Below are 144,179 nucleotides of genomic sequence, written 5' to 3' on the forward strand. Positions count from 1 at the left end.
AAATTCATTTACTGTCTCAGCGATGCCCTCTGTCTCCATGTGTAAAATATGTTTTTTTTTGCGAATAATCAGGAGCTGTACTCCTCCGTTAATGACCCTTTTCCTTCCTATGTGTCTATAATCCTTTGCAATTTTTCTCTGATGTTAGCTGCCATTTTTGTTTCTCTTTTTTTGACTTCCCTTCTGAAAATTTTGATTTCAGATTGGTTCTCAATTGTCTTTTCTGATACCCATCATCTGCCATGAAAGCATAGTTTATCTTTAAATTAGTCTCTTCTTTGCCATTGAGGGATCTTTAGATTTGTTTGCTTGACCTGTCTCTAAAAGGAATGTACATTTTCTATATCCAAACCATTTTTCTTTGAAAGTAGCCCATTGTTCCACCCCCATTTTTCCCATCAATCTTTGGCTCCAGTTTATCGAATGCTGCTCATTCTTGCCCCATTTGAGGTCCTGTTTCCTCCAGTTAAGTATTCTTACTCTGCATTGTCTGTTGTGAATTTTTGATGATCATTTCAGGATGTTATTATTCAATGATCTCTCTTTTCTAAATGTCCCCGCACTGACACACAATCTACTGAACCCATCTTGTTCCCAAGAGTTAGGTCTAGCAATACTTCCTTTCTTGGACTGGACACGTACTGCTGCAGAACATTATCCTAAAAGCAATTAAAGTCTGCTTGCTCCTTTTTTCTGCCAATAACACTACCATTACCATAGTCATTTTTTAGGTAAAGTCCCCTAACTGTTTTAACCATTCTTTGATAAGTGCTTCTCTGAATATAATTGGTATATGGCCTCATTCTGAATGCTTGGCTGAGTTTCAGGAATGGGTAATCTACTTAACATTCAACAGAAAATGTCTATCCAGATATAGAAAATTATAATAGCTTTGTTTGTTATGTTTATTATCTTATTATAAATGAACATATCTTTATCATTTTGCAAACCTTATGCATCTAATCCAATGCTTCTTGCAAGATTTCTCATTTCGTCAATAATTCCCTGGTCCCTCCATATTTTCTATTTCTTTTCCATGTCTCTCAAATATGTCTTTTGTCCCATGAGTTTACTTATACACGTTTAAGAAGTGTGAGGTGGTTACTAATTTTATGTCATTGATACTATGAATGACTTGGATTGGTTAACATGTTTTGAAGTTGCAAACTGAATATTTTTCTCACTGTAAATTTTCAAATCCTTTGTGCTTATTGTGTCAATTTTGTGTGCATTTCAAAGTCTTTGCCAAAGTTAACAATGGTTCATTGTTTCTGTACATAGTAGATACTGAGAACTTTTAAGAGGCTTGGAGGACTCATGGGACAAAAGACATTTTAAGAGGCATGGAAAGGAAATAGAAAATATGGAGGAACTGGGAGATTATTGAGGAATATGGGGAAATGAGAAATCTTGCAAGAAGCATGGGAGGCATGTGGGGTTGGTAGGTAGCATGGGGGGGTAGAGGGCTGAGGTATTTAAGTTTTGATAAATATGATTACAACTGGACTGATGATCTAGCAGAAAGAGCTGGGCCTTCTAGCTTGTCAACCTTGCCATCTATCCCCTTCTGTTGCTCTCTCAGCCTGTCTCTGGAGATGGTGAACCTGCATGCCAGAAATGAAAATATGGTGGGTAGGCACCTTCTTAGTGGAGACAGCTTTCTGCAGTCAGATACATTTCCAACTCACTCTTCCTGTTTTTACCATGTGAATCAAGTCAATGCAAGGTATTTGCAAGGTAGCAGATTTCAGGTTGTGGGGATCTTGGCTGTATGAATCTCTGAGATAAGTTGGTTTCTGCTGGAAACATGTGAACTGCATTAAACAGGTTTGCAGCCTCGAACCTTTCTTTCTGGTGTTAGTATATATTATTAATACTGTGGGGAATGATGTCCACATGACCTCTTAACAGAAGACTCAATCTTGATGTACAGTAAATATGTTTGTTACATAATATTTATTAGTTTGTCACATTACATATAAGACACATTTCTCTTGTAAGACATGAGAATCAACTGAAAAGTAAGTTATATTGGCATTAAAGCAGTATTTCACACAGCATTCGTAACAGGCACTGAACTCTAACAACTCTTTAGAAACTCTCCTTAATTTTTTACAGGAACAGGCCTTTCTAGCCTGATGGGTGGAGCCTAGCTTAGGATGTCAGTTAGCCCTTGCAGGTATTAATGATCATATACACCACAGCCCATCTTGTCAATTTCAGATCAGGCCTGTTTTCATATCCAAGCTTCACTGATATTGTACTGTTGGAAAGCCGGTCTGACTTGTAATGTGTGCTTGTTCATTGGCAGTTCATGTAGAAAGACCAGCATTCCTGAAAGTCAAAAGGTGGAGGGTACAGGTATAGTCTCATGAGTGCGATGCCAGGGGAACACCCAGCAGAAAATGCCCAGTTTTGTCCTGTGGCTCCATAATGGAAATTTCAACATTTCCCGTCTAAGATCTCATACATTTCACTGAGTGAATCACTAAGTGATTCTACACCATCCTGTTTTGCCAGCAGAAGCATTTGTTGAGTTCATGGAGCACTGCTTGTGTTACACAGCTTCAGAATTAAAGAGCAATCACTCTGGCAGATTTCCTTCTGTTCACTACATTACTGACCATGAGGTTAGCATTTGCATTTGTTCAATGTGTCCTTCCCCATTTATGCTAAGCATATAATGCCCTAACACCCTCCACTACACTGGCACATTCTCTCCATTCTGATTGAGATGCTGGGATTGTTTCAACAGGAGCAGAAAAAGCTAAGAGATTAAGTAGTTGTCATTTTAAATCATAAGGGTCTCTGTTGGAATACCAGAATAAGAGAGGCAGAGAATTTTAATTCAGCTCAAATGCTAGGTCAGCATATCACCTTAATGAATATCTATTGATACCAAATCCTATTGTTGATGTGAACAAGTTAAGTTTCTTCCTGAAACCCATTAATGTTTCTCATTACATCAGCCTTGCAGGTAACCTATTCCACATAGCAATCACATTTTTGGAAAAAATATGTTCCTCCTCTATTGTTCATTAATTGTGTTTCATTTGTAAATACGATTATTTGAGTTTACAATCTTTCTATGGCAGAAAAACCTCCTTGGATTCAACATTATCTTGAATTTTTCTACCACATCTTCTTCCTGAATGTTTATTCTTAAGAAAGTAAAATTTCAGGATAATCAATCTTTCCTCAGCTTTTATTGACTTTCTATTTTGCTAGGTGTTTGTCATAAGAGCAGAATGTTTAACTTATCCAAACATATTTGTTTTTGCTTTGAAACATTTTTATAATATCTCTTTGTTCAATTGCGAGCATTAACCTTTTTTGTAATTTATTTCATGTTCCTACTGCACATGATGCTTCTGTAAGGATTGGCTAAGCCCAATCTGAGTCATGTCCCTCACTGTCTGCAGCTTCTCAGTGACAACAATGGTTTTCTTCATCTAGCAGTCCTTATAGTACTCTGATATTATACTGTTAGAAGTAGTCTATTATTAAAATACTTGATTATTTAGAAGTTTTACAGGTTCGGGTATACCTTAATAGATCTCAAAACTCCATTAGACAACCTATTGCCTGGTATTTGAGTATACAATGTCAGACTGTTCCATAAAACAAGAACATGCAGTTTACAAGTGTACTTTATAATACTTAGGGAGTTTAAAGAACACACAGTTAGTATTTATTCACCAGTACAATTTCTAATTTTATATTGTAGTGTTCCTACTGAAAGGTTTCTACACTATTATTTCATGTCTTGTTTCTTGGTTTTATCACAGTGCAGGGACTACCAATTATGTGATAAACTCATTAATCTCAGTGAGGCTATAGCGGGTAGTGAATGAACCTTTGATCATATCAGTATATATATATATTTCTACTGTATTCCATATTTACATTCAGCAAGCTTTAAAACTCTTGGGATTACATCAGATGTTTTTATCCCAGTCTAACTTGTCTAAAGATTCACCTTAAGCCTAACATGCTCAACAAGGTTTCTTTAACACGCACAAACTACATGTGAAAAATGATCTTCCTGCTTGCTGTTTCTATCATGCTGATGTGATTGATAGAGTTCACCTTTGAAGAGGCCTGTTCCATTCCTTAGATAACCAGCTGTGCTACTCACTGATAGCAATGTCCTTTATTTACAATGGACAAGGCCCTTAACAGCAGCTCATTGTTTTCAAAATGTAAGATTCCATTCCCTGATTAACTACTTGAATTTACTCTATCAAATCCAACTGATGTTTTCACCTGCACAAAGTGTCTCTGGCAAAAATAATATCTCGGATAGAGGTAATCTTCTTCACTAATAAATCAGACTAAACAGATATATAACGCTACTCACAGATTATATCAAGCTAATTGCAATTTTAAAAAATACTAAAGACAAAATCAGCAATATTAAAGTTCTTTAATAATTTTTTAAAAAGCCATTTTTATTCACATGTATTTCAGTTGAAGCGTATGAATGCTATTCTCATAATTCTAATGTACCTTTACTGGTGGAGGTGGTGGTGAGTTGGAATGTATTGATCCCAATAGGCATTGGCAAGAGAAAATAAATGAGCTTGAAAAGGTGCTTAAAATTTGACAGCTTAAAGCTCCCAGTTGATTAGAGATTGATTGTAGAATTAATGATCTACACAGAACAAACTATTACAGATGGAATAAACTTCCTTTACTTGCTTATTGCACTTATGCAAAGAAACTGTTTTAACCAAAATGAATGAAGTTAGAAACCATACGTTAATTGCATATTTTACATTGCTCTGAATTTTGTTCACAGAAAATTACTTTTGAAGGAATAACATTTTGGGTTTAAAGGATGCTGTGTTTCATTTTATTTTTAAACTATATACTCTTGTAGGCCTAGAAAACACATTGCAAAATTCACATACATTTAAATTGCTAATATAAAACATCTTTATTGACATGTTTGATGGAAACATTGATTTATATACATTAAATGTTAGTGTTGTGTTTTATCAAGATAGCAAAATTTTGTGTGATCATGTTAGCTGTTTATGCACTAATATTTACTCACATTGTTCCTGGCTACAGGTTGCATTCACTTCTGAATATACATTATGCATTGACTGTGCCAAGGCCTCACAGCAGAGCTGGGCCCACAATCATCATAGAACCTTGTTCCATTTGGACCAAGCTACACTCGGCTAGGACCATGTGGCATTAGGATGCAATGTGGCATTTCCGCTCACCAAAATCTTTGCACCTTGGAACATAAGAACCAATGTGGACTATTTCAACATTGACAAATCTGAGCATCACACCACCATCATAGTTCAAAAACTCAGAAACCTTAGCATTACTTATTGTTACCCTAAGAGATACACCATACAGGAAAGGTCAACTTCAAAGACCAAGGTTTTGGATGAAATAACTCCATGGAGGCTAGTATCACATCATCAAGTCATCCTTTATTTACACACGGAGAGTCCTTGACACTGATTCATCTTCCTCATAGCCAACTCTCAGAGTGGACAGGATTTTGACAGTCCTGTTTTTATCTGTCAGCCAGGGCTTCTTGATTAGACCAGATTAACTGTCCCAGACAAGGAACTCATATACTATGTGGACCACCTAGCTGATCTCGTCAATAACACAATAGTCGGTTTACCTTTTCCCGGAAGAGTCTTTCAAGAGACGAATAATCAACCAAATTTTCACATAAGTTTTCTTGCTAAATCTGCCAGAAAAGAAAAACTAGGCATTGAGAAAATTCGACATGGATGCCAGGATGTGTTCATGGGGTAGCTTCAACTTCTGCTTGTTGCAAAGATCTTTTTGTCGGGCATCACGCATTAATATCTTCGGCATGTTTCATGGGCACTGGCCACATGCACACCACAAGCTGTCAGAATTAGAAGAGGCTTGGGGTCGTAATATTCCTTAACCAAATCTGGCAAATCTTGAAAGGCTTTAGTATTTGGTGCCTCAGGGAAAGTTAGACTTCTAATAATCGACAAAGCTGCAGGTCCGCAAACTGTGAGGAGACCTACTTGTTACTTTTCATCTAGCATAGGCAGACTTCCAAAACTCTGCATGACACATCTCCAATCCATTTATAGGATTCTTCTACACTTCAATGCACACCTCAGTCTGAAATGGCGATTGTCACTGTAATGTCGCAACAATGTTGTGTGCTCAGGGACATGTACCCAGTTTACAGACTGGACCAAGCTGCATCTCCAGACTCAGCACTTGCTGTCATTGTACTTACTCACTCTGAGCCTACCTGGGTACTTGCAGTAGCCCTGCCTTGCAATGGTTGCCTTTTTGTGCTTTGCCCCATTGGCCAGAGATGCCAAGCCAATATTTCTAATGTCTTGTTGTGCCACTTGGCACAAACACCAAGCCAGGAAGCTTGTCATAGTTGTCAGCAGGGTTCAGTCCATTCAAGGGGGATTGGCTTCCCTCAAGAAATCCTGGTACAGTAATTCAAGGGAGCCTGTGATACCACTCTAAGCCCTACTCAGGGTGGTCAAAATCTCTTCATAAAGGGTGAGAAGCTGAATAACTGGCAGCCCGCCTATCTTGACTCTTTTTACCCTATTGTATGCTGTCATCCTTTGGATTGAGAGAGAGATAGGTATTACAGAAGCTGAAAGTAGGTAGCACAGCTGTTAACATTGGTAGAGGCAGGGAGGAATCCCAAGGGAGTAAAAAGACTGTGCAGACGGAATTGCAGGGTTAACACTGTTGCAAGTTGGCATGGGTGTGGGGAATGAAGACGATGTTGCAGGCAGGCAGTAGTGAAAATGATAGAACATGGAACATTACAGCGTAGTACAGGCCCTTCAGCCCTCAATGTTGCACTGACCTGTGAAACTAATCTGAAGCCCATCTAACCTACACTATTCCATTATCACACATATGATTATCAAATGAGTAATAGTGCATGATCCTTAGTAGGAGATGAGTGTGAGGTATCAAAGAGAAAATGATGCTGGGCATTCCTTCAGATGGCTAACTGCTCTAACCTGGGTGACAATCTACACCAGATTGGCATGTTCTGGTGTCTTGGCCTTTTGTACTAGTGCTGAGGGAAAAGGAAGTCCCACCTGTGTACCACTCTAGCAGGGCCTCCAGGTTCTGGTCTGTAAAGCAGGGCATTGATTTCCCCCTTGTCTAACATGGCTGGGGCAAATGCCAGGAACTGTGCAAGGCAGCTCTGCATTTTTGGTGCTTACCAGGGTGCACAATGTGCTTTAAAAGGTTGCTCTGGCACTAGAGATGCTGCGCAATTCTGGGATGTGTGATGAGTGGTGTGTTGTTCTGGGAATGGTGTGTGTTAAGATGGGGTAGAAGCTGGATGCAGCATTCCTGTTTAAGGTATTGAGTTTGGTGTAGCTTCGGTGTGAAAAACCAACTTGGTTTCGGAGCGGGAATCACCTCACCAGACTTGAAGTGTCTTGCACTTAGCCAAAGTTGCAAGATTTTGGAATCTATAGACACAACAATGGAATGGGGCAGAAAATTAATGACTAAGCTTGATCAGGAGCCTCTTTAATAAGTTATGTTAGCTGCATTTTCAGCTGATGGTGAGCATTGCCTGCTCACTGCTGAACCCAAACATGTTCTCTGTACATCGCTGAAAAATGTGTTGCTGGAAAAGTGCAGCAGGTCAGGCAGCATCAAAGGAGCAGGAGAATCGACATTTCGGGCATAAGCCCTTCTTCAGGAATAAGGACGGTGTGCCAAGCAGGCTAAGATAAAAGGTAGGGAGGAGGGACTTGGGGGAGGGGCATTGGGAATATGATAGGTGGAAGGAGGTTAAGGTGAGGGTGATAGGCCGGAGTGGGGTGGGGGCGGAGAGGTCAGGAAGAAGCTTGCAGGTCAAGAGGACGGTGCTGAGTCTGAGGGTTGGGACTGAGAAACGGTGCTGTCCAACTTTCTCATTTCCCCTCCCCCCACTTTTTCTTATTAATTCTTATTAAGTAACTAACTCCTAATTTCTGTTTTCTCCTTTTCTATATTATTTCCTATCATGGTGAAATATTGTCTAATCTCACAATTGTCAAGGAATACCTTGTTGAAACCTGGATTCAACAGCCAAAGGTTTTTCAGTGATATCGCATTTAATGTATAAGGATTAGATTACAAATGTAAAGAAGTAATGTTACAGTTATATAAGGCTTGGTGAGACTACATCTGGAAGGTTGTGTCCAGTTTTGGTTGCCTCACCTGAGGAAGAATGTTTTGGCATTGGAGACAGTTCGGAGGAGGTTCACCAGATTGATTCCAGGGATATAAGGAGGGTGGTATGAAGAGCGGTTGAATAACCTGGGCTTGTACTCACTGTAGTTCGGATGAATGGGCACAGTGGAGGCATGAGAGGTGGGAGGGGCGGGGGGTGTAATCTGATCGAGATACATAAAATGCTGAAAGACTTTCATAAGGTGGTTGATGAACCATGCTCCCCCTTGTCGTACAGTCTCAAACAAGAGCTCATCGATAAAGATTGAGAGGTTGTAAGTTTTTTCAGAGGGTTTTCTCATACCAGAAGACAGCAGAAGACAGCAGACGATGAGGAAGGCAGAGAGGAGACAGGTGCAAGTGACCCTGGGAGAAGTACCTGTCAGAAGCAAGTTGAATCTTTTAGAAACAGAAGAGACAGATGACACTGCCAGTCCGCGAGGCGGCCAGCTCTGTCAATCAAACGTTGGCGTGGAGGTAGAGCAGAAGAGTCAGACATCGCACAGAGCCGTGGTAATAGGGGACTCCATAGTGAGAGGAACTGACTGGGGTTTTTGTGGCAGCAGGCGGGACTTAAGGATGGTGTGTTGCCGTCCTGGTGCCAGCGTTAAAGACATCACAGACAGAGTGCAGGAAATCCTCAAGGACGAAGGTGAAGAGCCGGAGGTGGTGGTACATATCGGCACAAATGATGTCGGGAAGAAGAAGAGGAACATGCTGCAGCGAGACTTTGGAGAACTAGGAAGAAGGCTGAAAAGCAGGACATCCAGCGTGGTTATCTCCAGTTTGCTTCCAGTTCCTCGGGCTGGTGAGGCCAGGAACAGGGAGATAATGGACTTGAACGTGTGACTGGGGAACTGGTGTAGGAAGCAAGGATTTAAATTCTTGGATCATTGGGGTATGTTTTGTGATAAGCATAAATTATACAAGAGAGACGATTTGCACCTTAATAGCATGCTGGCCATCATACCAAGAGGGATAGAGTATAGAAGCAAAGAGATTCTTCTTCAGCTGTCCAGGGCCCTGGTGAGACCACACCTGGAGTATTGCGAGCAGTTCTGGTCTCCAAATTTGAGGAAAGAATTCTGGCTATTGAGGGAGTGCAGTGTAGGTTTATGAGGTCAATTCCTGGAATGGCGGGACTACCTTACGCTGAAAGACTGGAGCGACTGGGCTTGTATACCCTTGAGTTTAGAAGACTGAGAGGGGATCTGATTGAGACATATAAGATTATTAAAGGATTGAACACTCTGGAGGCAGGAAACATGTTTCCGCTGATGGGTGAGTGCCGAACCAGAGGACACAGCTTAAAAATACGAGGTAGACCATTTAGGACAGAGATGAGGAAAAACTTCTCCACCCAGAGAGTGGTGGCTGTGTGGAATGCTTTGCCCCAGAGGGCAGTAGAGGCCCAGTCTCTAGATTCATTTAAGAAAGAGTTGGATAGAGCTCTCAAAGATATGGAATCAAGGGTTATAGAGATAAAGCAGAAACAGGATACTGATTAAGGATGATCAGCCATGTTCATTGGCCATGCTAAATTGCCCGTAGTGTTAGGTAAGGGGTAAATGTAGGGGTATGGGTGGGTTTCGCTTCGGCGGGTCAGTGTGGACTTGTTGGGCCGAAGGGCCTGTTTCCACACTGTAAGTCTAATCTAATCATACTGAATGGTGGTGCAGGCTCGAAGAGCAGAATGGCCTATTCCTACGCCTATTGTCTATTGTCTATTGTTGTGAATGTGTGGAACTGTGCCCCAAAGTGCTGTAGAGACAGAATCAATCATAGATTCAAGAAAAAAGTAGATATATTTCTAAAGAAAAGCAGGATAAAGAGCTGTGGGGAGCAGGCAGGAAAGTGGAGTTGAGACCAGAAAAGATCCTGTTAAATGGAGGAGTGGGCTCAAAAGATTGAATTGTCTACTCCCGCTCCTAATTCTGATGTTCCTCAGCAGCCATATGCAGTTGAGGAACAATTTCTCCTGTGGTGAGTGTATGCCTGTGGTTGTGATGGTATATTTGGTCATCTCGATTTCTCACATGTTCCTGTTACCACCTCTGACTTCAACAGTCTTGTTGTTATTGGAAGCATAGCTAGGGTCAGCATGACATTGACCTTTGGACTGGAGTACTTATCATGCCTTTAGTAGGTGCAGTTCTCCACTCAATGATTGCCTTATATACAGTTGTGTGGGATGTTTAAGTTTATTTCTCATTATTTTAGCAATTTTCACTGTTGTCTCAGCTTTTCCCTTTGACTGGAGATGGTATAGACATGTTGTATGGCATTCAATTTCCTAATCCTTTATGAAGTGGCTGAACTTGTCATTTGTTAACTTAGGGCTATTGTAGTCATAACAATACTGGAAGAATTGTAATGATTAAAGTGTGCTTTTAGGCATTCAATAATCGAAGCATAGTCACTGATGTCAGCTGGTTCAAATCTAAGTAGTCAGAATAGTAATCTATGATGACATGATAATCAGTTTCTGTGAATGTGAAGAAGTCTAGTGCCAGTTTCATGCACGGCCTGTCTGGTATATTAGCAGTGGCTCTCTAGCTTGCTTAGCATGGTATTCATAGAAGAATTGCACTGACTGATGTGTTTGTGAGTTGGTTGCTCAGTTCTGCCAGTGGAGCACATCTCTTGCCTCCCTCACAGTCAAATCATATTCTATGTCTGAAGAAGGGTCACTGGACATGAAACGTTAACTCTGCTTCCTCTGCACAAATGCAACCAGACCTGCTAGGTTTCTCCAGCAATTTCTGTTTTTGTTTCATGGTCCGATCTGACTTGCATGGATCTGCTTTAGTATGTCTCATCTCACATCCTGAGGGATGACGACTCTATTTCCTTTCAACAAAATGCCGTCTTCAGGCATCAATTCATCTGGGTGTGCTCAATATGCTTTAATACGTTTTATATACATTTGGAAAGTTGTGATTTGTTGATCCTTTGCTTCATAAGAGCAAAGCCAAGCCTGTTACATTCAATGTCTCCACCGTGTTAGAGTCATAGAGATGTACAACATGGAAACAGACCATTCAGTCTAACTTGTCCATGCTGACCAGATATCCTGAATTAATCTAGTCCCATTTACCAGCATTTGGCCCATACCCCTCTGAACCTTCCTGTCCATATAACTATTCAGATGCCTTTTAAATATTAAAATTGTATCAGGTTCCACACTCCCTCTGGCAGCTCATTTCATACATGCACTACCATCTGTGTGAAAAAGTTATCCCTCAGGTCACATTTAAATCTTTCCTCTCTCACCTTAAACCTATGCATTCTAATTTTGGACTCTCACACCCCAGGGAAAATGGCCCCAGCCTATACAGCCTCTCCCAATAACTCAAACCCTCAAACACTGGCAACATCCTTGTAAACCTTTTCTGAACCCTTTCAAATTTCACAACATCCTTCTGAAGTAGGGAGACCAAAATTGCATGCAATATTTCAAAAGTGGCCAAACCAATGTCCTGTAAGCTGCAACATAACCACCCAACTCCTAACTCAATGCACTGACTACTGTGAATCCTCTTGCAAGGATACCTGCCTTGAAGAAGTTTTCCTCCTCTCTCTACAAGAATCTCAGGGAGTCCCTCTCCCACTGACTCTATGCTACTTTCTCCCCACCCCCACCCTCCTCTAGCTTATCCCTCCACGCTTCAGGCTCACTGCCTTTATTCCTGACGAAGGGCTTTTGCCCGAAACATCGATTTCGCTGCACTTTAGATGCTGCCTGAACTGCTGTGCTCTTCCAGCACCACTAATCCAGCACTGACCAATAAAGGCAAGCATACCAAATGCCTTCTTCACTATCCTGCCTACCTGGGACTCCACTTTCAAGAAATAATGAACCTGTACTTTGATGACTTCCAATGTATGACAAGTTGCTGCTACACATTGGATCTGGAATATTTTACACCATTGCAGCACCTTCCACATTTTTTAAATTAATCATGTTGTTTTCAACATCATGCCTGCAATATACATCTGCTTCCCTTGCTTGTATGTCACATTCAGAATTTATGTGTATTGATGGAGCACATAATGGGCTCAGTGTTTCTACTGCTGTCTCACAGCGCCAGGGACCGGATTTGATTCCTGTCCTGGGCAACTGCCTGTGTAGAGTTTACACAATCTCTCTGTGTCTGTGTGGGTTTCCTCCGGGTGCTCCAGTTTCCTCCCACAATCCAAAGATGTGCAGTTCAGGTGAATTGGCCATGGTAAATTGTCCATAGTGTTAGATGCATGAGTCAGGGGTAAATATAGGGTGGGGGACTGGGTCTGGGTGGGTTACTCTTCGGAGGATCAGTGTGGACTTGTTGGGTAAAGGGCCTGTTTCCACACTATAGGGAATCTAATCTAATCTCTGTAACTGGAATAACATACTTTGAAGTCACTATGAAACAGATAGCAGTGGCTTGAGGAAAACGCTTTTAAACATTTGGACAAACCATCACTTTGTTACTTCCAAATAGTTATTGATGGAGATACTCACAAGCAAAGTCAATGGTCAGGCACTGTTTCTTGAACTGAGCAGAGTTATTCCATTCACATTAACACCCTGGATGGAAATATAACTTGCTGTCCTTGCTGCATTTGAATTACTTCAAGTCCTGTCTTGCTGGCATCTCACTGAGTGACTTCTGCCATCCAGACTAACCAAGTGTTGTCCCTCCTCAGTGACCACCCAGCCCTTAGAGAGAGAGAGAGAGAGGTGCAAAATAATTCTGGTGCTGCCATCAAGAATTGTTTGATTTTAGTGAATACTGCTTCTTGTTCCTTGCCCCAACAACACTACATGTCCTTAGTCAAGAGTAATTGTTCACACTCCAGTGACAAATTGGGCAAACAATTTGGCAAATTGTTGGATTGGTTTTATGTGTACAGAACAACCTCGATTATCCAACAAGATGAGGGGGGAGTATTTTGTTCAGATAACTGATTGTTTGAATAACTGATCTGATCGTAAACAAAAGAAGCCATAATTATGTAAAAAAGCATGTTTACAGAGTTTTTATTTTATTTAATCGATATAATGTGCACAAAACTGGATAATGCTTAAAACTTCATGATAATTTACAAATAAAATCACATTTTGGCTCAAGTTTGACTGAAGCCTGTGAAATGTTTCGCTGATATTTTCATCGGTTTTATCCCGGTGCTCGACAGCAGCTGGCATCTTTCTGTTCGGTGTTGTCCCACCATCCAGACTAACCAAGTGTTGTCCCTCCCTCCTCAGTGACCACCGATCCCTTAGAGAAAGAGAGAGAGAGAGGGGTGAAAAATACAGGGGGAACATAAAAGCGAGGGAAGATTTTTTTTCTCTGACTTCAGTTTCCGTCCTCTCATCAATTTTTTTCTCGTGCTTCCTCCCGTCAAGATTTCCTCCTGTTTGATTTCACGAGTGCTAGCTCACTACGATTTGCTCTCCCTGATCAAAAAAAAAGTTACATTAAATTTTCCTGTCAGCTGAAAGGTACTGAACTACTTCCTGCTTGGAAAAAAAATCATGAGATAACAGGAGAAAAAGCAATGGAATCAAAAAGTGTGAGTGCATTTTTTGACTTAACTCTTTGGAGAATGAGCTGAGGAAAAAAATTGTTGGGTTTGCAAAACAGTGTGAGTCAATGTTGAGAGGGAATGTTGCTGTTCGAGCACACAATCGAGCTTGCACATATGTTGTTCTTGTGGGTTCACAGTCACAAACCTTTGACCTTGGAGAATCTTTTTATAAGAAGTGTAAGTCTTAACTCTAACTTCATGCCTCAAGTATATATTTGAAGTTAATTATTTATTAAAGCATACTTACATCTATATTCCTGCTCAAATTTACAAATTGATGCATTAAATGGATGAGGAATAGAATTTTCCTACTTCAATTGAAATGCATGCATAGGGATCTTGAAATCTTGTTTGGATAATCTGAAATTCAGATGATTGATGTTCAGATAACTGAGATGATTCTGTATTGGTCACTGCATCACTGTTACAGCTTTCACTTTCTCGAGCTTCGGACAAGGATCCCTTACTGTCAGAACAGTATTTGGTGGCATTTTCTTTTCATTCATTTTCAGGTTTAACTGGTAAATTCTGTCTAGCGGTCACATTAGAATTTGATTGCAGTCAACAATGGCTTCTTTCATTATGTGTCGATATGTTATCCATACAACTTCCACTCCAGGAAGGTCACTAAGTCTAGTTAGATTGGAGTCAATATTGGCAAGGCCTACATGACATAACGAAATACAAACTGAAGCAGAGCAAGATAGTTGATAAAAAATATATCCCTCCTTGATGCACTCAATGCTTTTTTATGCTCAGTTTGACCAAAACATCAGTGGAAATGTGTCACATGCCCTGACAACCCTAGATGCACCTGTTCCCTCAGTCACCGCTGCAAGTGTCTGATTGGTCTTCTTGACAGTGAACCCAGGAAAGCGACAGGCCCAGACAGAGTCCCCAGCCATACACTCTGGTTCTACGGGGAGCAGCTGGTGGCAGTATTCACTGCCATCCATAACCTGTCCTTGCTACAATTGGAAGACGTCACCTCCTTCAAGAAGACCACCATCATTCCAGTACCAAGGAAAACACATGAAACATGCCTCAATGACTACCGCCAGGACATTCTGATCTCCATAGTTATGAAGTACTTTGAGAGCTTAGTCATGGCTCACTTCAACTCTAGCCTCCCAGCCTTCCTTCATCCTCTGCATTTTGACTAAACAGGTCCACAGCGAATGCTATTTCTCTAGCCCTACACTCATCCCTGGAACATCTGGATAGTAAGGTGACCTATCGACTGCAGCTTCACCTTCAACATTATAATCTCAACTAAACTCATCTCCAAACTCCGCCCTCTGCAACAGGCTTCTCAGCTTCCTGACCCACAGACAGCAATTAGAGTGGATAGACAACAGCACCTCACCCACAATAATCCTCAACACCAGCACCCCGCAAGATACATTCTCACCCGCTACTGTGCAACATATACACTCATGACTGTGTAACCAAATTTCGTCCAAGCTCCGTCTACAAGTTCACTGATGACACCGCTGTCGTAAGCCAGATATCAAACAATGATAAGACAGAATACAGAAAGGCAATAGAAGGCTTGGTGTCGTGGTGTAAACATAACAATCCCTCCCTCAATGTCAGCAATACCACAAAGAGCTGATCATTGACGATGCAAGGAGGAGGACATGCTCCTATTTGCTTCAATGTAACTGAGATAGAGATGGTCAGAAGCATAAAGCTTCTAGGAATGACAAGCATCAATAATCTGTCCTGGACTACCCACGTAAATGAGTCAGTGAAGAAGGCATGACAATGCCTCTTCTTCCTCAGGAGGCTAATGAAATTTAGCATGTCCATAAGGACCCTCACCAACTTTTATAGATGCATCATAGAAAGGATTCTATCTGGATGCATTGCACCTGGTATAGCCACTGCTGTACCCAGGACCATAGGAAACTACGGAACATTGTCAACACAGTCCAGGACATCATGCAAGCCAACCTCCCATTTATGGACCCCAATTGCATTTCTCATTCTTCCAGAAAAGCAGCCAACATGATCAAAGACCCCTCCCACTCTGGTAATACTGTCTTCGAACGTCTTCCCTCAGGCAGAAGATACAAAAGCTTAAGTATATGTATCAATACGTTAAAAAACAGCTTCTTCCCACTGTTCATAGACAGCCTAACAGACCTCTCAAATTTCAAATCTAATGTTGATCTGGCTTTTGTACATGTTCTTCGCAGCTGTAAATTTGTATACCTCACACTATTCAACCACCTTATGGTCTGCATGTCCTTGTATGTTATGATCTGCCTGTACTGCTAGCAAAACAAAACTTTTCACTGCACGTAAGTACACATGACAAATCAAATCAAGTCAATGAATTGAAGTATCTCCAAAATAGCAGCCTGAAGTGAGCATGTCTCACATTTGAGTTCACATGGCTACAGCAGATCAGGAAAGATGCGATAGCATTTAAATCTAAACACGCTCCTGCAGAAGTCACATGATGATGATCATAGCAGGAACTCCAGCAAATTTATGTTCCTAAAACAGAGGCATTGAGAACCAATTGCATTTCCTCTACTGGAGTCTCCAACTGAGATGAGTTATCTGCGCAGACGGTTAAACAATCTGTCAGCTTATAAGGCAAATTAATTCACTGTGCAGCCTCTCATTTTAAATTGAAGATCAAAATAGCACTCACATCATTTTTCTCTAAAAAACGTAACCAGTTTCCTCTCTCTGTGGGATTTTACTAGGCAACATGCTATGAAGCTACAACAATCATGTTCTACATCAACTACTGAAGTAACAGCAACTTGCATTCATATAGCACCTTTAATGTTAATTGACATCCTGACATGTTTCATGTGAGCATTATCAGAGGATCATAGAAGCATTTAGCCAGGTAAGCTGAAGCTTGTTCAAAGGTGAAGTCCTTAAGAGCATCTTAAAAGAGGAAAGAAAGGGAATGAAATGCAAATGTTTGGGGAGGAAATTCCACAGTTTAGATTCTATGATGATGAGAATGAGGATTTTAGCAGTGGATTGGCTAGAGTCAGGGAATATTACAGGGGAGAAAATAAGGATTACTGGTAACAATGCAGTGCAAGCTCAAAGTTGCCAGGGGCAGAAGATTAAATGGGCTAAAGCCAGTAGTTTAATTTCTGTTAGAAAATAATACCGAATCCAATTGTTTGCTCTGGTCCTGCAGGTATTTACAACAATGTGCCTTAATCATTACTTTGATTGTGCAGTAGTATTCTCCAAATCTCCCTGTGTTTGTAATGATATGTGATGGTGGATTTCAATTGTTTTATGATGAAATTATTTATGATGAACTGAAAATGTTTAGGATTGAAGTTGAAACCTTGGTCCAACTGTATTCAACATGCTAGAAAATCTGAATTGACTTTCTGAGCCTTAATTAATGAAGACATACCAAATATTTCTTTCGAACTATCCCCATCCTTAGTTAGCGAGATGTAGCACATTACTTAACAGTAAGTATCCAAAGGTTATTTAACTCGAAGGCATGTTCATGATTGCTAATAAGGCTGCAGATCCCTTAACCAAGTGCTGAGTGACTTTGAAAAAGGGGTTATCTTCAGAAACCCACAAGCAAAGACACCAGGATGTACTTTACAAATTTCACAAATAGTGAGATCTGGCTTACTGCTGGGTAAATTCCACCAGCAGCAGGAGAGATTAAATGATCAAGAATTGGCAGTGGGACCCACTCCTGGATTAATCAAACTGTAACAGGAAAGGTGCAAGATAACTACTCTTCACCCTCATGCCTGATTAATTGCCCATTAAACTCATCACAGGGAAAGCATTAACTTCTACTCTTGGTGAGTGAAGTAGTCCCCATAAAGATCAAATGGAGCTTCAGAACCTCCTGTTTGTGGCATGTATTGGACACCGATAGGCTTGCAGTATAGGGGCTTTTCACCAATTTGAGAAACCTATTCACAAAATGAGACTATTTTAACATGGAACCTTATTGATCACATGCCAAAATAAGGTGAAATCTATAAATGCAGTAGACTTTAGTATAAACTAGTGAACGTTATTTTGCATTAGAAAATCCTCCATCTTGTTAGCGGATGTTGTCTTCATGATCCTTAAAATGCATTATAAACCAAATATCCACTAACATTTAGTTCATGATTATCTTTCAGTTAACATTTATCTATTTTCACAATCTTCTCTTCATCACTTCCTTTCCTTCTGCTGCAATTTCCTAAATATTGGTCAATAATATTATTTTAATTTTATTGTCCTTTGTGCAGTCTCTTTCTATTCTTATTTCTCAATAGCATGTGGGGGAAGGGCAGCAAATAAAATGCCTCATAAGATCTCCGTTACATTGGATACCTTCCTCCACTGTGAATGCAAAATTTAATGGATATTTACAAGTGAGTCAGACAGGTTATTTTTTTTCCATTACAACTAATTTTCTGTGGTTTACACTGGGGTTACTTCAGTCCCCAGAGAAAACAAAACCTCAAGAGGTTGATTTCTGGATCAGCAGTGCTTTCTCGATTCCTATTGAGGTTTAATGGGTTCTGTAACAATGAATTAGTGGATATATTTATTGTGTTTTAAGAAGTAATCGTTCTCTGCATGATAATAAGTGTAATGAGCTTTTTTTAAAAAAAATCATGTGCCTAAAACTGTTCTTCAGATTAAATTATTCCTAATGCTTATTAATGCACACCTCCATGTTAAACACATTTTTCTTGTTAAATGTTTAGTAATAGTAATTTACAGGCAGCATTCAAAGGTATCTAAGGTCCACTTAATTCCCACCTCATGTTAGCTTTTACCTTCAAAGCTGGTATTTATGGAAAATTCAAGCAATAACTGATAAGTGAGACATTATGGTTTTTTTTATATAAAAGGAGCCTTTTGATAATCTGTACTGCAGGATATGTTTCATCAGTTCTCTTTACAGTAGATATTTTAGTGAAAGATCAGAAAATCACAACCCTGGATGTCAGAGGACACAGAAGAAGGCTGCCTGGTATTGCCGCTGTTCAGTCTATTATAAACAAAAAAAACCTACCAAAATCCTACTTATGTTTTAAGTTTGTTAAGGACAAGGAGAAAGATAATCCGCAAAAAAAAAAGACTGGGGTAAAATAGATTATATTAAAATGAGGCAGATCTGGCCAAAGTAGACTCGGAACAGCTACTTGAGGATTAATCCATGGAGCAGTGGGAGGAGTTCAAAGGGATATTTTTAGGGGAGTATAGGCCTAGCATGGTCCCTTTAGGATGAAAGGTATCAGCAACAAACCCAGAGAACAATAGATAATACCATACGACATAGGAGCAGAAATTAGGCCATTTTGCTAATTGAGTCTGCTCTGCCATTCAATCATGGCAAATATGTTTCTCAACTGCATTCTCCCATTTTCTCCCCGTAACTCTTGATCCCTTTGATACTCAAGAACGTATTTATCTCAGTCTTAACTATATTCAATGACCTGGCCTTAACAGCCTTCTGTAGCAATGAATTCCATAGATTGACCACTCTCTGGCTGAAGAAGTTTTTCCTTATATCCGTTCTAAAAGATTTTCCCTTTACTCTAAGGCTATACCCTCAGGTCCTAGTTTCTCCTAAAAATGGAAACATCTTCCCAAACCTACTCTGTCCAGGCCATTTAGCATTCTGTATATTTCAATTAGATCTACCCTCATCCTTCTATACTCCATTGAGTATAAACCCAAAGTCCTCAAACATTCCTCATATGTTCAGCTGTTCATTCCTGGGACCATTCTCATGAACCTCCTTGGAACACGTTCCAGGGCGAGTACATCTTTCCTGTGATATGGAACCCAAAATTGCTCACAATACTCTAAACGTGACCTGACCAGAGTCTTATAGAGCCTCAGAAGTACATCCCTGCTTTTATATTCAAGTCCTCTCAAAATAAACACAATAATTGCATTTGTTTTCCTACCTACTGACTCAACCTGCAAATTTATCTTGTTAGAATCCTAGACCAGAACTCTCAAATCTCTTTGCACTTCAGACCTCTGAATTTTCTCCCCATTTAGAAAACAGTCCATGCCTCCATTCTTCCTACTATGGTGCATGACCTCATATCTTTCCACGTTGTACTCCATCTGCCACTTCTTTGCCCATATTTCTAACTTGTCCAAATTCTTCTGTAGCCTCCCCACCTCCTCAGTACTACCTGTCCCTCTACCTATCTTTATATCATCTGCAAATGTAGCCAGAATGCCCTCAGTTCCTTCATCTATATTGTTAATGTATAAAGTGAAAAATTATGATCCCAACACTAAACCTTGCAGAACACCATTTGTCACCCTCTGCCATCCTGAGAAGGACCTTTTTATCCCCACTCTCTGCCTTCTGCTAGACAGCCAAGCTTCTATCCAAGCTAGAACCTTGCCTCTGACCCCATGGGCCCTTATCTTACTCAGCAGCTTCCTGTGCGGCACCTTATCAAAGGCCTTCTGGAAGTCCACTGGCTCTCTTTCGTCTACCCTGCTCATTACTTCCTCAAAGAATTGTAGCAGATTTGTCAGGCATAACCTACCCTTGATGAAACCTTGCTGACTTTGCCCTATTTTACCATGCACGTCCAATATTCAGAAATCTCATCCTTTGCAATGGATATCTAAGATTATTCAGGACTGGATAAAGAGGAAAATAGAGACACAACTGGGACGAAAGGATCAAATTATGGACGTTCTAGCGGAGTATAGGAAATGTAGGGGGCACCAAAGGAAACAATTAGGAGAGCAAAAAGGGGGCATGAAAAAATGTTGGTGGGCAAGGTTAAGGAGAATTCCAAGATATTCTACAATTATATCAAGGAGAAGAGAATAACCAGGGAAAGTGAAGGTCCTACCCAGGAGATTCACTGTCTGTTTAATAGTCTGACTTTTGTGAGTAACTGGGGTGGCACAGGGCTCAGTGGATAGCACGGCTGCCTCACAGCACCAGGGATCTGGGTTTGATTCCAGCCTCGGGCGATTGTCTGTGTGGACTTTACACATTCCCCTAGTGCCTGCGTGGGTTTCCTCCGGGTGCTCTGGCTTCCTTCTGCTGTCCAAAGATATGCAGGTCATGTGAATTGTCCATGCAAAATTGTCCACAGTTTTTAGCGATGTATAGGTTAGGTGCATTAGTCAGGGGGAATAGGTCTGGGTGGGATACTCTTCGGAGGGGCGGTATGGGCCAAAGGGCCTGTTTTCACACTGTAGGCATTTCTAATTCTAATCCTATTTAATTAACTTCATTGGAATTCACTGAAGTTGCTGATTTTATGGAGATTTTCAAATTATTCCTGGTGTAAAGGACTTTCTCAGAGGAATACTCAATTTCCTGGGTGAGTCCTTCAGTGTGCTACAATGGTGATCCTGCAGGATCCCATACGTACCTTCCCTATACGTTGGAAAAATGACTGTCTGGCCATCAGAAATCCTGCCTTGGTTTTTTTTTGCTGTTTGCAAGAAAAGGCAGAATTCAAGCTTTGTTCCTCTGAGACATTGACTATCTCATAGTAACAGTGGTTGAGATTACTTCAAACTCTTGCCATCCACAAGGAATGGCCTTCAGTTGTCAGATTAAAACATCTAAAAATTGACCTTAGGTAGTTGTAGCAAGGATTTCATAGCCGGGGGTTAAGTATGACAGAACATTTTCTCTTCTGCTGTGCTTTCTCTGTTGTAGGATATTAGTGTGTATGGATATTACGATATATAGGTGAAGTATATTTATTTAAAATGCTTACATTGGGCCCCCACCGCATAATTGGAAACCTCACTGAAAAGTTACAGCTGTGGCAGGTATTTCCAAATTGATGGGAATACTATCAGTGAAAGGGAGGTGGGGGTTTTTGGCTTAACTATACTTTGGGCAATTAAGGATCAGGAAGAAATGCTTATCTAGCCAGCATTGCCCAAATTCCAACAATGCAACCACAATGAATGTACAACATGCCCTTAACCCTCCTCTCTCCCATCTGTTCAAGGCCCCAAACTCCACTTGTAAGTGAATCAGCAATTTACATGTACTTCTTTCAATCTCACCTACTGTATTCATTACCTAACTTGTCATTTACTGTACACTGGGGAGACTAAAAACAGATTGGATGACTATTTTATCGAATACATAATTTTAGTCCTCAAGTATGATTTTGATTAAGCACTTTGTAGCCCCATTTGGACACAGCAGTAAATGCAACAGTTATAGAATGTAAGTTCTGTTCCCTCATTCTATTTCCTTTTCATCACTTCTTCTGGTTTTACTTTAATTCTTATTTTCAGATAGTAGCACAACTCTTCTGGGAACTGATTTCATTTGTTTTCTTACCCAATATCATTTGTTATTGTTCTGTAGGGCTATCTGGCCCAACACTCACTATCTCTTGTTTTTCACCTTAGCACAGCAGTTGATGAAACATCAGATCCCATCAGGATCTGGAGCAGCTTTTCTCAATTTTCCACCCAAACTGCAAAACCATCAGTTTGGGTGAAGCCTACTTTATTCTCCAGCATTAACTTTGTCAGGACCATTATTTTACAACAGCCTCCATCTACTGAACAAAGGACTCAACAGACATTTGTTTGGGTATAAATATAGTTTTCATGATTGCCATACTTAGAAACATATGCAGGACATTGCGTCAATTTAAAAAAAGAAATTTACTGCAAATGCTTGGACATTGAAACAGATAATGTTGGAACAATTCAGAGCTTTACTAATCCACCTTTCCTCTTACATGAATTCAATAATTGTGAATTGTCTTTTTACAATGACAGAACATACTAGGTGGGCCCCAAACTACTGCAAGCAAGCAGGTGATGGTTTCATCATCTCAATTTTCAATGAATGGCAGGTCACTCCTTGCATTCTTGGGAACATCTGTCTGTCTGCAATGCCCAATCCACAGCACAGAAACCTGCAATGTTTACTCCACTGTGATTTACATTCCAGTCAAATTATTTTTATATTCGTTCACATGGTATGGGCGCTGCTGTCAAGGCCAATGTCTGTTGCCCATTCTTAATCGCCCAAAGGGCAGATCCGAGTCATTGCTGCAGATCTGGAGTCACATGTAGGCCAGACCAGGTAAAGAACATTAAGGAAACAACTGGGCTTTGACTGACAATTGACAATGGATTCCCGGAGCAGTGGCCAAAGCAGGGGAAGCAGTCTTGGGTGGAGGCTGGCGCGGGAGGGTGTGGGGGGGGAGGTGGGGGGAGGGGTGGGGGAGGGTGGTAAAGCAGATCTGGAATTTACCTTAGAGCAGCAGAGTGGTATGGAGTGCACTGGAGGCTTAGAGCGGAGCAGGGATAGTTGCTGGACTGTGGTCTGGTGCAGATGGTCAGGCCACATGGGGAAGCCTCTGCGCTGAGCTGCTGCAATGTAAATATCTATTTGGAATTTTTAAAATCTGTTTGTAATGTCAATTCTTTGACCATGCCTTATTTCCTACATATTCCATAAACACTGTAAATTAATGGGACTACTTTGCTTTGTATTCCTCTTTTGTATCTAAGATTTGTACTGAGGTACATGTACCTAAAATGGTGCCATAAAAGACAAAATTGTAAAACTTTTCACTATACTCCTGCATATCTGTACTGGGGTACACATGATAATACAGGATATTTTATTCTATTCGACTTCTACTTCCAGATTTCTGTTGAATTCAAATTCCATCCCCATCTATTATTTTGAAAATGGCGATTAGCAAATTCATTACTACAGTGAATGTAGATAATTAGTATACAGACAGTGGTATTGAAGAAACAAAGCACGCTGCTGTACATTGCTGAGATTCTATTAGTTTCATAGTGGCCTTTTTACAATGGCAAAGTTTTATTTGTTTCAAGGAGATGTCAGTTCCAGTGGTACGTCACCTGAAGGCTAGCATCTTCCATGAAGAAAATGACAATACACCTTGCAATTTTACAAAGGACAGAAACTTAACAAGAGTTATTTTTATACATATATAGTTGCATGAGGTTCAGTTGGCAAGTTCTGTTAAATATGTTTATTTACTAGACAAACAATTTCTTAGCTGATAGTGAGCAAACAAAATGTTTGGATTACTTCTGATCTTTCCTGATTTGTCTGATTTTTATATTCATCTTCTAGCAAGTGGCTGGATAAATTTAGGTCTGCCAATTTTAGCTGTGAAATCCCTTGAACAGCTATCTCTATCAAGTAAAGATTAGATTAGATTAGATTAGATTCCCTACAGTGTGGAAACAGGCCCTTCGGCCCAACATGTCCACACCAACCCTCCAAAGAGCAACCCACCCAGACCCATTCCCCTACATTTACCCCTGATGATTGACAATAGATGATTAACAATTCATAACATTGAAAATGAATTGATCATTTTCCTCCTTAAAGCACAGAATTTTAATAAAATGTCCTCCTTATTTTCAATAAATTAAACACCTTCTGTAATACAAAGAAAAATTACTGCTAGCATATGGCAAGTTGGCACTCCAAAAAAATAGACAGATTCTTGAGACTCAGAATAGCTTTCACATTTTTATTTTCTTTAAGACTTCCATTATTCACGTTGGGTAGCATTATTACTTCCTAACCAAACAATTCCACCTTTTTATAGTTTCTTTCTCTTCTAAAGCAGAGGATGTATTTTCTTTGTATCATGTTTGATGAAGTGGATAATAGGACATTTGAATAAAGCATAAAATCCAGCACTGATTAGTTTGACTTTATAGCTTATTTGTGTGATGCAAGTTTTATGAAACTCTATGTAAGTCTTCAGTAGTCACAATGATGCTCAGGGCCTCAGTTAAAGGGCTGAAGGTGTTCAGAACATGTGCACAACACAGGTTAGTATACTGAACACAATGTATTGCATTTATTAATTTAACAGCTGATTCAACAAATCTGTAGTTTTTTTACTAATTTATTCTGATGTGCTGCATAATTGTTCTGCAGTCACTCACCTGACTTGCAAAAAATGCACTGGATAAACATATGCATTCCTTTGAGTGTAATTTAAGGAAGAAGGGAAAAAAAACTTTAATTTAAGCATAGACAGTGAGTTAATGGCAAATAAAATTCTTATGAGCCTTTGCCAGGGAAGATTTTCTGTATCTAATTAGAAATTTATTTCACAATGAGCCAATTGCACCATGGGACCAGATTGGCCAAATAACAAACCAGCACAAAAGGGAAATTAAAACAATAAATAAAGAATTTATGTCCAATTAAGATGCACAAATAAAAGATAATCTGCTTTATTTTATTAATAGCCCATTAAATGGCTAGAATAAATGTGATTTTGAGAAAATCAACCATTGTTGTAGTAACCAAGTAAGTTTCAATGAGGTTTAGCTGCATTGTGTTCATGTACCATCACCATCTTTAAGTATGTCCTGACATAACGCATGTGCACATACACACTCACTTATGCACATGCACACATACACACACACACACATCCCTCTCCTTTTCCAGCACCATGAAATATTTACCTCAACTATCCTGTATGTACTCACTAAAATAGCATCTGCTTTGGATTTTTTTAGCTAATCCATGGGAGCATCCCTGCAATTCCTCTTGACTAGCACTTTCCACAACTAGAGATTGGACATTAACAAATCTAGAAGGTAAAAACAATGACTGCAGATGCTGGAAACCAGATTCTGGATCAGTAGTGATGGAAGAGCACAGCAGTTCAGGCAGCATCCAACGAGCAGCAAAATCGATGTTGCGGGCAAAAGCCCTTTTGCCCGAAACGTCGATTTTGCTGCTCGTTGGATGCTGCCTGAACTGCTGTGCTCTTCCAGCACCACTGATCCAGAATTAACACATCTAGATTCCAGTACTCAGAGATGCACCATTTTTAAAATTCATTAAAATCAAATTACAGCAATTACCATGGTAAGAATTGAACTCATGTCCCTGAACTTAAGAACATTAGCCTGGCCTCAGTATGACTGAGCTGTTAACATTGCCACCATCCCATTGTCTATTCCAGTAAATTTCAGTTAGTTTCATTAAGTAACATTAAGAGAAATTATACACATTGGGAGATAAAACATGGACCAAATCTATGGCCCCCGTAGTGGACAGATGGAAAGGGGTGTCAAGGTGTGGGATTTAATGACAAAGGGAACTGGGTGAGAAGTTGCAAATTCATAATATTTGAAGGAGGCAGGTGAAGTCAACATGGCTGTCATGAAAGTATATGAGATATTTGATTTTGTAAATGGAGCATTGAATAAAGAAACAAGAAATTTGTGCTTTTTTTTAGATATTGTGGTTAGGAATCAACTGAGATAATTATGGTCAGTTCTGGACATTGTGTTGTAATGGAATGTCAAGGCTCTGAAGAGGGTACAGAGAAAACTTAAAAGGAAGTTAACAGGGTTTTGAGTTTTGTAGAGAAATTTGAAAGTTAAAATTCTTATTTCTAGAGCAGTAAATGTTAAGCAGAGATCTAACAGAGTTATTCAAAATGATATGTGTTTCTTAGAATTGCAGCATCAATGCAGAAGGAGGCCTTCTGATGATAGGCCTATCATGTCTGGGCCAACTCTGAATAAACATCTTTCTCAGTACCATTCTCCTGTTTTCCCTACCAAGGAAGCTTGGTGTTCATTTTCAATTAACCATCTAATTCTCCTTCGAATGCTTTGGTGGAACCAACATCCATCACACTATCAGGTAACTTTCTGTCTAATCTGGGTGGGCATGCATGTTGATCGCCATGCCGACAAAGAACACAGCATTGAATTCTGGTCCCAGTAGCCGCTGCTGTGCTTGGACCTGGAGGTCCACACAAAAAAAACCTATTAGAGGAAACAATGCACTCAGGCAGTGCTGCTTCCTAGTCCCTACTGCTTTGATCCTAGTTAAAGTTAGATCCCGGAATGAAATATAGCTAGAAAGAATGTATTTTTTTTTCTCTTAATTTAACATGGTATTCTTTCACTGAAACATAAACATCAACAGATGCAGATTTGGTTTTATCAACACCATAAAAGCTAATTACACAGAAGAATTAAAAAGGAAAGTTTTTAAAAATCTATTTACACAAAAATGCAATTCAGAAAATTTCAAAATACAGAAAAAATACAAATACAAAACTCCATCCAAAATCATCATTTTATAATTACTTAAATCTTCCTTGTTCAGCCTATAGTTTTGATTTATCTGTTTCTTCTCAGTTCTAGTCTCATGAGCTGTGGAGCCTTCCCCCTTGACAACTCATACAACTGAAAGTTTTGACGGTCTTGTTATTTTAATAGTCTGCAGAATTTTAACCAAACATGCTTGGTCTGGAAGTTTCATAATTTACACTCCTTCACTGAGGCCATTTTTTTAAACTGTTCTTCTTGGCAGACACTATAATATCTTCTGACCCCAGACAGGTCTCCTTTGAATTGAACCAAAAAGCTATCAAAATAGATCTTAAAATCATGCTCATCCTAGAACTTGCGACATATTTTGAGTTTTTTATTCTCTCTCTCTTGTGATGTAAGCTCCCACAGTATACACATATACATATTAATACTTCAGGGGTCCTTGTTGTGATGGAAACGGCCATCCCCCCTCAAAGCGTTTCAGGAAAGTGGCCCAGACCCTAACTTTGCCAATTGTTTTAGGCAGGTGTAACACAGATATTCCAGGAAGGATGCAGTTGGTCAAAACACTTAGTTTTAAACAAAACAGAATTTATTTACAAGATTACCGAAAGAAGCACAATCAGAAGAGAACAGAATATGATTAACTTAACCTATGCAAAAACCCAACACATCATCCCAGCTTAATGATGCTGTTCCAAATACTTACAACAATCCCCATAAACACCCCTTGGCATAAAATACAAATCAAACCCAGGGTCTTACAGGAGAGAGGTCAGAGAGAGAGAGTACCAGCCTGGACCTTCTTCAATTCTAATGTGCTAAAACCAAACCAAGCCAGAGGAAAGCTGAGCTGTGAGAGCATGCCACATTTTTAAAACTTAAAAGCCTTTATTCCTGAGGCAATATTTGTTAGCTGTAATCACACTGGCCCTAAAACCCTTCAACTCAGACTTTTTTATGACCTCTCTGGGGAAAAAAAACAAGGACAATATAACCTTGTTAAAGGCACAGCTTCATCGCAGTGTTGTCACTGTTTCTCTGGTACACGTTGGTTTAAATTCGTGGTTCTTGAAAGATTAACTTAGTTATTTTTAAAATCTCTTCATATGCCATTAGGTTAATATTCAAACTCAAAAAATGACATTTATTAATATATGAATCACTCACCTTTTATCACATTGTATGTAAAGGTTTTCCTTGTATCATTTATGCTTCTCATACTAGTTACTTTGATTTTGTGTCTTGTCAGTTTTGATCCTTTCTTAAGTGGGAAACTTATCTCTCTACCTTCTCTTTCGAGACCACTCATGATTTTGAGTACTTCAATCAGATTTTTTCTTAATCTTTTGTTTTTCAAGGAAAGCAGTCAAAAAATTCCTATCTATCTTTGTAACTGAAGTTCCTCATCTCCTTATAAACTTCTTCTACAATCTCTCCAGAGTCTTCACATCCTTCTGAAATTGCAGCAATCAGAACTGTTTAGTACTCTAACTGAGGTGAATTAGTGGCTTATATACATTCAATATAGGGTCGAGTACATATTGGCGCCACTCTTTTGGCGCCGATCATTTGGCCCCGTCATTTTGGCTCTAAACTGTTTTTGTGCTCATTTCTTTGGCGTTGAGCAGTTTTGGTACCAATTCCAAATAAAAAAAAAGTCTTGTTTGGTTAAAGAAGAGAGGATGACTAACGACTCGATGTAATGGCCTGCTGGAGACTCAAACCTCATTTTGTAATCATTGGCTGAAAGCATTCTAAGCAAGAGAGACAAACCAATATTTTCACATCATGGTTATCGATATGTATTGATGCCAAAACAGCTCAGCACCAAAGTAATGAGCGCCAAAACAGTTTAGAGCCAAAATGGCGGGGCCAATGATCAGCGCCAAAAGGTCAGCGCCAAATAGTCCCATTCCGTTCAATATAATCTCCTTGCGTGTGCACTTTGTCCCCCTTTATTTCGAATCATTTGGGGGATGTGGACATTGCAGTTTTGATTTATTGCCCATTTATTGCCCATCCCCAGTTGCCCTTGTGAAGGTGATGGTGAGTACCTTCTTGAACTGTTGCAGTCAGTCCACTGCGGATCAAACTACAATGCCGTTAAGAAGAGAAATACACGATTTTGACCCAGTGACAGTGAAGGAAATAAAGCAAGAATACCGAATGCTTTGTTAACCACTTCTCAACCTAACCTTCCACCTTTAATGACTTATGCACATATGTAACAAGAATCCCATGTACTTGCTGCTTCTTTACAGTTGTACTCTTTATTTTATACAGTTGCATAAGTTGTGTCCTGTACACTGAGGTCTCGATCATTATTACACCGGAAACAGCAAGAATCCCAGCACTGACCATTGGGGAACTCTTCCAATTCTCCCAACCAAACAAAACTCCATTGCCAATACTCCTTGTTCCCTGTCACTAGGCCAATTTGGTATTCATGTTACTACTGTTCTTGTCCCTTTTATTCCATGTGTATTCATTTTATTCATAAGAATGTTGTGCAGTACTGAATCAAATGCCATCAGGAAGTCCATGCATCCTATATCGACAATGTTACTCCCATTGGACTGAATAAATAGGGAGAAATACTTTCCTCTGGTAAATGGAATGATTAGAACTAGAAGTAAAACATACTTTTTTGACATAGAGGGTAATTAGGATGAAGAACATATTACCTAAGATGACAATGGAATCAGACAGTGATTACCATATCATAGAAGAGGGATAAGCTGCAGATTTGGACAACTGAATTGGACAGCTTCTTCAAAGAGTTGGAGACAAATAAACTGCAGATGCTGGAATCCAAAGTAGACAAGTGGGAGGCTGGAAGAACACAGCAAGTCAGGCAACATCAGGAGGTGGAGGAATCTGATGTTTTGGGTATAACCCTGCTTCTCGAATGAGACAGAGATTCACCTGCCTCTCCTTCAATCCAGTTTACTGTATTTGGTGTTCCCAATGTGGTCTTCTCTTCATCAGTGAGACCAAATGTAAACTAAGGGCACATTTCACAGAGCATCTCAGCTAGGCCTGTAATGGCCAGCCTGACCTCTCAGCCACCGCCCATTTTAATTCCTCTTTTCATTCCCTTTCTGCCAAGTCCATCCTTGATCTCCTCCATTACCTCAGTGAATCAGACCGTAAGTTGGAGGAACAACACTTCTTCAGTTTGGGCAGTCTCCAGCCCAGAGGACTCAACATTGAATTCTCCAATTTCAAATAACCTTCCTTCCCATCCCCAACTCCCTTTTCGGCCCTATCTCCTCCCTTCCATCCCTCCAACTCACCCCTCCTTCCAGTGACCAACCAGATTCATTTTACCTATTGACCTACCAGGTCATACCTACTGCCTGTATTCAACTATCATCACTTCAATTCTCGGTCCTTTTCCCCACCATAATCCTTCCCCTCCTGTCTTTATCTGCAACTCTCCCTACACCTGCATTCCTGAAGAAGGGTTATACCCAAAATGTCAGACCTTTCCATCTCATGAAGTTGCCTGGTATGCCTGGCTCTTCCAGCCTCTGGCTTGTCGACCTTAAAAGATTAAAAATCACACAACACCAGGTTATAGTCCAACAGGTTTAATTGGAAGTACACTAGCTTTCGGAGCACCACTCCTTCATCAGGAAATACTGGAGGGCTCGATCGTAATACAGAATTTATAGCAAAAAATTGCAGTGTGATGTAACTGAAATTATACATTGAAAAATGGATTGTCTGTTAAGCCTTTCATCTGTTAGAATACAGTGATAGTTTCACTTCTTTCATGTGTAAATCACAAAACCCTTTTTTTTAAAGGGTTTTTAAAAACTCTTTCAAAACTTTATAATTTCAGTTACATCACACTGCAAATTTTTGCTATAAATTCTGTGTTACGATCAAGCCCTCCACAATCACCTGATGAAGGAGCGTCGCTCTGAAAGCTGGTGTGCTTCCAATTAAACCTGTTGGACTATAACCTGGTGTTGTGTGATTTTTAACTTTGTACACCCCAGCCCAACACCGGCATCTCCAAATCATACCTTAAAAGAGTTAGCATGCATATGATAGTACAAATGGCTTCCTCTACAGCAGTCAGGGTTCTATCATTTTAGACTTGATGCAAAGTGTCTAAAATTAGATTATGATTTACTTTTAATAACAATGAAAAACAATTCTCAGAGAATAGCAATAATAGACAAAGAGCTGAAGTGAATTACCATTCCCTCTTTTAGTGTTATATGTGCTGGTAGAAAATGTGATTTTGTTTGCAGTTTGTTTCCCCATTCATTGATACAATAACATATTGTGCACCATGTCAATCATCCAACAATTCTAATAGGTATGTATGCCTCACTGTGGATATCTCAGTAAGTGGTAAGGGATGCTAGGTGAACATGAACAGGACTGTTTTCCCAAAATATCTCTCCTAGCAGCATTACTGAGAAATTATGTAATTTGTTATTAATAAAACATTGATACCTTTCACATAGCCTCAGATAAACATTCACATTGTAACGCTAGATTTTTATTTTGATGAAAGCGTCTCTTCATAAACAAGGTGCAGTGATTGGAACGAGGTGGATCTCAATGAGTATGAGTTCGCTGATTTGGGCCATTAACCTTGGTCAATAAGGAAGTTCTGGCTGGTAGATATAAACAGGAATATCAGGAATTCTTCTTACTCTAGGGATTGACTTTGTGCTAGCTGATGAGATTTCATGTTCTGAACATATCTAAACAAAGTTGACAGGATATTGCTCTATGTAGAGTCATTTCATCAGCAAACTTTCATCTAGCATATTGAACGCTTATTTGAAACTTGATTATAAATACAGTTTAATACAAAATATGCAGGGTCCTAGTAGCTTATTAAGGCTTTTGCTCCAGTTGATATTTACATTAACTGTTGTATTGTGAATTAGGGAAAACAGTTTCTTCATGCTATTTTTAAAAATTATATTAGCTAAATGTATCATTTAAATATCAAGATTAGAAAGTCTTGCTCCTTCTGCCTTTCAGAATGCCTTACATCCCAAAAATGACACATTTTCAAAGACGTACTTTAAACACTCAAACTCCTTTCAAAACCAATACTCTGCAGTAACATGTTGCAGTAACGTTATCTGTGGTTTTTGCATCAAAAATCATTCATTGGACCTGTCAGTCATCCACAATGTCACAATTCCCTGCCTACTAGCTGAAATATTCTGATTTTTAAAAGTGAGATTGATATTTTCTTTTGTTAGGGATAAAGGAAAGAAAATAAACAAAGGCGTATGGGACTGATGTATACTTTAATCATAGTCTAATCAGAAAGTAGAACCAGTTCTATGGATTGAATAGGCTATTCCTCTCCTTTTGATTTTCTAGAATCAAATCTATGCTATATCAACAGTGTCAAAACTCAAAGATTCCAACAGCATAGCCTTATAGTGTACACCAGTGTTGAAATAAATCACACTGCTGCATGATTCTTCCTTCTTGGAAAAGCAAATTGAATATACATTCTGGCAGACTAAGTTTCAAGCTCCCAAATGACTGACTTTGTTTAAAATAGTTAAATATACCAATGCTGATTGTGGGAACTTGTTGTGCTCAAATTAACGTTCGTGTTTCCTTTCCTATCCAATGATTGCATTTAAAAGGTTTTCAGTGATTGTAAGAATTTTCTGTACACCATAAGGTCACATTGTCTTAATATATACACAATGCTTTTACTGTTGAATGATCTGATGCATTCTTTCAAACAAAACCAGATAAACTATTGTATGTGATCACTGTGCTGAACACTGCTTAACTTTGCTGTGCAAAACAAAGAGTCATTACAGGCAGCCACCAACAATGATGGATTGTCAGCATAATGGGAAAGAAGACGCTTGTAACATGGAAGATGGTAAAGAAGAATGAAAAGTCTAATATTTACCCTTAGAATTGTTCAATAGCAGCTCTTAGAAGCAATCTTCAGCTGAACAGTTTGGGATTCCACACACTGATAATAATCAATATCTGTCTTAAACCTTTCACTCTATAATCAGTTCCATATATACACTACCAAGTCACTATCCACAACTTGCTAATATTGTAAGGCCAGCAGCCATACGGATCCACTCTTAGCAGATAAAGGTTTCAAACTGTGGGGTAGTTTCAATACTTTACAGAGAAGCCTGCAAACGATGTACAATACACCACTGACTGTAAAGTGCTTTGAGCCATTGTGATGTTGTGAAGAATATTTTCTTTCTTTAAACTGAGCGTAATTCTTAAGTGCTGTTTTATCTATTTTAGTGCTTCTGCAATGTGCTTTTCCAGTGGCTGAAACATCAGATGGGGAAGGCCACTGTGGCTCATTTAAAGACTTGTGAGATTCTCGTAGTTGTAAGTCATAGAATATCGAATTGGAGCAGGCTTATTTGCAAAACAAACAAAATCAGCATCTGATGTTGTAACTGGGCCATGTTTATTTACTGGCGGCAAGCTGAACAATGCTTTTGTGAATGCAAGCCTACAGCAGTGTTAACCGCATAAGAAGTTATGATGCTTTTAATTTCCACTGTAAGATTGCTCCTTGTTTAGTTCTGAAGCTCAGTTTTTCTGTATGAAAACAAACACAAACCCATTTCCCAGGTGGAAACCATATTCATTTGATTTCCAGCCTAATCTAATAGAGGAGACAGTTGTACCTAAATCCTACACAGTCGCAGTATGAACATCTAAAGAGATGTTATTATCTGTTTTACAGAGTTATTGTAGGGGTCTCAGACACTGAGGCAGCTCATAACTCCATCATTCACTGTATAGTGTCAATGTTATTTTTGTGAACCTCACAAGGTCAAACAGTGTATATCGTTGCAATAACATGCACATATCTTTATTCTCCTCTCTCTCCCTCTCTCCAATTTTGTCAGTAATTGTTTACACATAGTATTATCCAGTTCTCAGATGTTTCATTTCTGTGCTCTTCAACTTAAACTGAGCCTTTAGTTAACTTTAACTTCAGCCTTTTTTGTAAGTCCACTTTTCCCTTCTCAGTGGTAAAATCAATTCTGAAGTGTTCTCAACCTCATTATTTATGTCACAGAGAATGACAATTTCTTTTTTGTTTCTTTGACAGGCTAAACACTAGCAACAATAAACTATGATCAATATGCTTGGTAACGAGGTCAAATATTGACCTAGAAAAAAAGGAGAGAAGCACGTTTCTGATGCAGTTTTGATAGGAAGCATTTGCCAGATTATTGACAATACTACAGCAACTTAGTTGTCAGCTGAAGAGGCAACTTTAAAATGACAATAGAAAGACAAAACTCACCTAAAGCAGGCAAATGAGGGATGACCTAGAACCAGTTATTGGCCATTTGCTGACTCCTATGAGAAACCATACTTCTACTCCAATTCTCATTCAGTTGTATGCAAGGAAACTATAATAAATGCTAGTGATTAGAGGCGTTTCACTATAAAACAGGGCAACATAACAGGCTAATGTCATAACAGGCCATCCTGTGGGACCATAACAAACATCCATGGACTGTATAACACAGAGCTCTCTTTTCACCAGTTACCCAGTAGCAGCTTTCAGACATGTCTATAGATAAGTACGATAGAATGGTAACTAAGCTACAGATATGTCAGGGATTTCTTTTGCATTGCTTTGATGATTGCCTTCTCAATTTTGCTAGAAACATGTCCTAGTAAATACACAAAATCATAACAACGTTTCTGATACTTTTAAGAAATAGGCAACCCTAAATATCCAGCCATAGTTTAGCCAATACAGAGCCTAAACCATTTTATCCATTATTTTTTTCCAATTTATGTGACTTGAATTTAAAATTGGTAAAAAAAAATGTTACTCTTTACTTAAATATATGCGAATAGCTTTTCATTGCATTCTCTTCTATCATTTGAGTTCTCCTGCTAAACAGCATATTCTGCTGACAGCACCACCTTGTATTTGTATAGCACCTTTAATGTAACAAAATGACCCAAGGCTTAAAGTCTGATTCAAGATTTGTAGCTCGGGTGTCCGTTGTTGTGGTTCTGTTCGCCGAGCTGGAAGTTTTTGCTGCAAACGTTTCGTTCCCTGGCTAGGGAACATCATCAGTGCTATTGGAGCCTCCTGTGAAGCGCTGCTGTGATGTTTCTTCCGGTATTTATAATGGTTTGTTCTTGCCGCTTCCGGGTGTCAGTTTCAGCTGTAGTAGTTTGTATGTGGGGTCCAGGTCGATGTGTCTGTTGATGGATGTTCTTGCTGCTTCCGGGTGTCAGTTTCAGCTGTAGTGGTTTGTATATGGGGTCCAGGTCGATGTGTCTGTTAATGGAGTTTGTGGATGAATGCCATGCCTCTAGGAATTCCCTGGCTGTTCTCTGTCTGGCTTGTCCTATGATGGTAGTGTTTTCCCAGTCAAATTCATGTTCCTGGTTGTCTGAGTGTATGGCTACTAGGGATAGCTGGTCGTGTTGTTTTGTGGCCAGCTGATGTTCATGGATGCGGATTGTTAGCTGTCTTCCTGTTTGTCCTATATAGTGTTTTGTGCAGTCCTTGCATGGTATTTTGTAAACTACGTTAGTTTGGCTCGTGCTGGCTATTGGGTCCTTTGTTCTAGTGAGTTGTTGTCTGAGTGTGGAAGTTGGCTTGTGTGCTGTTATGAGTCCTAAGGGTCGCAGTAGTCTGGCTGTCAGTTCTGAGACGCTCCTGACGTATGGTAGTGTGGCTAGTCCGTTTGGTTGTGGCATGTCCTCGTTCCGTGGTCTATCTCTTAGGCATCTGGTGATAAAGTTGCGTGGGTATCCGTTTTTGGCGAATACCTTGTATAGGTGTTCCTCTTCCTCTTTTCGAAGTTCTGGTGTACTGCAGTGTGTTGTGGCTCTTTTGAATAGTGTCCTGATTCAGCTTCGTTTGTGTGTGTTGGGGTGGTTACTTTCATAGTTTAGGACTTGGTCTGTGTGTGTTGGTTTCCTGTGTACCCTTGTGGTGAATTCTCCGTTTGGTGTTCTCTCTACTAACACGTCTAGGAATGGGAGTTGGCTATCCTTTTCCTCATCTCTCGTGAATCGTATTCCTGTGAGTGTGGCGTTGATGATTCGGTGTGTTTTTTCTATTTCTGTGTTTTTGATGATTACAAAGGTGTCATCGACGTATCTGATCCAGATTTTGGGTTGGATTTGTGTTAGGGCTGTATGTTCTAACCTTTGCATAACTGCCTCTGCTATAAGTCCCGAGATTGGTGATCCCATGGGTGTTCCGTTGATTTGTTCATATATCTGATTGTTGAATGTAAAGTGTGTGGTGAGGCACAGGTCTAGTAGTTTAAGTATGCCATCCTTGTTGATAGGTTCGGCCTCCTGTGTTCTGTTATGTATGTCCAGTAGGTTGGCTATTGTTTCTCTGGCTAGGGTTTTGTCAATCAATGTGAACAGTGCCGTCACGTCGAATGATACCATGGTTTCTTCTTTGTCTATGTGTGTATTCCTGATGATGTCCAAGAATTCCTGTGTTGATTGTACCACACCACAACTCACCAATAGAATAATGAACACGCTAAGGAATCTACAAAAAAACGGACAGATAACCAAAGCGGACCAGCAAAGAATGAAACCTGAAAGCAACAACACCCCCAGATTCTACGGACTACCCAAAGTACACAAACCAGACATCCCACTCAGACCCATAGTATCACTACCAGGGACACCAGCATACAAACGGGCCAAAGAACTACAACAAAAACTGAAACACCTAGTCAGCAGATCCAAACACTCCATACAATCAACACAGGAATTCTTGGACATCATCAGGAATACACACACAGACAAAGAAGAAACCATGGTATCATTCGACGTGACGGCACTGTTCACATTGATTGACAAAACCCTAGCCAGAGAAACAATAGCCAACCTACTGGACATACATAACAGAACACAGGAGGCCGGACCTATCAACAAGGACGGCATACTTAAACTACTAGACCTGTGCCTCACCACACACTTTACATTCAACAATCAGATATACGAACAAATCAACGGAACGCCGATGGGATCACCAATCTCGGGACTCATAGCAGAGGCAGTTATGCAAAGGTTAGAACATACAGCCCTACCACAAATCCAACCCAAACTCTGGATCAGATACGTCAATGACACCTTTGTAATCATCAAAAACACAGAAATAGAAAAAACACACCGAATCATCAACGCCACACTCACAGGAATACGATTCACGAGAGATGAGGAAAAGGATAGCCAACTCCCATTCCTAGACGTGTTAGTAGAGAGAACACCAAACGGAGAATTCACCACAAGGGTACACAGGAAACCAACACACACAGACCAAGTCCTAAACTATGAAAGTAACCACCCCAACACACACAAACGAAGCTGCATCAGGACACTATTCAAAAGAGCCACAACACACTGCAGTACACCAGAACTGCGAAAAGAGGAAGAGGAACACCTATACAAGGTATTCGCCAAAAACGGATACCCACGCAACTTTATCACCAGATGCCTAAGAGATAGACCACGGAACGAGGACATGCCACAACCAAATGGACTAGCCGCACTACCATACGTCAGGAGCATCTCAGAACTGACAGCCAGGCTACTGCGACCCTTAGGACTCATAACAGCACACAAGCCAACTTCCACACTCAGACAACAACTCACTAGAACAAAGGACCCAATAGCCAGCATGAGCCAAACTAACGTAGTTTACAAAATACCATGCAAGGACTGCACAAAACACTATATAGGACAAACAGGAAGACAGCTAACAATCCGCATCCATGAACATCAGCTAGCCACAAAACGACATGACCAGCTATCTCTAGTAGCCATACACTCAGACAACCAGGAACATGAATTTGACTGGGAAAACACTACCATCATAGGACAAGCCAGACAGAGAACAGCCAGGGAATTCCTAGAGGAATGGCATTCATCCACAAACTCCATTAACAGACACATCGACCTGGACCCCATATACAAACCACTACAGCTGAAACTGACACCCGGAAGCAGCAAGAACATCCATCAACAGACACATCGACCTGGACCCCACATACAAACTACTACAGCTGAAACTGACACCCGGAAGCGGCAAGAACAAACCACTATAAATACCGGAAGAAACATCACAGCAGCGCTTCACAGGAGGCTCCAATAGCACTGATGATGTTCCCTAGCCAGGGAACGAAACGTTTGCAGCAAAAACTTCCAGCTCGGCGAACAGAACCACAATGACCCAAGGCTTTCCAGGAGGCCTATAAACATGTAACTGTCCTGTGCAGAACCACTATTGGTTCTGTTCCATTATCATCTGCTGGACACTATTAGTTGTCTAAAGTAATATTCCCTTTCCATTAGAATAAAGCTAACTTTTGACTTGCATTTCCTTTCAATGCTTTAGTTTGGTATCTGAGTATGTAGAAACATAGTCATGTATATATGTTACACCATACGCTCTCCATTGTTCATCTCTGTGTTGATTCAATGTTAAACACATTTTTGATTTGTTTCAAATCAAGATTGGTTGGGTAATACACTAAATAACATTTATCTTTAAATTCGTAGCTCTGGTGTGCAGATTCATATTTCTCTCTTAATCCTATACAGTATTTACACTGCCCTAATGTTTAGATGCATGGAAGCTGTTTCTTTGCAAAAGTTAAGGAAGTTTTCTATCTCATACTTCTGGACTGTAGCTGTTTCATGTTTTCTTTAGAATGAAGACCATTTAGTTTGGTACAGTTATCAGCCTCTGCAGGTAATGTGTTTTATTCTAACCCTAGTAGATTCTGTATGTTGTGCATTTCTGGAACCTGATGCCCAAAATGACTACCTGCACTTTATTGGCACGGTATCCTGGAGGCACAGAAATGTGCAGATATATTTTTTCATTAACTAAATTCCACCACATTCTTAGTCAATGTATGTTCCAACTCAACAGAAACAGATGATATAAGGTTCTTGTATCTTTTATTATTTATGTATCCTTTGCTATGGTTTGTTCATTGCTCTCAGATCAGATGTTCACTTTATGCACTGGCATCTACAAGATAACATGCAAAATTGTCCCATTATGTCCTGTACAGAAAAAAAGGAATAATCAAACTTGGCCAATAATTACTTTATCAGTCCACTCTTGAAGATCAGTAAAGTGATGGAGGGAGTCACCAACAGTGCTAACAATTCACACTTGTTCAGCAATATGCTGCTCAGTTTGGGTTCCACCAGTGCCACCCTGCTTCTGCCTTCATTACAACCTTGCTTTAAGCATGGACAAAACAGCTAAATTCCAGAAATGAGGGGGGAATGACTGTGCTTGACATCAAGGCCACATTGGACTAAGTGTGGCATCAAGAAATTCTAGCAAAACAAGAGTCAGTGCAAATTGGGAGGGAAAATCTCCATTGATTGAAGCTATTCTTAGTAATGAGAAAGATGCTTGTGATTATCAAAGGTCAGTAATCTCACATCCAGGACATCTGTTCAGAAATTCTTCAGGGTAGAGACCTCAGCTAAACCATCATGGCTGTTTCATGAAAACCTTCTGTCGATTCTAATGGGAATGTTCACTGATGATTGCATAATGTTTATCAGCATTTACAATTCCTTAGATACTGAAGCAGTCGCTTTCCAAATGCAACAAGACCTGGATGACAACCAAGCGTAGGCTAACAAGAATTCATGAACATTTGTGCCATGCAAGTGCCATAGAATGACTGCTTGAGAGATTGTAAAGATTCTGGATTAGTGGTGCTGGAAGAGCACAGCAGTTCAGGCAGCATCCAAAGTGCAGCAAAATCGACGTTTCGGGCAAAAGCCCTTCATCAGGGCTCCTGATGTAGGGCTTTTGCCCGAAATGTCGATTTTGCTGCACTTTGGATGCTGCCTGAACTGCTGTGTTCTTCCAACACCACTAATCCAGAATCTGGTTTCCAGCATCTGCAGTCATTGTTTTTACCTAGATTGTAAAGATTGTCGCCTTTCACTGGCATTGTCATTATGAAATCCTTCACTGTAAACATCCTGGGGTGAGCATTGATTACAAACAGAATTGGACCAGCTATTTATATGCTCTGACTACAAGAATAGGCCAGAGTCCAGTAAGTCAACATTGAGTAACTTCCTTCCTGACTCTCCAAAGCCTGTTTCTCACTTATAAGACACAGGTCAGGAACATAATGAAGTATTCCCCTATGGTTGGATGAATGCATCTTGAATAATATTCAAGAAGCTTGACACCATTCAAGACAATGCAACCTGCTTGATTGAGACCACATCCACAAACATTCAGTTCCTCCATTACCAATGCTCAGGAAAGACAATGTATATCATCTGCAAGGGGCAGTGTAGAAATTCAGTAAGACTCCTTTGTCAGCATCTTCCAAAATCACACCCACTACTGTTGGGTTCCGCAGAAATAAAGAGCAAGCCCACAATATTTCAAATATCTGACTTTATTTATTTTTATATGCAGACTACATGTTGAGATGTCTGCAGCAACATTTTTTCATTACATACTTACAAACTTTTCCCAACATCCTAACCACAAGGCCTAGGTTGTCTGTTTGTCATGTACGCTCCTGGGTGCTTCAAACTGATTTCCATAGTTTTAATGGCACTTGCAAGTCTGCTTTTTGCAATAGTATTTGTAAATTTAGCCTTGCTTATGCTGTAGCTTAATCACACAATTTTCAACATACTCCAAAATTACTATCAAGAAGGTTAAGAGCAGCAGATTGATGGGAAAAGCACCAGCTGCAAGTTGCTCTCTGTCACTCACTTGAAAACGTACAGCTCTTCCTTTTGAATTGCTGGATCAGAATCCTGCAAATTCAATCCCTAACAGCACTGTGGGAATTCCTACACCAGGTGGACTACAATGGTTCAAAAAGGCAGCTGATCACTGCCTTTTCAATGATAATCAAGGATGGGCAATAAATGCTGGCCCACTCAGTGACATCCACATCCCATACATGAACAAAAGCAAAATTAAAAATTACTGGAAAAGCTCAGCAGATCTGGCACTATCTGTGGAGCAAAATCAGTGTTAACATTTCAGATCGAGTGACCCTTCCTCAGAACTGCCAGACCTGCTGAGATTTTCCAGCAATTTCTACTTTTATCTCTGATTTACAGCATCTGCAGTTCTTCTAGTTTTTAAAAACAGAATTAATTTCACTGAAAATATTGTAGAATTAGCCTGAACAATATTGATTATAGTCATGTGTAAAGTGAAAATGAACAAATGTAAATTGAAATGGCTAGGATGAAGCATAAGCAAATTATAACAGACAGTGTACGAGAAGCTCACGAATAGTGGATGTTACTTTTTGTATTTCCGTTCTAAAAGTTTTCATGCTACAAAAGTTATTCAAATATAGCTCAATGTATTTAAAATTTATATCTTGCAGCCAATTAGCTTCTTTATTTCTCAAAGCTGCAACAATTCTTTTATGATAAATAATCTTTTAGCACAAATGTCCTCAGAACCTGAGAAGCTGCTGACCCATATACACAAAGAGATAAAGTATTTTGCTGCAGAATGCTTTTGTCAGCTACTTCAGTGGCACAGTTTGAGACACTGTCCTGTGGAGAGGTAGGATGGAGATTAGTGCCATAGTTTCCCAGATGATGAATATCTGATCTCATTCAGGCCATTAGGGAGAAGTCTTTTGCAGAAATGAGGTTCTTCTCTGCAGGGAAGAAAGGAGAATAATATTAGAGGGCAACATAAGAACTCCACCATTAGTCTAACCTCTTGGCTGATGAGAGGAACACTTTAAGCGAAAAATAAGAAGAGTTGTCACAAACTGTGTAGAGACAAAATATGTACATATAATTAGTATAGTTTGATGGAAATTCAACTATTACATTCATAAGCTTATTCCAATTAAAAAAAATGTTGATGAATATTATCTAAATACTATGTCTATGCCTAATACAATTAGCTCATTCCAGGTGTTTTTCTAGTCAACTTTCTCTGAACTACCTGCAATGCAATATCATCCTTCCATTAGTATGGCGACTAACACTGTACACAGTACCTCAGATGTGGTCTAATCAATGTCCTATATCACTGAAATCCACTCTTGCATTCAATTCTGCTCAAAACTAAAAGGAAACATTCCATGTGGTTGCTTGATTATTTTCTGTACCTGCATATTGAATCATGCACTGGGACACCTGGATCTATTTGCATGTCAGAGCTCTGCAACATCTCATCATTTAGATAATATGCTTTTTAAAAATTCTTTCGGCCAAAATGGATAGTTTTACATTTGTCCACACTATATTCTGGATGTAAATTTGCTCGCTGAGCTGGAAGATTTGTTTTCAGAGATTTCGTAACCATACTAGATAACATCTTCAGTGAGTTTCGGATTAAGCACTAGTGGTATAGCCTGCTTTCTATTTATGTGTTTGGGTTTCCTTGGGTTTGTGATGTCATTTCCTGTGGTGATAACTTTTCCTATAGTGATGTCATTTCCTGTTCTTTTTCTCAGGAGTGATAAATGGGATGCAAATCAATGTGTTTGTTGATAGAATTCAAGTTGGAATGCCATGCTTTTAGAAATTCTTGTACATGTCTCTGTTTGGCTTATCCTAGGATGGATGTGTTGTCTCAGTCGAAGTGGTGCCCTTCCTCATCTGTATATAATACCTGTATAATATTTACAAGACTCAAGTCAAGATGGGCCTCTTGTCTTCACCTGCCTAGGTGGGTAAAGCTCCAACAACACTCAAGGCCATCTAGGCCAAGCTAGTGCAATTTATTGGCATCCCCACTGCAACATTCAGCCCCTTCAAGACTAATGCATAATGGCACTGCAAGAGTATACCAGGATCCTTTAACATCACCTTCTAAACCTGCATCCTCTACCACCTACAAGGGCAAAGATATAGATACATGAGATCACCACTGCCCACAAGTTGCCTTTCAAGCTACACACTATGATAATGCTGACACTTTAAGAGGTTATTATGTCTTGCTTTTGTTTGTAAGAGAGGTTATAAGATAGAGGTGTCGAGCTGACTACTGAAGACCACGTAAGTAAACCACTTGAGAGGTCTTTGTTTCTTTTTAATGCAGCCTGAATGGGTGTGTCCAGCTGTCACAGGTCAGGATTTCTAAGTAGCCTCGGAGGCTACTGGGGTCTCAAAAGAATTGGAAGCTTCCATGAATGTCTCATGGCTGCTACTCTCTCTGAAGTTTCTCTTGATGCTTTTTCCTCCTGGGTTGGAGGATTGTATGTAAGAACCTGTGCCTGAATTTTCCATTTTTTTAAATAACAGGTGTGTTTTTTTTGGATGTTACTATATTGCAACAGTCAACTAGTAACAGTTACTGTGTCTATTATTCTGCTCAGTTTCCTATAGAATTGTTATTCTAAATTCCTCTTTCAATGATTGTATTTCAATTACAATGTTTAAATAAATTGTTTTGCTTAACCTCGAATAGATTGACCACTGGTAATGCATCAGAACAGACACTTCACAATTGCCTTTAAAATAACAAAAAGCTAGGGTCAATGTTACCTTCTTAAAATGTTTTGAGGGGGTCTGATCTGGTTTGGTCATAACAACACCATCCTGAAAACAAAATAGATCACCATTTCTTCATTGTACCTGGTTCAAAATCCTGGAATTCCTCCTGTTAACAGTGCATCAGGTGCCCCTACACCCTAGGGATATGCAGCAATTCAAGAAAGCAGCTCACCACCACTTCTTCCAAGACAACGTTGGATGGCCAACAAATGCTAGCCTAACCAGTGACGCCACATCCCATGACTGAATAAAAATAAAAGTGTGAAAAATGATAACATTGAAACTTACAAAACTTTCAAACATCTTGACTTGATTTAGTACTATTTTAGCGTTGTATATTGTTGCTGTCGGCTTATGCATTGGATTGCAGGAATACTATGTCTTAAACTGTCAGATTTTTGAAAATGAATCTAATTTGAGAATTCTTAACTGGAGAGAAAACCAATATTCCTCTGCTTTCTGTAAAATGAAAAAGCAACATGGGAATGGAGTCAACATGAAACTGGGATTAGTGGTCATGTGAGGATTAAAAATAGGGGAGGTTGAAGGAGTCAAATTACCTGGTTCTGTGTTCTACATTTTATGTAAAACAGACAAAAGGAAAATCAGTGCAAATATAGTTCCAACAAAGATCTAGATGGATTTTGTGGTAATAAAATTGGAGGAGGAGGAAAATCTAACTGGTTTTGAGAAGCTACTGAAAAGTGGACAACTTTCTCGCTAAAGCTAATGAATTAAAGCTTTTGTTAACAATGTGTATGAAAAACTATCAGACAGATGTCCTACCACGACAGTGAGTGCATGCTTGCCAGCTATAATACAGACTGTTACAGGAAAGAGGTTTTCCCTCTTGAGAAAATATACGTTATACACTTTCAGCAAGTGTCCTTGATATTTTTGTTATCCAGAAGTCAACATGTGCTGTTTATGTGGCCTGAGGTCAAAGGGTTGGCACTTGAGAATGACTTCAACATTGCAAGTCACCCAATTTATAAAGGTCTCATCTTTCATGAGTGGCTGTGAGGCTTTTGCAGCATGACCAAGTTTAGATTAAAATAGGAAATATGTCAAAAAAAAGAATAAAACAAATGTTGTTTTCTTCTACTTAGCAAACAAAATGGGCGAATGCTTTAAATCTTATTCAATCTGTATGCTGATTGTAGCTTTATTTCCCATTTCTTGTCTCATTTCTCCCCTCTCCCAAATCTATTGGAGGTTATTCTCAGTAAAAATAGTACGTGGGACTGGTGCCAACCTGCAATTTCAGTTGCGTGGTAAGTTCAACACAACCCCAAAAGAACATCCTTCAACTATGAATCATTCATACATACATAAAGGCCCAAGGTCTTTTTTTTACTCTAATATTTTTTGAGAGTCAAAAATTTATGGAATTTTTCAATACCCACCATAAATTCATAAGATGTACAGCAGAAACAGTCCAACTCAACCATGTCGACCAGATACTTTACAAAATCTAATCCCATTTGCAATCATATAGCCCATATCTTTCTAAGCCCTTCCTATTCATGTACCGGCTTCCACCACTTCCTCTGACAGTTCTTTCCATCCATGCACCACCCTCTGCATGAAAAGTAGTCTCCTTATTTAAATGTATTTGTTACAGTTTTTGTTTTGCTATTTCGTTAAAAATTTCAAGGATAATGTCACTGTCCAGTGTGATGCCAGCAAGACAGGACTTGGAATAACATTCATGCAGCAAGGACAGCTAGTTGTGTTTGCATCCACATGACACACAGACTGAGTATAAGAACTGACCGACATCATCATTAAGGTGAAGATAGCGGACTAAGATGATGGCATAAGCCCAGAGAGCAGCCGAGTGAATGATAAAGGAGAGCTGTAGCAGCATAAGCAGCAAAGCAGCAATGCCAGGATAAGGCAAACAGGGTTCCATCTCAGTACGGGGTGTCCCAGCAAGCGAGGAGCAGATCCCAAGCTGAATCCACTGGCCTGGAGTCGCAGGATGAGCTGAAACTCCAAGTCCAGAGATAGGCCCGGGCACCTGAACCAACAGCAATGTCGGTGGAATGGACAGCGGAGGACCACTGCAACCAAGGTCTGGTGGCATTGCCTGGATGAACAGCTCAGATGTATCAGTCACATGAAGGGTGGAGGCAGAGGCCTGTAAGCGGCACCGGGAACACATTACAGTGACCTTGGCTGATGTCAAGCAAAGGAACAAGAATTCAGTAATATATTTTAATGCATTCAGTAATGCAAAATGGAGCCAGAGCATGGTGACACTTAACACTTCTGACCTTTTTTTAAATACATGCAACAATAAATCATTTAATTCAAATCATTCAGTTCAATTCAATTCACAGCACCATGGTAACTCAAATGGCAGCATGGTGCCTCAGTGGTAAGCACTGCTGCCTCACAGCATCAGAGACCCAAGTTCGATTTTAACCTCGGATGTCTATCTGCCTGTGCAGAGTTTGCACGTTGTCTCTGGTTTCCTTCTACAATCTAAAGATGTAAAGATTAGATGGACCAGCCATGCTAAATTGCTCATAGTGTCTAAGGATGTGCAGGTTAGATGGATTAGCTATGGAAAAAGTAGGGTTACACGGATATAGTAATGGGGGGAGGGGGGGTGGTCGGGGTGCGATGCTCTTTGAGGATTGGTGTGGAATGGGCTGAATAGTCTGTTAACACACTGTAGGGAGCCTGTGAATTCAGTTTGTGAGTATTGTAATCAATACTTTACTTGGGAAAGACAAAGTGACAATAGAGTCTAACCATAAGTCACTTAAAAGCCTTTTTCTCAAGCCACTTCTATCTGCTTTTCCCTGGGGTGGGGGAGTCCAGAACTACAGGGTGTGGGTTTAGGATGAGAGGGGAAAGATATAAAAGAGATCTAAGAGTCAACTTTTTCAACCAGAAGGTGGTGCGTGTATGGAATGAACTGCCAGTGGAAGTGATGGACGCGAGTACAATTGCAACATTTAAAAGGCATTTGGATGGATAAATGAAAAGGAAAGGTTTGAGCTGGGTGCTGGCAGTTGGGACTAGATTCAGTTGCGATATCTGGTTAGCATGGATGGGTTGGACTGAAAGGTCTGTTTCCTTAACCCAAAAGAGAAATGTTGGAAAATCTCAGCGGGTCTGGCAGCATCTGGAAGGAGAGAAAAGAGCTGACATTTCGAGTCTAACCGGCCCTTTGTCAAAGCTAAAAAAAAGGGAGAAATAGGGAGGTATTTATACTAGGCTGAGAGAAGGTGAGTCATGGCTCCAGAAGCAAAAGTAGCAATAAAGAGGTGATAATGACAGTGCATAGAGAGATTATAGGGAGATTAGGAGCTGTGAATGACCAAGGCTGAAGCCAGTGCTATGTGACAAAATATGTGGCAGATGGGGGGTTGGCTGAAGCAGAGGCAAAATGGAAAACAGGGGAGAAGAGTAGAAAAGAGGGTAGAGGAGAGGAAAAAGGTGATGAGAGAGTGGGGAGCGAGAGAAAGAGAGGCAATCAAGAAATAAGAGGTACAAAACAGTGAAAAAAAATGAAATATATAAAGTAAAATTATGGAGCAGATTGAAAATAGAGGGGTCGAGATGGGATAATCATCTGAAGTTGTTGAATTCAATGTTGAGACCGGCAGGCTGTAACGTGCCTAGTCAGAAGATAAGATGCTGTTCCTCCAGTTTGCGTTGAGCTTCACTGGAACATTGCAGCAGGCCAAGGACAGACAAGTGGGCATGGGAGCAGGATTGTGTGTTGAAGTAGCAAACCACGGGAAGGTCCGGGACCTGATTGCATACAGACCAAAGGTGCTCAGTAAAGTGATCACCCAGTCGCCGTTTTGTCTCTCCTATATAGAGGAGACCACATTGGGTTTGTTTCCTTGGTGTACATCTCTATGACTATGACTCCATGCTCCAGAATATCTGCAAAGAACATTCCTTCATTTGGACATACAAACAAGGAAACAGATGCAATGTCTTATCATACTACTGAAATCTGGACTCATTGTGAAGAAATTTGAGGATGTACATGCATCATAGAGTGTTCAATCTTCCAGATTCAATGTGAAGCAACAGTATTACTTATTCCAGAATTCATTAATCCAGCAGAGACACTGAATCTGTATGTTTTGCTCTATTGAAATATTTGCCATGTTAATGACATTTCCTGTGAGAATGACAGTCACCCCAGGAAGCAAGAAATTTCCAAATGAACAGTCAGCATTAATTTACATGTGGACCACTTAAAGTTTGGAATGTCTAAAGACAATGGAAGAAATTCGCATGTACTGTCAAAAGTGAGACTGACTAAAATGAAAACAATTTGTGTTCTTGAGTAATATAGGCCATATATAGTACATAATTTATAGCTGTAAATGACAGGGCATGACATTATTTAATGTAAAGAGGAATGTTTGATGAAATGCATTTGTAAGATCACATTGGATTCATGACTTGTAATCTTCATGTGACTTCTGTTGGTAGAGCTTTCAAATTTGACATAGAAACTGTTGAGGCTTACACATTAAATGTAACCTTCTTCATTAGGCTCATTTAAAACCCAGCCTATTTCTCAATGATACTTATTTGTAATACAACATTTGATCATATCTCCTAACCACAGCTTTATCTTGATACAATATGGAGGTGGAAAGGTACAGCAGGTCAGGCAGCTTTGGAGCAGCGCGAGAGTCGACATTTCGAGTCAGGACACTTCATCAGGACTTCATCTCAATGCCTGTTTTCTAAACGCTGCTCAAAATCTATTTTGTGAATGTTTTTGATCATCTCTCCTCACCATTATATTCCTGCATGTTGCTGGGTCCTCATTGGAACTGCTTTATGACATTAATGATTGGTGAGAAAATGTTCATTTTGTTATCATCACGGGTATTGTTCTGGTTAAATATTAGCTTTCCAAACTCTCTGCTCTCTGACCATCTCATCGAGAGGCTAAGCAGAGAAGCCCCCGACTCTCTCTTTCTCTCTCCTCCTTATCTCTTGTCTGTGAGTTATTATCACTGGATTTTCATTATGGACATACTAATGGAGTTGTAATCCTGGACAACGTCAGTTTTGATGAAACAGCTCCGAGACTTGTTTTCTCTTTCTAAATGTTGCTTATGCCATAAACTAGCTATTCTGTAATTTGATTTCATAAATTCTGATTACCAGGGTGAAATTAATCTTTGTATTAAACATAGGGACCGTGTCTTTCTCACCATAAGTAAGTTTCCTTATCGAATTGCAGTGTCAGAAATCACCTATTTTAAAACTGACTATTCCTTCAATTCATTAGTGAGTGATTAATTGTGGAAACAAGACACATATGCTTCGATTTATCTTCAAAAAGATGCACAATACAATAGACAAATTAACAGCAAGTCACAGACTTCAAGAGGAAGGCTGTATGTGGACGAGAAAGATAGATTGATCCTCTGAGTAATATGAATACAAAGACTGGAGAACGCGAGATTGTGATCAGAGGGAGTGGGAGGTCTAATTCTCTTGAAAAAGACAGCACTATAATGGAATCTATTGATGTGTGAGTAGCTGGCAAGGTTTTATTCATGTAAATTCATGGAAATAAAATGAAAGTTTATTTACTTTAACCATGATGTGGAGGTGCCGGTGTTGGACTGGGGTGGACAAAGTCGCAAGTCACACAGCGTCAGATTATAGTCCAACAGGTTTATTTGAAATCACTAGGTTTTGACTTGGAGTCTTCACTTGATGAAAGAGTAGTGCTGTGAAAGCTTGTGATTTCAAATAAACTTGTTGGGCTATAACCTAGTGTTATGTGACTTCTGACTTTATTTATTTTAAACCAGTTAATAGTCTAACATAGAGAGCCACATACATGGCTGGTTGAACAGTGCAAAACATCTTGCCCCTCTTATACCAGAGTCAAGATTAGAGAGGTGCTGGAAAAGCACAGCAGGTCAGGCTGCATCTGAGGAGCAGGAAAATTGACATTTTGGGCAAAAGCCCTTCATCTGGAATGAGGCAGGGAGCCTCCGGGGTGGCGCAATAAATGGATAGGGGTTGCGGGGGGGGGAGGGGGAGCTGGGGAGAAGGTAGCTAAGAGTGTAATAGGTGGATGGGGGTGAAGGTGATAGGTCGGAGAGGAGGGTGGAGCACATAGGTGGGAAGGAAGATTGACAGGTAGGACAGGTCATGAGGATGGTGCTAAGCTGGCAGGTTGGAACTGGTGTAAGGTGGGAGGAGGGAAAATGAGGAAACTGATGAAGTTCACATTGATGCCCTGGGGTTGAAATGTTCTGTAGCAGAAGATGAGGCTGTCTTCCTCCAGGCATTGGGCAGTGAGGGAGTGGTGCATGTCCTCGGCAGAGTGAGTGGGGGAGTTGAATTGTTCGGCCATGGGATGGTGGGGTTGATTGGTGCGGGTGTCCAGGAGATGTTCCCTAAAGTGCTCTGTGAGAAGTCTCCCCAGTGTAAAGGAGACCGCATTGGGAGCAACAGACACAATAGATGACATTTGTGGATATGCAGGTGAAAATTTGGTGGATGTGGAAGGCTCCTTTGGGGCCTTGGATGAAGGTGAGGGGAGAGGTGTGGGTGCAGGTTTTGCAATTCCTGCAGGGGAAGGTGCCAGGAGGGAAGGTGATATGCACCAGACACGTAACTAAGCATTCACACCCCTCTTTGGAGATAATTCCATAAGTTCAGAACCCCTAGATGAAAATTATTTTTACTCGTCTCAGTCCTAAGTATCTTCTCCCATATTCTGAAATTGCATTCCTTTGTTTGAGACTCCCCAGCCAGGGGGACTTCTTACATTCATCTATCCTGCTTATCTCTTTAAATATTTTTAGGGTTCAATGAGATCACTTCTCATTCTTCAAAACTCTAGAGAATACAGGCCCGGTTTGCCCAATCTCTTTTCATAGGACATCTTGCTATCCCAGAAACCTGGCTGATGTGTCTTCACTGCATGCCTTCAATGGCAATAATATCTTTCCAAAAAGGTAATAGGATCAAAACTGCACACAGTACTCCAGATGTATCTATGCAAGGCTTCTATATAAATAAAGCAAGACTTTGTTAGTTTTCCACTTAAATCCTTGTTATGAAGGCCAATATATCATTCGTCTTCCTAACTGTTTAGTGCATCTTCATGTTATCCTTCAGTACGATATTGGTTTGCCACCATCTTCTCCTCAAGTGGAGCTTGATTTCAGCACCCTTTGATTCAGACAAAACAATTATCATTGTACCACAGCTAATGCCAGTAAACCTACTATTAAACATATAATACTGAAATAATGGCCTTATATTAATGTAACTTATGAACTTCATTTTACATTGGTTCACAATGTGTGTCTTCAGATAAATTCCTCTTTTTTTGGTCATTTATATAGATGATTTAGATAAGAACACAGGAGGTATAGTTAATAAGTTTGCAGATGACACCAAAATTGGATGTGTTCGTGGACAGCAAAGAATGTTACCTCAGAGCACAACAGGATCTTGATCAGATGGGCCAATGGGCCAAGAAGTGGCAGGTGGAGTTTAATTTAGATAAAGTGAGGTGCTGCATTTTGAAAAGGCAAATCAGGGCAGGACTTAGACACTTTATGGTAAGCTCCTGGGGAGTGTTCCTGAACAAAGACACCTTGAATGTGGAGTCTCAGGAAGATAGGATAGTGAAGAAAACATTTAGTGTGCTTCCCTTTATTGGTCAGAACATTGAGTATAGGAATTGGCAGGTCATATTTCGGCTGTACAGGATATTGGTTAGATCAATATTGTGTGCAATTCTGGTCTCTCTCCTGTAGGGAGGATGTTGTGAAACTTGAAAAGGTTCAGAAAAGATTTATAAGGATGTTGCCAGAGTTGGAGCATTTGAGCTATAGGGAAAGGCTGATTGGCAGGGGCTGTTTTCTCTGGAATGTCGAAGGCTGAGGGGAGATCCTACAGAGGTTTATAAAATCATGAGGGACATGGACAGATTAAATAGACAAGATCTTTTGCCTTGTGGGGGAGTCCAGAACTAGAGGGCATAAGTTTAGGATGAGAGGGGAAAGATTTAAAAGGAATCTAAGGGGCAACGTATTCACGCAAATGGTGATGTGTGTATAGAATGAGTTGCCAGAGGAAGCATTGGAGGCTGATACAATCACAATATTTAAAAGGCATCTGGATGGGTATATCAATAGGAAGAGTTTAGAGAGATATGAGCCCAGTGCTGACAAATGGGACTAGATTAATTTAGGATATCTGGTCAGCATGGACAAGTTGGATCAACGAGTCTGTTTCCTTGCTGCATAACTCTAAGACTCTATGACTCCTCTTTCCTCAGTATTCAGGAACCACCACATTTTACAGGGTTCATGTATTAGACAAAACTTTTATTAACAGGTAAAGTTCAATCAAGGCAATATCATAAACAGACCAAATCCTATCAATTAACACCACGAAGTTAAGAAGCAGAACTTGGATAGTCAGCAATGGAACTTGGAATGGAATGATGTCGAGAGAAAGTTTCATTTAGCAAATGAGTTTGATGATAATTTGGGGACTTACAGATAACATTACAGCCTATAAGATGGAAGAGTGCTAAAGTCTGAGAAATGAAGATAAAGTCATGGTAGAGAAAATAAAAATGAATAAACTGTTGCCTATGAGCTTTTCAAAAAGAGTACCCTGTATTAGAAATAAATATGAGAAATGAGGGAAAGGTTGAAGGAAATTATTTCTTATGTAGAAGAAAACTTAGGATTTTTCTTGGCATATGGTTTATGGCTGCTGAAAGTATTTAAATCAGTCCTGATGGTTGACAGATGACCCACCATCTTGTAAGTGAACTTGGTCTGCAATAAACAGATTCAGATCCATGGAGCTATAACATTCAAATAGTTATTTACAATACATTAAGAATTTAAAAAGGAAACAAAACTATTTTCAGATTTTAGTAATTTAAGAATAATGTAAAAAGTTAAAAATCACACAACACCAGGTTATAATCCAATAGATTTAATTGGAAGCACTAGCTTTCAGAGCGTTGCTCCTTCATCAGGTGGAGGATGAACAACCACCTTCACAACCACCTGATGAAGGAGCGTCGCTCCAAAAGCTAGTGTTTCCAATTAAACCTATTGGACTATAACCTGGTGTTGTGTGATTTTTAACTTTGTACATCCCAGTCCAACACCAGCCTCTCCAAATCAAGAATAATATAAAAAATCTATTAGCATCATACTTATTAAAGACTTAATATCTAAATTATTGCAATTCTTTCTTGAAGTAAATCTTTGGTGTATGTCATATAATGAGTGCAATGCAATGCCTTTTTGAAGGTACTTGGTTGTATCAAGGATTCCATAGATTAGTACTGAACTAAGCACTGAGTACCAGCAATATTTATTGCTTTGTTTTTCACTGTCAGTTTATTACCTTCCACATATCAATTCACTTTCCACAGACCTGGGCATTTGCAGTGTTTCATTTCCTCCAAGCTTCATTGACAGGATCCCTAATGGAATAAAGTCTGAATATCATAAAATTCAAGTTTTACTTGTTTGCGAAAATAAGGTACAGACATGCAAACATTAATACACCACTTGTGTCATTGGGGAAATAGCAAAACTTACCCAAAGCTTGCATCACCTTTTTAAAACCAATTTTAAGTCCTATAATTCTTTCATTTAATAGTCTGGGTGATTCATCGCACCATTAAAGCGCAAATATTTCATTTCACTCCGATATTACTAACATATTTTCTGTCTATATAAGTACACCAAGCTTATATAAAATTGCAAGATCTTGAACCTTCATTTTAAAGTGAAAGTCCCATTCTTTTTGACCACTGTATTCTAAAGCATATCAGCATATTGAGTTCACTGTCAAAGGATATGGAACTATGTTCAAATGACTGAGTAAGCAATTCTACACCTTTCATATCAGCTGGTAGCATTACACCTGTAGAAGGTCAATAGCTGTTCTTTCACTGTACAAAAATTATGGAATAACCTCTGACCCCCTGCTAACTTCCAATTCACTGGGACTGAATGTCTGCAAAAATCATTTACCTTTCTTCTGTTTCAGTGAATTCTAAACATTCTTTTTGTTCATTTTGCTTCCATCTTAACTTCCTTCATTTTCCTGAATTTTCCCTCACATCATTGTCTATGCTGTGCTCTTACTGCAAATTTTTAAATCTACGGGTAATAGTATAAACCAAATGATTCTGAAGGAAAGTTTAATTTCTTTTGTCTTTTGTTTCACTATTTTCATGAAAAAAAAACTTGTACAGTAGCACTAAAGTGAACAACAAGAACCACTGAATAATGCAGCACAGCAGTATGACCTGGCAAGGTTCCAGATTGCAGTATGGCTAGTTTCTTCCTGTGCCAGTTGGGTAACACAGCACTGTACGATGCAGCACTGAAGAAGGATACTTAGCCCATTATTCCTGAGTCATTCTTTGAAAGAGCTATCCAATTAGTCCCACTCGCCTGCTTTTTCCTTAACTCCGCATTTTCCCCCTTTTTTACATATACATAATGCATTTTTTTATGATCTGCTTCTCAAAGTAATTCATGTTCAGGTAGCGCCACTCTATCATAATCTGTGCTCTGCTGTTTAAACAGTAATTACATCAAGGAAAAACTGATAGCTGCTGCAGGTTAAAAATATGTTGTGAAGTGTAGATGAGAAAGCTCTATGTAAAGGGAATAAATGAAGCAATTGTAATAAACCATTCCACCCATAGCTGCTTTTATGTCGGATTGTGATCCAAATGTGTTCCCTCTCCATCTCACTACCTCAATCACACATATGTGAACACATGCACAAACTTAAGAGTAATATGTGCTCACAAGACTCGACAACTTGTAATGTCAGCAGAACAAGATCAAGAAATTGAAAAGAACTCAGTTGGAAATTATTGAATAAAATGTAAGGATATTATTCCATTATAATGTGCCACCAGTATGCATTGAGCTACAATGAGATTGAATCAAAGTTACTTAAAAATGTACTGTGTTATGACAAATGACAAAATATATTTGGGTTTGATTTATTGCATACCAATAACAATTACTGAATCATGTTGTCTTTTATGTTCAAGTGCATTGCCTGTACCATTCATCATTCGAACTATCAGCTTACACTAATAGCATTTGATCTATCTGATACACTGGTTCTCGTTTACTTTGGTAAAATGCATTAACTCAGTTTGTTACAAACTGTGGTGATCCAGCAAGTTTCAAAATGGATTATCCGAAAATAGCACAATGGCTCAGGTTTTCTGATTGTCACGTAGTTGTTATTCCAATGTAGATGGGAGTCATTTCGGGCAGTTTGCAGAATCATTGCTGATTCTGAAGGAATTGCCTGGGAAATTGAACATTCAGCTGGGCAATTCCTCTATCACTGGAACCATCCAAAAGTATCCATTTAATCAGAAAATTTAGAAGGTTCTGTTGAAATTAAGTAAATAGTTACTCATGAAAGATTAGACTATTAAATATATTAACCTCCATCCCACTCCTACCAACAGCCTCTCATCCAGACTCTACACACTCCTCTGACCCTGATCTGATACCCACAGGATCTGTTGCACTGGAAAAACATGGCAGATCAAACAGCAACTGAGGAGCAGAATAATTGATGTTTCGGGCATAACCCAAAACGTTGACTCTCCTGCTCTTCGGATGCTGCCTGACCTGTTAGTGCTTTTCCTATGCTACACTTTTTGATTCTGACTCTCCAGCATCTGCAGGTCTCACTTACCCCCAGGAACTGGCGACCTACACCACACTAGGCAGTGCCTCTTTATCTGCTCTGCATCTATTGCCCCTTTCCCTGCTCCGGACCTGATCACCCTTCCCTCAGTCTAGACCCAATCCCCCTTCTCCCCGCCCGTCCTTGACTCACTCTGGATCCAACCCCCTTCACTGGTCATTACCTGACCCCTCTATACCTTTCCTGGGCACAAGCCCCCTTTTGTCCAATGACCTGACTCCCTTTTCTCCACTGCCCAATCAAACCTTTGCTCCATGACCTGATACCCACCTGTTTCTAACCCAGTCTGTTGTACTTTCTCTACCGTCAGCTACCCTAAACACTGTATCCCTTATCTGGTCACTTGCCAACCTACAAATGACATCCTGACTCATGTGTTCTAATAATACCGACCTTGCAATGTATCTAGCTAGTATCTTACATAGCTGCCATTCTACTCTGGAACCTGGCAGCCAGCTGTTTACCTGACACCCAGCAGTCTACCCAACTGAAACTTATTTATTTGGCACCCTTTCTTCTCAGTACCTGAACCTGACTTACATATTTACCTTTTGACAGAATTTATCGAAGTGGCTGCAATTGTAGAACTTTCATTTCCAGAAAACAGCACTGACTTCCGTGGAAAAGGGGCATGGTTTGTTCAGCGTAAAGGTAAAATTATTAGAATGGAAGTATGGCTTCACATTTCTGAGGGACCCCTGATTGAAATCTCCTGTCTGAGCTGTGGACCTTTCTCATCACTTAAAAAGAAGGGGTGGAGTGGCAATCTGCATGAGTTTGTCACTCCTTTGAAAATGTGACCCAATAATTTCAAGTGTTCAAAAATTGAATTGACAGCACACTCTTAATCTTTTGAAATATGTATTGCTCACATATCTGCAGTTTAATTTTTTTTTGTGTGGATGGCTAACTGTGGAATAACATAATGAAAAGATAATTGTATTTATAAATAGATTAAATACATCCATTGGCAAGTTTGTGTATTGCGGGATGCAAATATTTTGCCTAAATTAATCTTTGATTTACAAACATGATGTTTGGCAACATTCAATAAGAGAAAACAAGAAACAAAGTGAAAATGTAACACGTCACCTTGACATTTTATCACACATGACCAAACAGCTCTATTGTTACCCAGAAAAAATATCTGATTCCTTTAGAATGGTCTAATTGAACTGTTGCAGGTGCTCAATGCCTCCTACAATTAAAGAAATTACATTGGAACATTTATTGAGCTTGCCCTGCCATTTAATTAGATCATGTCTGCTCCTCTATCGCAATGCCACTTTCATGCACTGTGTCCATATCACTTCATGTTATTCATCTCCTAGAATACATTGATTTCTGTCTTCAATGTGCTTGATGGTTGATTTCCCACACCCTTCTTGTGTAATGAGTTCCAAAGCTCACCAAAGTCTGAGTGAAGCAATTCTCCCATCTCAATTTTAAATGGCCTAACTCTTTATCCTAAGAATATTTCCATTGGTTTTGAATCACGGGCTAGGTAAAACATCTAATTTACATTTCCCCTGTCATGCCTTGTCAGAACTTTGTCAGTTTCGATGAGATCACCCCTGATTTTTAAACTCTAAGGTATGCCAACTCAGTTTCCTCAATATCCCTGTATAGGGCAATCCCACCATTCTGGTGATTAATCTGGTGAGCCTTCACTGTAGAACCCCATTAGCAACAGCCTGAAGTGTTCTATTTATTTCCACCCTGCGCTTTCTGTCTGTTAACTGATTTTCAACCCACTGCTGCCAATTGTTTAACTAATCTCCAGGGTGGGATCTTATCAGAAGCCTTCCAGAAATCTAAATACACCATATCCCCACCCCTTTATCAATGCCACAAGTAATATCTGCAATAGACTCCAACATCAGATTATAGATTTGATCGCTGAACTGGCAGAGTTGTTTTCAGATTTGTTTTACTAGGTAGATTTGTTTCACTAGGTAACGTCATCAGTGAGCCTCTGATGAAGCACTGGTGTTCTGTCCCACTTGCTATTTATCTATCTTAGTGTATTGCAGTGGGTGATATCAGTTTCGGTTCTGTTTCTGAGAGGTGGGTCAATGGGGTCCAAATCGATATGTTTGTTAATGGAGTTCAGGTTTGAATGCCAGGTATCTAGGAATTCCCATGCATGTCTTTATTTAGCCTGTCCCAAGATGGATGTATTGCCCCAGTCAAACTGGTGACCCTCTTTGTGTGTGTGTGTGTGTGGATACTAGTGATAGTTGGCCACGTCTTTTAGTGGCTAGTTGGTGCTCATGTATTCTGGTGGCTAGTTTCCTACCCGTCTGTCCAATGTAATGTTTGTTCCGGTCCTTGCAGGGTATTTTGTGTACGTTCTGCTGGTTGTTGGTACAGCGTCCTCTAAATTCATTAGGAGCTGTTTCAGTGTGGTAGTAGGTTTATGGGCGACCATGATGTCCAAGGGCTGGAATAGTCTGGGCATCATCTCTGAGATGTCTTTAATGTATGGCAGGGTGGCTAGAGTTTCTAGGCACGTTGTGTCATCTTGTTTAAGTCTATTGTGTAGGAATCGGCGGACTGCGCTTATCGGGTTCCCATTGTTCATGAATACTTTGTTTAGGTGTTTTTCTCAGCTTTTCATAATTCCTGGGTGCTGTAGTGTGTTGTGGCTAAATGAATTCTTTGTATCTACCTGCAATGGGCCTGTAATTTTCCTAGCTAATCTTCTCATTTTCATATGTCAAAGAAGCCTTTTCATTTACCTTTATATTCCTCGCTAGTTACATTCATTTCCATGTCCCTTTCTTAATCAGTTTTTTGATTGTCCTTTGAAGAGAGCTAAAATGCTGTCAAATCTCAGGCTTTCTGTTAATATTTTAAGACTTGGTACAGAACCACCCTTAACCCTCTTAATTTTCAAGAAAACAGGCCTAAGTTTTATAATCTCTCCACATAATTTAAACACTGAAATCCAGATATCATTCACGTAAATGTACGTTGTACATCCTCAAAGGTCCATATTTGTTCCTAAAGTGTGGTGCCAAGATCTGCTCAGAGTATTCCAAATAGGGTCAAACTGCACCATAACTTCTGCATCCTTGTACCCCAGTTCTCTAGGTATAAAGTCCAGCATTACATCAGCTTTCTTGATTATTTTTAGCACTTGATCATTCAGATGAACCACCACTGTCTTTGGACATCCATTGTATTTAATTTCATATCATCTAGAATGTGCTCTGATTTATCCTTCTATAGTCCAGAATGGATAAGCTCACATTTGCTTACATTGTACTATGTCTGCCACAGTTTTCCCCACTCACTTAGTCCTTCTGTATCTCTTTGTAATTTACTCTTCTACACTGTCTACAAGCCACTTAACATTGTGTCATTAGCAAAATCCAGTGATCATCCAAGTCATTAATGAATAATGTGAACAATTATGGACTTAACAGATCCTGGAGGATACCATTGGTCACGTTTTACAATTTAAGGTACCTCGGCATTATTCCTACTTTGTGGCACCTGCCACTCAAATCACTAATTTTCCCTCAGTTTTGTAGGTTTCTACCTTAGTTAACAATCCCTTATGTGGAACTTTATCAAATACCTTCTGCAAATCCATAGAAGTAACACCCATTGTCATTCCCCTGTTATTATCTTAGTCACCAATTCAAAAAATTTCAACGAAGTTTGTCAAGAATGACCAACCTGTCATGAATCCATACTGGGTCTCCCTGATTAACTGAAAATGTTCAAGTTGATTATAGACTCCAATAATTTCTTCATTCCTGATGAAGGGCTTATGCCCGAAACGTCGAATCTCCTGCTCCTTGGATGCTGCCTGACCTGCTGCGCTTTTCCAGCAACACATTTTCAGCTCCAATAATTTCCCAACCACAGATGTTAGGCTAACTGGTCTGTAATTCCCTGGTTTTCCTCTTTCACACTTCTTAAAAAAGCAAAGTGACATGTGCAATTTTCCAATCCAAAGGGGTGATTCCTGGATCTAGTGAACTCTGACAAATTACAGTTACGCCATCTACAATGGGCTCCCCTGCTTCCTTTATTGATGAGCTCTTTCTGACTAGTACAAAATCTAGAATAGCCTGACTCTGGTTTGCTATTCAATATACTGCTCTGGTAACATACCTTATATACAAAGAAATTCATGCTCTACAGCACTGATAATTATCAAATTATACCAAACTAAAGCAACTCACATTTGTAAAATTACTTAAAACAACTAGGTTTAGATATAGACTACTTCTACAAATCAAAATTATATCAAGTTATATTTAATGCAAAATGAAGACAAGGAAGGCCATGTCATAAAATTATTTGGCATTATCAGTCAATCACAAGCAAGAAAGTGAACAGGTTCTGTTCAAATTTTACTTCAGTATTTTTCAATAATGGTTCATTTTCTGGCATATGTCAACATGCAGAAATCAAACTTCATACAAACTTGTAATAATTTTTACATTGCAAAAAAAAAATAACTGTCCAAAATTCTTTGCAAAAAGCACTTTGTCTTTTGAAATTAGTAATGTTCACTTTCCTAATGCTGCACTTGTATCAGCACTTTAATGTCAATTCATAGGGGTGTTGTATTTTTCACTGATCAGGAGCAAACAGCCTCAGGTCTGTTATTAAAGAGACACTACATCAATAATTTTCCCTTATCTCATCCTTCTTTCTTAATTGCTATATGTGAATGAAAAAATATCTGCAAAAGTCCCAAGAATTCATATAGAAATGATTACATACAATTCCACCAACAATGCATGATTCAAAGCTTAAACCATAAATGTCAACTGGAAGCAAATTGGCAAATTCAAAGCTCTTCATAATTTTCTAAATTTTTATTGCTGAACATTGTTTGATCGTCAGGGCTCATCCACACTCTGCCCATATAGAACATAGAACATAGAACAATACAGCGCAGAACAGGCCCTTCGGCCCTCGATGTTGCGCCGACCTGTGAACTATTCTCAGCTCGTCCCCCTACACTATCCCAAAATCATCCATGTACTTATCTAAGGATTGTTTAAATCTCCCTAATGTGGCTGAGTTGACTACATTAGCAGGCAGGGCATTCCATGTCCTTACCACTCTGTGTAAAGAACCTACCTCTGACATCTGTCTTAAAACTATCACCCCTCGATTTGTAGTTATGCCCTCTCGTACAAGCTGACGTCATCATGCTAGGAAAAAGACTTTCACTGTCTACCCTATCTAATCCTCTGATCATCTTGTATGTCTCTATCAAATCCCCTCTTAGCCTTCTTCTTTCCAATGAGAACAGACCCAAGTCTCTCAGCCTTTCCTCATAATACATTCCCTCCAGACCAGGCAACATCCTGGTAAATCTCCTCTGCACCTTTTCCAATGCTTCCACATTCTTCCCGAAATATGGGGACAAGAACTGTACATAATATTCCAAGTGTGGCCGCACCAGCATTTTATATAGTTGCAGCATGATATTGTGGCTCCGGAACTCAATCCCTCTATGAATGAAACCTAACACACCTTCTGCCTTCTCAGCAGCACTATCCACCTGGGTGGCAACTTTCAGGGATCTATGTACATGGACTCCAAGATCCCTCTGCACATTCACACTAGCAAGAACCTTTCCATCAACCCAGTACTCTGCTTTCCTGTTATTCTTCCCAAAGTGCATCACCTCACGTTTATCTGCATTGAACTCCATTTGCCACCTCTCAGCCCAATTCTGCAGTTTATCCAAGTCCCCCTGCAACCTGTAACATTCTTCCAAACTGTCCACTACTCCACCGACTTTAGTGTCATCTGCAAATTGACCAATCCATCCACCTATGCCTGCGTCTAAGTCATTTATAAAAATGACAAAAAACAATGGTTCCAAAACAGATTCTTGTGGCACACCACTAGTAACCGGACTCCAGGCTGAATATTTTCAATCAACCACCACTCTCTGCCTTCTTTCATAAAGCCAGTTTCTAATCCAAACTGCTAAATCACCCTCAATTCCATGCCTCTGCATTTTCTCCAACAGCCTACCAGGTGGAACCTTATCAAAGGCTTTACTGAAGTCCATGCACACCACGTCAACTACCCTACCCTCATCTACGTGCTTGGTCAGCTTCTCAAAAACTCAATGAGGTTTGTGAGACACGACCTGCCCTTGACAAAACCATGTTGACTATCTGAAATCAAATTGTTGCTTGCTAGATGATATAAATCTTATAATCCTTTCCAAAACCTTTCCTACAACAGAAGTAAGGCTCACTGGTCTATAATTACCTGAGTCATCTCTACAGCCCTTCTTGAACAAGGGCACAACATTTGCAATCCTCCAGTCCTCTGGTACGAAACCTGTAGACAATGACGATTCAAATATCAAAGCCAAAGGCTCTGCTATCTCCTCCTTAGCTTCTCAGAGAATCCTCAGAAAAATCCCATCCGGCCCAGGAACCAGTCTACTTTCACTCCTTCTCGAATTGATGACACCTATGCGTAACTAATCTCGATCCTTTCTAGTCTAATATCTCATACCTCATGCGTCTCCTCAACAATATCATCCTTTTCCTGAGTGAAAACTGATGAGAAATGTTTGTTTAGCATCTCTCCAATCTCCACAGGGTCCACACTCAACTTCCCACTTCTGTCTTTGATTCGCCTGATTCCTACCCTAGTCATCCTTTTATTCCTCACATATCCATAGAAAGCTAGAGGGTTCTCCTTTATTCTATTTGCTAAAGACTGCTCGTGTCCTCTCTTTGCTCTTCTTAACTCTCTCTTTAAATCCTTCCTAGCTGATCTGTAACTCTCCATTGCCTCATCTGAATCATCTTGCCTCATCAACACATAAGCCTCCTTCTTCTTTGTAAAAGACATGCAATTTCTGTTGTAAACCCCAGTTCCCTTACCTTATCACTTCCTCCCTGCCTGACAGGGACATCCCTATCAAGGACACGCAATATCTGTTCCTTAAACCAGCTCCACATTTCAATTGTCTGCATCCCCTGCATTTTGCTACCCCATTCTATGCATCCTAATTCTTGACTAATTACGTTATATTTGCCCTTGCCCCATCGATAGCGCTTGACTTGTAGCATGTACTTATCCTTTTCCATCGCTAAACTGAACGTAACTGAATTATGGTTAGTCTCTCCAAAGTGCTCACCTCTAAGTCAAACACTTGGCCTGGTTCATTACCAAGCACCAGATCCAGTGTGGCCTCCCCTCTTGTCAGCCCTTCGACATACTATGTCAGCAAACCCTCCTGTACACATTGGACAAAAACTGATCCATCAGATGTACTGGGTTATAGCATTTCCAGTCAATGTTGGGGAAGTTAAAGACCCCCATAATGATCATCCTGTTCCTTTCACTCTTACCCAGAATAATCTTGCTAATCCTCTATTCCACCTCCCTGGAACTCTGCGGAGGCCTATAAAAAACTCCAAGCAGTGTGACCTCTCCTCTCCTGTTTCTAACCTCAGCCCAAACTACCTCAGTAGATGAGTCCTCATCAAAAGTTCTCTCAGCCACCGTTATACTATCCTTGACTAGCAAGGCCACGCCTCCCCCTCTTTTACTGCTTTGCCTGTTCTTAATGAAAGATCTAAACCCGGGAACCTGCAACATCTATTTCTCACCCTGCTTTATCCATGGTTCTTTTACAATAAGATTGTTAATCAGCTCTTTCTCATCACGTAACACTGAATATAAAACAGCCTGCCCTCTCATCCTCAACATTCTGATCTAGAAAACCATTCCTAACATAACGTCAGAAACTCTACTCAACAGATGTGGTACACAATTAGTTACCCAAACTATATGTGGATTGAAATCACCTATGATGCCTGTGTTGGCCATGCTACATGCTTCTCTTATACCCTGATTAACATTATGCCCCACACTATCACTACTTAGAACTCCATCCAATGTCTGCTGCCCCCTACTGTTTCTTAGCTCCCAAACAGATTCCACATATTGCTCTTCTGATCCCAATCCTGTCTTTCTAATGTACTGATCCCATTCTTCATCAGCACAACTTTTCCTCTTGTCTGTCCTTCCTAAATGTCAAATATCCTTGAATATTCCATTCTCATTCCTGGCCACCACGCAGCCATGATTCTGCATTGGCAATTAGATCATACTCATGCATCTCTATTAGTGCTTTTAGATTATCTGCACAACATTCTTGTTATGCGAAGGGGACAGGAACATTTGCCACCCATGAATAACAGAAAAACAGATTAACAGATATTGCTATAATGGAAATCCCCTATCCACCACGAAGGTCTTTGTGATCCAATGTGCCATCAATAGAAAAGAAATTGGGCCGGGGCCACCCTCATAAGTAGTGAGTGTATCATCTTATGAATGCTGCATGGATTCAAGTAGAATACCCTTAACTGTATCTTTTTGACATCATTCCACTTTTGAAGCATACTTGATGCTTGGTTTTGTGGTTCTGATCTTCTCATGACCCTGGCATCTTTACGATTTCCTGTACCAATTTTACTTCCTTCCAAATTTGGTCACTCCTCAAGTTTCCATCCCCTGATAAGCAAGTTAAAACTCATCTCAACAGTACTAGCAAATCTCACTTGGGCATCTGTTCAGTCGAATTCAAATGTAATCTGTTCAGTTTGCACACATAAGTATGATCAAAAGTTTGCAATCTTCAGTAATACACCACCACCCCTTGATTTTCAGCCTATGAAATATAATAAGCATGGCAGAAATAGCTAATCAATTTGAAAATAAACATTACATAGGATGAAGTGCAAAATTAGCGTAACTTCTGCAGAGTATTATTCTATTCATTACTCATAAAAATCTGATTACTTTTTACTATTTCACTGCAGTTATTGGATAACCCTCTCACAAACATGATTAAACTTTTAACAACTCTTCATAAATTTTGGTATTAGTATTAATATGCAGGATGTTGATAATTCACTGAAATGCATCTTCTTACATAGGTTTTGTTCAACTTTCATAATTTTATGCACTATTCAAGTAGAATAAGCAGGCTGCAGCAATACACCACAGTGAAGTAGGTGGCTCAAGTGTGGAACCTCTCTGATTTCAGACAGAGAATAAACATAACATTTGCACCATTCATTGGTAAGGTATCCAGGTCTTTCTAGAATAAATAATGAAGGAAAAATCATTAATGAAGCAACTAAAAGAAATTGCAGCTAGAACACTATCCTAGGGAACTCTTGCATGGAGATCATGGAACTGAGATAATTAACCTCCACCAAATTAACCCACCTTCCTTGATGTCAGGTATCATTCCAAGTTGTGAAGGCTATCCCCCTAAAGTCCTCGACTCCAGTATTTCTTGGGCTCCTAGATGCCATAGTCAGACAAACTCTTGTCTTATTGTTAATAAAATTCACTCCTGAAACATGCTTGGATTTCCATGTTTGGACCAAAGATGTAATGGCATCAGAAACTGAGCGATGTTGACAGTGATGTCCTTTGAACTGATGTGCTGGGTTATCCCACAACTGACGATGAGAATGTTTGTCAAATACCATCTTTAAGTTATTTGTTTAATTTTCCACCATCATCCATGAAGATATATGGCAAGACAGCAGCACGAAGACCTGTTCCATTGTTGATGCGATGTCTATTCTCTATCACAAGCTACTTATGCTGTATGGCATGCAAATAGTCCTGTGTTACAGCTTCACCAAGTTGATGCCTGATTGTTAGGTATGCCTGTTGCTGCTACAGGAATGCTGTCTGATCTTCTTCGATCGACCAAGGCTGACTCCTTTGCTTGATGGCAATCATAATGTGGAGATGCCAGTATTGGACTGGGTTAGCCATAATCAGAACTCACATAACATGAGGTTATAATTCAACAGGTTTATTTAAAATTATAAGCTTTCAGAACACTGCTCCTTCTTCAGGTGAATTGATTTCAAATAAACCTGTCGGACTATAATCTGTTGGTGTCATGTGACATGTGACTTGATGGTAATGGCAGAGTACGAGGTATGTCAGACCTTGAGTTTTCAGACCATTACAGAATACAATCCTGCTGATGCTAATAACCAATAGCACCTCATGTATGCCCAGTTCTAAGCGCTAGATCTTTTCAAAATCTATCTAATTTAAAAGAGTGGTACTGTCACACAATACAATGTATGGAGGGCATCCTGAAAATGAAAACATGACTCGGTCTCCACAATGACTATACCAGTACCAAATACCTGACACTCCTACCAGTAATGCCATGAACAGATGCATCTCTAATAAGTAGAAGGGTAAGAATAAGTCAAGTAGATATTTCTCTCTTGATAGTTAGTTTACAACTATTGAGCACACAGTCTAACAGTTTTGTCCTTTAGAACTTGACCAACTTGATCAGAAGTGGTGCAACTAGGCTACACTTAGTGATGACCAATGAGGTCCCTTACCTAGAATATATTCTATGTTCTTGCTATCCTCAATGTGTCTTCTAATTGAAGCTAAACTGACTCATCAGTTATGGGGGGATGGTAAATCATAATCAACAGGAAGGTGTAGCAATTGTAATGAGGTCAACATGATTGGGGCTGTTAATCTGGTCAATCAGGGAGCCCTGGCTGCCAGATAAGAATAGGAGTGTCAGACATCCTGCTCACTCTGAGAGCTGGCTCTGAGGGTGCTGGATCAATGTCAAGAACTCACCATGTGTGAATAAAGGGTGACTTGGTGACAGGATACTGGCCTCTGTAGAGGTATTTCAGAAGGTTTCCTTGCAAATGTTTGACCTGATGTATGAAATTTCATGAGGTCCAGAATCAGTGTTAGGTAGTACCCATTACAACTCTGCCTTAACTATATAGCGGTGTGCCATCAGCTCTAGTGGGTCTGCCTAGCAAGTGGATCAAGATACATCAAAGGATTGTAATTGTGATGACTGGGACATTGTTGGTATGCTGTGGTGCAATGACTATGTCATACTGCTACTTGACTAGCCTGTGAGACAGCTATTTCAATTCTGGCACAGACTCCCAAATGTCAGTAAGGAGATATTGATAGGGTCAAGGAAGGTTGTCTTTGCCAATCATTAGCTAGATTGATGCCATGATGTGGAGGTGCTGGTGTTGGACTTTGGTGGACAAACTCAGAAGTGACATGACACCAGGTTATAGTCCAACAGTTCATTTGAACTTTCTGAGCACTGTTCCTTCATTAGGTGACTTCACTTGATGAAGAAGCAATGCTTCTAAAGCTTGTGATTTCAAATAAATCTGTTGGACTATAACCTGGTGCCATGTGGTTTCTAGATTGGTGCCAGGAAGTCAAAACAGTTTAATTCCTTTTTGAATTTTCTGCAGCAGATTGATTCAACTGAATGAGTTGTTATGGTATTTCAGAGAGCATTTAAAAGACAGCAGCATTGCTGTGAGTATGGAGGTATGTGTAGGCCAGACCAGGTAAGGATGACAGGTTGACTTCCTTACATAATATAGTTAGATTACATTGAAAATGATTACCTTTGCATTGTTTAATGAGTTCGCAACATTTTACAAAAGCTGGTGATTAATTATTTGATCCATAACACATTTTCTTTCCTTTCTGACTGTTATCTGGATACTATCATAAATTCCCAAGATACTGGAAAGGCTTCAGATAGAAATATGCTCAAAGATTCTGTTTTTAACTTCCAACAAAATTATACTGACGAGTGACATACACAAACATAATGCAATCATGGCGATGCTGCATTGGGCCATGAAGAAAAATAAAGTTGGCAAGCAATAATGGATGGTTGCCTATATTGTACCAGAAATTGAGGTTATGCAGGTTAATGCAATGGACAAAGCTGCAGGCCAGGCTATGAAATGATTTGCTATCTGCAATTCTATGATGCAGTACAGTGACATTCAATCACATTTGTAGGTACAGTCTCCATCATTATTTAGTTTTCCCATTCTGTTACGGTTTTCAAACGTAATTTGCTGGACTAAGAAAAACTAAGATGAATTTATTGATTGTGGGTTGAGGCAGGAATCGATGTACATTCTGCTCATGTGACTAAGTATGGGATGCTTATCAATAACTACTGAATATATTCAGCCAATTGTTAACAGGGCAAGAGGTAATGGGTTTATTTTCCAGGACAAGCAAGTTAAAGGCCTGGAATACAAAAGCAGAGAGGTAGATCTGTATCCCAACAAGACAATTATGAAATTTAAATGCAGTTAATTAAATAACATTGGAATAAAAGGCTGATACCAACAATGGTACTATGAAACAACTGGGCTGTTATAAAAATCTCTCTGGTTCACTTACTGGATGAAGGAAATCTACCTTTTGTATCCAGCCTGTATAATATGTGAATTCAGACTTAGAGAAATGTGACTAATTTTTAATTGCCTACTGGAATGGTTCAGCAGATGACTGAACTCCGTTGTATTAAATGACTAAAAAAACTGGACTTATCTCTTATCATCTAGGAGAAAGTGAGGGCTGCAGATGCTGGAGATCAGAGTCAAGAGTGGGACGCTGGAAAGGTATAATATGTCAGACAGCATCCGACAAGCAGGAGAATCGACATTTCGGGCATAAACCCTTCATCAGGAATGAGACTTGTGGGCCGGAAGGCTGAGAGATAATTGGAAGAGGGGCAGGGTTGGGGGAAAGGTAACTGGAAATGCAATAGGGAGATGAAGGTGGGGGAGAAGGTGATGGGTCGAAGAGGAGGATGGAGCAGATAGATCAGAAAGATAATGGACAGGTCAAGAGAGTGGTGCCGAGTTGGAGACCTGGAACTGGGATAAGGTGGGTGGAGGGAAAATAAGGAAACTGGTGAAATCCACATTGATCCTGTGTGGTTGCAGGGTCCCAAGGCAGAAGAAGAGGCGTTCTTCTGCCAGGCATCGGGTGGTTAGTGTTTGGCAATTGAGGAGGCCCAGGACCTGAATGTCCTTGGTGTAGTGAGTTCGGGAGTTAAACTGTTCAGCCACGGGGCGGTGGGATTGGTTGGGGTGGGTGTCCCAGAGATGTTCTCTGACATGATCTGCAAGTTGGAGTCCTGTCTTCCCGATGTAGAGAAGACCATATCGGGTGTCATGGATACAGTAGGTGATTTGTGTGGAAGTACAGGTAAATTTCTGTCTGATGTCAAAGGATCTTTTGGGGCCTTGGAAGGAGGTGAGGGGGGAATGTGGGTGTAGGTTTTGCACCTCCTGCGATGGCAGGAGAAGGTGCCGGTTGTAGGGTGAGTGCTGGTGGGGGTTGTGGAAACCGCACGGGATTAATGTGGATTTAACCAGTTTCCTCATTTTCCCTCTTCCCAACTTATCCCAGTCCCAAACCTCCAACTTGGCACTGCCCTCTTGACCTGTCCATTGTCTTTCCCATCTATCCAGTCTACCATCCTCTCCAACCTATCACGTTCTCCCCCACCTTCATATAACTATTGCATTCCCAGTTACCTTGCCCCCAGCCCCGCACACTGTCCCATTTATCTATAAGATCCCCAGCCACAAGCCTCATTCCTGATGAAGGGCTTATGTCTGAAACATAGATTCTCCTGCTCCTCAGATGCTGCCTGACCTGCTGTGCTTTTCCAGCACCCCACTATCAACTTATCTCTTACAATAAACTAAACCTTCAGGTTCAGATTTTACAAAGACACAACCTGCAGTGTCAAAGTAAGCCTCACTAACGTCTGTGGACACATGCTAAAATGGAAACAGTTGTCCCATAGAGAAAGCTAGCAATATACTAACATATTCAAACTAATGGAATTTTGTCTCTCAGCTAACAATACAGGCTCCTACATCGCCATTCCAGAGTATCTCATGTTTTGTTAGAGGTCAAATCCAGAAAACATGATATCACAATGACATATAATTGGGAGGGTGTGATTTCAACATTGACCTCATGAAGTCTCAAAGCATCAGATTTGACATGGACAAGGAAAGCTGCAACTGATTACCAATGACTTTGTCACTGAGCTGACAGTCAAATACTCTTCAATGTTTGACAAAACTCAGAAGAAGGCTCAGAGGTTGCATGGGAGGAGATTGTGTTCTGGATTGGCCATGTTACTATTCACCATTCTGCTATTGCTGTCAATCAAGTGTAGATCAACCACCAAGATCTACACCAGGCATTCCTTAAGCTTTGGTGCTAAATCCATGACTAGCAAATCAAATTAAGTCCTTGCAGTTCTGTCACGTCCAATTGTGACTGGTACTGGATATCTAACATGAGGCTGATGCTCAATGACCAACCCCATCCTTAATGATGGTGAGATTCAGTACAGCAGAGGTAAAAAACAAGTCTGAGCCATTGACAAACCTCTTCAGTCAGAAGTGATAAAATGGTGATGCAGGTGGGCTCCTCCTGAATTCTGCATAATTACAGATGCTATTTGTGATCTAGTTTGACTCACTTTTCTTTACCTCAATAAATGGTTCAAGATATTGGATATTGCAAAGATTATGGATCCTGATAACATGCAAAGCTTTGTGCTCTGGGACGAGTCACGTCTCTAACCAATCTGTTTCAGTACAGCTACAACATTGGCATCGAATCATCAATTTTAAAATTTGCTCAGGTTGTTCAGGTTGAAACTGACACCCGGAAGCGGCAAGGATAGACCACTATAAATACCGGAAGAAACATCAAAGAAGCGCTTCGCTGGAGGCTCCAGAGCACTGATGATGTCTCCTAGCCAGGGGACGAAACGTTTGCAACAAAAACTTCCAGCTCGGCGAACAGAACCATAACAACGAGCACCCGAGCTACAAATCTTCGCACAAACCTTGAACACTTTGGAATATCCTGAGATTGTGAAAGGTGCATATAAATCAATAGGTATTGGCATCAGTGACTGCTGTGAAGAGTATACATATAGCTCTTCTCAGCTGGATTCAGATAACGTATCATGGGGATTATTATTGAGGGAGAACGCCCTGATGAATATAAGGAATCTAGCCAAGTGCTGACTGATGTGCCCTGCAATAGTGAAAAGCAAGAAGAATCTAACTCAATTGCCAAAGAATTGATGGGATAGGGAATTGTGAGACTGTGTGTCATGATGAGGATGATTGGTTCCATGGAGCTTCAAACACAAAGTTGAGAGTGTAGATGGATGTCAAGACCATGGCTATGCATTCTTGATGACAACCTGTCTTCCAGCATATATCATCCATCCTTAATTTCCCTTTTGAATGTGTTATTGAGCTACCTTCTTGATTGCACTCTTTTTGGTCCTGGGAGACCCACAATGCTGTTAGGGAGGGAGCTCCAGAACTTTGATCCGTGACAGTGAAGGAATGCTGATATATTTCCAAGTCAAGATGATGAGTGGCTTGGAGGGGAGCCTGCAGATGGTGGTGTTCCCAATTACCTGCTGACCTTTGGAAAGTATACTCTAAGGAGCCTTGATGAATTGTTGCAGTGTTACTTATAGATGCATACACTATGGTGGAGAGAGTAAATGTTAGTTGATGTTGAGATTATCAAGTGGGCTGCTTTGTCCTGGTTGATGTCAAGTTTCTTCAGCGTTGCTGAAGCTTCACTCATTCGGAAAAGAGGAAAATATTCTATCACACTAGCGATGTGTGCCTTGAGGACAGTGGGCAAACTTCGTTGAATCAGACGGTCAGTTACTCATTGCACAACTCCTAGCCTCTGACCTGCTCTTGTGCTACATATTTATATGGCTAGTCAAGTTCAATTTCAAGTCAATGTTAGTCCCCAGGATGATGATGATATTTGATTCAGTGATGTCAGTTAGTTTCCCTCTTGTTGGAAATAGTCATGGCCTGTAACTTGTGTGATATGAATGTCTTAATGAATACCTTAAAATGAAGTGGATGCTGAGACACTGAATAAATTTAATGAGGAGAGGCAGATTTCTAATCACTCATGGATTATAGGATTGTGGATACCAGGCTAGACAGTGAAATCGATGCTGAGATTAGATAAGCCATGATTGTATTAAATGACACAGCAGGTTTGAAGGGCTGAACTGCCTACTCCAGCTCTTAGTTCATACATTCCAATGACAGTGAGTTTTATTTCACTTTTGGACTTCAGCTTTCTGTTAATGATTGAAGAAAGACTGCAATAAGGTCACAACCTGTGTGGCCCTGGCAGAACCCAAATTGAGATTCAACAAACAATTTGTTGCTATGCAAGTGTTGCTTGATAGCACTGCTTACGGCATCTTTGACTGATGATGAGAGTAGTCTGATGGTGTGGCAATTGGCCAAGTTAGATTTATCCTGAGTTTTGTATAGAGAACATACCTAAGCAATTTTCTCATTGTCGGATAGATGCCGGTGTTGTTGCTGTACTGAAACAGCTTGGATTGAGGTGTGGCAAGTTCTTAGCACATGCCATCAGTACTATTGGTGGTATGTTGTCAGGGAGCATAAATCCCCACAGTATCTAGTGTCTCCAGCAGTTTCTTGCTACTTGATGCACTGGATTGTATTGGTTGCAGACTGTAGATTTGTAATGCTGGGGACCACTGCAGATGGCTGAGATGGAGTATTGCGAAGACTTAATAGAATGTGAAAGGTGTAACAAACTCACAAGGGTATGTGGTACAGCGATCTCAATAATTTATTTAATTGGAGAATTTGCACTTTGTCTCAGATTGCTGCTGCAAAGGTCATTTATTAGTACACAACCTCTTTAACCTCTTTAGGAAGTGGTTTGGGTGGATTGGGGGGTTTGTAGGATATTACAAATTTCATAATTGAGCAGTAGTCCAAATCTGTATGAACCATGCTCTAAGCTGTGAATAGATTTAGTAGCAGCGCACATCTTAGGTAGCATGAATTAGAGGCCATGGGTTATTAAGGTGACAAAACCTCTATTTCAACCAGTTGTCCAGCTATGAAATGAGAGAAGATGTGTCAGACAGCAGGTAGAAATAACCCACCACCATATACTTTGATGTGATGGCAGAAGTTATATGTCATTCTATTCCTGATGGTGGAGAGCTGCAAAATCATCCATTTACTAGGAGTTTTGAACTGGTATGACAGCAGGTAATTGCAAAGCAACATGCTGGAAACAAGATTGTTTCGAGGACCTTGAACCATTAGGGCACCTACCTGGGAATAGATATTAGACTTCTTGAATTTCTTCCATGTCTGGTTATACAAAAATAACTCAAGCCTACTGAAGAAGATTTGAACGTCACCCCCCCCCCCCCACCCCGCTATCCAGCTCAATACCACCTCTACTGCGCCCATCCCCTCTTCGTCCGGACACACTGAAGTGCTGCACCTGAGAATATAGTTAATCCTTGACAAGTGAATAAACCAGGATGGTTACTTGACAGAGGTTACATTTTCAGTGAGCTTAATTGTGGAAGATCTCACAATGAGTAGTGCTACTGATGATCACTAGCATATGGGAATAATATGTGATCTAAACTAAGTTATCAGGCATTTTCTGAGGATATGCCAGTTCATTCACATTAAGCTTATTCAGAGCCTTGTTGGACTCTTCACTCTATATTTATGTTTTCTCCTCAAGTCTTGTATACAAAGAGAATATTTGAATTGAACAATGTCAGAAAAACATATAAATATTCTTCATTTATCCATGTGATAAGATCAGTTACTATTCACCGATCAAACAACTTGTAAACAACTCCTCACATGACCATCTGAGAACTTTGCCACAATCACACATTGCTGATTCCTCAACGAACTGGCCATGAAGCAAAACCTTTCAGAATATCCTTCTTCTCACTTGAAGAGATATGTAGATGTTCATGTTTAGTTATTTATTTTGCATTGATTTATTGAATGATGCATTATTTGGATGTATGTGGAATATTTACTATTTTCCCAGTGGAACAAATGAGGGGAGGGTCTGTGTCCAGGTTCAGCTTTTATCCATCTAAAAGCGATGAGTATTACTTTTAAAGAAATATTTCCATAGCATCCTTTTGGAAAGAATTTTAACAGGATAAAAATGTCAAAAATGACAACTGTGGCTGGATTACACTATACTCATCAATCACTCTGTTGAAGTTACTGCAGAAGTAGTAATTAGCCAAAAATGAATGAAGAGATAGGTGTGTTTTGTCATGTGGAAGACCATTTTGACTGGACTGATGTAGATTACGGAAAAAGATCTTGGGGTACTTAACACAGATCGACAGACCATTAATCTATTCCTATGACTTTTACTGTACTTCGAGTTTTCACAGTTTACATGTGTCCAAAAATAGGAATAAAAAATAGAAAAAAAATGAGACATTTTATAGCAAGGCAGACAGTTAGCATGGTGTTGTGAGCTGCAACCTTGACATCCACATTGACTTGATATTTTAAACAGGCCATGCATCAGACAGAAATCCAACAAACCGTTGAGCTGCACCACCAAAGTGAACTGTTATATGTCCTGCAATTATGTACCCACAGAAGGAGTGAAGTCCTCTGAGGTACTGTCTTTTTCCTGTGACATTCATTGCACACGTGAAGGTTCCTGTAGATAAAGTAAGGAATGTGATTTAGTTGTGGCAGTTTCTGTCTTGACAATTATCTTACTTGGTCTTTACATACTTCAATCACTTATGGTATAGTCAGCATATTTGCAATAGAAATATTGGTAATTCTGTTCCCAGCTCTCTGTAAGTTCACTGTATCTGCATCTCACACTGAAACTGATACGACTGCGCAATTTACATCCTCTGTATTAGTGAGCTGCAGTATTATGGCACTTACTTCCTGCTGAATACATTATGTTTGCATTCTTACTTTCAAGGTTTGAAAAAATATATGTGTGTCTAAGTGAAGATGCAACACTCACAATCTGGATGCATTTTGGGGGGTTTTGTGATAAATTGAATACCAGAGGAGATTGGGTGCTGCTGAAAATAGTGTGGAAATGAGGAGTGGTCTGACTGATAAAGGGGCAGGGTCTAAAAGCACAGGATGTTGTAAAGTCAGAAAATGTGTTCACTTTTCGTGATCTGGGTTGGTCACAAAATAGCATCTACTTCCAATAAGGGGTCGAATCGTTCTTGCAGTTTACCTTCTTAATTACTTTCTGTATACCTTTTTAGTGAGGGGTGTAAGTTCCCTCTTCACATTGGCAGGAATGTTCTTCATATTTCTGATTGGACCTAGCGATAAGTCGAGTGATGCATCATTAAATCACTGTGTTGCCCTTGCTAATGTTCACCATGAAAATTTATAAACACTTCCAATTTTAATTTGTACACTGGGCCTTTAAATTTCACGTATAGCTCTGAGATTCAAAACCCAACGGTCATAATTAATTGCTACAATTGAGTTGAAATTACAATATGTGGTTGTCTCCCCTGCAATCTCATGTCCCCAATTAGGAAGTCACTTACATTTTATTATCATGGTTGTATTCTGTGGTTCCCCTCCTCCATTGAAAGTCATCTTGTATATTTTCCAGGTTGGTTTGACTTGAGTTGGTGCTTGGAACAGAAGGGAGTGAGGGATACTGGGTGGTGTGATGAAAATAACAGAAGATGCTGCAAGTTGGTCTGGCTGCATCTGTGGAGACAGGAACCAATTAATGTTTCAGGTTTGAGACCTTTCACCTGACATGCTATGATGTGATTGCTTCTTGGGAAATTCTCTGGCTGGTTCCTGGGACATATGATGAGAATCCCTCAATGACAATAAACTACTGTGTAAGTTGGACATCCTTTTCTTCAGCTGATGCTTTCAGTATGCAATCTCCTTTTACATTTGAAGCTTAGTCATTAGGAAGGTAGGAACAACATTAACTTGGGACACTCTTTCCAGATGATCAATACAAAATGCATCTTGCATTGACAGGCAAAGCAGTCTTCCTTCACTCCACTCTAGTAGCATCTGCACTGCTACTCGGGTATCTTAATAGCAGATTCTCTGCTGCACCATGTTAATGCTTCTGGTTCCAAGACAATGTTGCATCACAAACGTATTTTTGTTCAAGCAGTTTCTGAAAGTTCTTGAATCCCTGGGGCAGCTATTTAAGTTTCAGGATTTCAATGCTGAATTTAAAGGGAGAGTCCTGGCTGAGTTACAGAGCATGAGTATGTAACAGTGAAGGAACTGGAATGTTTTGCTTGGAAGGTAAGTCATTTTTTGTCATTGCTCAGTTACTGAATTCATATTGAGCCTTCAGGGACCTAGAAATAATTGCTGGCATCAGAGTATTAATATTGTGATTATTTAGGAAGGCAAAGAACATCGTGAAATATCAACCATAACTGTGATGAAAACCACCACAGCATGAACATGCATGGGGATCAAAGGTTATGGGAGAAGGCGAGAGATTGGGGTTGAGAAATACACCAGCCATGACTGAATGACAGAGCAGACTTAATGGACCTATTGGCCTAATTCTGCTCCAATATCTTATGGTCTTATGTGCAATGGTAGTTGGCTGTGTTACACATTATGGAGATTGTTGCAGCTATGCTGATGTCTACCATGAAATCTGTGGTGACAGAGGTCTTTAGTCCATTTGATAAATCTCTTATGACTATTTGGGCCTTGAATTCAATGCATAACTACCTCCTTTTCCTGATTTCAAATGTTGGCTTTGGGTGAATTAAATGGTTACAGTAGGCTATATTATCCCAAATCTGAAGCACTGAACTTGTCTGACTGGCATATTACACTTCAGCTGCTTTCTGGGAATATTTAATAAGGTCCAACCCTGCAAAATGACCAAAGATCAACTGTATTATTCCAATGGGTGAGAAGGAAGACACTGCATACTTCTCCTCTGAGTGGGTAATAGATCATATTCACTGCAATTGGGTGAGTAGCTAATTGGACACAGGACTGATATTTGTTATTTATGTAAAAAAACACCCTAAATGGCATTGATGACAGGAACCTTGATCTAAAGAGTAGGTTGTTTTTTTTGTAGATTTCAGTAGAATACAGGAATCCAATTCCAGCAGAAAAAAATGATGCCAGTTATAACTGAGATTTACATGTCTTGATGCAAAAATATACTTACAATTTGACATTCTATTTCCTCACAATGATTGGTGTGGGCGGCTGGTACTGAGTGCATTGGGCATATTGGAGAAAACTGACTATGATGAGTCTGAAGAGTGTGACTATTAAAGTGCATGATGCAGCGTGTTAGGATCAAAATATGCCCAGCTGAATAAGAATTAGGGTGTGAAAATATTCAGTATAATTGAGGAGGTTTTACAGATCTGAAATCAGTGCACAGAGTCTAAAGTTGTGTGCAACAAATGTGAAATTAATCAGCACAATTTAGCTGATGTATACACAACAATCAAATACATAATATGTGTGTAAAATCTCTCTGTAATGCAGTATAATTTAAGAAATGAGTAGTTGACATAGAGATAGTTACTATTCTATACTATCAAACTATACTTTAGTTTGGTGTGAGCAATGGAAGGATCTGCAGACTGATTAACTGTCCAACAGGCTGAAATATGAATGCTCTTTCCATGCTTCAGCTGCCTTTATATCAGACTTATTTAGTACAAGATATTCATTGACTCCCATAATCCATACATCTACCTCAACCTTCAGACATGAGTATTCCATTGGATATCAGCTCAGAATCCAGAACCAGAAGACCAGTCTCCCCCAGCCAGCAAGACTGTCAAGACTGGAATTTGAACAGAGCACTTTCAGACCCAGAGCAGATTCAACTTATATCATTTGCTGCTTTATTGAAACCAAATACATTTGTGTTGAGTAAAAAGATATGATGGGTCCAAAAGGTAAGTTCAGTGGTGATGGGGACCAGGGACTAATGAAGTTTAAGGTGTACCTTGACACTGAATTGTGGATTTGGAAGCCCACACAGATGCTAAAGAAAGCATAGGAGAAAGAAAATTTAATGAGTAGAGTTATATGTTGATGGTTCATAATTGTTTACCTGTAGCTAGAATCTATTTATTTGTAATAGTCATTCTTGTTAAGTGCAGATATTGGTCTCAGCTTTCTGACAACTTAGATCTAAAAGACAGATCAGTTAGGGAATTTTGCATACTTCTATAAATCTTTAGCTTTGTGATGACCCTAGGAATAGTGGCACTCAAATTCCAGTGCACAACCTAGAACTATACTGTGGCCAAGTTGCCAATAACCTAAGCAACAAGGCCCAACATAAAATTCACACAGTAAGAGCACCTGGGTAAACACGTTTTATGAGTAATAAATTAGGTAAAGTATCTGTGTAGGATATTTTATAGGCAACATTTGGTGGCCCTGGGTGGACTTCAAGAAGTGACCCTAAATTGAACCCTTCAGCCTTGCAATCTCAAAAATGCAGCCTAAACCTGAATTAAGAGTTGCCTCACCTGATGGCCAGGGTTCAATGGATGGATGGGGATAGAGAGAATCAACCAGTGATTGGGTCATAACCCATGTGTTTGGAAATGTGAGACAAACAAATGCCAGAATAGGTTCATTAAGGAGATGGCTAAACTCCAGAGTCAGCCATGAGAAGGGCTGAGAAGAAACTCCTGGAGTTTCAGAGGTGTGTGATGTGCTTTTCTGATATGCCTTAGACTTAGAGCGTGGGAATTTAACAAAAGCCGAACCCCTATCCCCACCCCCAGCCAGTTGACTCCCTTATCCCTGTGACAAACCCTAGTGAGAGAGAATGATGAGGCAAAGATGTTGAACACAGAGTCAGGGGACCCACAAAGGCTGGGTTTTTTAAAGTGTGAGCAGCGGACGAGTTTAAACGAACCTAGAAGACTACAGCTAAGGTAAGACAGTTTGTTTAAAATTACTTACCGGTAGCGGGCGGAGGTGTTTTTTTCTCTCTTTCTCTCTTCACAGAAAGAGCGGGAGAAGTAGGGGGAAGTGACAACGACCAGAGGGGCAGCCGGGAAGGAAAGCAGTGAGTATATAAATCAGGAAGGCATCAGTCTTCACAGTGGAAGACATGAGTAATATCCCAACAATTAAAGGGAGTGGGGGGCTGAGTTGAGTATGGTTGCCATTACAAAAGAGAAAGTGCTAGAAAAGCTAAAAGGTTTTAAAATTGATAAATCTCCTGGCCCCGATGGGATAACCCTAGAGTTCTGAGAGAGGTGGCTGAGGAAATAGCGGAGGCATTGGTTGAGATCTTTCAAAAGTCGTTGGAGTCAGGGAAAGTCCCGAATGATTGGAAGATCGCTGTGGTAACCCCCTTGTTCAAGAAAGGATCAAGACAAAAGATGGAAAATTATAGGCCAATTAGCCTGACCTTGGTTGTTGGTAAAATTCTAGAATCCATCATTAAAGATGGGGTTTCTAAATTCTTGGAAGAGCAGAGTCTGATTAGAACAAGTCAACATGGATTTAGTAAGGGGAGGTCGTGCCTAACAAACCTGTTGGAATTCTTTGAAAAGGTGACAAGTAGGTTAGACCAGGGAAACCCAGTGGATGTGGTTTATCTAGACTTCCAAAAGGCCTTTGATAAGGTGCCACACGGGAGGCTGCTGAGCAAGGTGAGGGCCCATGGTGTTCGAGGTGAGCTACTGGTATGGATTTAGGATTGGCTGTCTGACAGAAGGCAGAGAGTTGGGATAAAAGGTTCTTTTTCGGAATGGCAGCCGGTGACAAGCGGTGTCCCGCAGGATTCAGCGTTGGGGCCGCAGCTGTTCACATTATATATTAATGATCTGGATGAAGGGACTACAGGCATTCTAGCGAAGTTTGCCGATGATACGAAGTTAGATGGACAGGCAGGTAGTACTGAGGAAGTGGGGAGGCTGCAGAAGGTTCTAGACAGTTTGGGAGAGTGGTCCAGGAAATGGCTGATGGAATTCAACGTGAGCAAATGCGAGGTCTTGCACTTTGGAAAAAAGAATAAAAGCATAGAATACTTTCTAAACGGTGAGAAAATTCATAAAGCCAAAGTACAAAGGGATCTGGGAGTGCTAGTCGAGGATTCTCGAAAGGTAAACATGCAGGTAGAGTCCGTGATTAAGAAAACGAATGCAATGTTGTCATTTATCTCAAGAGGGTTGGAATATAAAAGCACTGTTGTGCTGCTGAGACTTTATAGGGCTCTGGTTAGGCCCCATTTGGAGTGCTGTGTCCAGTTTGGTCCCCACACCTCATGAAGGACATACTGGCACTGCAACGTGTCCAGCGGAGATTCACACGGATGATTCCTGGAATGGTTGGTCTAACATACGAGGAACGGCTGAGGATCCTGGGATTGTAGTCATAGGATTTTTGAAGATTAAGGGGAGACTTAATAGAAACTTACAAGATAATACATGGCTTGGAAAGGTTGGACGCTAGGAAATTGTTTCCGTTAGGCAAGGAGACTAGGACCCATGGACACAGCCTTAGAATTAGAGGGGGTCAATTCAGAACAGAAATGCGGAGACATTTCTTCAGCCAGAGAGTGGTGGGCCTCTGGAATTCATTGCCGCAGAATGCAGTGGAGGCCGGGATGCTAAATGTCTTCAAGGCAGAGATTGATAGATTCTTGATGTCACGAGGAATTAAGGGCTGCAGGGAGAATGCTGGTAAGTGGAGTTGAAATGCCCATCAGCCATGATTGAATGGCGGAGTGGACTCAGGCCGAATGGCCTTACTTCCACTCCTATGTCTTATGTTCTTATGGGTCTATGGTAGTGTCTCTACCCACAAGCCAGGTGATCCAGGTTCATGCCCTAACTGGTCTGGAGGTGTGTCGTAATATTTCTTAAGGGCACTTGTGGAGCAGGTGGAGTAGCCCTCCTCCTGAAAGAAGAGGCTTTGGGTTAGAGTCCAACCTGCTTTAGAGGTGTGTAACAACAGATCTGAACAGATTGATTTGGAAAAATATCAGAGAATCCACAAGGATACAGAGAAGATAGAGTATGGTCAGATACCCAGAAGTGCAGAGAAGTGAAAAGCTGCTAATGTAGCGTTAAGGGCCTACCAGAGAGAAAGAGAACTGTACATTGAAAGGGAACAATAAGAGAAAACGGCACAGTGGCCAGAGTGGGAAGAAATACTAAGGAAGTACCTGAACAAAAAGTAGCCCAGGTGGGTCCAGTGTTGCAGTGAGCAAATCTTGGGTCTGGGATCCACGGGACAGAAATGCTAGGAAATGGTGTGGAAAGCTGAAGGGAAGCAGCTGAGAGGGAGAAAATGGGAGAAGGTGAAGCTAAGCTAGGAGCTGCAGGACGTGAAGCAGGAACTGGAGAAAGTAAGAGTCAAAGCAGCAGAGCAGGAGCAGAGGTACCAGTGAACTTATCACACATGGGCCTGTTCCACCTCCAGTGTGAAAAGGCTTTTCGGGAAGTACAGCCTGTGCTCAGCGACGGTGAAAAAAATCCAAAAAGCTGAGGCTGAGTTATCAGAAAAATGTGTATAAGCCCTGCACGAAGAAGGCAAAGAAAATAAATCCCATGTTGCAAACCATTGCAAAAGCCACTGCAAGACTGATGATTTAAAGTCCCAGTCTACAGCACTCAAAGGACTAGTTTTGACAATTGAGTCAGAAGGGCAAAACAGATATGGGGTAGACTCGGAGCAAATGGAGGAACAGGCTCACAGATTTGCTGACCATGCCAATGACTAGGGACTCCCCATCGCTTCCGAGGGGAATCAGAGCCCTCCACACCCCTCGCATTTTACACTACCCCGTGATAACAGAATGGCAAAAAATAATGAAAAGCCAGCCTTATTCACAGCAGCACAATTGGCTGAGACCACGAGAAAAAGAATCCATCTGCTAACTCCCATACATTCTTTGCGAATATCCGCCATCAAAGAGTTTTACGTGGGCTGGACACAGTGGAAATAAAACTAAAGTTCATGTGACTGAGCCCCGCGATCTGTTCTCTCTGACTCTTTCTCCAGAATGTAAGGGGAAGGCAGCTGCAGGACATGAGAGCAGAAATTTTAACAGAAGCCGGTTACAATAGAGGGGATCCAGTGGAAATTTTAAATGAGTACAAAAATTTAAACATGATTTGGAGGTGCCGGTGTTGGACTGGGGTGTACAAAGTTAACAATCACACAACACCAAGTTATAGTCTAACAGGTTTATTTGGAAGCACGAGCTTTTGAAGCACTATTCCTTCATCAGGTGGTTCTGGAGTATAAGATCGTAAGACACAGAATTTATTGCAAAAGTTTCCAGTGTGATGTAACTGAAATTATATATTAATAAAGACCTGGATTGTTTGTTAAGTCTCTCGTTTTTAGACTGACCACATTTGTTTCAGTAGGAGCAGCACTCTGAAAGCTTGTGCTTCCAAATAAACCTGTTGGACTATAAACAAAAGGGTGAGCACCCAACTGCATTTGCCAGGTGCCTGTGGACACAGTTCACAGAAGTATATGGTATACTATATCAGATTGTGCTGGAAACAGGAAAAATTGGCTCCGAGCACTCGAGTCTCATGCAGCTGAGGCAGCAAGGAAAGTCTGTGAAATGTTGATCCCACATAGAATACTGGGCAAGATATGAATCAGAGCACCTCAAACCAGTAAAAGCCCCAAAGCTGGATCCCCTGAGGAGAAACAGCAGGGGGTGGGAAGGGAGGGGATTGGAGAAGCGGAAGCAGAGGAAGAGGTCATCCACACTCAGACACTCTCCGTTCGGGGAGAAATCAGCCCCAAGGGGAACCCAGGAAACAGCAGGCAAGGTGTTACAATGGTGGCCAAGTGGGTTACTGTGCCTGAGAATAGAGAACACTTGGCTACCCCCTCCATACAAACAGGGAGCAGCGCAGGAACATGGGATCATGCCACTAGAGGGACCTCCGTGACAAACCCCAGTAACCACTGTGCAAGAAATCGAAAGCCCCTTCTTCCCCCAGGCTGAAGTGTATGGTAGGGTCAGAGCACACCGATGTGGGTGTGTAACACAAGGTGGGACAGCATAAGAAGACTCCTACTGGACGGTGAGTTAGGGGCCACCCCATTAAATTCTAATAGGACACAGGGAGCCTCTTGCGTGAGTCTGAATACATCATCATGGAAATCAGTGCATAATGGCACACAAAGAGAACAATCATATTCAGTGGGTTCATTGGATATTAACAAGAGGGAGCAGAGAGTGTGGTACTGGAAAAGCACAGCAGGTCAGAGAGCATCCGAGGAGCAGGAAAATCAATGTTTCAGACAAAAGCCCTTTATCAGAAAAGGGAGAGCATTGAGTCACACTGCAGGTCTTTCAGATAGGAATATTTCAATCTCCCAGGTAATCAGAACCCCCATTCTGTTGTGGATCAGTAGAGCCTATCAGTGTATGAAATTTTACTGGATTCTGGTAAACCAGATGGAGTCATATGAACATCTGCCATTCAGGAAAACAGAGCCCAGAGCAATAACAACCAATTCCATCTGTTTTTAGAGGAATTGGAAGAAGCAGATCCTGATCCTAATCCGGTGGTCATTGATGATCCATTGGCAGTCCCTGTCACTGTTCCCAATCCTGATCCAGTCACTGTTTCCCGTTCTGATTTAGTGCCAGTTTAAAATTAGCACAGATTTTGCCTTGACTTTAAAGTTTTCTGTGTGTGATGTTTGAAGTTAAATTGCCTATTTAAGGCTGTTTGTATAATGAAAGGGTTAGGGATTTTGGGCTGACTTGAGGCTCATGGGTTCAAGGGGAGGAACTGTGGCCAATTGGCTAATGGCCTAAGCAACCACTGTGCAACTAGGTCTAACATACAATTGGCAAAACTGTTTTTGCTAGCAAGGCATGATGGAATGTAAAGAAAACAAAATTATCATTGGTCTAACTAGGATCAGCCTAGATCTGTATCACATCTTGAACAATGGGATAATCGTTATGACCCAAAACTCATTAAGCCATATTCAGCCAGAGCAATAGGGATAGACATTATGTTTGTGTATTACCCAGTTTCACCCCTTGGTACCATGGAGTAATCATATCTTGGAAAGGGGATGGGTACACTTCAGATGACTTAGCCTAATCTCATTGGTTACTATGACTCTTGCCCAGTGACCCCATTGGTTGAAGCCAGAGAACATTCCAAAAGGGCTCAGAAAGGGGAGGTTAAGAAGAGACACTTGGCAACCATTCCCTCAGTAAAGAATCTGCCAGCAAAGAGACCCATATTCATACTATGAAGATGCTGAGTGTGCCTGTCAACAGATCTCAGTGAATTGAATCCAGTGGCTCAATCAAGTTCAGCAGAATGGTTAGTATATATATTTTCATGCAGTCAGCTTAGTTTGGGAAAAGTTGACTTAATTTGTGTAAGAGTTGTTTCTTTAATCTGAGTGTTTTAAATTAAACTAAGTTTGAATCACATTCCTTTGTTTGTTTCCTATAGTAAGTGCACTTAAATTCATTTTATGAGCAATAAACTGGGAGAAGTGTCTGTAGAAAACAATACACAGGCAACAAGTTTAAATGACAGTAGGATGAGTGACATTCTTGAGATACATCTATGCTAAGTTTTATTGCCAATCTTCATTAATAGAAGTTAGACAAGCAAAGTAATGCTATTCATTTTAAAGTTCTTTTTTGATTATGATCCTACTTTAACTGGGGTTGGAGAGATGTTTGATTTGGAAAACAATAGGTTTATAATAGCATCATAAAGGAGAGAATAAGAAGAGATCATTTAGTCCATAAAACTTTCCCAATTTACACCACTGCAAAACCATTCTAAAGTGGACAGCTCCACTGTGGAGTCTGAAGAGGAAAGAGTTAAAAACCTCCTACTTGATATACTACAGTCATCCAGGAGGATCATCAAAGCTTAAATTCTAAATATATCTATTTTGGCATTCCCAGATTCCAAATGCTCAATAATCTTTAGTTTCTACAAAATCCATATATTTAACTCCATCTGCATGTATCGGTATACTTGGGTGAATACCTGAGAAGTAAAAGTACAAACAAGTCTTGTTCAAAGCATTGATACAACACCACTTGGGAGTTTATTCTGAGTTTCAAAGTTTTTCTGAGTTTTACATTGAGATTCCAAATTTAAGAAGACTGTGTTGACAACTTTCCTTTCTGCAAACTCAGAATTATTTATTTTAATCTCTGTGACTCACCACAATTTGAAGCCAACACACTGCAGCTGTTCAATCACTTCCAAATAAAATAACTAACTTCAGTCAACATTATCTATTCTCGCCTGTTCCTATCAATTATTTCTTGCTCCAGTGAAAATTGTTTAGTGATTTTTGGTTTTGCCTTAAAGAAATAGGTTTCTCTGCATAGACCAAAACCATCACTTGCCACCAGTCTCTGAATTTTGATTAATACAATCAACTTTCATTACATGATAGGCTATTTAAAACAACACAAACATTCCAAATATGGCCTCACTGATGATCATATGATGGTGGAATATTTTACATTGATTTGTAGACTTGTATTATAAGAGTGACTATACCTCAAAAGTATTTGCTCGAAACGTCGAATTCTCTATTCCTGAGATGCTGCCTGGCCTGCTGTGCTTTGACCAGCAACACATTTGCAGCTGTGATCTCCAGCATCTGCAGACCTCATTTTTTACTCAAAAGTATTTAATTCATTGTAAAAACATTTACAAATTCCTGATGGCAGGAAAGGCACTATACATATATGCAAACTTTTCCTTTTTGTCAAATACCTTCAAAATAGGTAACAAACAAGATAAATCTTAATGCTTAATGCCTTTTGCTTGATAAACTTTTTTTTAAGTGAATGACTAACAGTCATGCACAAGAGCTTTATTTTATGGCAGAATATCAGTTGCTTTGGTAGCAGATTTGCTTTTGATTCACAAAATCATAGGTTTAAGATCCATTCCAGGCCTTGAACAGAAAATTCAAGACTGAATCTTCAAGGAATTAAGGGGATTCAGGGGAAGTGCTGCACTGTTGAAAGTATTTTCTTTTGGATGAGATCTTAAAACCGAAATCCTATCAGTATGTTTGGATTGATGTAATAGAGTGCCTATCGTTATTTTGAAGAAAAGAAAGTAATCCCCAGTATCTTTACCAATATATTTCTCTCAATTGACATCAGAACAAAAAACAAATTATGCAGTTTTTGTACACTTCTGTTTGTGGGAATTTGAGTACAAATTATCTGATGTGTTCCCTGCATTACAGCAGTCATTACATTTCAAAAAGTAGTTCATTAGCTGTAAAGGTCAAGGACAAGCCTAGTGATTATGAAGAAAACTTTTTATAAATCTAAGTCTTTCTTACTTTTTTTGAATTGGGATGTCCCTTCATATGAATATTTATTCTTCATGTAATAAATATTTAATGATTTTCTTGAATGCAACACTCAGCCCAAATCCAACCTCTTGTTATTTAAATAACAAGCTGGGCCCAATGCTTTTTGTCATTTATTAAAATGATTTGGTGTGAATATAGGAGGCACAGTTTAGTAAGTTTGCAGATGACATAAAAATAGTTGGTGTAGTGGGCAGTGAAGAAGATTATCACAGAGTACAATGGCATCAGATGGGTCAATGGGCTGAGGAATGGCAGATAGAGTTTAGTTTAGACAAATGTGAGGTGTTGCATTTTGGACTTATACACTGAGTGATAAGGCCCTGGGAAATGCTACTGAACAAAAAGATCTAGAGGTGCAGGTGCATGAATCCTTAAAAGTAGAGCCACAGCTAGATCGGATAGTGAAAACGATGTTTGGCACACTTGTTTTCGTTGAGTACAGTAGTTGCGATGCCATGTTGTGGCTGTGCAGGACATTGGTGAGGCCACTTTTAGAATACGGTATACAATTTAGTGGTCGTAGAGTCATAGAGATGTACAGCATGGAAACAGACCCATCAGTCCAACCCGTTCATGCCAACCAGATATTCCAATCCAATCTAGGCCCACCTGCCAGCACCCAGCCCATCTCCCTCCAAACCCTTCCTATTCACATACCCATCGAAATGCCTCTTACATGTTGCAATTGTACCAGCCTCCACCACTTCCTCTGGCTGCTCATTCTATACACGTACACCTTCTGTGTGAAAAAGTTGCCCCGTAGGTCTCTTTTATATCTTTCCCCTCTCACCCTAAATCTATGCCCTCAATTCTGGACTCCCCGACCCCAGGGAAAAGATTTTGCCTGTTTACCCTATCCATGCCCCTCTGACCTCCATGGCCTTATAGAGGTTTACAATTCTGTAAACCTCTATAAGGTCACTCCTCAGCCTCTGATATAGGATGTTGTTAAACTTGAGAGGGTGCAGATAAGTTTTATAAGGATGTTGCCTGAACTGGAGCGTTTGAGATATGGGGAGGCACTGAGTAGGCTCTGGTTTGTTTCTCTGGTGCATGGGAGGCTGAGGGGTAACATTTAGAAGTTTTTATAAAATCATGAGGGGCATGGATAGGCTGAATAACCAAGGTCATTCTCCTAGAATGGAGGAGCCCAAAACTAGAGGGATTTAATTTTAAAGTGTGAAGAAAAAGATTTAGAAAGGACTACGCACCACCTTTTTATGCAGAGGGTGGTGCATGTATGGAACGAGCTGCCGGAAGAAGGGGTGGAGGCCGGTACAATTTCAACATGGGTATATGAATAGGAAGAGTTTGAAGGGATAGGGTCCAGATGCTGACAAATGGGACTAGGTTAGATTGGGGTGCCGGTCAATATGGATGAGTTGGATGGAAGGGTCTGTTTGCGTGCTGTATGACTCTATGACTCTAAATATAGAGGAGATCAAAAGTGGCACCTATGTCTGTACAAAATAGATGCTGTTTTGTGAAAAGTCAGAGCAGGAGGAAACCATATGGCCTCTCAAATCTTTGGTGCCAGATCTTTATTTATCATCATTATTCACTTTCATTAAAGGCAGTTGGTGAAGCAAGGAAGGAAAATCTCATTAAATTATATCTCATTTAATTCTGAACGAAAAGTAATTGAATCTTCAATTGGCTAAGCCTCTGTTTCTTCTTTAGTGCTCTTGTCAATAAAATAAAACATGAAGCACTCTAAATATGAACATTCATAATCTGGATTGGTATTAAATCTCTGAAAGCATGTAAATGATAAGGTATTGTGATTTAATGGAAATCATTGCAGGTGGTTATTTCCTTGCAACTCTTCTAAAAAAGAGTAGAGATTGGTATTCTGGCTCTGGTTTATTTTGTTATATGTTAATAACAAGGTAAATTGGAGATGACACAAAATTTAGAGGAGCAGTATGAAGTGAAAATGATTCCAGATTTCAACAGGACATAAACTGGTAGAAAAGACAGGTAAATGGTGGATGAAATTTAACACAGAAATTTCCCGTGATTAATTTTGAGAATGAGAATAGTTCAGACAGACTAAATAATACAATGTTAAAGGGGATGTAGGTCGGAGAGATTGGCATTTTGTGTGTGTGTGTGTATATTTTTATATGTATATGTATGTAAGTACGTCTTTGAGGATTGGAGGATTTGAGCTATAGTCTGGGGCTATTTTCCCCGGAGTGTCAAAGGCTGGGGGGTGACCTTTTAGAGAGTAATAAAATCATGAGGGGCATGGATAGGGTGAATAGCCAAGGTCTTTTCCCAGTTGTTGGGGTGTCCAAAGTGAGAGGGCTGAGGTTGAAGGTGAGAGGGGAAAGATTTAAAAGGGACCTAAGAGGGAATGTTTTCATGCAGAGGGGGTGCATGTATGGAATTAACTGCCAGAGGAATTGGTGGAGGCTGCTACAGTTACACATCCAGAGGCCTTTTAAATGTTGTATTTGAATAGGAAGGGTTTAGAGGAATAGGGGCCAAGTGCTAGCAATTGGGACTAAATTTATTTAGGATTTCTGGTCAGCATGGACGAGTTGGACTGAAGTGTTTGTTTCCATGCTGAACAGCTCTATGGCTCTATGACTCTATGGCTACAGGGTTCGATGACCCCCATTGATCCAGCTTAAAAACTCAGGATTGGGAGAGGGGACACCTCCATTCCAAGCAACTTCCCGATTGCTATTTCATGGGCCACCTATTGCTTCAATGTGGGACATCAGCCCTTAACCAATAGTCAGATCCGAGAGTGTGGTGCTGGAAAAGCACAGCTAGTCAGGTAGCATCCGAGGAGTAGAAGAACCGATGTTTCGGGCATGAACCCTTCATCAGGGATTCGTGACGAAGGGCTTATGTCTGAAACGTCGATTCTCCTGCTCCTCGAATCCTGGCTGTGCTCTTCCAGCACCACACTCTTGACTCTGATCTCCAGCATTTGCAGTCCTCACTTTCTCCATCCTCAACCAATTGTCAGCAGTTCCACTTTGGACAGCTCTTGGCCAATCGAAGGTTGGCGCTGTCCATAACGGATAATGCCACCTGAAAGCAGTGGCACCTGATGGTACTGCAGCAGTTTTCAAGGAGATGCTCTACATAGAAGCTGGTACTTTTGGGAATCTTGCCAATGCTGGGCTGGCAGCCCTGCCAGGGTGTGGTGGGGATGTGGCAAGGGGGTTTCAGTGGCTAGGATAAGCAGGTTCAGTCAGGAAGTTCGATTTTGTAAGCCTCTCTGGTCTGAGAAGGTACTCAATGGGCCCATTAAAGAGAGTCCACTGGTCCACCAACAGCCCATACAAACTAAATGCTTGTTAGGAGTTTATTTTGTCTCTGCTTATATTCTAAAAGTGACAGTTTGAGCTTTTTCATAAGGACTAATTAGTTGGCCAGCGAGTAGACCATGCAAATGCAGTATGCCCAGGCACTATTTGCCTGCATTCTGCTCGGGGTCAGGAAATCCTACACATAGAGTCATAAAATGGTTACAATAGAGAAAGAGGCCATTCCGTTCATAAAGTTTTTTGCTGACTCCCTGTATAAGTAATGCAATTAATCCTCAATTAATTCCCATTCTAACCATGTATTCCTTTTGCCTTCAGTTCCCATTATTGCAATTGCTTATACCAGTGTATCAGTCATTTTGGATACTTACTACATTGAAATATTATTCATCATTTCATATTTTATTCTTATGCCTCTTTCTTTAAATCCATATTGTCTCATTCTCAACTCTTCTACCAATGCGATCAATTTCTCTTTACCTGCCCAGACTCCCTGTCATTTTGAATGCATCAATCAAATGTTTTCTCTGTTTTTTGAGATGTGTAACCCTAGCTTCATATTTGCAAGCTCCAGGATCCTGCATTTAGTTAATTGTCAACTCAATTCTGGCAAATTTAACAATTTCAGCCCATGTACCACAAGTTCCCTCTTTCAGCCAATAAGACATGGGAACAGAAACAGGCCATTCAGCCCATCAACTCTGCCCTGCTATTCAATGAGATCATGGCTGATTTAACAATCCTGAACTCCACTTTCCTGCCTTTTCTTCAAAACCCTTGATTCTCTAACTCATTAAAAATCTGCCATTCGTAGCCTTGAATATAGTCAATAAGGAGATAATGAGGACTGCAGATGCTGGAGAGTCAGAGTCAATGTATGGAGCTGGGAAAGATACAGCAGGTCAAGCAGTATCTGATGAGCAAGAGAGTTGTTGCTTTGGCCATAATGCTTCATCAGGACTGGAGATAGGGAAAGAGGCTAAGAATTACATAGCAGGAAGTGGGTGGGGCTAGGTAGATGGGATGGTAATAGGTGGGTGAATGTAGGAGGTGATTGTGATAGTTTGGTGAGGAGTATGGAGCAGATAGGTGGGAAGGAAGATGGACAAGTAGGTCAAGTCAAGAGGGCAGAGCTGAGTCAAACAGTTGGATCTAGAATGGGATGGTGTACGAGGGGAGATTTGGAAACTGGTGAATTCAATGTTGAGGCTGTGTGGTTGTAAGCTCCCAAGGTAGAAGATGGGCTGCTCCTCCTCCAGTTTGCAGGGGTCCTTGTGCAGGCGGTGGAGGAGGCCCAGAATGGGCATGTCATTAGGGGAGTTGGTGGTGGTGGTGGTGGGGGTGGGGGTGGGGGATGTTGGGAGTTGAAATGAATGGTCACAGGAAGATGGGGTTGTTGGTAGATATGGACCAGAGTTGTTCCCTGAACCATTCCACAAGCTTGTGCTCAGTCTCTCTGATGCAAAGGAGACCACATCAAGAGCAATGGATGCAGTAAATGAGGTCTGAGGATTTACAAGTAAATCTTGGCCAGATTTAGAATGATCCTTTGGGGCCTTAGATGGAGTGGGGGATGTTGGGGGAGTTGTGGATGCAGGTTTTGCATCTCTTACACTGAGCCAATGTCAATGATCCTCTGTGATAACGAACTCCATAGATTTGCAATACTCAAGAGAAGTTCCTCCTCATCTTTCTTAAATGTGTGGCTGTCTATCATTCAACATCTTTTAAAGTAGTCACCATTGGTTTATATTACCTCTCCCCTTCCTTCCTAGCAAAATGTATCATTTTCCACCACATGGAATTTCACCATATAGTCATGTTAGTTGAATAGACGGACATATCATCTTGGCATCCATCCTATCATTTCCACTGTTCACTATAGACCCAAATTTTTTGTCAATCGTAAGTGTTGAAATTGCGCACAAAATTCACGTGACTTATAGATATCATGCAAGTAATGTTTCCAGAACAGGGTCCTTGAAATCGCACAATAAAACATCTGCCAGTCTAGCACAACCCTCCATTTCCTGTCCTTTATCCAATTTTTAAAATCATATACAACATTCAGTTCCTTAGCCTTGTAATTTACTGACAAAGCTATTCTGTGGCACTTTAACAATTGCCTTTTAGAAGTTGATCCACAGCAATCCACTGTTTAAGAAGGGTGGTAAGGACAAGCCAGGGAACTATAGAACAGTGAGCCTGACCTCGGTGGTGGGCAAGTTGTTGGAGGGAATCCTGAGGGACAGGATGTACATGTATTTGGAAAGGCAAGGACTGATTAGGGATAGTCAACATGGCTTTGTGCGAGGGAAATCATGTCTCACAAACTTGATTGAGTTTTTTGATGAAGTAACAAAGAAGATTGATGAGGGCAGAGTGGTAGATGTGATCTATATGGACTTCAGTAAGGCGTTCGACAAGGTTCCCCATGGGAGACTGATTAGCAAGGTTAGATCTCATGGAATACAGGGAGAACTAGCCATTTGGTTACAGAACTGGCTCAAAGGTAGAAGACAGAGGGTGGTAGTGGAGGGTTGTTTTTCAGACTGGAGGCCAGTGACCAGTGGAGTGCCACAAGGATCGGTGTTGGGTCCCCTACTTTTTGTCATTTACATAAATGATTTGGATGCGAGCATAAGAGGTACAGTTAGTAAGTTTGTTGATGACACCAAAATTGGAGGTGTAGTGGACAGCGAACAAGGCTACCTCAGATTACAACAGGGTCTTGACCAGATGGACCAATGGGCTGAGAAGTGGCAGATGGAGTTTAATTCAGATAAATGATATGTGCTGCATTTTGGGAAAGCAAATCTTAGCAGGACTTATACACTTAATGGTAAGGTCTTAGTGAGTGTTGCTGAACAAAGAGACCTTGGAGTGCAGGTTCATAGCTCCTTAAAAGTGGAGTCACAGGTAGATAGGACAGTGACGAAGGTGTTTGGTATGCTTTCCTTTATTGGTCAGAGCATTGAGTACAGGAGTTGGGAGGTCATGTTGCAGCTGTACAGGACATTGGTTAGGCCACTGTTGGAATATTGTGTGCAATTCTGGTCTCCCTCCTATCGGAAAGATGTTGTGAAACTTGAAAGGGTTCAGAAAAGATTTACAAGGATGTTGCCAGGGTTGGAGGATCTGAGCTACAGAGAGAGGCTGAACAGGCTGGGGCTGTTTTCCCTGGAATGTCAGAGGCTGAGGGCTGACCTGATAGAGGTTTACAAAATTATGAGGGGCATGAAGAGGATAAATAGACAAAGTCTTTTCCCTGGGGTTGGGGAGTCCAGAACTAGAGGGCATACGTTTAGGGTGAGAGGGAGAAGATATAAAAGAAACCAAAGGGACAACTTTTTCACACAGAGGGTGGTACGTGTATGGAATGAGCTACCAGAGGATGTGGTGGAGGCTGGTACAATTGCAATATGTAAGAAGCATTTGGATGGGTATATGAATAGGAATGGTTTGGAGGGATATGGGCCGGGTGCTGGCAGGTGGGACTAGATTGGGTTGGGATATCTGGTCGGCATGGATGGGTTGGACCGAAGGGTCTGTTTCCATGCTGTACATCTCTATGACTCTAATCCCTTTACCCCATCATATCTCCCTGTTACTCATCAAAAACCCAACCTAGCTGCTTAAACACAATTTGCCTTGAACAAATTTGAGCTGTCTTTCTTTAATTAATCCACACTTGTCTGAGGAAATGCTAATTTCTTGTGGATGATTATTACTGAAAACTTCCCACTATAGAGCTTGGTACTGATTGAAAGCTAATGATATCTTAACACTTACTTGAATAATGTCATAATATTTGCAATCATCCAAGCTTATGTCATTTTACCTGTACCTAAGAAATATTAGCATATTATAATCAGTAGTTCGGCATTTTTGATCCTAGCTTCCTTCAGCAACAACTACTGTTTCTGTTAGGTTGTTAATTTTTAGCACATCCAGTATTTTAACTACCTCCTTGAGAAGGATGTTGAGAGACTATCTTCCTTATAAACAGAGGCATAAAGCATAAACACAAGGAAATTATATACAAGTTAGAACACAGTTAGTATATTCAGTTCAGTTTGGGTCTGAAGGTTAAGCTTTCAGGAAGATGCAAAGTACCCTGGACGCTGGACGTTATTCATGTGGGGAGACTAAAGAACCTGGGATTGCTTTTCCTTAAGTTGAATGAAGATTTAAGATAAGTCTCCAAATTAATCAAGGGAATAAAATGGGAGGGACCAGTCAGCTTTACCAAACTACAGTCTCAGACACAAAAAAGATGCACCCAGTTCCCTAAAAACCCTCCTAACTAAAATCTGGGAACTTTGTGACAAAATTGACGCACGATGCCAGGAGGTAGAGTCATGCAACAGCCTGTCATTTTCTTACACATGTGATCATGCCTGTGAGACCCTAAATGAGTCCCAATGAACAGATTGCAAGAATTAAGGCTCAAAAAATGTGATGAAACCTTTTTAAATGTTTTAAAGTGGAAGCAAAACAACCCCCATCTAATTTCCTATTTTTGTCTACACCGTTTATGTACCCTGAACATGCTTAAAACGGTAAATTTGCAGGAGGATGTGCTTTATTTTACATCTGGGTGTACTATACATAAATTTGAATTGTAACAATGCCAAGAAGAAAAGTATTTCACTGGCCATCAATGACATCTCTCATTTTAAAGAGCTGAAAATTCACCAAAGCAAATTTGAGAAATATGTTCACTGTGCCATTAAACGACAGATAAATAATGATAGGGTACTGGATTAGCATGAAAAAGCTATAGCCTTTCAATGCCAAAAATGTAGCAATTTCACACATGCTGTATGCTTCTAATCCAGCATTTAATGAAGAAAAGATTTAAATTCAAAACACCATTTTGACATACAGCAGACTATTTGGTGAATTGTTTTAAATAGAAATAAAAATCCTAAAAAGCATTATCAATTCCTATCACAGAGGGAAGCCATTCAATCTATCATGTCCCTTAGGCAAAAGTGAGGACTGCAAATGCTGGAAATTAAAGTCTAGATTAAAGTGCCGCTGGAAAAGCACAGCAGGTCAGGCAGCATCCGAGGAGCAGGAAAATCAACGATTTGGGCAAAAGCCCTTCATCACGTCCCTTGCCAACCAGTGAAATTACTCAAACTATTTCTATGTTAAGGTCGCAGCTCTTAAAGGTGACACTCAATTTGTAAATGGCCAGCACAATGGCTCAGTGGTTAGCAGTGCTGCCTCACAGTGCCAGGGACTTGGCTGAGTCTGGATCGGATGCTCTTTAGAGGGTTAGTGTGGACCTTAAAGGGCCGAAGGACCCGCTTCCATGCCATAAGGATTCCACTCTGCTTCGATTTGATTTTAAATGACATGTGACTTTCTGCCATTATCATCATTTCACACGATGGAGTCTGTATCCCTACTGCCCTCTGCATGAAAGGATGTTGCCTCATGTCATTCTACCAAGTACCTGCTGGTGTTTGCCCCTCTGTTGGGATAATAAGCCATTTCCACTTTCTGTCACAAATTTATACACTTAAGTTAAGTTACACCTCAACCTTCTCTTGAAAAAAAATCATTTAATCTATTTTTCTAATCAACCTGTCCAGAGATGTAATTCCATACCTCTGGTGGGACTTGAACCCAAGCCTCCCACTCCAGGGTGAGGGATGATACCACTGCACCCAAGAAAAATAAACTTTTCTTGTCTTCCTTGCCATATATTCCCCCTCAATGTCTTCCAACCATTTATATTAGGTTCAAGATTTGTTTCACACCAATTATGCCCCTCCTACAAAATGGATAATTCGGCTCACCTCATGTACTTGCCATCCTCGGTTAGACCAATGACACGCCATTGCCATTTGTTCTGACTCATAAACAGTATTCAAACTGTACTTCACACATGCTCAAAATATTTGTAGATACGTTTTAACAGGTTTTCACATCAAAAAATGTTTAATGTACCAAGGAGCTGACAAATACAGCAGGGGAAGCAGGAATCAAGTGTATTCAGTTGAGATGTAAATTATGGTGCCAGAGAAAGATTGAGGCTAGACGTGGGAACCAGCACCAACTCAAAGGGGCAGTGGAAACTGAAAGAGAATTATAAGGAAAAGAGCAGTACAAGTCAAAGTGATAAAAGTCAGTATTAAGTTCTTAGGTAAAGATTTAAGAAATAGAATAATAAAACTGTGTTGAAAAAACACAAGGTGTTTAAGTTATAAACCTTAAACTATTAACACTTAAGTCTTAGATATAAACAATACGTTTAGACTGTCGTCTAAAAGCTAGAAGCATAGCAGACAACTCTGTCCCATTTCACTTCAGAAACCCCACAATAAATCTTCTGGCTAACCATTTGGGCAGAAAGTGGTTTATAGATGGGGAAGACTGAACTCTAACTGAGCACCATGAGGCTGGAAGCTACCATCTCAAGATGGCCATCAGCAACTTAATGGACTTAAAGACAGAGAGGAAATTGATGGCTATAGGTAGCTTAGAAAGGCCACAGAACTGGGACAGGAGTTACTTGTGCTCATCTCGCTCTCTAACCAGTATTAAGTTCTGATATATTTCAGAGTAATGATTGCTCTGCTAAGCACAGCCAGAGCCAAGTATACAGTAGCATGAACCGTGCAAGGTGGAAGGTCAGCCCAGAGGGAAACACTCATATGGATAGGATGAGAGGGCATGAAAGCAAATTGTGATCTGCTGAAGGATACAGGTGTATGGTAGATTTGAAATTGTTGGATCCTGGATTTGCACTGAAGGTGATCACAATACTGGTCATACTGTTGTTCAGACATCTGGTACGACTGGTTTTCATAACTTTTCAGCAAGGGATAAAATACTCCGCACTAATATCCGTATCATCGCTTCATGTCAGCATACATTCCCATTTGTAAAATTCATTTGAGTGTCATGTTTGCCTTATTTTTCTTTTCTTTTATCTTTAGATACTCCAACTCCACACTTACGTATTTCCTGTCCCCATCACTCCCACCCACTGAATCGTTGGGGCACTCAATTACTCATCCTGCCTGTCAATAGCCATGCTCATAATTCCTGCATCCCTACTTCCCACCATCTTCAAGGTTCCCGCTTCTGACTCCTCATCATCACAGTTCCACACCATCATAGCTTTCATGGCTCCCAATTCCCGAGCTTCACATGCACCAATTCTGACTCTCCGTGCTCACAGATTCTGCCCCCTCCCTTCACATCTCCTACTGAACCCTAACCTCTATTCTCCCCTCCTTTTATTATTGTAGCATTAAACTCTAAACTCTAAACAGAAACACATTTCAGCCACATTTTTGTCCTTATGCACTGTGATTTGATGCTCTCATTGCAAGGTTTCCATTATAAAACAATAAAGGCATTATGTATTCATGACCTTGCTCTACATCTTATTGAATCTCAGGCATTTGTGAGGTTTGTGATGGCTCAAATGTAATGAGTTAAACAACAGGAAGCAGCAAAGAGATTGGGAACTGAGAGAACATCGGAAACTCTAAAAAGAGTTCCAAACCTGTGACAATTGGAGAGGGTTGAGAAAGATCATTTGAACTAAGTACTGCTGAGGTCCAACCAGTAGTGCCAGCAAGTATCAGAACTGAAGTCAAAGTAGCAGAGGCAGACTATTATGGTAACAGAAGATGAGAAAGGATCAAGGAAAGTGACAAAAGACGATGGGCATAGCCAGAGGTCTGGTTAACAGATTTTTATTGTGGTAGATTTGAAGAAGGAAAGGAGATATTCAGAAACAGGCCAAGAGAAAGTGAAGGTGAAGTCACATTTTGTGAAAGAGGCACTGTAGGGTATCACAGAAACTGAACATTCGACTAGTGGCATTCCCAGGGAACATGGAACAGTTTAGCACAAGCCCATTCCCAAAACACAGGGAAAAATGAAGAGCAGACACCAGTGGTGGAGACAAAGCAAAACAGAATTGCCCACTGAAAGGTAAGGAACAGAATCAAGTTTCAAATCTCAAGTAGTCTACTTCAGAGGTTAAGAGGGACCATTAACCTACCTTCCTACAAGAAAGGGATAACTTTCAATTCTTTGTTAAAGAACTGAGCTCTCATGGTGAAAGTTTAAGCATGAAGTGACTGCAGGACTGTAATATTTAACTTCTAACCTTATTTCATTATTTTCAACTCTGTACTAAAAAAACTGTCGTGATGAACTTTTAAATTTATTTTATTTTTCGATATTTGTTCCTAAGATTTTGTACTTAAGTAATCCTGTACCTAAGATGGTGCTGGGAATGGTGACATTTTACTCCTGTATATGACTACACATGACAATAAACAAAAATTTTAATTTCTTGTAGCCAGCTTGTCTCATAACAGTTTGTAACAAAATAGTTAGCATTTCATTCCTGTTAGGAGGTATATGAGGCAATACCTCATCTGACATTAACATCTGAGAAGCTTCTGGAAGGTTACTACTTAGTCGTCATTTATTGGGTTAGGTTGTTTGATGTGTTTTTAAAATAATTACTGTAAGAATGTGTTAAAACTGATTATGAATCCATTTGCGACACTGTATAAAATACTCGGTAAGCATACCTGTGTAAAGTCTGGTGTGCGCATAATAGGAAGGATGTTATTGCAATAGTGTCAGAGGATATTTATAATAATGTCATGGAAAGGAAGAAATTTAGCAATGGGAAGAGATTGGAGTGTCGTGTAAATCTTCATGTTAATAGTCAGTCTGCATCACCAGTGTTATAAGATCTCCCAGATCTATGGAAGATAATTCTATCTGAAAGTCTTGTGTGAAATCTTGTCCTTTATACAGTTAAAGGACATTGTCCAATAAAAAGAAATATTTACCAACTGTCTGGTCTCCTGCACTCTCTCTGACACTGATCGTTAACATAACAAGATGACAATCACAGACGGCAATGGCAGATGGATAGGCTCGGGTTGATTTCTTTGGAATAGAAAACACTGAAAGAAAATTAAATTGAAGTGTACAGATCTAGATTGATTGGACAGGATTGTTGTATTTGCATTAGCAGGGAGAGAAATAAGCAGGAACCATAAATTAAAGGGACTGGTAGCAGGATTAGTGAATAGATGAGAATATTCCTTATCACAGAGTGGTAGGACCTGGAGCTCACTGCTTGAACAGGTGGTAGAGGCAGACAGCTTCATTCGATTTTTAAATAAAGCTAGATATTCAAAAATGTGACTTAATAGATGAGGCTTCAAGTAAGAATTAGAAAACTGGAATGGGCTGGATATTGTATTTTGGCAGTTGTATACAATGTAAACCATTAGATTTACCATTATCCTATCCCCCAAGTCTCTCATTTTACACCTCATACAAGTCATTATCAAATGGGTCTGTGGTCTTAAGACTCTGTGGTTTCAGAATCTAGCAAGAACCACTGGTATTCAGATGAAAAGTATAGACTTCTTATGATTTTATTTTGATTTCAAAATAGACTTATAGATAATTAATAAATAAAGTATAAGTATGAGGTCTGCACAGACTTTGTAGAAAATACAGTGGAATTTTAATATGCCTCATTACAGCTTCAATCCTGTTGCAAAAAAGGCATTTTGCACAAATGAAGGTGAACTATTTTATATTTCCATTAAGGCAATGAGATAACTCAGATTTTAACAGGACCCCTTTATGCTTTGGCAGAAAGATCTTAGACTGGGGTTTTTCACCACAACAGGTAGGCCAATCTTTATACACACGATTCTGATTTAGTGGTACTGGAAGAGCACAGCAATTCAGGCAGCATCCAAAGTGCAGCGAAATCGACGTTTCGGGCAAAAGCCCTTCAGTTGACAGTTGGTTCACGTCTGACTGCACTTTCTTGTTGCTTAACCTTAAGGTAATGTGCGTGAACTCCTGTGGAGGCTGCCACATTCAGGAAAGTTCAGCACACTTTTAGCCTTCAGAGCTCAATATAAAATAGATTTCTTATCTGTTCCTGAACAAAGCTATTGATGGAAAAAGAGCATCTTGTGTTTGTCAAATTTAAAGTGATGGCATCAATTAAAAGGAAGCATTACAAAAGGCTACAAAAGTCCCTGAAGCTTTTTAGATGGCCATTGAACATATTTTGATCCATTTATTTTCCATTTATAGCACTTTCTCCCCAGATTAAGGGATAATGTGAAAAGAAAGCCGGAGTGCAGTTGGATGTGACAGGGCTTTGTGAATATGGTTAGTGTATGCTGGCAGGTGAGACCAGAATGTTTTTGCTGTCTATAGAGTATCATGGTTTGCTATTCTGTTCTATTAAAAGCAGAATACACTATTGATTGCTCTGTCTCAGTGAAAGCATTCAAATGAATGCTTGGTCTGGTATTGAATCTGGGGCCATTTTGTCTGGTGTCCCAGTTTCTGTGCAGAACAGGAATTTTCCAGCAGCAATGTTTTCCTCCAAAGTGAGGTATATTTTAGAACATATTACAGCAGAGGCTGGAATCTGTACTGAAAACAACAAATGCTGGAGATCACAACAGGTCACATGGCATCCATGGAGAGGCAGCAAGCTAACACTTAGAGTCTAGATAACTCTTCATCAGTGCTGAAATGAAGTGTGGAGGGGACAGCATTTATGCTATAGTTGGGGGGTTGGTGGTGTGGGGGTAGTGGGTGTATGGTGCTGGCAGAGAAAAGATGTCGAAAGTTCAGATGAAGTGATCAGCATGTGAGAATGGCAGAACAATGGTGTGTCTACTGCCAGACTTGAAAGGACAGACAGTCCCACTGGGATGGGGGAGGGGAGAGATTACATGACAACAGAATGTAACAAGTAAAGTTAAAAGAAAGGGAAGAAATGGGAGTTTGTTCACAATTTGATGGTGCTGAATTCCACATACAACCTCCAGAAGTCTGTAAAGTGCCTAGTCCGAAGATGAAATGTTCCTCCAGTTTTTGCTGATATCCACTGGAATACTGCAGCATGCTAAGGACAGATATGTGGACATGGGAGCAGGACAGCTGTGTTAAAATGACTGGCTACGGGAAGGTCAGAATCCTGCTTGTGTACAGACTGGAAATGTTCTACGAAGTGGTCACCCAGTCTGCGTTTGGTTTCTCCAAGGTAGAGTAGACCATGTTGGATGCAACAAATACAATAAACAAGGTTGAAGGAAGTACAGGTGAAATGCTGCTTCACCTGGAAAGAATGTCTTGGCCTTTGGATGGTGAGTAGGAAATAGATGCAGGAGCGAGTTGCATGGGAAGGTGCTGTGGGGAGCGTGGGTGGTGTGGTGTTTGTGATTGAGGAATAGACGAGGATATGTGTTGCAGGTAAACCATGTATGCACCTCACCATTGAATGGGTTGACAGTCACCATCCAGTTTAAATGTAGGGATCCACAAGACCAGCTTGATCATGTGTGGTAGAGGAAAACAACTTAGTGTTCCAAGTCGAAGATGTTGTTTATTGCAGGTTAGACACGTTTACAGGAAATATTGAAAGACTAGTTATTGTTAAACAGACTATGATGAGGACCTGGATATTTTGTTTCACTCCTATGTTGTTGTGTCGACAAACCCATGTAGCATCACATAATGTGGGGTGCTTAAGGCTTTCCTTTGAACAAATTCTTTCAGATCCAAATAAAACAACAGCACCAAGTTTTTTTCCCTCGTGATTAATATAATACATTTGTATATATAATTATATTTACAACCACACCTTCTCCCAGGTCTCTACCTTTACAAATATCAGCTTGTTTTGAGGTTTCATTACATACCAAGAATTCTTCCCTTCTGGATGACTGATCGAATTCCGACTTGAAGACTGCCAACTCTAATTTGTTTTCTGACAGTCTAAAGTCTGTAGATCGTTTTAAACCAAATGGTCAATAATCTCTTGGATTTTCTTGGTTGAGGACACTTCCCTGTGGAAACAAGCATTTGTGCTTTCCTGTAACTGTGGAAGGCTGAAGCAATCAATCTTTTCCTTACAGCATCATAAACCATTGTACAGTGGTCATCACAGCTCGGTGGTAGCTTCATGGAGTTGGTGTGCAATTTGTGTCAGCAGAGTTTTATTCTCAATGTGCCAGTACCTCTATGTTCCTCCTAAGTATGCAGCCTCTGGGCTGTCCCATTCATATTAGTCAGTAGGCCAATGCATTGTCCTCAACTGCTGAAGACAGAATTTGTTTCCAAATTTCCTCCTTACCCTCTGAGCCCTAGTATATGGTTTATTGATCCCCATTGTGATCCTCTATGTTCTCCCTGTGGAGGGCGCAGTGCCAGTCACTGCCAGTCATTACCCCTCCTGTATGTCCCATAGCCTCTAATCCGCTGATCTGCATGTCTCCCTTATACCTTGACTCTTCTCTGTTCCCATTTTTGTCCCCATCTTGGCAAATGCCTGTTTCTTCCCCCTCCCAGTCTTGACAGTAAGGTGTTCCTCAAGGTTCTCCATGGGAGACTAATTACCAAGGTTAGCTCTCACGGAATACAGGGAGAACTAGCCATTTGAATACAGAACTGGCTCAAAGCTAGAAGACAAAGGGTGGTGGTGGAGGGTTGATTTTCAGACTGGAGGCCAGTGACCAGTGGTGTGCCAAAAGGATTGGTGCTGGATCCTCTACTTTTTGTCATTTATGTAAATGATTTAATGCAAGCATAAGAGGTACGGTTAGTAAGTTTGCAGATGACACCAAAATTGGAGGTGTAGTGGGCAGCAAAGAGGGTTACCTCAGATTACAACAGGATCTTGACCAGATGGGCCAATGGGCTGAGAAGTGGCAGATGGAGTTTAATTCAGATAAATGATATGTGCTGCATTTTGGGAAAGCAAATCAGAGCAGGACTTATGCACTTAATGGTAAGGTCTTAGTGAGTGTTGCTGAACAAAGAGACCTTGGAGTGCAGGTTCATAGTTCCTTGAAAGTGGAGTCGCAGGTAGATAGGATAGTGAAGAAGGTGTTTGGTATGCTTTCCTTTATTAGTCAGAGTATTGAGTACAGGAGTTGGGAGGTCATGTTGCGGCTGTACAGGACATTGGTTAAGCTACTGTTGGAATATTGTGTGCAATTCTGGTCTCCCTCCTATCAGAAAGATGTGAAAGTTGAAAGAGTTCAGAAAAGATTTAAAAGAATGTTGACAGGCTGGGGCTGTTTTCCCTGGAGTGTCGGAGGTTGAGAGGTGACCTTGTAGATGCTTATAAAATCATGAGGGGCATAGATAGGATAAATAGACAAAGTCTTTTCCCTGGGGTGAGGGAGTCCTAAACAAGAGGGCATAGGTTTAGGTTGAGAGGGGAAAGATATAAAAGAGACCTAAGGGCACCTTTTTCACACAGAGGGTGGTACATGTATGGAATGAGCTGCCAGTACAATTGCAATATTTAAGAGGCATTTGGTTGGGCATATGAACAGGAAGGGTTTGGAGGGATATGGGCTGGGTGCTGGCTGGTGGGATTAAATTGGGTTGGGATACCTGGTCAGCATGGACAGGTTGGACTGAAGGGTCTGTTTCCATGCTGTACATCTCTATGACTCTAACAATAGTGGGTGAGGCAGTCATAATGAGACCCATTTCCCTATCACTTCCATTTGTAGCCTCCTCATTGACCGGAGGAGTGCCTTTGCCTCAACAGTCTCTTGACATGAATAACCAAACCCCTGACCATTGTCTTTGTTCCTTGACTGACAATACATGATTCTCCTGATTGCTTCTGATAATGATGAAGAGCTTATGTTCAAAATATCGACTCTCCTGCTCTTCAGATGCTGCCTGACCAACTGTGCTTTTCCAGCACCACACCTTTTGACTCTAATCTACAGTCCTCACTTTCTCCTGCTTGTGATAACCCCAAAGAATTGACCATTCTCCAGTCTGTAGTTATACACATCCCTAGATTATGATCTCCCCGAGCAGATGAGTCATTGTGGATAATCTCTTTGAGTGTAGATTGAGCCCATGACTGGTACCAGGACACCTTGACCAACAATAGCCCTCCCTTGACTGCACTGAGGACTGGGCTTCACACACTCTCAGACATGGCCATTTAGTTGAAGAGTGCTTGCTGCGCAGACAGATGGCACAGGCTGTAGATGTTTGATGTCTTGGTATGTCACACAGTAAGATGTTCTCCTTTCAGACAGATCCCTACTGACAAGCTGTCGGTGCAAAAGAATACATCAATACAACAATATCGATAGCCATTAGTCTCTGACTGAAACACCAACATAATAACAGACAAGGAAAGGCAATATTCCTGTACACTACAGGCTTGTCACTCCATGTGAGAAGAAAATCCTTGATTTGGCTGGAGAACAGCAAGGCCTCTCAGGTGTCGATGTAGAGTTAAAGATGCAAACCAATCCAATATGTTTCATTATACAATGCTGCATTGCTCTTCCATCAACACCATTATTAACTAATTCTTAATCTACGCAACTTTCTTCCCAACACCACCTTGTTATATATCTAATTTCCTCTTTTCTCTTTTATAGTCACTGTGCCATCCAGCATACATCCACCAACACCAGACACCATCAACTCTGCCTCCAACACTGAGGAGGAAGCATTGGATGTTCAGAGGATATGATGACAATGTTTCCGTCTGTGTCCTCCACGAGCCCAGTGACTTTCACTGCAGTGTGTTCTCCATCTAAATCATAGTCAGGATGACAATTTGGGGAGTACATCTCTGGCACTGATTCACAGTTGGTCAAAGTAGAAATGCCCGAGATCTCTACCATTCAGATGTGTTATGAAGTTGAAGGAGTGTACTGTACCTTTAAGAGAGAATGAATGCTTCTCTGAACTGAGAGATTACACGTACCTAAATATATGACCAGATGGAAGTCCCAGAGTGTACTTGAAAACTGAAAATACATAACATTTGGCTATAAAATGGAAACCTGAGTTTTGGTTGCTGTTTTGACAACAATTTGAATTTAACCAATCAGTTTACATTATGCCACAGAATAGTAAAGCCCAATTAAGTTTGAATTTCTTGTTTTGCCAACATTGAACTAATGAGACGATCAGATGTTGAGGGAGTATAAAAAACATGTTGAAAATTGGTCAGAAAGCAACCTGTGTAAAGACAGAAATGTATGGAGAGCTAACTTCTTTTTGCCAAGAAATTAGGAAACACTCTGTCAAACATGTCTTTTCATGTAAAACATACTCACAGTAAAAAGAAAGAGGATGACCCAGGGAGATCCTCAGCCAGAAGAAGAAAGACACAGAGGAAAAAAGTGGCTGTGTGCTTTCGAAATTAAATTGGTGTAATTTTATTGGTGTCTTATTGGAACAGTATATTGTTATAGAGTTGGAGGCAGATAGTAAATAGTTAAGAGAAAGGGGGATTTGGAGTTGTGAACAGTTGTTGTTTAACATTCACTTTTAGAGTAAAAGAAAATTGATATCATTTTCTTTAAATAGTGGAATTTGGGGGTTCTCTGTCACTCATATTTTAACAGATTACAAAGCGAGGTGAAGTTTTCAGTCAGTCAGAGAGGGATTAGATCCCCTACAGTATGGAACCAGGTCCTTAGGCCCAACAGGTCCACATCAACCCTCCAAAGAGTAACCCACCCAGACGCAGTCCTCCACACTATATTTACCCCTGACGAATGCACCTAATACTATGGGCAATTTAGCATGGCCAATTCACCTAACCTGCATATCTTTGGATTGTTGGAGGAAACACACATGGACATGGAGAGAATGTGCAAACTCACACACAGTTGCCCAAAGTGGAAATCAAACCCAGGTCCCTGGTGTTGTGAGGCAATAATGCTAACTGCTGAGTCACCGTGTGGTCCACTGTAGGTATTTGGTTTAATTAATAGAGGGATTCACTACCATGTTGTAACAAATGAATGCTAGAGACCAGGCACCTGATCAGCCTCCAAGGCAGAGCACAATCTCATGGTTTCAGACATTAATGATTTTTTCAAAATGCAGTCAGATTTGTCAAAGGCAGTCGATAAAACTGAATGGAAGGGTAGAAGAGTTCACCCAATTCTATTAGTTTCACACTAGCTTTGATATGTGAACGTGTTCCGACTAGACAAGGTGCAAAAACTTGACCTACTCTTGGGAAATAAGGCAGGGCAGGTGACAGATGTCAGTGGGGGAGCACTTTGGGGCCAGTGACATAATTCTAATAATTTTAAAATAGTGACGGAAAATGATAGATCAGATATAAAAGTTGATGTTCTGAATCGGAGGAATGCTAATTTTGATGGTATTAGGCAAGAACTTTAGCAAGTTGATGGGGGCAGATGTTCATAGGTGAAGGAACGGCTGGAAAGTGGAAGGCCTTTAAAAGTGAGACAACAATAGTCCAGAGACAGTATATTTCTGTTAGGGTGAAAGGTCAGACTGGTAGGTGTAGGGAATGCTAGATGACGAGAGAAATTGAGATTTTGGTTAAGAAAAAAAAAGGAAGCATATGTCAGGTATAGACAGCAGAGAATCCATCCTTAAGTATAATTGTACTGCCTTTTTATTCCAAGAGGGCAAAAAGAGGACATGAGATAGCTTTGGAAAATAGGGTTAAGGAGAATATAAAGGAATTCTATAAATACATTAAGGACAAAACGTTAACTAGGGAGGGCCTCTCGAAGATCAGCACAGCAGCCTCAGTGTTTACTGTGGAGAAGGACTTGGAAAGTGTTGAATGTGGGGAAGTAGACAATCACCATCTTGTAAAATGTCCATATTACAGATGAGGAAGTGCTGGATGTCTTGAAACAAATGAAAGTGGATAAATCCCCAGGACCTGATCAGGTGTACCCCTATAACTGTGAGAAGTGAGAGAAGTGATTGCTGGGCCTCTTGCTGAGATATTTGTATCATTGATAGTCACAGGTGAGGTGCCGAAAGATAGAGGTTGGCTAAGGTATTAAGGAAAAGCCAGGGACCAATGGACCGGTGAGCATGACATTGATGGTGGGCAAGTCATCAGAGGGAAAGTCCTAGGGAGTGTTGCTGAACAAAGAGACCTTGGAGTACAGGTTCACAGTTCCTTGAAAGTGGAGTTACAGATAGATAGGATAGTGAAGAAAGCATTTGGTATGCTTTCTTTTATTGGTCAGAGTATTGAGTACAGGAGTTGGAAGGTCATGTTGTGGCTGTGCAGGACATTGGTTCGGCCACTTTTGGAATATTTCATGCAATTCTGGTCTCCTTCCTATTCAAAAGATGTTGTGAAACTTGAAAGGGTTCAGAAAAGATTTACAAGGATGTTGCCAGGGTTGGAGAGTTTGATCTATAGGGAGAGACTGAATAGGCTAGGGCTGTTTTCCCTGGACCTGGCAGAGGCTGAGGGGTGACTTTATAGCGGTTTATAAGGTAAATAGAAAAGGTCTTTCCCTGGAGTGGGTGAGGCCAGAAATAGAGGACATAAGTTTCAGGTGAGAGGGGAAAGATCTGAAAGCGATTGAAGGGGCATTTTCTTTTCACGCAGAGGGTGATGCATGTATGGAATGACCTGTTGGAGGAAATGGTGGATGCTGGAACAATTACAGCACTTAAAAGGCATCTGGATGGATATATGAATAGAATTTGCAAAGTGCTGGCAAATGGGAGTAGTTTAATTTAGCATATCTGTTTGGTATGGACAAGTTGGACTGAAAGGTCTGTTTCTGTGCTGTACATCACGATGACTTTATCTGTTCTTGATAATCCTAATCCAAAATGGAGGATAGGAAAAATTTCTGGCTGTAAGAGCTGTTCCTTTTTTTTGAGGTATTTTAGGTGCTGGAGGTGAATTCCTTGAATTCCAGGAGCAGCAATTACTGTTTTATATGCTGTTGCATTGTTTTGGAACTTTCGAAAAATAAGTCAAAACAACAACCGTTTTAAAAGGGAGAAGACTAGACAAAGGAAGCCCATGGTGAGGGCCGTGCAGGGGAGAGCGAGAGAGCAAGAGAGAGAGAGAGAGAGAGCGAGAGAGAGAGAGAGCGAGCGAGAGAGAGAGAGAGAGAGAGAGGATAGTGAAGAGAACCTGCACAGTTACTGCCTTTGCTATTTTTGAATTCATGTGTTGCTGGACATCGGAGTGCATCTGGGAAAATAAACAAACAGTGAACTTCACAACTAATCTTGGAGGAACTATTGGGCAAAGTTCACAGCACAGAATCAGATAAATTAATTGTTGTTTTAAGTCTGTCCAAGAGAAAGGCTGTATTAGTGAGTACAGTGGGCTCTTTCTTGATTATATGTTTTTGGAGATAAGTCACTTGATTAAACTTAAAATATAAGCCTGGTACAGTGTTTTGTAGAGGAATAAGACGGTGTTATTTTCTGGGTCTGTAGATTGTGAAGAAGCAAAAATGGCCTTTGCAGTGATATGTACTTGTCAGATGTGGGAGTTTAAAGAGAGTTTAAGGGTTACTGTGAATTATATTTGCCATAAATGATGTTGGATGCAAATCTTATCAGATCAAGAAGCAATGTGGAATTTGCAACAGGAACAGTATGTGATGGATGGCAGTTATAGGAAGGGGGGAAAGTCTCAGATACAGTCACATAGATGGGTTAACTCCAGGAAGGGTAAGAGAGGTAGGCACGTAGTGCAGGAGTCTTTTGTGGATATACCCACTTCAAACAGGTATGCTGTTTTGGAAAATGTAGGGGGTGATGGATTCTCAGGGGAATGTAGCACGAACAGCCAAGTTTCTGGTATTGAGACTGGCTCTAATGCAACGAGGGGTATGTCGGCTTCCAAAAGATCAATTGTGTTAGGGGATTCTGTAGTCAGAGGTACAGACAGACGTTTCTGTGGCCAGCAGAGAAACATCAGAATGGTGTGTTGTTTCCCTGGTGCTAGGATTAAGGATGTCTCAGAGAAGAGGCAGAATGTTCTCACGGGGGAGAGGGGCCAGCAAGAGGTCATTGTCCACATTGGAACCAACGACATAGGAAGGGAAAAGGTTGAGATTCTGAAGGGAGTTTACAGACAGGCAGAAATTTAAAAAAGAGGTCCTCCAAGGGTAGTAATATCTGGATTACTCCCAGTGCTACGAGCTAGTGAGGGCAGGAATGGGAGGATAGGGCAGATGAATGTATGGCTGAGGAGCTAGTTTATGGGAGAAGAATTCACATTTTTGGATCATTGGAATCTCTTTTGGGGTAGAAGTGACCTCAACAAGAAGGACGGATTACACCTAAATTGGAAGGGGACTAATATACTGGCAGGGAAATTTGCTAGAACTGCTTGGGAGGATTTAAACTATAAGGTAGGGGGGTGGGACCCAGGGAGATAGTGAAGAAAGAGATCGATCTGAGGCTGGTACAGTTGAGAACAGAAGTGAGTCAAACAGTCAGAACAGGCAGGGACAAGGTAGGAATAATAAATTAAACTGCATTTATTTCAATGCAAGGGGCCTAACAGGGAAGGCAGATGAACTCAGGGCATGGTTCGGAACATGGGATTGGGATACCATAGCAATTACAGAAACATGGCTCAGGGATGGGCAGGACTGACAGCTTAATGTTCCAGGATACAAATGCTACAGGATGGATAGAAAGGGAGGCAAGAGAGGAGGGGGAGTGGCATTTATGATGAGAGATAGCATTACAGGGAGGATATTCCCAGAAATACATCCAGAGAAGTTATTTAGGTGGTACTGAGAAATAAGAAAGGGATGATCATCTTATTGGGATTGTATTATAGAGCCCCCAGTAGTCAGAGGGAAATTGAGAAACAAACTTGTAAGGAGATCTCAGTTATCTGTAAGAATAATAGGGTAGTTATAGTAGGGGAGTTTAACTTTCCAAACATCGACTGGGACTGCCATAGTGTTAAAGGTTTAGATGGAGAGGAAATTCTTAAGTGTGTACAAGACAATTTTCTGATTCAGTATGTGGAGTGCCACAAGGATCGGTGTTGGGTCCTCTACTTTTTGTCATTTACATAAATGATTTGGATGTGAGCATAAGAGATACAGTTAGTAAGTTTGCAAATGACACCAAAATTGGAGGTGTAGTGGATAGTGAAGAGGGTTACCTCAGATTACAACAGGATCTGGACTGGATGGGCCAAATGACTGAGAAGTGACAGATGGAGTTTAATTCAGATAAATGCGAGGTGCTGCATTATGGGAAAGCAAATCTTAGCAGGACTTATACACTTAATGGTAAGGTCTTAGTGAGTGTTGCTGAACAAAGACACCTTGGAGTGCAGATTCATAGCTCCTTGAACGTGGAGTTGCAGATAGATAGGAAAGTGAAGAAGGCATTTTGTATGCTTTCCTTTATTGGTCAGAGTATTGAGTACAGGAGTTGGGAGGTCATGTTGCGGCTGTACAGGACATTGGTTAGGACACTGTTGGAATATTGCGTGCAGTTCTAGTCTCCTTCCTATAGGAAAGATGTTGTGAAACTTGAAAGGGTTCAGAAAAGAATTACAAGGATGTTGCCAGGGTTGGAGCTTTTGAGCTATAGTGAGAGGCTGAACCTGGAGTTTTCCCTGGAGTGTCGGAGGCTGAGAGATGACCTTAAAGGTTTACAAAATTCTGAGGGGCATGGATAGGATAAATAGATCCCTGGGTTCTGGGAGTCCAGAACTAGAGGGCATAGGTTTAGGATGAGAGGGGAAAGATATAAAAGAGACGTAAAGGGCAACGTTTTCACACAGTGTGGTACGTGTATAGAATGAGCTGCCAGAGGAAATGGTGGAGTCAGGTACAATTGCAGCATGTAAGCGGCATTTGGATGGGTATATGAATAGGAAGGGTTTGGAGGAATATGGGCCAGGTGCTGGCAGATGAGACTAGATTGGGTTGGGATATCTGGTCGGCATGGACCGGTTGGTCCGAAGGGTCTGTTTCCATGCTGTACATCTTTATGACTCTATGACTCCATGGTTGTCTCCTTGGAGAGCTGGTATCCATCATGGTGACCCAAGCCCAGCATACTCCTTGTCTGCATGCACACACCTGCACTCTATCACTCTGATCTAAGATGTTCAGCATCAATGACCTGTACAAACAGGACGGGTTGCACCTTGTTTCAGTAAGATTAGGGAGGGTGGTAAAAAAGGAGGGGGGGTGGCATTGCTAATTAGAAATGGTATAACGGCTGCAGGAAGGAAGTTTGAGGGGGATCTGCCTTTGGAGGTAGTATGGGCTGAAGTCAGAAATAGGAAAGGTGCAGTCACCTTGTTGGGTGTTTACTATAGGCCCCCCAATAGCAGCAGAGATGTGGAGAAACAGATTGGGAAACAGATTTTGTAAAGGTGCAGAAGCCACAGGGTCGTAGTCATAGGCGACTTCAACTTCCCAAATATTGATTGGAAGCTCTTTAGATCAAGTAGATTGGATGGGGCGGTGTTTGTGCAGTGTGTCCAGGAAGCTTTTCTAACTCAGTATGTAGATTGTCCAATCAGAGGGGAGGCCATATTGGATTTGGTACTCGGTAATGAACCGGGACAAGTGATGGGCTTGTTAGTGGGTGAACATTTTGGTGATGGTGACCACAATTCTGTGACTTTCACCTTGGTTAAGGAGAGAGATAGGTGCGCACAACAGGGTAGATTTTACAATTGGGGGAAGGGAAATTACAATGCTGTAAGACAGGATTTGAGGAGCATAAGTTGGGAGCATAGGCTGTCAGGGAAGGATGTGGTGGAAATGTGGAACTTTTTCAAGGAACAGATACGACGTGTCCTTGATATGTATGTACCTATCAGGCAGGAAAGAAATGGTCGTGTGAGGGAGTCTTGGTTGATGAGGGAGGTTGAATGTCTTGTAAAGAGGAAGAAGGAGGCTTACATAAGGTTGAGGAAACAGGGTTCAGACAGAGCAGTGGAGAGATACAGGATAGCCAGAAGGGACCTGAAGAAAGGGATTAGGAGAGCTAAGAGAGGGCATGAAAAATCCTTGGCGGATAGGATCAAGGATAACCCCAAGGCATTTTATGCGTATGTGAGAAACATGAGAATGACGAGAACGAGGGTAGGTCCGATCAAGGACAGTAGTGGGGGATTGTGTATTGAGTCGGAAGAGATAGGAGAGGTCTTGAATGAGTACTTTTCTTCAGTATTTACGAATGAGAGGGACCGTATTGTTGAAGAGGAGAGTGTGAAATGGACTGGTAAGCTAGAAGATATACTTGTTAGGAAGGAAGATGTGTTGGACATTTTGAACAACTTGAGGATAGACAAGTGCCCCGGGCCTGACGGGATATATCCTAGGATTATGTGGGAAGCAAGAGAGGAAATTGCAGTACCGTTGGCAATGATCTTTTCGTCTTCACTGTCAACGGGGGTGGTACCAGGGGACTGGAGAGAAGGGAATGTTGTGCCCCTGTTCAAAAAAGGGAATAGGGATAACCCCGGGAACTACAGGCCAGTTAGTCTTACTTCTGTGGTAGGCAAAGTAATGGAAAGGGTACTGAGGGATAGGATTTATGAGTATCTGGAAAGACACAGCTTGATTAGGGACAACCAGCACGGATTTGTGAAGGGTAGGTCTTGCTTTACAAGTCTTATTGAATTCTTTGAGGAGGTGACCAAGCATGTGGATGAGGGTAGAGCAGTGGATGTAGTGTACATGGATTTTAGTAAGGCATTTGATAAGGTTCCCCATGGCAGGCTTATGCGGAAAGTCAGGAGGCATGGGATAGAGGGAAATTTGGCCAACTGGATAGAAAACTGCCTAACCAGTCGAAATCAGAGAGTGGTGGTAGATGGTAAATATTCAGCCTGGAGCCCAGTTACAAGTGGAGTTCCGTAGGGATCAGTTCTGGGTCCTCTGCTGTTTGTAATTTTTATTAATGACTTGGATGAGGGAGTCGAAGGGTGGGTCAGTAAATTTGCAGATGATACGAAGATTGGTGGAGTTGTGGACAGTGAGGAGGGCTGTTGTCGGCTGCAAAGGGACTTAGATATGATGCAGAGCTGGGCTAAGGAGTGGCAGATGGAGTTCAACCCTGCCAAGTGTGAGGTTGTCCATTTTGGAAGAACAAATAAGAATGCGGAAAAAAGGGTTAACGGTAGGGTTCTTAGTCAGGTGGAGGAACAGAGGGATCTTGGGGTCTACGTACATAGATCTTTGAAAGTTGCCACTCAGGTGGATAGAGCTTGTAAGAAGGCCTATGGTATATTAGCGTTCATTAGCAGAGGGATTGAATTCAAGAGTCATGAAGTGATGTTGCAGCTGTACAGGACATTGGTTAGGCCACATTTGGAGTACTGTGTGCAGTTCTGGTCGCCTCACTTTAGGAAAGATGTGGAAGCTTTGGAGAGGGTACAGAGAAGATTTACCAGGATGTTGCCTGGAATGGAGAATAGGTCGTACGAGGATAGGTTGAGAGTTCTCGGCCTTTTCTCGTTGGAATGGCGAAGGATGAGGGGTGACTTGATAGAGGTTTATAAGATGATCAGAGGAATATATAGAGTAGACAGTCAGAAACTTTTTCCCCGGGTACAACAGAGTGTTACAAGGGGACATAAATTTAAGGTGAAGGGTGGAAGGTATAGGGGAGATGTCAGGGGTGGGTTCTTTACCCAGAGAGTGGTGGGGGCATGGAATGCGCTGCCCATGGGAATGGTAGAGTCAGAATCATTGGCGACCTTTAAGCGGCAATTGGATAGGTACATGGATGGGTGCTTAATCTAGGATAGATGTTCGGCACAACATCGTGGGCCGAAGGGCCTGTTCTGTGCTGTATTGTTCTATGTTCTAATGACCAGGCTTGAGGGGACTAGAAACCTTGATTTCGTCTCATGGAGACTGTGTGGATCCAGCAGGTGTCTATCGGGAAAAGGAACCACAACAAGGATCCTTTTCTTAATCAGAACATTTCTGAACTATTAGGTCTGTCAAATACTCCCCTGCCTGTAATCTCAACACTCACAGATGTCTAAATCTACAAAGATGTAACTGCATTTGGTCAACACACTCTCAGCAAGCTTGGGCACTCTATGCCCAAACAGAGCCAGAGTCAACAATCCAAGTCTTGCAGGCAACATGATCAGTGACAGAGAAAGCTAGTGCTCCAGATGTCAAATGGGTAGTGAGACATAGGGGTTTATAATTCCTAGATGTTTGCATTACATGTTGATAGAATGGATAAGGATGTATTTGGTGAACTTGCCTTCATTGCTCAGCTTTATATGTAGGATTTGGAACATCATATGAGGTTGTACAGAACATTGGTAAGGCTTCTTTTGGAATACTGTGATCTGTTCTGGTTGCCCTGGTGTAGGAAGAATATTAATCTGGAGAGGGAATTTGCCAGCATATATTTGGGAATAGAGGGTTTGACCTAATGAGAGGCTGGATAGGCTGGAACCTTTTTCACTGGAACATGGCGGTTGAGGGGTGACCTTCCAGAGATTTTAAGGTGAAAAGCAAAAGATTTTAAAAAAGGCATTAAAGGCAGCCATGCTGACCATAATCCAGAGATTTATATAATCATGAGGGTTATAGATAAGTTGAATGGTGGATGCTTTTTCCCTGGGGTAGGGGATTTCAAGACTAGGGGGCATATTTTTATACAGAGTGGTTTGTGCGTGAAATGAATTTCCAGAGGAAGTGGTGGATGCAGGTTTAGTTACAATATTTAAAAGACATTTGGACAACTATGAGTAAGAAATGTTTGGAAGGATATGGACAGGTAGGACTCATTTAGTTTGGGATTGTGGTCAGCTAAAAGATAAAATTGATGGAGATTCCCACAACCCAGGCTGCTTGGCTCTTCCATTATGACAGAAATATGTGAACATCTGTGATCAGTCTGGATTTTCCAGGTCTCCAAAGAAACCCCACCCTTACCCCAATAAGTCCCCGGATCACTATTACCAAAACTCAAGTACAATTGTGATCGACACCCCCCAGGATGATTTGGCAGGACAGCTGGAATGGACAATGGCCTAGTTCCTGGACTGATGTCTCAATAGGTGGATGAATCAATTCTTTACGGACTGTTGCAGTTGATGTGCAGGACTAACTCTGGCCCAATCCCAGGACTATAAGGACACAGAATCTGAAACTCTGGAGAAAAACCAAGTTCCTGACTGACCATGGCATTTATCGGAACCAGAATCAGAAACGGTCCTTGTCTGTGTGTGATGATATTCCTTGATTGATTGTAGTTTTGCTTGACCCCACTAAGAACTGGTACTCTTTGACATTCAGGCATGTTATGTTTGAAACAAGTGTGTTTGCTGCATTGTCCTGGCCCTGGACAACAATATGGCAAAAGTGAGGACTGTAGATGCTAGAGGTCAGAATCGAGAGTGTGGTGCTGGCAAAGCACAGCAGGTCAGGCAGCATCCGAGGAGGAAAATCGATGTTTCAAACATAATTCCTGATGAAGGGCTAATGCCTGAAATGTCAATTTTCCTGCTTTTCGGATGCTGCCTGACCTGTTGTGCTTTTCCAGCACCACACTCTTGACCCATAAAACAATATGTCCGCCTGTTTGACTGTTCAGTCATCCCCAGTATGACAAACTGCTTCTCCCTCAATGCTAAAAAGTACAGATGCTACAAAGTCACACTACAGGTGACCACCATTGCACTATACACACACAGACACTCCTCCACACACACATATATACACAGACACTCACACTCACCCTTACAGACACATACACTCCCACACTCACACAGGCATCCTCTCAGAGACTTACACCACTCCATACTCACGCACACACATATGCACTCTCTCTCTCACAGACACTCACAACCCCCCACCCCAGACACACACACACTCCCACACTCACACATGCACCCCCTCACAGATTAAGACACTCTACACTCACTACCCACACATATACCCTCTCTCTCTCACACTCACAACCCCCAACCCAGACAGACACAGACAGACACAAAGACCCACATGCACACCTATACTTTGTGGGGTGAATTTGTGCTTGCAGAGTTACATTTTATTTTGTTCAAAAACTGCATGAATTCATGTAAAACTCTGTTATCTCACTTTTTAGATTAGAATCAATCTATACATCATGGCATAGACAGAGAACATGGGGGCTAACACCTTCAACATATTGTCTAGCTATCATCAATTGTTACAGCTAGCCTGAGAATGCAACTTTTAAAAAAAGGTTTTGTGATTTACGCATGAAAGAAGTGAAACTATTATGGTATTCAAACAGATGAAAGTCTCAACAGACTAGCAAAGTACTTTTCAATGTATAATTTCAGTTACTTCACACTGTAAATTTTTGCTATAAATTCTGTGCCTTACAACTGTGTTCTCCACAACCACCTGATGAGGGAGCGTTGCTCCAAAAGCTAGTGCTTCCAATTAAACCTGTTGGACTATAACCTGGTGTTGTGTGATTTTTAAAAAAGTATAGAGATTTGCAGTCTCCAAGTCAGCACAAAGTGAGTGCGTGATAAGAAAGCATGTCAAGAGTCATAACATGCACCTTACTTAGATGAGTAGAAAACATGCAACTCCCTGCATGTAAATCATGCAAGTCATAGGCTTCCTGACTCTCCATGTTCATGAATTGAAGAGTTGAAGTGGTATGAGTTGATCTGAAAGCAGCATGCTTTGTGGTGCAGTTTGTAAGTACCAACTTGTGTGGAAGAAACATCAAAAATGATAATGGACATGGACCATGCTGTGATATCACATCCATACAGTTAGATAATGTGGAACAGTCCATCTTCCACAGCTACACTGGCACCATCCCCCACCTTTTCCTCCGCTACAATGATGACTGTATTGGCACTACCTCTGCACCCACAAGGAGGTTGAACATTTCAACCACTTTACTAACACCTTTCCACCCCGACCTCAAATTTACCTGGACTGTCTCAGATTCCTCCCTCCTGTTCCTAGACCTCTCCATTTCTATCTCGGGCGACCGACTCAACATGAACATTTACTATAAACCGACCGACTCCCACAGCTACCTAGATTACACCTCCTCCCACCCTGCCCCCTGTAAAAACACCATCCCATTATCCCAATTCCTTCACCTCCACCGCATCTGTTCCCAGGAGGACCAGTTCCAATACCGTATAACCAAGATGGCCTCTTTCTTCAAAGACTGCAATTTCCCCTCAGATGTGGTTGACGATGCTCTCCATCACATCTCCTTCACTTCCTGCTCCTCCACCCTTGAACCCCGCCCCTCCAATCGCCACTAGGACAGAAACCCACTGGTCCTCACCTACCACCCCACCAATCTGCAGATACATCGTATCATCCTTCGCCATTTCCGCCACATCCAAACAGACCCCACCACCAAGGATATATTTCCCTCCCCTCCTCTATTAGTGTTCCGGAAAGACCACTTCCGCCGTGTCTCCCTCATCAGGCCCACACCCCTCACCAACCTAACCTCCATTCCCAGCACCTTTCCCTGCAACCACAAGAAATGCAAAGCTTGCGGCCTCACGTCCTCCCTCACTTCCCTCCAAGATCCCAAGGGATCCTTCCATATCCATCACAAATTCACCTGCACCTCCACACACATCATTTACTGCATCTGCTGCACCCGATGTGGCCCCCTCTACATTGGAGAGACAGGCCGCCTACTTACGGAACATGTCAGAGAACACCTCTGGGACACCCGCGCCAACCAACCCAACTGCCCCGTGGTCGAACACTTTAACTCCCCCTTCCACTCTGCCAAGGACATGCAGGTCCTTGGCCTCCTCCATCGCCAGAACATGGCGACACGACGCCTGGAGGAAGAGCGCCTCATCCTCTGCCTAGGAGCCCTCCAACCACAAGAGATGAATGCAGATTTCTACAGCTTCCTCATTCCCCCCCCCCCCCCCCCCCCCACATTATCTCAGTCCCAACCCTCGGACTCAGCACCGCCTTCTTGACCTGCAATCTTCTTCCCGACCTCTCCGCCCCCACCCTTCTCCGGCCTATCATCCTCACTTTAACCTCCTTCCACCTATCGCATTCCCAACGCCCCTCCTCCAAGTCCCTCCTCTCTACCTTTTATGTTAGCCTGCTTGGCACACCTTCCTCATTCCTGAAAAAGGGCTTCTACCCGAAACGTCGATTCTCCTGCTCCTTGAATGCTGCCTGGACTGTTGCGCTTTTCCAGCAACACATTTTTCAGCTCTGATCTCCAGCATCTGCAGTCCTCACTTTCTCCCAGTTAGATAATGGCCAAGTGAGATCATGGCCAGATCAAGTGAATTTGTGCTGTTTAGAATCTTGGGAAGACAGGAGAATTGGAAGTGGCATAAAAATAAGGTGAGTTGAATTATTAATGACTTGTAAATGCATGGAAATAAGGTAGTCATTGCTCAATAGTGAGGCTTAGAAATTGCCATTTAAAGCTTAAGACAAAAATTGCAAAACACTTTCTTGACCTTGAAATTTTGTCAATTTCACCATTTTCCCAACTTCACCACTCCGAGGAAAGCAAAATTCTGCTTGTAACCTCTCTTCTCTTCATAGAATCCCTACACTGTGGAAACAGGCTCTTCAGCCCAACAAGTCCAAACCAACCCTCCAAACAGTAACACACTCAGACTCATTCTCCCTACCATATATTTACCCTTGACTAATGCACCTAACCAACACATCGCTGAACACTATGGGCAATTTAGCACAGCCCATTCACCTAACCCCCACATCTTTGGACTGTGGGAGGAAACCCATGCAGACACAGGGGGAGTGTGCAAACTCCACACAAATAGCTGCCTGAGGCTGGAATTGAGCCAGATCTCTGTGAGGCAGCAGTGCTAACCACCGAGCCACTATGCTCCAATTGCTTCACTATTTATAACAAAAGCTAATGCATTATGTTTGCAGTCAGAAACTTTCAGTGATAATCATTGTGTTAATTATGCACTAAATACACTTCTTCTTGTTTGTAATCCTCGCTCATGGCAATATGAAACTTCAGTGAACTATTTTTCTTTCAATATATCTGTTGATCTGATGGAGGTAATACTCTTAGCAGGTCCCTACCAACTCAAGTTGGATTTGCATTTGTGTTTCAATATCACTCAAAGATATAAGAATGTATAAAGGGAGGGTTTTAAAGAAATAACAGAGGATTGATGAAGGCAGAGCAGTGGATGTTATCTATATGGATTTCAGTAAGGTGTTTGACAATGTTCTGTGGGGTAGACTGGTTGGCAAGGTTAGATCACATGGAATACACAGAAAATGAGCCACTGGGATACTGAACTGGTTCAAAGATTGGATGAATGTGACTTAAAAGAAGTTCTTGGATACCCGAAACCTGCAACCCATTCTAAAAGATGAAAGACTTAACAGCAATCTAGGTTTGTTCAATGTATCATTTCAGTTGCATAACACTAAACTTTTGCTCTAAATTCTACGTCTTATGTTCCTGCTCCACAGCTACCTGATGAATGAGCAGCGCTTTGAAAACTATTGCTTCCAAATTAACCTGTTAGGCTATAACCTGGTGTTGTGTGATTTTTAACTTCAAAGGTCGAAGACAGAGGGTGGTCATGAAAGGTTGCTTTTCAGACTGGAGGTCTGTGACTAGTGGTATGCTACATGGAATGGTGCTGAGTCCACTGTTTTTCATCATTTATATCAATGATTTGCATATGAACATAAGAGGTATAGTTAGTTCATTTGCAGATGACACCAAAATTGGAGGTGTAGTGGATAATGAAGAAAGTTGCCTCATGGTACAATACAATCTTGAACAGATGTGCCATTGTGCCGAGTAATGGCTGATGAGATTTAATTCAGATAAATGTGAAGCATTGCATTTTGGAAAGGCAAATCAGGACAGGACTTACATACTTAATGGTAAGGACATGGGAATGGCACTGAACAAAGAGAACTTGGAGTGCAGGTTCATTGCTGCTTAAAAGATAGGATAGTGAAGAAGGCATTTTGGTATGCTTTCCTCTACTGGTGAGAGCATTGAGTACAGGAGTTGGGAGCTCATGTTGCAGTTGTACAGGACATTGGTTACGCCACTTTTGGAATATTGTATGCAATTCTGGTCTCCCTTCTATAGTAAGAATGTTGTGAAACTTGAAAGGGTTCAGAAAAGATTTACAAGGATATTGCCAGGGTTAGAGGGTTTGAGGTATAGGGAAAGGCTAAATAGAACAGAACAAAGAAGATAGAACATAGAACATAGAAAAGTATAGCACAGAACAGGCCCTTTGGCCCACAATGTTGTGCCCCGATTTAATCCTAATGTCAACCATAGTAACTTAACCTATGCACCCCTCAACTCACTGTTATCCATGTGCACCTCCAGCAGTTGCTAAAATGTCCCCAATCGCTCTGCCTCCACCACCACAGCTAGCAATACATTCCATGCATTCACAACTCTCTGCGTAAAGAATCTACCTCTGACATCTCCTTTATACCTTCCTCCTAATGTCTTCAAACTATGACTTCTCGTACTAATTAATCCTGCCCTGGGGAAAGGTCTCTGGCCATTAATTCAATCTATTCCTCTCATTATTTTGTATACCTCGATCTGGTCTCTTCTCTCTCTCCTTCTCTCCAGAGAGAAAAGTGCGAGCTTATTCAACCTTTCTTCATAAGGCAAACCCTCCAGTCCAGATTTCATCATGGTAAACCTTCTTTGCACCCTCTCCAAAGCCTCTGTATCTTTCTTATAGTAAGGTGACTAGAACTAGACACAATATTCCAAATGTGGTCTCACCAGGGACTTATAGAGCTGCAGCAAAACCTCTCGCCTCTTAAACCCGATCCCCCTGTTAATGAAAACCAAAACACCACATGCTTTCTTAACAACCCTATCCACTTGGGTGGCAACTTTGAGGGATCTATGTACTTGCACACTGAGATTCTTCTGTTCTTTCACACTGCCAAGAATCCTATCTTTAATCCTATATTCAACATTCAAGTTCAACCTTCCAAAATGCATCACTTCGCATTTATCCAGGTTGAACTCCATCTGTCATTTCTCAGCCCAGCTCTGCATCCTGTCTGTGTCATGCTGCAGCCTGCAGTAGCCCTCTATACCATCGACGACACCTCATCAACAACCATTCTTTGCCTTCTGTCAGCCAGCCAATTCAGAATCCAGATAGCTAAATCTCCCTGTATCCCATACATCCTGACTTTATGAATGAGCCTACCATGGGGAACCCTATCAAATGCCTTGCTGAAGTCCATATACACCATATCCACTGCTCAATTATCATCGACCTGTCTTGACACCTCCTCAAAGAACTCAATAAGATTTGTGAGGCATGACCTGCCCCTCAAAAAGCCATGCTGATTGCCTTTAATCACACACTATGCTTTAGCAAATAGTTATAAATCCTATCCCTCAGAATTTTTTTCAAAACTTTGCTGACCACAGACATAAGACTGACTGGTCTGTAATTGCCAGGGATTTCCCTATTACCCTTCTTGAAAAGAGTAATAACATTTGCTTCCTTCCAATCCTTTGGTACGACTCCTGTGGAGAGTGAGGAAGCAAATATTTTCACCAGTGGCTTAGCAACCTCCTTTCTCACTTCCCGGAGTAGCCTAGAATAAATCTGGTCTGGCCCTGGAGAGTTATCAATCTTAATGTTTTCCAAACTTTCTAGCACATCAACTTCATCAATCTTGATCTGGTCAAGACTGTATCCCAGCTCCTCTAAGTTTTCATTGACAACAAGTTCCCTTTCCATGGTGGAAACCAAAGCAAAAAACTCATTTAGGGCTTTCCCTATCTGCTCAGACTCCACACATAAGTTCCCTATGCTATCCTTGATTGGCCCTACCTTCTCCCAGATCATTTCTTATTCCTTACGTATGAGTAAAATGCCTTTGGATTTTCCCTAATCCTTATTGTCAAGCATTTTTTGTGCCCCCTCCTGGTTCTCCTCAGTCCACTTCTGAGCTCCTTTCTAGTAAGCCTGTAATCCTCTAAAGCTGTGCTAGATCCTTGCTTCCTCCACCTTACGTAAGCTGCCTTCTTCCTTTTGACAAGAAGTTCCTCTGTTCTCGTCATCCAAGGTTCCTTAATCTTACCCCTTTTTACCTGCCTCGGAGGAACAAATTTGTGCATCAATTGCAACAACTGCTCCTTAAATAGTCTGCTGTGCCGTTTCTGTGGAACAATTGCTCCTAGTCTGTACTTCCCAACTTCTGACTGATAGCGTCATAATTTCCTTTTCCCCAAATAAATATCTTCCCTCGGTAACTGCTCCTTTCACTCTCCAAGGCTATGCTAAATGTGAGGCAGTTGTGACCACTTTCAACAAAGTGTTCTCACACCGCGAGATCTGACACTCTCGTGGCTGTTGCAGAGCACCAAATCCAAAATGGCCTCTCCCCTCATCAGTCTGTCTATATACTGAGTAAGGAAACCTCCTGAATACACCTGACAAAAACTGCTCCATCCAAAACATCTCCACTTAGGAGGTTCCAGTCGATTATTGGGAAAGCTGAAATCACCCATAACAACAACCCTGCTACTTCTGCATTTTTCCAGAATCTGCTCACCTCTGTGGTCTTCAATTTCTCTAGTGCTATTAGGTGGTCTGTAGAAAGCCCCCAATGCGGTGGCTGTTCCCTTGCTGTTCCTGACTTACACCCATACTGACTCAGTAGACAAACCTTCCTCAACAACCTTTGTTTCTGTAGCTGTGATGCACTGGCTGGAACTGTTTTTCTGGAGCATCAGAGGCTTGGGAGTGACCTCATGCAGAGGGTTGTGTTAGCGGAATAAGTTGGCTGAGGCAGTGGTAGAGATTAGTACAATTACAATATTTAAAAGGTATCTAGATGTATACTTGAATCGGAAGTGTTCAGAAGGATATGGGCCAAGTGCTGGCAAATGGGACTAGATTAATTTAGTATATCTGGCCAATATGGACGAGTTGGACTGCAGGGTCTGCTTCCATGCTGTTCATCTCTATGACTCTTGAACAGGTTGTTTATAATTTCACTTTCTCACACCAGACTGCTTCCTTTTATATACATCTTAGTATTCTAATATCCCACACACCGGAGTTTTGATTCCAATTTAAATGGTTCAGGAACAGGTAAAGTTTTGTTTTGGAATTTGTCTCCTCAGTGAGCAGGAGAGCTCTTGTGCAGTGGTAATGCCTCTGCCTGTCAGCCCAAAGGCCTTGGTTCAAATCCTATATTTCTCCAGATGTGCACTGTAATGCATCTGCATAAGTTTATTAAGGGATATTAGCCTGGACCCTGGGGAATTTGATTTCAAAAGGCTTGTGGAAGAAAGAGGATGGAGAATCTGTTCATTGCCAATTATACCCCTGAAGCTCCTTAAGGAGCTTGCTAAGGGACTTGTGTGGAATAGAATGGGATTTTAAATCTCTTTATTTGGACAAAGATGAACATATTGCTGAATATTAGTGCACAGCTGTTAGGCTCGCTTTAGGGCAAAACCAAATTTGTTTCCATCTGTTATTTTGTGAAATCTGAGGCCAGTCAAAATCTAGTTGAGTGTCGTAGCTCAAATTGATGGCCATAGCCACTTTGAACTGCATTATGATCTCAGCTGATTGTCTTACTGAGCAAGTCAGATCCCAGAATGGAATCTAGCTTGATCAATCGTATTTTGTTACAAAGTTCGTCACAAAAACAAATTATCTAAAGATTGAATAGTCATAGAATTCCTACAGTGCGGAAACAGGACATATGACTCATCGAGTTCGCACCAACACTCAGAACAACATCCCACCCAGACCGACCCCACTATCCCCATAACCCTGCATTTCCCACGGTAAATCCATCACTGAACCTACACATCCCTGGACCCTATGGGCAATTTAGCCTGGCTAATCCACCTAACCTGCACACCTTTGCAATTTGGGGGAAACTGGAGCACCCAGAGGAGTGTGGTGTGGTGTGTTGTCTGTCCGGTGTCAGAGTAAAGGATATCTCTGACCAGCTTGTAAGGATATTGGAGATGGAGGGGAAGGATTCAGTTGTGGTCCACGCCGGAATAAATAACATAGGCATGACGAGAAAAGAGAACCTGTTCAGAGATTATCAGGAGCTAGGGACCAAATTAAGAACAGGTCCTCAAAGGTTATAGTCTCTAGATTACTGCTGAGCCATGTGCAAATTGGCATAGGGACACCAGAATAAGGGAAGTGAACACTTGGCTAAAAGGGTGGTGTGGGAAAGAGGAGTTCCTTTTCTTGGAGCACTGGCATCAGTATTGGAATAGAAGGGATCTGTACTGCTTGGACAGTCTCCACCTGAATTGAGCTGGCAAAAACGGTAAAGAGGCTGGTCAACAGGACTTTAACCTAGAAATTGGGGGCAAGGGAAGGTAAAACCTGCCCCAGTGGGAAACAAAGCAGCAGGTTAACATATGCAAGTTAAAATATGAAAGAAATTACAGGGAAAGAGAACTCAGGAGAGGTTAGTAAAGTCTCCAACACAGACACAATTAGGACAAAGTGTTTGGAAAGGGTTAGCAATCAAACTTCAAGCACCCTGGACAAACGAATGACAATGAGAAGAGGGACGGTTAACACATTAATTGAAGATGTCATATCTGAATCCACACAGTATAAGGAATAAGGTAAATGAGCTTATGGCACAAATTGAAATTGAGATGCCCACTATGTCATACCTGCCCGAGGCATGGCTGCAAGGGGCTAAGGATTGGGAGCTGAACACTCAAGGATATCCATCCTATTGAAAAGATAGGTAGGTGGGCAGAGGGGTTGGGATTGCCTTATTAGTAAGAAATTAACTAAGTCAATCGTAAGAAACAGAAGTAGAGTCAAATGGTATAGAATTGAGAAACCACAAAGGTAAAAGAAAATCCGTAGTTGGAATCATGTATATGCCTCCAAAGAGTAGTCAGGAGATTGGGTACAAGATACACCAGGAGATAGAAAAGATGTATAGGAAAGATAAAGTTACAGTGATCATGGGGGATTTCAATATGCAGGTTGGTATTAGATTATAGGAAAAGGAATTTGTGGAATGTCTATGAGATGGCTTTTTGGAGCAGATTGTGGTGGAGCCCATTAGGGAACAGGCAATACTGGATTTAGTGTTGTGTAATGAGGCAGACCTGATAAGAGAACTTAAGATGAAGAAATCCTTAGGAGGCAGTGATAATAGTATGATTGAATTTACTCTGCAATTTGAGAGGGAGAAAATAGAATCAGAAGTAACAGTATTATAGCACAATTAAGGCAACTACAGAGGCATGAGGGAGGAATTGGGCAGAATTGACTGGGAAAGGATCCTTGCAGGAAAGACAGTGGAACAGTTGATGTAGGAGTTTTGGGGAGTAATTCAGGAGATAGAGCAGTGATTCATTCTGAGGTAAAAGAGGGAGGATGAAGCAACCATGGATGACTAGGGAAGTCAGGTATAGCGTAAAAGCTAAAGAGAAAGCATCTAATGAGGCAAAGGCAGTGGGAAACCAAAGGATTGGGAAGCTTATGAAGACTATCAGAAGGCAATAAAATAAGAAATAGGAAGGGAGAAGATTAAATATATGGGTCAGTTAGCCAATAATATAAAGGAAGACTGTAAGAGTTTCTAAAGATATATAAAGGGCAAAAGAGAGACAAAAGTGGACATTGGACCATTGGAAATTGATGCTGGAGAAATAGTAGTGGGAAACAAGGATGTGGCTGAGGAACTAAATGATTACTTCATGTTAATCTTCAAGGTGAAAGATACGAGTAATTTCCCAAAAATTCAAGAGAATCAGAGGTAGAGCTGAGTATGGTGGCCATCACCAAGGAGAAGGTGCGAGAAAAACTGAAAGGTCTGAAAGTGGATAAATCACCTGGACCAGATGGACTACACCAAAGATAGATGAAGAGGTAATGGAGGCATTAGTGGTGATCTTTCTGGACTCACTAGAGTCAGGGAGGGTCTGAGAGGAATGGACAATTGCTAATGTAACACCTCATTTAAAAAGAGAGTAAGGCAAAAGATGGGAAATTACAGACAGATTAGCCTAACCTTTGTCGTGGGTAAGATTTTGGAATCCATCGTGAAGGATGAGATCTCTGAATACTTGGAAGTGTATGGCAAAGTCAGCATGGTTTCATCAAGGGAAGGTTATGCCTGACAAATCTGCTAGAATTCTTTGAGGAGGTAATGAGCAAGTTAGATCAAGGTGAGCCAATGGATGTTATCTATCTGGACTACCAGAAGGCCTTTGACCAGGTGCCATGCAGGAGGCTGCTGCGTAAGATAACAGCACATGGTGTCAGAGGTAAGGTGCTAGCATAGATAGAAGTTTGGCTGTCTGGCAGAAAGCAGAGAGTGGGAATGAAAGGGTCCTTCTCAGGATGGCAGCGGGTGACAAATGATGTTATATTAGATTAGATTACTTACAGTGTGGAAACAGGCCCTTCGGCCCAACAAGTCCACACTGACCCGCCGAAGCGTAACCCACCCATATCCCTACATATACCCCTTACCTAACACTATGGGCAATTTAGCATGGCCAATTCACCTGACCCGCACGTCTTTGGACTGTGGGAGGAAACCGGAGCACCCGGAGGAAACCCATGCAGACACGGGGAGAACGTGCAAACTCCACACAGTCAGTCACCTGAGTCGGGAATTGAACCCAGGTCCCTGGCGCTGTGAGGCAGCAGTGCTAACCACAGTGCCACCGTGCCGCCCTAAGGATCTGTAAGGATCAGTGTTGGGAACCACAACTTTTCACTTTATACATTAATGATCCAGATGAAGGAACTGAGGGCATTCTGGCTAAGTTTGCAGATGATATAAAGATAGGTATACAGACAGGTAGCATTAAGAAGACTGCAAAGGGATTTGGACAAGTCAGGAGAGTGGGCAAAAAAGTTTCAGATGGAGTACAAAGTTGGAGAGTATGAGGTCATGCACTTTGGTAGGAAGAATAGTGGCATGGACTGTTTTCTAAATGGGGAGAAAATTCAGAAGTCTGAAATGCAAAGAGACTTGAGAGTTCTACTCCGGGATTCTCTCAAAGTAAATATGCAGGTTGAGTGAATAGTTAGGAAGGTAAATACAATATTGGCATTTATTTTGAGAGGACTTGAATTTAAAAGCAAGAGTGTACTTCTGAGGTTCTGTAAAGCTGTGGTCAGAATTCACTGCCACAGAAGGCTGTGGAAGCTAAGTCACTGAGTATATTTAAGATGAAGATAGGTTCTTGAATATCAAGATGCTCAAGTATTACAGGGTGAAAGCGAGAGAATGGGATTGAGAAACATATCAGCCATGATTGGCAGAGCAGAGCCAATGGGCTGAATGGCCTAATTTCAGCTCCTCTGTTTTATTGTCTTATAGTCTAACCTCACACTGTCATCCAAGGGTGGAATTGACTGTTTGAAATATTTTAAACAACACAGTAAAACAAAATCTCATCCTGTTTTCCAACACTATGATCACTGAAACCAATACAGAGAATTATCTACTTCCTAAAGTCTTTAAGTTCAACTTAACTGGTTCTTTCCTTTGAACTGTAAAGTCTTATCTCTCAAAACTGAGAGCTTAGACTTTCATGGCTTCTAATAATCTGCATATTACTGCCTAGGCACTCTTGTTTGAAAGTTTCATAAATTAAACTATTTTACTGAGGTAACTTATTCCCTTAACTACTCTGAAGAAAACCTCTTTCTAAGAGAGAGAGTATATTTGTTTCTGACCCAGTTGTCTCATAGAATAATAGAATCCCTACAGTCTGGAAACAGGTCTTTCAGTCAAACGGGTCCACACTAACCCTCTGAACACTATCCCATTCAGATCCATATCCCCTATTACTCTACATTTTACCTTTAACTAATGCACCACACCTACGCATCCCTGAATGCTATGGGCAATTTAGCATGGCCAATTCACCTAACCTGTAGATCTTTTGGATTGTGGGAGGAAAACAGAGCACCTGGACGAGAACCACGCAGACACTGGCACAATGTGCAAACTCCACAGTCACCCGAGGCTGGAATCAAACCTGGGTCCCTGGTGCTATGAGGCAGCAGTGCTAACCACTTAGCCACCATGCCACCATATCTCCTCTGATCTACCCTAAAAACCTTTCAATCTCCAGGTTTTTCAAAGCTAAAATTGATCCTTGGTTGTCCTGAGCTAAAAACAAGTTGCTGCCTTTCACTGTTTACCTCATCTGTCATAAACTATCACAGTAAAAATACTCCAGGTGGTTCTTGGTGTTTGCCACAGGTTACTGATTCAGAAAGAATGTCTGACTTAGTTTTCTTTAAACCTTTCAGAAAAGTAACCAAACACGTTTGCTAATATATTAAAATCTGAAATCTAAATGTTATATTTACGTCAACCATCTTTCATCCCAGTTGTTTTTATGTTCCTAGTCCTTTAATGAGCCGCCTGCTCCCTTCAGTAAAGCAGGAGCAGTCACTAAACTGGCTATTATCTGCCTTTCTCACTGGTGTCTGGCAAGGAGGTCCCACCTTCTGGTGGCATGGGAACTGCTTGCTCAATCATCTCATATATACTTAAAAGCAGCAGTGGGAGAGAGTCATAACTCAGTCATGGGCTTGGGATCCAAAATTTACCTTGGTGTCCAGTTCATAGTTTCAAGATGCAGCTCCATGTATTGAAGAATGTTTGCCTCCTACTTCATTCCTCACTCAAAATCTGTAAGCGTGAACACAGGCAGATTGGTGGAATGACTGGGCAAGTGGCAGGTGAAATGTAATGCAGCAGTGTAAAGTGATTCATTGTGCAGGAATAGTATAAAGAGACAATGGAAAGTGATGTAATAATTCCAAAAGGGGTGTGAAAGTAGAGTGACCTGGCTATATGCATGTGTATTGGAGATGGATGGATAGATTACGAGAGCGGTTGATAAAGAATACAGCAATCTAAGTTTTTTATGAATGGAGGTATAGAGAACAAAAGTAAGGAAGATTTTAAACCTGTATAGAACATTGGTTCAGCCTTAGCTGGAGTAGTGATCCTGGACACCACAATTTAAACAAGATTAAAGAGGTCAAAAAAATTTGTTTCATGGATGAGAAAACTCAGTGGTGTTTGAGGTAAACTGTAAATGTTGGGATGAATATAAAAAAATGCTGGAAATAATGAGCAGTTCTGGAAGCATGTGTGCAGAAAGAAACAGTTAATGTTTTGAATTAAATATGTTGCTTCTTCAGAATCTTTTAGAGAGCTGGTGAAGGCATAAAGGGTTGAATAGCTGCCTTATGCTGCAACAGTTCTGCAATTCTATGATATTCATAATATGAAAGTTTTGTATGTGAGGTGTGTTTTAATGATGCTTTTAATAATGCAAGTATCGATTTGCAGATTACGTCCATATCGAGCAATCGTATTGCCGAAGCACCTCTCGGGTAAGATAGACTAAGACACTCTATGCTGCTATTGTGGAAGTTGCATATTTCTTCTGCAGTGATGCTTGCACCAAACCTACCTCCAGCTCGACCACCCGTAAGGCCAGTCCTGATCGGTAAGAACTTTCACATTATTTCATGGATTCCTTGAAAAGTGGATTCAGACTCTAGAGATCTGCAGACAGCTTGAGTAATAAATGACCATCTCTACATCTCTTACAGCTGGAAGCAATTTGAGTAATTATATGACTCAATGTCTCATTTCAAATTCTACTTTTGCTGAGCCAACTGTGCTGGAGACCCACAAAAGGATATGGTATTAAACTAGCATTAATCAAAATATATTTTATGGATGTGAAGCTATATTTAAAAAGAGTCAGCTTCAAATAAGATATATTGATAAAGTATAATATTGCCAATCTATTGATCTTAATCGCTTCTAGTTTCTGATGAAGTCATCCAATAATACATTTCACTTCCTTTTGCAATTATCTGATTAAGTAGACAAATATGTACAATCCGACTGACTGACGAATTTAAATATTGCAAAGTTTGCTGCTGTGAAGTAAAATGTTGACTGAAGTGAAAACATATTTAATTATGTGAGCTGTTCTGATTGGTTCTTTGAAGACTGAAACTTTTCAATGAACAGCACGACAGTAACTTCTCTGAGTATAAGTTTGAAGATCTGTTTATACGTTTGAAATTTTCAGATAATGCCTGGAAAGTCAGAAGTACTTAGTTAGACTTAGCAGTTGATTGTCCATGTTACAAGGCTGCAAAATATAGAGGTCAGGTCGATATTAAAAAATTGCACTCAAGCTTTGAAATCATGATTCTAATTTACTTTGTAGCCTAAACTTGTGCCACCTTGTCTGAACATTCTTCAGAGCACCTGTGCTTCTTAAAATATACACATATATTTGTGTGTGTGTGTGTGTAAACCTTCTTATACCCTTGGTAGTTGTATTTGAGTAACTGCTGTGCCACATTATTTTGATAGCATATGACAGTTGAGGATTGTTTTCACTTGATGCTATTTCGGAATAATTATTAGAGACTCCGAGACTTACAACTTGCAAGGTTTCTAATTAATTTTATTTTTCTATGATTTTCCTTAACAGCTTTCTTTCTTTAAGCATTTTGACATTCCTGTCTGATGTAGTATTAAGAAGCAATTCATATGAATCAAAGAGGAGGAAGAAAGGTTGCTTTTGTACAATTATAACACTTGATCTGTGTCATAATGTCATCAGCCCACAGAGAATGAACATTTCTCTGAGCAATCCTACATTCTAAATAGCATTAGTATTCTTTTTTGGCATGTAACATGGAGTAGACGCAGGGAGAATGTGCAAACTCCACACAGACAGTTGCCCAAGGCTGGAATTGAACCCCGGTCCCTGGTGCTGTGAGGCAGCAGTGCTAACCACTGAGCCACCATGCCTGCCCTTTGAGCCCTTTATGCCTGCAATAGCTTCTCAATTATTTTATTTTTCCACTGTCATTGCTACTTGCCATTTTTGCAAGAGGTGATAAATGATCCCATTATCGAACAATTACTAATTAAGACCTATTATCAAATGGGGCTTGATCTAATCTCTGGATAGTGTTGTTAATTTTGTAGCTCAGGAATCCATATTTAACCTTTGTGAAAGTGCACTTGGCGGTAGCAGGTGACTTTAGAGAAGTAAGAGATATGGTTAGTAAGTTTGCAGACCACACTAAAATTGGAGATGTAATGGACAGTGAAGAAGGTTACCTCGGATTACAATGGGATCTTGATCAAATGGGACAATGGGCTGAGAAGTGGCAGATGGAGTTTAATTCAGATAAATGCGAGGTGCTGCACTTTGGTAAAGCAAATCTTAGCAGGACTGATATACTTAATGGTAAGGTCCTAGGGAGTGTTGCTGAACAAAAAGACCTGGGACTACAAGTTAATTGCTCCTTGAACGTAGAGTCGCAGGTAGATAGGATAGTGAAGTAGACATTTGGTATGCTTTCCTTTATTGGTCAGAATATTGAGTACAGGAATTGGGAGGTCATGTTGCAGCTGTACAGGACATTGGTTAGGCCACTTTTGGAAAATTGTGTGCAATTCTAGTCTCCTTCCTATCGGAAGGATATTGTGAAACTTGAAAGGGTTCAGAAAAGATTCACAAGGATGTTGCTAGGATTGGAGGATTTGAGCTGTAGGGAGAGATTGAATAGTCTAGGGCTGATTTCCCTGGAGCGCAAAGACTAAGGGGTGACCTTATAGAGGTTTATAAAATCATGAGGAGCATGGATAGGATAAATAGACAAAGTGTCTTCCCTGCAGTGGAAAAGTCCAGAACTCGAGGGCATAGGTTTATGGTGAGAGGGGAAAGATAGAAAAGAGACCTAAGGGGCAACTTTTTCACACAGAGGGTGGTACATGTATGGAATGAGCTGCTGGAGGAAGTGGTGGAGCTGAGTATAATTGCAACATTTAAAAGGCATCTGGATGGGTATATGAATAGAAAGGATTTAGAGGGATTTGGGCGAGGTGCCGGCAGGTGGGACTAGATTGGGTTAGGATATCTGGTTGGCATGGACAAGTTGGACTGAAGGGTCTGCTTCCATGTTTTACATCTCTATGAATCTATGACTCTAAGATGGACCAGTATTCTAGCATTTCAGCAAGTGAAGGCCCATTTTTGTCCTGCAAATCCATAAATCTTTGCATGTGGTGATCTTTTGACATTATTTCTTTTCAACTGGATTCTCAAAATAGAAGCCAAACTAATTCATTGGACTAGTTCCTCATAGGCCCATACACCAGAGGAGGCTGCCAGTAGGCAACCTGAAATTGGTGTTATACCTCAATAGGATGTGCTGGAAATCAAACTCCACTATTCCTGGAGTTGTCACAAAATTCAAGGAATTTATAAAAGTATACAAAATTTCCACAGTTGCATGTCTTTTAGACCTCGGCCGAGAGAAAGCATGAACCATGTTGCTAGGTTAACAAGAATTACAAATAGATAGTTTCCAGGTCCAAGCAAACAGCTTTGAATTGTTAGCATATAATGCTGTTAGTTAAAATTCTAACCCTCTTATAAAACTCCCCTTACACACAGACACAAATAAAATAGACATGGCCAAAGGGAAAGACTGGGAAGGCAGCTAATGGTCCCTGTCCACAGGCTTCACTAACATGATACTACTGGCTTGTCAGGACATAGTGACATCATGCTTCTCCTCATACTTCCATTTGTGTGCAATAGGTACACAGTGACTGGTTCAGACTTATGCAATTTCTGACCTATTGCTAAATCCATAGTTTACAACAACTGCTGATGAGAAATAAACTGGCTTGAGTTTTTTTTTAATCACAGATAGAAGTGCAGCACCTTTTTTTGGACTTCCAAACTTTGTTCAAACATTCACACCCATAAGCTGTTCAGTTACCAGGGAGACAGTCAGAGTAGAGTGGAGTCACTTTTTAATTGTCACTTCTACCATAAACAACTGATACAGTAAAAGATGAGACAGTGTTCCTCCAGGACCGAGGGTGAACAAGCTATACAATTGTACATGGCATCAAGTGCAAAAGAAGTGCAAAACATGGAAGTTACAATGTAATAGGAGAATAATAAATAATAGACTTTTTTTGGAGCAATTCGAAGTCGCACAAAGAATTTCAGATGGGAAAGAGTCCAATCATACTGTGTTCAGGAGCCTGATGACTGGGAGGAAGAGACTATTGCACAGTCTGGCCATGAGAGACTGAATGCTGCAGTATCTTCTGCCAGATGGCAGGAGGGAGAAAGGTTTGAGTGAGGGGTGTACGGGGTCTTCCACAATACTCTTAGCCTTGTGGATGCAGCGTGTCATGTAGATGTCTGTAATGGAGAGAAGAGAGACTCTGATGTTCTTCTCTGCTGTCCTCACTATCTATTGTAGGGTCTTACATTCCGAGATGGCGCAATTCCTGAACCAGGCAGTGATACAGCAACTCAGGGTATTCTCAATGAACCCTCTGTGATGAGGATAGGAGGTGGGAGGTAGGCTTTCCTCAGCCTGCTCAGAGAGTAGAGATGCTGCTGGGCTTTCTTGGTTATGGAACTGGTGTTGAGGATCCAGGTGAGATTCTCTGTGAGGTGTACAGCAAGAAATTTGACGTTCTACACAATCTCCATGGGGGAGGGTCATTGATGTCCAGCGGAGAGTGGTTGCTCCATGCCAGCTGGTCACCATTCCATGACTAACTTGCGATTAATTGCTAGCTTATCTCAAAATGTACACAGACCCCAGTTCCAGCTGATCTGCAGTCTTTCCCCCACCATTGGACCAGGCAGCAGTGTAAAAATTAATTATAATGAATGTCAAGTAACACAGATTTAAAATATGCAGAAATTCCTTCAACAATCCTTTGCTTTAAGAACAGTTTTTCTCACATTTCAGTTTACAATCAAAAATACAGAAAAGTAAAAATATATGGTCTTTACACTGGATCAGTGGGAGTGGGTATGAGTAGGTTTTTTTTAGCCATTCAGCATTTATTGCCCCTCCCTAACTGTCCAGAGGGCAGTGAAGAGTCAACAACATTTCTGTGGGTCTGGAGTTACACGTAGGCCAAACCAGGTAAGGATGGCAGATTTCCTTCCCTAAAGGACATTAAAGAACAAATGTTATTTTTTATTGACAACTAACAATGGTTTTATGATTATCATTTAAGTCTTATTTCTATATTATTATTCTATTCAAATTCCACAACAGTATTTGAACCCAAGTCCTAGAATATTACCTGGGTCACTGAGTTAATAGTCTGGCAATAATACCACTAGGCTATTGCCCTATCCTAATATATTGTCAATATCTTGTCAAAAGGAGCTTGTTATTAATCAATGAATGATAGTTGATAACTGTTTGGTAATTCTGGGATGAACGGAACATGTGGTGATTTTGAGAGGTGGAATGCAGAGCCTATCATGGGTGAGGTTGGCCTTTTTTCAGAATAGGATACAGAGGTAGGTTTGTAGGGGATCTGATTTCCAATGTCAGGGATCCTATTGCAGAAGCATTGTGGTGGGTCCAATTGCGTCATAAAAGAACGTATACTTGGTGAGCTAAGAGGAGGTTTTCCTAATAGTCTTGGCTCACAAGCAGTATTGAAAATATGTGGACCTTCTCATGGATCAGTTCTTGCTGTGAATCAATTGCAGTATTTCCTCAAGTCCAGGTCAAGATTAAAAATGGAAGGTGGGTTAAATGTAAGACACTCAGTCTTATTATAATATTAAAATTGCTAACCTTCCTCCTGTAAGCAGTTTGGCTATCCTCTTTTTCTTGCTTTTATTTAAACTAAAGAGTGCGAGTTGTATTTTGGGATTCAGTTTAAGGCTTTAAAAATTTTAGCATCTCATCTAAATCTAATCTAATTAATTTTGCCTTGGGAGTGGTGTGTTAGTTGCAATTATTTATAATTGTCTCAGTGATAAAGGAAAGTTACATACTTATGTCATCTAATGAAAGGTCTATAATGTTTGACTTTTTAATTTCATTTCTTCACTTTTCCATCTTAAGACTGTAATGCTGATTTTTTTTTTACCTTATTTCTTTATTTTTCTACTTCTGTAATTAAGATTTTGTACCTGAGATGGCATCGTGTGTGGTGACATTGCACACTTTTCACTGTACCCTTGTACCCTGTACTTGAGTACTTGTGACAATAAATCTAAATCTAATGTTCTAGATCCAAATTCCACCATGGCAATTAGTAGCATATAAATTCTATTAATACACAAAAAGCTATAATTTAGACCATAAGACATAGAAGTGGAAGCAAGGCCATTCGGCCCATCGAGTCCACTCCGCCATTTAATCATGGCTGATGGGTGTTTCAATTCCACTTACCTGCACTCTCCCTACAGCTCTTAATTCCTTGCGAGATCAATCTCTACCTCGAAGACACCCAACATCTCGGCTACCACTGCGCTCCATGGCAATGAATTCCACAGACCCACTACTCTCTGGCTGAAGATATGTCTCCTCATTTCCATCCTAACTTGGCCTGCTCTAATTTCAAGGCTGTGCCCACAGGTCGTAGTGTCCCCACCTAACGGAAACAACCTCCCAGCCGCCACCCTTTCTAAGCCATGCATTATCTTGTAAGTTTCTATTAGATTGCCCCCAACTTTCTAAACTCTAATGAATAAAATCCCAGGATCTTTAGCCAATCATCATACTTTAGGTCTACTATTTCAGGGATTATCTGTGTGAAATTAGATTAGATTACTTACAGTGTGGAAACAGGCCCTTCGGCCCAACAAGTCCACACCGACCCTCTGAAGAGGAACCCACCCAGACCCATTCCCTACAGCTAACACTACATGCAATTTAGCATGGCCAATTCACCTAACCTACACATCCTTAGATGGTGGGAGGAAACCGGACGAAGCCCGCACAGACACTGGGAGAATGTGCAAACTCCATGCAGACATCCCAAGGCAGGATTTGAACCTGGGTCTCTGGCGCTATGGGGCAGCATTGCTAACCACTGTGCCACCATGTCAGTTGAGTGCTAGTTTCAGTAATGTTGACAATGAAGTTATTAATTGTTCTTAAAAACCCAACTGGTTCCATAATATCCTTTAGAGAAGGAAATCTACCATTTTACATAATTTGACCAGATGACTCCTGGTCCACAGTAATGTGGTTGAATTTTAAATGGATGAGCAAGCCACTCAGTTCAAGGAGAGTTAAAGATGAATAATAAATACTGCTCTTGTCAGTAATGCCCACATCTCATTAAAGAATACAATAAAACTCCTGATTCCACCAATGAAAGACTAGAACTACTTGTGAATATCTGCAGTTATTTAGCGTATACATTCTGGTCATTGGCATCATGATACTGGACTAAAGTAAGAACATTGGAAAAATCCAGGTCTGATCCATAACCAGTAACTTGTCTCCAGTTAACATCTTTCAAATAGTCAAATACCCAGTCACTTCATCAGAGTGTTATCAAATAGACTGTGAACCAAGACTTATAAGAAAGTATTCATTTTGTCAGACTTACAGGTTTGAAGGAGCATCTTACAGAAAGAGAGCAGTTTGAGGGGTTTTTTGGTATGATTACAAAGATAGTTTGAGTGTGGGGTATGGATGAAAGATTTTAAATCAAAGCATTGCTAGACGAGGAGCTAACATTAGTTACCAAGGACAGCGGAGAATGAGTGTGGCAATAGTGGCAGTGTTTAATGAGACATAGTGTGTGTTAGGTTACAAGCAGCAGACTTTAGACTAAATTGAATTTATAGCCAAATCTGCACAGTTTTAGGCACATCAGCATTTTAAACAAATCTGCAGTAGTCTTTCCAAATCAACAGATTCACTAATATTACAGTATAGTTTCACATACACTTAAGAAAAGACAGTGCCACCCTTTACTCATCAGGCAGCTAGTTTTAATCTCTATACATCCCCATTGGTTTTGTTGAAATCAGGGAATTAATGTGATTAAAATCATTTTTTAAAAATACTGCGCTGTTTTGGTTAGAAAGTAAGTCCACTGAGCGTCCTTGAGATAGACCCATTACTTGGAAAATATTGGGGTCCTATAATGTACACAGGACAGTAATGCATTTAATAATATCAATGAGCAACATGCCCCTTGCACAAGCTGGCCCCAATGGGCAGGGTTTAAAGAGATTCATGGAGATTACAACAAAATATTAAAGTTTTCTGTGAGGTCAGGAAGCAGAAACTGTTGGCTTTACAAATGAACCAACAAACCAAACTCCTCCTCCTCCCTGTAATAACTCCACAGAGGCCAGTATCCCGTCTCACTTTATTTACACATGCATAGTACTTGACACTGGTTCAGCTTCTTCAGAGCTAGGTCTCAGAATGATCAGAATCTTTGACACTCCTATTTATATCTATCAGCCAGGGCTCCATGACTGGGGCTATTAACCTCATCCAATCAGTTAACTCATACTCCATGATGAGCATCTGGCTGATCCCATTACAGTCATGACAATGCTCCCACCCCCTGTTTTGCAGTGTATTTCGAGCATTGATTTGTGATTTTAATTTCATTGCATTTTTACTGAAACAATTACTAAATTTTCTCAGAATTGCTAGTGCTTGTGAGAAATAGGGGAGCATGAAAAAATCCTTTACAGTTATAAACATTTAGAGGTGATAAGGGAGCAGCCAGGAATTTAATGGCAAATTACAGAATCTTAGGTTATTGGTAACTCGAATCATCAATTTACTGATGGAGGTGTGAAGGGCTGGGGAAAATATTTTGCTTGAGAGCATTTTAATAAAGTATTTCATGTGTAAAGTGCAAAAAGCAGACAAAGGAAAAGAAAAACTGACTATACTTGCAATTATTACACCAAACAAATTGTACAACAGCTATCTCACAATTTGATACGAATGATTTCTTTGATTTTTGTTTTGTGCTTAGTGTATCTATGCTCTGCTCACATCCCCTAGCTTAAGGAAGAGTTTGCAGATCATCTGATCAAGCTGTATCTCAGGTCACTTATGATTCATATAGTTCAAATGCCAGGGATGATTGTTTGGTAACATAGGAGCTATGAATTGGTCACTAGTGTGATCATTCACTTCCAACATCCTTTTTATACGTTATTTATCATCATTGCATTCGAACATCACTGACATGTTATTTAATGCAACTTTTAGAGATGATTTCGGCTACATAGTGCCGCTAAACTTATCTCCCACTCAAAATGGCCAATAACACAATGATGTGGCAATACAGATAAATTTTCAGTTATGTTTAAGACCTAAATTAACTACGCAGAATTGATGAAGTCTATGATAAAGGCAAAATATCCTTTCATTGGATGAAGGGATTAAATTGAATCCTTGTTGCAAGATTGTATTTATTTTTGACTTTGTGAACTTTTATCTGTATTTGAAATATAAAATTTTCCTTTTTGTTTAATTACTACAGTAATAGCAACACTTAAAAAATGTGGTAGTTTTTTTTCAGCCTCAATCTATTCAACAAAATGGGCTTGGTGACTTAAATGACTCACTAGTTATTTGTGAGTTCACTGTCCTCATTGTAAAACTTTTAAAGTTGTATATTTGAATGAACTATATTTAAAAGAACTAAGTCATTTATAATTAGCTTTTAGCAGTTTCTAAACTGATGTTAAGCCAGAGAAGAGGAAACAAATAATTTCCTTCAGAAGTTTGATGTGATTTGTGGCTGGCCTCCATTAGTCAGAGAAGGGTACACGTAATTCCCTTGATTACTTATATTCAATGTAATGCTGCAGCTCAAGTTAAATCAAAATGAAAGAAAACATCACTCTCTCAAGCATTGGGATTAACCATCTTAGCATTCTAAAGTCATACAGCTTTTACTTTGCAGACTAAAGGAGAATTAATATTTTCCTGTGTGAGGAAGTTAAAGGCATTAAGCAGAGCAGGCTTGGAGATTCCAATCTGTATGAACAGGGATATGGCCATTTCTTAGCAACCCCTAAATTTCAAACCCTTTGAGCAGGTTAAAATATGATTATTTCACATATATCATACTATGTAAATATAACTTGCACATTTGAATACAGTTCAACTTTTTTATCAAGCTCTTATATCTTCTGATTTCTCAAATGGGATTGAACAGTTTGTAATGCACAATATCATAAACATTTAAAATTAATCGAATTACACAGTTGTAAAAGAAATACAAAGAGATCCTGGTTTTAATTTTGAAGCTACGTGCAGTTAGAAGCTGGTGCTAGAATATTAAACCCTTCAGTCAAACCTACTGCCAGAGGGCTGTGGGATTAAAGTCTAAAACTAATAAGATCAGTTTCTTCTTACACTTTTGAGCCTGGCTTTTTTTCTGCCTTCATCAAGTGATCAATCTGTCACCATCTAGTTTAATAATTCAATAGGTGCTTGATCATTTTAAGCTTCAGTACGTGGGTCTGTGTTTTATTGAATTCTCCTGATTTTCTTTATTGGTTCAGGGATGGATAGAGAAAGTTTAGTTTTGTTCAAATGCATGGAGGCTGTTTACGAAGTGTGAAGAAGGGTAAAGGTCCAGAAACCATTTTCAAAAAATGTACGCATGCCTTGTTTAAGGATTGGGCTCTGAATAACAACAGTGCCAGCAGGAACTCATATGTTGAAGGGCAAATGTCATTCTCCTATCTAAAAATATCTAAAAACTAAGGGTGATGCGATTAACATGGCAATATTGACGGTCAGATTTACTCCACGCTGCTGACATTTCTTCCTTTTGCACACTCTGAGTTCTTCTTCAGTTATTGTTTCTCTTAGACCATCAAGTAGTCACACGATCTTTCTTCTTAAAGCTCACAAGTGGATGTTGATCATAATGGAAATGGAGCTGGGTGTGATGTAGTGGGACAGTAGAGTTTGGAGTGGTTGTTTTTGGTAGTTGCTGTGTGAGTGCTGGGTTACTGAAGATCACAGTTTCAGGTGATAACTTGCTCATTAAATTTAGTGACAGAATGATCACATGGTCTAGACTGCCACTCCAATCAAATACCAAAGTAGTGCAACACTGTTAAAGATGGCATCGTTCAGATGAACTAATATTTCATTTGCCGTCATTGGTGAGTTGAAAGTATTCGATGGCACAGTTTCAAACAACAATAAGGGAGTCTTTTTCAGTGTCTGGGCCAGTATTTGTCAGTCAAATGGGGGAAAGTGAGGACTGCAGACACTGGAGATCAGAGTCAAGAGTGTGGTGCTGGAAAGCACAGCTGGTCAGGCAACATCTGAGGAGCAAGAGAATCAATGTTTTGAATGAAGAGCTTATGCTCAAAATATCAACCCTTGTGCTCTTAGGTTGCTGCCTGGTTGCTTTGCCAAAATCACATGTTTCAACTTTGTCAATCAACCAAAGTTACTGGAAAGAAGAGATTATTTGACATTGCTGCATGTGGAGTCTTGTGGCCACAACTTAATGGCATTGTTTTCCCATGTTGTAATAGTGATTGCTCTTCAAAAAAAAATAATTTCATTGGCTGACAAGCTCTTCAGGAATTCCAGAACCAATGAAAGATAACCTTTAAAATTAAATCTCCTCCTGGCTTTCTTCTCTGATTATACTTCAGTTTTACTGTGAGGAGCCAACCCCCATCTTTGGTACAGATGATCATTCTTCACGCATGAAATCTTGAATGTAGCCAAGCTAATTGACTTTGTAAGGTATCACAACTCTTTGAAATATTTACTTATGTTATCCATCAGGAGTCAAACAGTCAGGTGCAGGAAAACTTGTTGATACTTTCACTTCATCTTTAAACCCACGAGAATGGACTCTGAACATTGAGACCAGTTAACTGACTACAATAGAATACACTACAACTAAAGCTGTGTCCACTTGTCTTTGTGTTTTGTATTTGGTTCATACTTTACAAGACTTCAATCAAGAATTTAAGTGTATGACTGTAGTAGTAACATTGCTTGAAAATTTGCAGTATTAGAAGTATAATGTATAAATATGACTTGTAATGGTGGAAACACGATCTTTTTCTTTCCCTCAAAAACATACCTAAAAAAGAGAATCAGTTTATTGAAAATTTGAAACATTTTACAGAGAAAATATCCTGAAACCAATTATAACTAAGAAGTAAAATGCATAGAGAAAATGAATGAGTGATTCTCCCAGACCTGTTATTACAATGTGCTACAGACTTAATAATTGAGTGCGCAGCAGCACCATTATTTCAAATCCTCTATAAAAGACCTTACTCTGCAAGTGTTTGCTATAATTGCCCAAGATATCATTTATATTACAAAAGCAGACATGTGCTGTCATTTGCATCTTGCAAATCTTTGACTAATGATCTTCACACCCCAAAACATTCCAGTCATGTCATTAATTATGAATTAGCCAATAATTTATTATCATGATTTTTTAAAATATGGAAATTAATAAACTGGTCCTGGCAGCAAACATAGGGAATACAGAAAATTCAAAAAACTGAATTTCATAACTGAGTAAACCATTTACATGACATAAAACAGCCTGTCATTACCAAACAAGATTTTTAGAGGGAATAATAAATAGACTGAAGGTGATGTTAAAGATCCTAAATGGTGCTGACTCCAAGATCAAGCAATGCAAGAAGCTAAAACTAAATTGTATCTGTAATCAGTTCCTCTTCCTCATCAATTATTCTGATCATCAATAATGATTATTTATGATGATCACTTTCTAAAAAAATCAATGTTGGAAATTTCCTCTTGCAGCAATGGAACTTGTTCTTGAGTTGACCATAGCATTGAACATACTTCTTTAAATAATGCCAAGTAGTTATCCAAAGAAACACAGGCTGGAACATATACCAGTGATTAGGCCATTTTATGGCCTGATCATCCCACTTTGTACTTATTTAAACATTTCTGGAAAACATAAGTTGAAAGTGCTGCATCAGTATAGAGGCCTCAGAACTAGAGGATCAAATGGTTTTCCTTTTCAATCCCTACCAATGTATAAATTTACATCATTCGAATATCCACTTTTTCCTTTGAAATCATTGATTGTTTTCACTTGCACCACATTCACCAACAGTGCATTCAGGCCATTAATTTTTGCTGTGCAACAATGCTCTTTCTCGCATTCCTTTTGCATGCACTATTCAAAAGTGTACCCCTATTCCTTTGATGATAATCCAAATGGATTTAACTTTTCCTCATCAATCTTATCTCAACCTGTCTTAATCTTCTACACAGCTACCAAATTTCCCCTAATTTCCTTTGCTCTGAGCAGAACAATCTCAATTTTTTCAATCTAGCCTTACAACTAAAGTGTCCCATCCCTGGGATTATTCTGCTAAGTTTCCTCTGCCCCATCTCAAGGATCCACATTTCCTTCTTAAAGCATGGCAATCAGAGCCTAATGTAATACACTTCTAGCATCTAACCAGAGCTTTATAAAGGTTTAGAATATCTTTCCTGTTTTTATTCTCAAGCAGTATTTATGAAATTCTTGAATCCATGTAATTTCCTAGCCAATCTCTAATAATGTCCCACATTCTATGCACTTTTGCAGGTGATTCATATCATTTTCACTTATACCACTCTTTCAAGTTTGCTATCATTAATACGTTTTTAAATTTTGCTGTATATTCCAAGGCCCAAACTATTTATATAAAATAAAATTAGCAGTGGTTGTAGCACTGACCATTGGGAAACATTATTGTCTACCATCACTTGTCTGAACAATAACCATAAGGGGAAAGCCATACCTGTGTCTGTTCCTTTAAGTATTTTGTAGGTTTCAATGAGATCTCCCCTCATGATTCAACACTCTAGATAATACAGGCCCAGTTTGCCCAATCTCTTTTCATAAGACAGTCCTACTATCCAGACACAAGTCTAATGAACCTTTGTTATATTTTCACTATTATACTAATATCTTAGATTAGACTTACAGTGTGGAAACAGGCCCTTCGGCCCAACAAGTCCACACCGACCCGCCGAAGCGCAACCCACCCATACCCCTACATTTACCCCTTACCTAACACTACGGGCAATTTAGCATGGCCAATTCACCTAACCTGCACATCTTTGTGACTGTGGGAGGAAACCGGAGCACCTGGAGGAAACCCACGCAGACACGGGGAGAACGTGCAAACTCCACACAGTCAGTCGCCTGAGTCGGGAATTGAACCCGGGTCTACAGGCGCTGTGAGGCAGCAGTGCTAACCACTGTGCCACCGTGCCGCCCACTTCCTTACCTTCTCTGAGGTAAGGAGACCAAAATTGCACACAGTAACTCCAGGTGCAGTCTACCAAACCAAAATACAATTGTAGAAAGACTGCGCCACTCGTACTCAAATTCTTTTGCAATAAAGACTAACATTTCATTAGCCTTCCTGATAGATTTCTGTGCCTACATGTTAGTCTTCCGTGATATGTTGACCAGGACATTTAGGTCCCTTTGTACGTCCAATCTCTCACCATTTAAAACTACTGTACACATATCATCATCTTAGCAGAGTAAATAGTCTCCATTGTTCCACACTGCATCCACCTGGAATGTTTTTGCCATTCAGTAAACCTATTCAAAACCTCCAAAACCACTTTACAACTTTCTTACATCATATTCAGTTTTATATCATTTGCAAATTTCGGTGTGTTACGTTTGGTCCCCACCTCCAAACCATTGATGCACATTGTCAATAGCTATACTGAACCTTGTGGTATCCTACCAGTCACAGTTTGCCATATGAAAATGACCCATTTATTCCTACTCTATGTTTTCTGCTCATTACCTAGTCTTTAAAATGAAGTGGCAGTGTTGCTTGAATAATCAGTTAGAGTTTGTGACTCACTCATAGAATGCGATCCCATTTATGTTTCTATCTGCCAGAAGGGGCAACGCAGTGGCTCAGTAGTTAGTACTGCTACCTCACAGTACTAGACACCCAGGTTCGAATCCAGCCTCAGTCTGTGTGGAGTTTACACATTTTCCCTGTGTCTGCATGGGTTTCCTCCCACAGTCCAATGATGTGCAGATTAGGTGAATTGTTCAGAGATGTGTAGGTTAGGCACATTAGTCAGAGGAAAATGTAGGGGTCTGGGTGGGTTACTCTTTGGAGGGTCGGCGTGGTTTTGTTGGGCCAAAGGGCCTGTTTTCATACTGTAGGGAATCTAAACTTTGACCAAATCTCAATTGTGCAATAATGAAGAAAAATGATTGCCAATGCATTCATAGTGGGCAGTTTAAGTTAATTATTTTTGTCTGTGAGGATAGGGTGATGGACACATTTGCAATGCGATTTTCCTATTGGGGGGGTTATTGCATTTATTAGGCATCCAAGGATTCAATGACCGTCCACATCTAACATCAAACTGCATTTCAAGTGTAGGTCATGCATTGACTAACTTTGCATGACACAAACCATGACCATAAGCAATTGTGACCACTCTATTGTTTATTATAATTAAATGCATTCCACAACCCTTGGAACTATTATATACACTGAACTGTAAGTAACTAAAAACGTATCTATTACAGTCAAGAATGCATTTTCAAGATACATTGTTGAGGGGTCTGGATGTAGTGAGCTACAATGATGGCACAATCCTGCCATACTTATAATTTCCAAATTGTGTTTATAAATTGATTGATTTGTAAATATTTCTCAATAAGGCAAAAAGCTCAAAGCTCCCCACAGAGGCATTACAGAGCTCCCTTTCTGGCAGGCCTCCATGTAATGGTGTATATTGGCCTATGATACCACCTCATTTGTATTTGATTGGTTCTGATATTCTCCACATGTATGACATGTAGCTGAAAGTTGTTGACCTAATTATTCCAGTATTAAACGTTATCAATGCATCCTCCTTGAATGGATGCAACAAGGGCTAGCGCTACCATCTCTGTTGCAGAACAGCAGCATGGTACTGGAAATGTAAGTGGACTCCTCCAGCCTTCAGCTACCTTTACCAGTGTCTCTCACCTGCTGTTCTAGTGCCTATCTCTGCCACTTGCATGGAGTTACTATTGGCCAGAACATTGGATGCAGAGGTGTGGCAGTAATCTGCTTACCAGCCCATGTGCGCGAGACTAAGCTAGAATAAAATAACAACAAGATGATAGTCCTGAGCTGGGGAAAGTACAGGAGAAAACCTTGCTGTGCATCCTCGGAAATCTGTAGTGTCCTCCTCAGAGTTAGAGGAGGAAGTGATATGCTTCGGAACTGGCCTTTTTGGGCTGTAGTTGTGAGAGTGCTGCTGGTGCCAACATAAGAGAACATATATCACTAGTTGTGAATATGGGTGGAATATGAGCATCTTAACACTGGTAATGAGTGAGCAGAACAGCACGACCAAGCTTATTGGAATGGCTGGACATAGCTCTTTCAATGTCCATTGGTATTCATCCTCTGTTGTCTTCTCCTTCTAGGGACTGAGGAGTTAGAGGAAATGATGGTTGATGATACCTCTTCAATTATGAAGTGAACAAGTAGGACCATTTTTTCACTCATAAGATTGATTCATTAGATATTTTCTTATTGAATCTTTTTTAAAACAACATTACTGAGAATTGATAGTTTCCTCTCTCAACTGCAAAAATATATTTTTATAATGCATTTAACATTCTAAGAGTCATCACAATGGGAAAATGGGACACAAAGCTATTGTTCAAGTGAAGAGTTAGGGTTGAGGACTGGTCAGAGAGGTAGATTTTGAAGGGAGAGGAAAGTCAGAATTTCAGAAAGAGAATTTCAGAGTGTAAATGCACCATGGTTAAATCCTACTTTATGGACCAAAATAGGAAGACTATAGATAATATTTTTTTCATGGAAGATAAGCATTGCTGGCAAGGCCAACATTTAT

Source organism: Hemiscyllium ocellatum, chromosome 15, assembly GCF_020745735.1.
Source record: "Hemiscyllium ocellatum isolate sHemOce1 chromosome 15, sHemOce1.pat.X.cur, whole genome shotgun sequence".
NCBI classification, from domain to species: Eukaryota; Metazoa; Chordata; class Chondrichthyes; order Orectolobiformes; family Hemiscylliidae; genus Hemiscyllium; species Hemiscyllium ocellatum.